Below are 119,839 nucleotides of genomic sequence, written 5' to 3' on the forward strand. Positions count from 1 at the left end.
GCACAAATACTAATTATGTAAAGCAGCTACAGTATGCTATAGCTAACTCACCACCAGCAACAGGACAATGAATCCAATCAGAACTGACTTCTTAGTACAGCTGTCACAGTCACAACCTCACAGGTGTTGTGTTTTAGCAATTAACTCCCTGGCAAACTGACAACTCTACTCAATTCACGTGGTGGATAAATACACAAGTCGTTTATTTCATTCTTTCAAAAAATGAGCTACCTACTGTATCTGTCTCAGTCTGGTACCGGTAGGCCTACGGGGGAGGAGGACGGTGGGCGGGAAAAGTGCCTGCGGCACGAAGCCCGCTTAACTGGGAATGTCTGCGTCACACTCAAAGATACCTTCGAGGCTGGAGTACTTTAATCTCTCAAAAGAGGGCGCCGTTTTTCCTTTTGGGAGTAGGCAGTTTGACAATAGAGGGTGTGCGGGTATTACTTTTGACAGCTTCAAACATTTTGCAGATGCTGGTCATTTTTAAGATCTTAAATTGACTTGCACCTCCACCACTGAAACGGTTCATAGATCGAAGGGACAGTAATGAATGGTGGTAGAGCAACTAGGAGACTGTGAAGTGCCAATCAGACGAGTGTTTTTTGGTAAAACATGCAGTCTTCTCTGTTAGAGCCTCCCATCACTGTCTCCCTACAGAAGTAGAGACAGACATCCAACTATTTTACCTTCAAATTCAACCTGAAGGTGGCTAAAAACAAATCAAATCTATGAGTAATTATCAGCTCTATTTATCATGGTATCATTTCTCAATTCACTCTGCGGTTGTTTTGTCCCCTGTGCAATTGTTTTTGTATTGTACTGCATTTGTTTTTGTATGTCTAGTTTTACTACTATTAAGCCTGCTCTCCTAACTCTGACACATTTACATGGATGTGAAAAATGACATGTTGATTAATGAGCATTGTCCCTGTCAAATAAATAAAATTAGTGGATGGCAGATAGTGGCAAATCGAGTGGCAAAGTGAGTGACAGTGAAATTAATGTTGTTTAAAGTAATTTAATTAAATCAGGCCAGAAAGTATATTTTGCCTCTCAGTAGGCATTCCTGCATAACTTAGTGTCTCAATTGAATTACGCTAAATTGTTTGGCCTACAATAATAAACCTTTTTTAACTGAACAAAGTTTGTTACGGAAAAAGATAGCCTAAAGTTGATGGGCTACAAGTATAAAATAACCCATCATGCATAAGCAAGTCAATGGAACAAAGTTAGATAGCTGTGACTTTGTGGTAGGCTACAGGTAGGCCTACATGCTGTGCTACATAATATTGAATATTTAAAGGCCACCGAGTTCTGTAATCACTGGGGTAAATATGCTTGAGGGAATGTTCAGCTACTGCAGTCTTGTAGCAGTATACTGTGTGTTCAGATGAATATGAAGCAGGTCAGGGTTTGGCAGCTATATCTCATTCTGCATTGTTTAACCCTCTGTTGTCCACCATGGGCAAACACACACAACAACACATGCACATATACAGTATGCAGGCACTGTCACGGTTCGCAGTGAAGTACTGAACCCAAGTGCAGAGCCAAACGCAGAATAGTCTTAAAGTAACTTATTTATTCATGCATAAGCATACAGCCAAGGTAAAATGTCAAGGCAAACATGTAAATCCAAAAAATGCAAAACTTCAGGTGCAAAATTGCTAAATCACAGGAAGTCCAAAAATGCAATACTTGCAAAGCATAAATGCATAAACCAGAAGTCCAAAAGTTACACAAAGCACATGAAATCCAAGATACCTTTTAGGAGACCAAACCCAAAATAACAAACCAGAAGTCCAAGGCAGATCACTGGAACAACAATTTATGTACTGACAGTGCGTTTAGGGAATGAGTCCAGACAGTCATAGGAAGCAGGGTGATTGCAGAAGTGTTCTCAGGTGTGGAATGGGCATGGCACTGTTGGGCTGAAGAGGGGGTGGAAACAGGTGTGTGACAACAAGGACTGAGAGAGTGGGAGTGGCTGACGTGAAGACATGGTCTGTAGTGCGACAGACCATGACAGGCACAGATGCACACATTCAAGATGGCCTTTTTCATAATGATTTAGAAGAATTTTGAAGAAGTTTGAAAGTTTTTAATATATATTTGAAGAATACTAGCAGCTAAAGCATAATGCAACCCACATGGTCTACGGCTATATGAAGCCTTTAGAATTGTGTTACTGTTTAGAATGTGAACTGTGTTACTTTCATTGACCTTAGTACAAGAATGCGACAAACTACTCATGCACGCACCACGACCACATACATCAAATAAGCCAAAGCTTGAGGCTGAATGTTAAATATAAAAAATGTTCACTACAGTAGGATGATACTCATACTATACTTTGTACTTTACTTTATACTTTTCTTGCCATCTTTAGATGTTTCACTAGCTTTTGGAATTGATACGAGAAGAAAAACAAGAAAATAAGTTTTTCTCTATGAGTACAATAGCCCTGTCATATACCACTGAGCTTCTACAACAACAAAATAATTACGGTAATGTCTCTCACTGAGCTTTAGAGACTCTAAATGATTTAGGAATAATTTTTTGTATTGTTTCAGTGCAGGAGGTGCTCTAAAATATTGTGCCAAAATGTGCCCTTTTGAAAAAAAAAAATATATATACATATAGGGCAGGCCTATATTTGTTTTTGTACAGTATGTGGACCATGGTGACATTGATCAATTCTTGATAAAAAGCTTCTAATATATTATTTAGGCCCCAAAATCTATAAATCTCACACTATTAAAGAAGCACTTCACCACTTTTCAACCTATCTTCATATAATAGGTCTTTACTAATAATTATGATTAAAAAAATGGCACATTTCTTTCCTACTCAGTCTGTGTCTCACAGGAGGGCTGTTCAGAAACCCGTCCACCAGTGACATCATCAATGGGGAATCCAAGCTAATAGAAACTGCAGGCTTTCTATAACTAAGAAGTTGCAATGAGAAAATGAAAGCCATCTTTCTCACGATAATACAAATCTGAACATTTTTGTAAAGAAATCTCCTCTGTTTCAGACACAATACATTTTCAATGGGAGTCATGTAGTTTTGAAGAGACAAACTTGTTCAATATGGAAGCACAAAGGGAGGCCAGAACATAGCCATCGAACAATTGCGAGCTGTCCGACACACAGAGGAGACAGGCGACAAGCAGCATGCAGACACCCGCGGAGCCTGAAACGTCTGGGAAGATCTTGTTTGTTCAATGACAAGTTGATTTAGCGGCCCTATAATCTTGTTAGTTTTTTCTTGTCACCGTTTATTTTTGCTGATTGCCTCCATAATGCGGCTGAGCTTAAAGGATGGATTGTTTTCCTTTTCATTAATGGACTTAATGGCACAAGTGGGAAGACAGAAATATTTCTCATCAGCATTCAGTTGTTTTGCCACATGATTCCTATAGTGTGGCTGCTAGCTAGTTAAATACGATAGAAAAAATAAATCATCTTTGTGGAGATGTGTTTGAAAGATCAATAGAAAATTGAAACACTTATGTTCCTCTGACTGGAACATTTGTATTTATTGAGGGTATGTTGTAAAAAGAAACAAGATGGTTTCTAATAACTAGCCTGGCTTTTATGTTGTCATAAAACACCAGGGGGTGATGTCTCAATAGTCGGAATATATTAGATTAGTTTGATGTCATTAAGGTTAAGTTTTAAGGTTAAGGTAATAAGGTAATAAGCTTATAATGCCTTTGGCAAGGACACGCAGGGCTCTATATTGTATGGGTGCAGGGCCCATGATCACCGGGCCCAACTGAAAGCATTGCTTTCTATGAGCTGCGCCTCTCCAGAGTCTCCAAGGTTCTACTATCTGCACTGTTTTTGAGAAGTTACATTCAAACACATCATCATTCTGGCAGTGCTGCCTGCAACATCCCTCACTTCAAACCCTCTAGTAGCAGGCGTGAACACAGTCTCCCTGTTGCCTCTGGGAGACCTGGATGCACACTGATCAAGTATGCAGCCTGTCAGATAAACACTGACTAGAAAAGAGATATTGAAGTGTGTGTGTGTGTGTGTGTGTGTGTGTGTGTGTGTGTGTGTGTGTGGGGGGGGTGTAGAGGTGTTTGACTGATGGTTGTATGAGAGCTGGACTGGACTGCAGGGCTGACTTGCATACGATGTAATAGTTATTTCATACATTGCCGGAGCCGTGTTGGTCAGAGCAAATTAAACATGGAGGGAGCCCAAGAGAGAGAACAATTCATTATTGCATGAAGTTTGGCCGAGGAAAAAGAGAAATGGTGCTTTTGTGAGTTCAACTAGCCCACTACGTGTGTGTGTGTGTGTGTGTGTGTGTGTGTGTGTGTGTGTGTGTGTGTGTGTGTAAAGGGAAATTACAAGTAAAAGTCACATGGTGAGAAGATTCCAGCGAGAGAGAATTAGAGCAGATTAATGCCTAAGTGCAACATTCTGTCCCCAAAATCTTATCATGACCAACTTTCATCCAAATGGGTGGGTACATTGTAGAGGTATAGAAAATTGTCACAGAGAAAGACACGTTTGTGTGACACAACTACTACAGAGAAAAAGACACTGTACGGTTTGTGTGACACAAGCTGTCAGATCAGTGACTCCAGGGTTGTGTCCATTTGTCTCACCTCATCACTTCTCATATAAAGTACGCCAAATAAGCAGTTTTTAGAGAAGGACAGAGTTACAGACAGACTATGTAGCAGGGGCTAGTGCCCCTGAAAAAAAGAAGAAAAAAAGCTGCAAACGTTGACCTTAGGCTAAGCTATGTGCTGTCAGGGCTTAATCTTAAAAAGTTTTAAAAAATGTATATAAAGAAAAGGGCAAACTTTGACATTATGTTGTGCTTGTGTAAAATCTCTTATAAAAAAAAAGGTGCAAAATATTACTTTACTGTATGTTGTGGACATTCCTGCTATTAAAAAAGAGATGCAAACATTGACATCATGTGCTGTTGCGGATATTCTGTTGTAGAAAATAAAGGTGATGCAAACAACGTCATTTCGTGTCGTGGATATTCCCGTTATAAAAAAGACATATTTGAAATTGACATGATATTTTGCTGTGGATATCTGTTATAAAAAAGAGGTACGGAAATACTGACATTGTGTTGTGCATATTCTGTTATTAAAAAAAGAGGTTCCTCCAGGTAAAAAATTGGTTAAAAAAGACAGAAAAGAAAGGAAAAGGAAAGAAAAAATGAAACCCAGTAGCTCTTACAATAATACGTAGCACATCCATGCACCTCTATACATCTTCTGGGTTCTTTTTACTTTCCTGGTCTGGCCTCTCATTAAAATAATAACGATCTAGCAAAATATCCAGCTAAATAACTTAATCTTCTTCCCCTTCGCCCTCTCCCCCAACCTCAACGGAGTCAAGTCCGACCTCCTCATAATCCTTCTCCAGGGCTGCCATGTCCTCTCTGGCCTCAGAGAACTCCCCCTCTTCCATACCCTCACCTACATACCAGTGGACGAAAGCACGTTTGGCATACATCAGATCGAACTTGTGGTCAAGCCGAGCCCAGGCCTCAGCAATAGCTGTGGTGTTGCTCAGCATGCACACAGCTCTTTGGACCTTGGCCAGATCTCCACCAGGTACTACAGTCGGGGGCTGGTAGTTGATGCCGACTTTGAACCCAGTTGGGCACCAGTCGACAAACTGGATCTTACGGTTGGCCTTTATCATTCCAATAGCAGCATTGACATCTTTGGGCACCACATCGCCGCGGTACAGCAGGCAGCAGGCCATGTACTTGCCATGACGTGGGTCGCATTTCACCATCTGATTTCCTGGCTCAAAGCAGGCATTAGTGATTTCACTAACTGACAGCTGCTCATGATAAGCCTTTTCAGCAGAGATGACAGGGGCATAGGTGGCCAGCGGGAAATGGATCCGAGGATAGGGAACCAAGTTGGTCTGGAACTCTGTCACATCAACATTTAGAGCACCATCGAAGCGAAGGGAGGCCGTGATGGAGGACACGATCTGACTAATGAGCCTGTTTAGGTTGGTGTAGGTAGGACAATCAATATCAAGGTTCCTACGGCAGATATCATAGATAGCCTCATTATCAACCATGAAGGAACAGTCAGAGTGCTCTAGCGTGGTGTGGGTGGTCAGAATGGAGTTGTAAGGTTCGACCACCGCCGTGGACACCTGAGGAGCTGGGTAGATGGAGAACTCCAGCTTGGACTTCTTGCCGTATTCAACAGAGAGCCGCTCCATCAGGAGGGAGGTTAAACCAGAGCCAGTGCCCCCTCCAAAGCTGCGGAAGACCAGGAAACCCTGAAGTCCGGTGCACTGATCTGAGAGTTTGCGGATCCTGTCCACCACCACTTCAATGATTTCCTTGCCAATGGTGTAGTGTCCACGGGCATAGTTGTTGGCAGCATCCTCTTTGCCAGTGATCAGCTGCTCAGGATGGAACAAATGGCGGTAGGTCCCAGAGCGCACTTCATCAATAACAGTGGGCTCCAGATCTATAAAAACAACTCTAGGGACGTACTTTCCAGCCCCGGTCTCGGTGAAGAAAGTGTTGAAAGAATCATCTCCTCCTCCAATGGTCTTGTCACTGGGCATTTGTCCGTCTGGCTGGATCCCATGCTCCAGGCAATAGAGTTCCCAGCAGGCATTGCCAATCTGGACACCGGCCTGGCCGATGTGGATAGAAATGCACTCACGCATTTTCTCAAGTCTGAATTAGTTTCTTCTTCTGCTTCTGAATTAGTTTCTTCTGCTTCTTCTTGTTTCTGCTTCTGCTTGTGTTTCTGCTTCTGCTTGTTCAATTTCCTGTTGCTCTAATTCTTCTATTTCTATTTCTTCCTGTTTATGATTATTGAATGCACCTGGAGCTTGCAACATAGCTTTATATACTATAATCTGACTAAATTGCTTGACATCACGCAACACAAACTGTTGCATAACAACAACATTTTTCTTCCTTTTATACAATGTTAGCCTGGTGAAATACACAAAACAATATTTACTTGGTCTAAAAACAATGAGCACTTAAGTAAAGTATTATAAAGAAGGGCTAAATTATGTTTTGTCCATCTTTTGGTGTATGTGCTAAGTGTTGTCCTACACGGACATTAAATCCCATTGACAATGAATGGATAATTATTTGTGTTCGTGTAAACACAAACATTGCGTAACACAAACATTGAAGACGAAGTTGAGGACGCAAATTCTTATTGGCCGGAATGAGATGATGTATGATGATGTAAGATTAATTTTATCACACCTGTGTGATTCATTTTTTTATTTTTGAGGACTAAAACAAACATTAGCACCCGTTGCTTAAACAAACATGTTGTAATTGATGTTGTAAGATCACACGGGTGTGATTTTTATTATATTGTACTAGTCCAGTTCAGACTACTAGTTTGGGGATCGATATACCCAATCCCTATACCTCTCTCGGCTCGCTCTCGCTCAGCCTCTCCTCCCCCTTTTCTCTCTCTCCCCGACCCCGTGCTCCTCTATCTGCCACTTATGTATAAAAATATACATAAGTATATTATATACTTATAAAATCCCAACCCAGAGTGTAGAGTAGGAGAGTAGCGACACGCTTTGATCTTTCCGCAAAGCGGGTGCCTATGGGCTATAGTTCCAAACATTGCTCCTATGGCTGGAACTATCCCATTGAGATAGAATGAGCACTTCCGCAATGGGAGTCAACGCTAGTGTCGCCACTCTCTTGACTCTGTCCCAACCCAAATGCCTGCAAAATCTGTGTTGTTAGGCAACAGTTTGTATGACGTTAGACCATTTAGAGAACAGAGTACATAAGGTGTGTATTCACCTGCTGTAAATCAGGAAGAACAAGCAGTAGCAGAAGGAACTACTAAGATTTGAAATCAAGGAATAGATTTGAAATCAAGGAATAGAATTGAAATCAAAGAATAGAATTGAAGTGAGACAAGGATGCGCGAGTGCATTTCTATCCACATCGGCCAGGCCGGTGTCCAGATTGGCAATGCCTGCTGGGAACTCTATTGCCTGGAGCATGGGATCCAGCCAGACGGACAAATGCCCAGTGACAAGACCATTGGAGGAGGAGATGATTCCTTCAACACTTTCTTCACCGAGACCGGGGCTGGAAAGTACGTCCCTAGAGTTGTTTTTATAGATCTGGAGCCCACTGTTATTGATGAAGTGCGCTCTGGGACCTACCGCCATTTGTTCCATCCTGAGCAGCTGATCACTGGCAAAGAGGATGCTGCCAACAACTATGCCCGTGGACACTACACCATTGGCAAGGAAATCATTGAAGTGGTGGTGGACAGGATCCGCAAACTCTCAGATCAGTGCACCGGACTTCAGGGTTTCCTGGTCTTCCGCAGCTTTGGAGGGGGCACTGGCTCTGGTTTAACCTCCCTCCTGATGGAGCGGCTCTCTGTTGAATACGGCAAGAAGTCCAAGCTGGAGTTCTCCATCTACCCAGCTCCTCAGGTGTCCACGGCGGTGGTCGAACCTTACAACTCCATTCTGACCACCCACACCACGCTAGAGCACTCTGACTGTTCCTTCATGGTTGATAATGAGGCTATCTATGATATCTGCCGTAGGAACCTTGATATTGATTGTCCTACCTACACCAACCTAAACAGGCTCATTAGTCAGATCGTGTCCTCCATCACGGCCTCCCTTCGCTTCGATGGTGCTCTAAATGTTGATGTGACAGAGTTCCAGACCAACTTGGTTCCCTATCCTCGGATCCATTTCCCGCTGGCCACCTATGCCCCTGTCATCTCTGCTGAAAAGGCTTATCATGAGCAGCTGTCAGTTAGTGAAATCACTAATGCCTGCTTTGAGCCAGGAAATCAGATGGTGAAATGTGACCCACGTCATGGCAAGTACATGGCCTGCTGCCTGCTGTACCGCGGCGATGTGGTGCCCAAAGATGTCAATGCTGCTATTGGAATGATAAAGGCCAACCGTAAGATCCAGTTTGTCGACTGGTGCCCAACTGGGTTCAAAGTCGGCATCAACTACCAGCCCCCGACTGTAGTACCTGGTGGAGATCTGGCCAAGGTCCAAAGAGCTGTGTGCATGCTGAGCAACACCACAGCTATTGCTGAGGCCTGGGCTCGGCTTGACCACAAGTTCGATCTGATGTATGCCAAACGTGCTTTCGTCCACTGGTATGTAGGTGAGGGTATGGAAGAGGGGGAGTTCTCTGAGGCCAGAGAGGACATGGCAGCCCTGGAGAAGGATTATGAGGAGGTCGGACTTGACTCCGTTGAGGCTGGGGGAGAGGGCGAAGGGGAAGAAGACTTTTAAGTAATTTAGCTGAACATTTGGAAAATTACTTCCTATTGATATACCCATATTTTTTATTATTATAATGAGATGCGACTGACTACATACTAAGCAAGGGGTCCTGGACAATGACGCGGCCTTGTAAACGGCAGACATAGTAATGTACCATATCATTAAATCTTAATTTCTTTAATTTATTTTATTCTAAACAAAAATGTAATGTTTGCACCTATTTTTTTATTATAATTGAAAGAATACCCACAACGTCACATGATAATGGTTGTGCCGGTTTTTCCTTTTCTTTTTTACATTACCTATTTTTTAAATAACAAATAACCTCACCACAACATCTAGTCAATGTGTACCTCTTTTTTATATCTACAGAATTTCCACAATAGAACATAATGTAATCTGTACCTTTTTTTTTTCCTACAACAGAACACTCACAGCAACACAATAAATGTTCCTTTTTGCATCCCCCTTTTTTACAATAATATCCAACGACACAACACAATATGTTTGCACCTCTTTTTTTTTTTACAACATATATTCACAACAATCACAACAGAACTATGTAAATGTTATTGCACCAATGCACCTCTTTTTTAACAGATTGTCTCCAAGTCAAGAACACAACATGTCGAAGTCTGCACCCTTTTCTCGGGCGTGTCTCTGTAGGAGGCAAGCTGTCTAGAAAAAGGTCTGTTTGTTCAGGGAACTTTTCTTTAAGAATGTTCCTAAGAAATGTATACATGACATTAATGATGTCCTTAACCGCAGCATTGTAATAGGCTATCTGTGTTAGAACTATAAATTCCATTTCCTTGCAAATTTAAAGCATGTGCCATTTGACCCTATTATACTGAACGCTAGTGGTGGACAAATTAGGCATTTAGCAGACACTCTTAAAACAGTGACTTAGAGTAAGCGAGAACAACACATGATAATACATCAAATACATAAAAAATAGAATCATACGTAAGGTAAGAACCTAACATCCGTCAGTGGAATATCTATATACATAATATGAATAAACTATGTGCATACACTATACAGTGGAATATGTATATAATGAAACTATGCGTATACATTATGCTATGTCTTCTACATGAAATGCTATCGAAATGACATAAAATGACATAAGTTGAGCCTTTGCATACGCCTGTAAGGTTAGGTCGTCGAGGCTAGGGCAACTGCTATGGCAAGTGCTACGGGCTACAGAGTGAGTTGAGGCAGGTGTCTGTCAAACAGGCCTCAGTCTCCATCTCACAACTCTCCACCTCATAACACAGGAAACGAGATAATACATACAGAAGTACAAAATAGCATAAAATTAATATAACTACAAAAATACTAATATGGCTGGGCAGAACGAGAAAACATCGCTTGGATGCAACTGGGACGTATATACTCACTGATGTATTCCAAGGTCATCAGGGTTTCGGGTCTCGCGAACATCATAACCCTCACTCGGGTGTCCGGGCCCCTCCTATAGTCTCACCAGGTCCACTCCTGCTCTCAACAGGAGTACCGCCAGGACCTGTGCGTTGCACCAGACTCCCAGCACCATGCAGACACTTCATTCAGGAGTGGTGCCTGGTTTCTTGAGCCGCAATGGTTCTGCAGGCTCCGCTTGCGGCTCAAATGGCCCTCCTAAAGGCCTCATCGAAGGTTTTTGGGCTTCCTCCTCACGGAGGATGCAGGCTGGGGCGCCGCCAACCCATATACTGCACCCAGGGTGCCGTCTACATTCCGTCTGTCACCCGTCTCTCCGGTGGCATAACATGTGTAGGGCCAATATGCCTTTCTTAGTTTCTTTCTATAATCACCAGAGATATACGGTTTAACGTGCTCACACTTTGGGACTTGGGCGTCTTGTTGTTGTTTACTCACTTGTAGTTGTTTGTCGATGGTGATTAATGATGACTGCAACATTATGGTAGGAGTTTGTGTTGTGTGAGTGTAGGATGGTTTCAAAATAAACGGGGCAAACAAAACAAGAACAGGCTCCAGACATAAACTAAATAAAGGTCTCAAAAAACAGACGAGCGCAGGGTTCAATAAACAAATAATAAAGTAGGCTACTTTTCTTTCTTTCTCTCTTTCCTTTCTTCAAACTGTGTGCGTTGCGTGCGAGTTGTTGAAATCTGTGTCTCTACTGGCGTGGCGTCTTTCCACCTACAGCTGTGAGCCTATTTCTCAAGGCAACCAGTGGGGGCGCCATTTGGTCACGAATATGTCAAATCAAATAAGATGGCTCCTACAACATGTATGAGCTTCAAATAAACGTTTTGTTTGTTTATGTGTAGATAATAAAAGTGAAATGATTCACTTGCACAACATACCAAAAACATTCATAAAACCAAATAGAGGGGGCCTATAACCATTTAAAGACACGCAACTGAAGAAGGCAGCAGAGTTGAGACTTAAGTTTGCATTACCTTGGCTTGAATACCGGTATGTAAAAAAAATTATATATATATATATATATATATATATATATATATATATACACACACACCGGTATATATGAGAGAGAGATCTTTATAGACATCTTTATACAGTTCAATAAATACGCACATCTGTAAACACAGACAAAACGTTACAAATGTTTTTTATGTCAATACTTTTTCTCAGGTAGCCTATTTATTCAACTCATTTTCAGTCATTGAAATTAGTTTGACAGTTCAGCTCAGGCTACCCCCATGAACTTCTCTTGCACCATGCAGCAAAAGTATAGGAGCGCACTCACACAACAAGCAACCCAATCCACAAAGCTTCAGCCTGGAGCCGGTTCTGATGTTCTGATGTCCTTTCATTTCTTCATCTCGTGGGACTGATGGGCTTCAAGCAGATGTTTCCTGAATCCTGAAGAAAGGAGCCCCAGATCCAAGCTGATCCACTGTGCTTTCATGTCTGATAGACATCATACACAATTGTGCACACACGCATGCATGCACTAACGCACACACAGAGCCCTTTGACAGTTTACCATACAGACCAGTAGACTTCTTCATAGAATATATTTAATCCATCCAAAGGGCATGTCTGTTTCTGGGCATGGAGGATTAAAGTGAAAAATCACACCTGTGTGAACTGAGCGGTGCAACTATACATTTATTGTTATATTTACTGTACTCTACTGTGCTCTGTATTGTAGTGGGTCGGTTTACTACTTTACTACTCGACTGGCCACTGGCTTTCCTTGCTCAGACATACAGACCGACACAGAGACAGACGGACGGACACACTCGCAAAGGCCTCCCAACCTTTTTTTAATGGGTTCGACACAGGTTTATCAAATGCCCCTATAGCAGCCTAATGGTAAGGCAGTTGAACTAAAAGACAAGACAAGTCATTTTATGTTTTGTTGCGCTCGGGTGTTGGGCGGGAGGAGTAGGACGAAAGCTCTTCTACGTCCTCTCAGTGGGGGCTCCTTACTGGCAGGTGAGTCAGTTGAGTAGGATACAAATCATCATACAACAGCAGTGACAACATAGAAATGTGTGGGGGGGAATCAATTGGCACGATGACTAAATTGGCGAGAAAAAGGGGTAAAAACGTTTTTTATTATTAGAAAGACTATGGCAAAACTGAATCAAAAGTTGCTGTCAAAATGAATACTGACCTCTCTGCTATGTCCATCCATCCTGCCAGAGCCTCCATTCTGGACCAGTGCCAGATGAGTGGCTGATTTATCTGCAGATGACGTGACAGTTGGGCCTTGAAGTTGTCACCGATGATATTTACTGGCTGCAGTCAATGAGAGCCTGCTGCATAGAATACTTGATAAAAAGATCTTCCCCTTTCTATCTGTCCTGACAGATTTGTCTGCTCGTCTCTTCTGAGGACTGGCGGAGGACCGTGTCTGCCTCCTCTCACTCTTCCTGCCAAGTAGAACAGCCATCCATCCATCACCACATCTCACTCTCCGTCTCAAGTAACCCCAGCTGTCTCAAGTATGAGAATTTAGTTTAAAGAAAAATGTGACATTTCTGGATTATTGGCAGCCAAGACAGTAGTGGGGTGGGATGATGGACGAAGCTGAGAGAGACAGAGAGACAGAGAGAGGGGGGGGAGAGAAGGTGACCACACAGGCCAACTGATTGTGCTGTACGTGCCCACAAGAGTGCTCGCTTGCTGGGTCGTGTATGGACAAATGGAAACAGCAAGCTACAGGTTCTTTGCCCTCAAGAAAACACTAACAAACGCATCACAATCAGACTCACCGTTAACTGTGCTCTGAATCATCAAACCATCAAAATGGGTTCAAGACTTTAAATAGGTTTGCCAGGAAACACACCTGCAACCACTGATTTGGGCAAAATTGGGCAAACCCATTTTCTTAACTGTGACACTGAAAACAAAGTGAAAGCCAAGTTAAATATATATAGTCTATATTAAATGTACATGAATTTTGTTCTTTTGATGCACAGTACCAAAGCACCATTGTAGTCCACCATAAGACCTTCAATGTTTGTGAAATGTGATGGATGTACCTTAACAGAAATCCACAGATCCCTCACCTCAGTCCCTGACTCATCTGATAATCAACGATCCTTTCTTGCTGTAGTGAGACAGACAGACTCTGCCAACGCTGTGGGAGTATGCTGACACGGTCATGCCACATTTCTTCTTGTCGTCCTCCTTCAATTTGTTGCCTCCCACCCCACGTTCGCTAGGCCAATCAAGGCAATGTAAACGCTTGTTTTCACATGCCAATAAAGCTCCTTTGAATTTAATTAGTCTGTAGTCACTTGAGTGGCGGCGACGCAGCATGCCTTCTGCACTTCCACTTGACTAACGCCTGGCTTACAGAGTGATACGGTCGCTCCAATGAACTGCAGTGGCCAATGAGGAATATAGGTTTTTGGCGACATGTATTTTATGGAGGCCACCATATTGGATGGAGGCACAGCACGTTGCCACTCAAAGTGACTACTGGACAGTGCGTCTTTTCCGGGACTTGACAGAATCATCACTTCCTCACCAGTGACTAGTCCCAGAAAAGACGTGCTTGGCGTGTAGTCACTTTGAGTGGGAGGGTGCTATGTGCCTTCTGCATATTGGATAGCCAGTATGCCATCTGCCATATGATACATATCAACATATATCATAGATATAAAAACCTAGATTCCTCAGCGACATGTAAGGCGCAAGGCAGAAGTCAAGCGGAAGTGCGGAAGGCACACTGCGTCGCTGCCACTCAAGTGACTACTGGCTAATCACAGTGCGTCTTTTTCGGGACTTATCAATCCAATCCAAAGGAGCTCTATTGGCATGAGAAAACAAACGTTTATATTGCCTCTGATTGGTCCCCGTCTGTGACCCATGCAGAAGCTTGGAAAGCTTCCGTGTGTGTCACAGAACTTTGCCTCCTCTCGAGATGCAGACGCCCCAGAGCCAAAGGAGGTGTATACCTTTCTAAATAATGATACAGGTGTCTACCTTTCTACAGTATATGTCCCACCCTCTCCATTTCTTTCATTACGCCTCCTTTGTTTCTCCCCTCTTCCCCCGTCATCCCCTCTCTCCTTCCGACCATTGTCTGTTTCGGTTGTAGGAGAGAGATCAAGCAACACTTTATTAAAAACAGATTAAAAGCCTGACTGTATGGCATATCAGAGTGAGATCTTCAGCTGACCTTTCAATGCTATCGTTACTTCATACTCTTTCTCCTGGTCAATCTTTTAGTTTTTTTACTTTGTGCCGATCGACATTCCTAATGTTAGTTTTTTCTCGCCTTTATATGCATTAACTCGCACAGTTACTCGACCTCTCGCAGGCAAAATATTTATCGCGTCAATGTAGTCATCTCAGGGGCGTTACAGCCCCTCAGAACACAGTTGCTAATACATAACTAACTACATGGTGAAAAATCTATTAGCATAATGTGAATCAACTTGTTCCTGATGGTACTACTGGCCTTTCTCCAAGTCTGGCTAAAGACAAAGCCTAAGCTAGCAGTCTGGCCAGGAGCCAGACACAGATTAACAGAGTCCTGACACCTTCTAACAATGTGCACAGCTGCTATTCCCCTCCCTGCTGTAAGTATATGCGTGTGGGAGGAAGTGGAGAAAGGCCGGGCATTGGCGAGGGTGAGGAGAGGAAATCCTCTGGGCACAGAGCTGGTAGGCAAGCGATTCAATCATTTTAATAATTCACTAAGACACTCTAGCACAGACATGCATTTGAGCAAATATGTTCCTCCGGGCTGTTTCCCTCTCCATGTACTGACCTGCGCACTACTGACCCAGTGATGTACCCATCCTCTAGTCCAGTGGTTCTCCAGTGAAGTGACAATTTAAGGACTTTCAAGACCTTTTTAATACAAAAAAAGGTCAACAACTGTAGTTACTATACTATAAAAAAAAACAATGCCTGAGGCGTCGTGAACTTGTAGATCTGCTATTTTCATTAGAGGATCTTCCATATAAGGGCAAACGAAGGCAGGCAATAACAGGACTTTCAGAAAACACACACAGGACAGACTCACTCTACAGGGATTCAGGGCACTACGAACAGACACAAGAACACAACAAATAGACACAGGATAACAGGGCACATGTGAACTCAATTGACAATCAACAATGGGATAGGCTGGAGTAGAGGACACAGGTGGAAACACTGACAAATCACATGGTTAAGACAAGGCAGGTACAGTGAAAGTCCAAGGACAGAGGAGCGGACCGTGACAGAATGTAAAGGACAAACCGTGTTAGAAAAGAGGGCATATTTCAAAGGTCACCACAGAACGTTCGGCTTGGGAGACAGCGGGTTGTTCAAAGAGTGATACAGCATGTAGGACTGACATGAAGGACTGCAAAAAAAGGAACAGCATGATGTGTGTAATGTCACTGTGCATATGGGGTTCTCCAGCCCTACATGGATAGACCCAGAGTTGAGGCAGGGAATAACTGATGAGGTTGATGAAGTGATGAAGAGGTAGGGCAGGAAGATGAATGATGGGGAGAATATGGTAGGATTCGATTACTTAACGTACAATAGAGTATAACCACTGTTTTCCAAATACGACTTTACATTTACATAACGATACCGTTACGTCTCCTAATGCTGGAGGGAGCCACACACACACACACACACACACACACACACACACACACACACACACACACCCCTTCTGTACATGGTAATAGAATGTACCGGTAGTTCATAGTTTATTTTGAGTGAACTGAGAGGGAGGGGGATGACAAAGAATGTTAAAAGAGAGAAACAGACAAAGAGAGAGATGGACAGAATGAAGCGTAGCCATTTTCTCTGCACCATATGGGATGTAAAATTATTTTCATTTAAGTCATATTGAAAGCTCAAAATCAATCAATCAATAGGACTCCAGATGAGAGAGAGATAGAGAGAGAGAGAGAGAGAGACAGACAGACAGACAGACAGACCGCCTTGACAGTTCCTGAGACACTCCCCCTTTCTTTCCCCTGTGGGTTCCAGGTTAAGGCCTGTCTGGTCATATTAGTGGTGTATTCCCTCCAGGTGTGTCCAATCCAGCCCTGTTTTATGTTTTTTTTATTTGAGTTTATTTTTTCTTATTTTGTGATTCCCCTGAGCTCTTCATTAGTTGTTGCAGTGGTTCTCAAAAAAACCCCATAACTGAGAGTGTAGCCTACAAATGGAACCCAATGGACCCTTACAAACTTAAGGAACCCAGAGGGTCCATGGATTACACTTTGAGCCAGAAGAAAGACAAAGAAAAAAGAAAGCTAATTTAAGCTTGCATTCCTAGCACATTATGTTCCCAAGTAGGAAATATCTGATATGTACCCGTTAGCTTAACATTATAGCCTATAATGAATATATTATGAACGCTACCGACTGCCTCAGAATGTCTTTCCTAATGCTCTGTTGCCATCTAGTGGCTGCATCTAGTATCTCCCGGTCTAATGTGATGAAAGAAAGCAGTGAGGGGGCACAGATGCACAAGACACTCTTTCAGCAGCAGTAGTATCTATTTCAAAGATGTAATTTGACTCAATATTTTTAATCTTGTGGTTCCACTAAATATTGATGGCCACATCACTCAATGCCCAGTGTTAATGCAACCCAGAGTCACAACAAACCTTGAAGGTCCTTGCATCAGAATGTCTAAGTCATCTCATGCAAAGGGAAATACTTGGCACCAGTATGACAGAGTTGTACACAGACGTAATTCATTTTTCATTCAGACATAAGGCATTAAGCTAGGCTATAAGACAATGCCAGATTTACGATAGTGGTTTTTAATGGCAAGTTAGCAGATAAAACCTTTATTATGCCTGCACAATCTTACCAATGAGAAGGTTAATATATCAAACAATTCACAATTTCTTGGTTTCATCCATTTTCATACATATAAAATCACTATAAAAGTCACTCTGTAATTCTGTGGTTTTCTCAACATTCACACATTAAAACTGATCGATTGCTACACCGCACGTTCTCCATTTAGTAAAAAATCTCAGCCAATCACATCTCCAGGGGAAGAGATGGCACTGTATGGAAGGAGCTATGAGATCGACTGAACTCCTTTCCTTAACAAGAACAATAAGACAATTTTCTGTCAAAGAAAACAAAGAAAAGGTCTGAATAAATAAAAAAAAAGAAAGATTCAAAAGCAGTAGAGTTTTTGTCACAGCACAGCTTGAGCTGCTCAGTGGCCAGCACGGGGGCCTCCTGCAGCATTGTGGTATTGATTTGGAGAGACAGTGGCCACAGTAAAAGTGAGCCAGAAAGTCTTTGAAGTGTCAAACTGTCCTCTTCTTACAGTCTCAGCTTGGAACAGTAAACATATGGGGGACATTATAACAGAAAAAGACGATCTGAGGGGAACCGACAATGACGTCTGGGCTCAGAGTTAGACATTCATTACATTTCATAATTATATCCGTGTGATACATTCTATAACGTATGGTGCGGCCTAGTGCTCCTGATTGCCATTTGACATACAACTGCTGTGGGCTGCAAGTGTGTTGTGTCACAAACAGTGAAGGAGCAGGACATGAAAGAGACATCTGGCGTTGAGTAGACATCTCTGTCCTCCACTGACAGGCGGAACAGTCTTTGCATCTTTAGTGCATCAGGGGAAGGTTAAGTTTGTCCAGACAGGTCCTTTCTAGGATACAGCAGAGGCGTTGGACAACGGGGGCAGTAGTGGCGATTTTAAGGGACAGTGACAGTGAAGGGACTTCCGGGAACATTCTCATCTCCCCATTTGACGATGAGGATGTAGTTGCCCTGCTCTTTGACGGTGTATGTGACATTGTACATCCTGTTGCCCATGTGTTTGACGTACACCTCTTCACAGGGAGTCTTAGGTCCATGGACGCCGACCATTAACATGTTGGTACCTGCAGGAGGAAGGACAGCATAGTCAACCATCAGTGCTTGCATGTGCATGTGTGCCTAAGTAGATCTGTACATCTGGCCTTTTGAGAAGCGTGCTGTCCCTCACCTGCATTGCTGCAGTCTACCGTGAAAGTGTTCTTCTGACCAACAAAGGCTTTCGATAGGCCGGCACCCCTGGAGATGACTTTACTGGCGTCAGAGGAGAACTTGGGCAAGGAGCCAAAGGCTCCACCCATTGTGGACGATTTTGTGACCGTTTCCACTAGGACAGATGACGTCTCGTGCAAACTGTGGCCACCGGAGAGACGAGCCCCTGAAGATTAAAGAGAAAGTTGAGAGTGGAGAAAACAGTTGAGAGAAAGGCTAGTTGAGTATAAAGTTTGGCAAGAAGTAAGTCTGCAAGATGAAATGCAGAGAGAAATCCCATGCTTAGCTGTGATCTAACTTAACCATAAACTCAAAGAGCCAGTGGACTAGTACTGCAGGTGTCTGTCAAATAATTAGATAGAGAAAGACAGAGTACGAGGAACACAGTGAATCTGAATATTTACTTTTTACAATTTCAGGAAACATTTTCACTCGCTGGAAACATTCAAGAAATGATAGTTTTAGTCTAGGTTATGGTGATGTGACATGGTCACGCTTTGGCCTCAGCAGTCAGGCAATAATATGAGTAATTGTGCCACGAGTGTCACTGGTGTTGCAGACACTTCTCATGAAGGTCTAGTTTGAGGTTTCGGGTTACACACCTGAGACTTTGGCCTTGAAGGGGCTGCCTACGATGTGCTGGGGTCCTCCGTACTTGATGGAGATGAGGTAGCTCCCTGGGGCCATGGGTGTATAGGTGACTTTGTAGCCCTCAGAACACTCCTGGCAGTCCATCTTAACCTTAGACGGTCCATCGATGGTAACAGACAGAGCTCCCGAGCCAGCATTACAGGTGTTCACATTGAAATCTGCCGCAACACCTGGTAAAGTAGAAATGATAGAAAGAGGAAGGAACTGTTATGCTGCGAAAACTACGGTGGGCATGTGAGTTCGCTGGGCTCCCCGACCCTGGGATGACCTGCCTAAAGAACCCAGGTGTTCTTAGACATTTCTCATGCACTCTATTTAATATATATATACAGTTCAAATTCAACAACAACAAATTAACATACGTAGCAGTAGTGGCTGGAGTCTCTGTCTGATGACCTAAAAGCCTAATTATCTCCCCCAGCATACAGGGAGGTAGCGTTTAAGATGTTGGCTCGAATCCTGGGTGTTGCACATATACAGTACATCTTGACAGCTCTACTGTACAACTCCTTGTAACCACTACCCAGTATAATATCCCTGCAGAATGCACTATGACGGACTGCTTACCTGTGGATCCTCCTTCTAGGCCTGGTCCAAATGCAGACACCATACCAGGGTCTCCCACTTGCCCTGGCTCTCCCACACGGATCTTGAAAGGGCTGCCAGGGATATGGCTGCCGTTGAAGCGAACGTCGATTGAGTGGACACCATTCTCCCTTGGGATAAACCTGATGGCATGCTTGTCTGTTTGGAATAATCAAGAATAATCATAATCATGGTATGACCATTTCTGACACTGACATATAATTACTAATTCATGTATTAAACTAAATTATCTCTTCATAAGGCCCAGAGGTACAAAGATCTGTTCATCTTTTCAACATGTTCTGTCTTACCGCTGTCCAACTCGGTGATGTAGCATTCCTCGATAGCCCCAGATGGGGTGTGAACCTTGGCATCAATCAGGCCTCTGGCTCCATTCAGCTGTACTGCAAAAGAAGCCTCCTGACCGACCTTCAGACCCATCTCCTGAGGGAAGAAAGAAAGAGCATTGTGAGAAGACTGACGAGTCTGACGGTAATATGTTCTATTTTAGTTTGTTAAGGCGTGTGTACTTTCTGTTGCTGTACTCTTATCTTCATTCTACTGTTCTATGCCGTAATGAACCACCCAATTTCCCCCTCAGGATCCATTCCATTTATTGTGTTTTGTTATTATTTTATCTTGCCTTATCATCCCCCCAGAAGGTGTTAGCTACAGTACCTGCTTTAAGTGGGAAGTGGGCTGGTTGTACATGAGATAAAAGGAAACAGGGTGTAAGAGGTATAGCATTACGTAGTAAAGGGATGAAATTAGTCTGGCTCTCTCAGACTCTCAACCCAAAAGCTCAAAGGTCAGATAGACAGAGCTATAAGTAGTCTGATGAAGGATGAGCTAGAGCGAGTTATGCCAAGCCCAGAATACACGCCTAAACAAAAATACTCCCCACATATAGGTTTCTAAGTCACTGGCCAAAACGAATAAATCTATTTGCAGCTAAACAAAATGACGACTTTATAATGTAGAGGCTGTAAATATGGAGAGGGTTTCTAGTTGATGTGAGAGAGCAGCCTATTCATACAGCTGTGACCTCAGCTACTCAACTGGTTCTATAAAAGTAGTCCTCACTGCTATTTTTGTGAGTTAGGGCTTAGGTTTAGTGTTAGGCTTGGAACTGGGTTATAGTAGTCGTGATAGAAGTTTACTTAAGGTATGGGTTATGGGTTAGGGCAGAGGTTCTCAACATGTGGGTCTGGACCCCCAGGGAAGTCCCCAAATGATTTTGGGTTGTGTTTGGTGTTTTCTCACTCAACAGTAAACAAACAAACATACAGTATGTGGTGTGTACAGGGTATCTGCACATTTATAAAGTGACTAAAGTGACTTTTAAGACCTTTTAAAAACCCTGAAATAAAAATGTCATTGTGTCAAAAGTAAGCAACAAACTAAATGGTCAAACCATTGGTCAAATGTTTCACAATTCTTATCTGTGGAACCGACTCAAACTAAATGCAATGCCTCAACTCCTTACCAGGGTGGGGGGCTGAAAGGTTGAGAACTAATGGGTTAGAGAATAGTGGGTATGCACATGGATAAAGTGAGTGGCAAAGTCAGCTTAACCTCGTTTAATCAGATCAGACTTTTCTGTTTGAATGTATGGGCTGTCAAGGCCAAAGTCGTTTGTTGCCACTCAGAAGGTGTTCACGCATAACTTCCAGGTATGATGATGTTGTCACGTGCATACTCTCTATTAGTGGAAGATCCCCACAAGTAAGACCGTGCACTCTCACCTGCAGGCTGGTCACCGTTAGTCGGCGAGCGTCATCCGATAGGGTGGCAATGGGTACAATGAAGGGAGAATCCGGGATGTGCTCGTCATTGAACTTAATCGAAACTTCATAGTCACCTGCAGGATGAGAAAGCATTAGCCAATAGCCAGGCACAAAGCCACACTTGCCGTTTCCACTAAAGATGGTAAATACTATCTGATACTTCTTAGAGTATAAGGACTATAACGTCTGTTAAAGTCCTTTGTTGCCCGATTCTTATTAATTACGTTTCAAACTGGTCTGCTATAGCTATGCATTAAAAGTGAATGAATGTACAATCCAATATGTTACTGGTCTGAAGTTATACATAATAATAAACAATAACAAGCCAATACTGTATATTGAATGACACAATTTTATTTTATTTAAATGATGACCCTGTCAGAACATCCTGTGACGTGAGAACTTGTGACTGTCTGGTTGACACACACACACACACACACACACACACACACACACACACACACACACACACACACACACACACACACACACACACACACACACACACACACACACACACACACACACACACACACACACACACACACACACACACACACACACACACACACACACACACACACACACACACACACACTACATAATTCTCTCACCAGGTTCTTGGACCACGTAGGCAACTCCACATGACCCATCCTTCCTGTCTTCAAAGGTGATCTCAGCCTTGCTGGGCCCCTCTACAGCAATGGACAGACCGCCAGCACCCGCCTCCCTGGTCCAGATACTGAACTCCGCTGCAACACATCAAACAGAAGTCACATTATTACCCTCTAGTTGTGCACCTCAGTACTAGTTTTAGTAAGAGACATCTATGAAAATCTGGGACATTTCTTCACCAATATGTTTCTAAAAGGTGTTTCTAATAATATGTACTAAAAGATTGAAATTCAACTCCCGGGGGAAATTTGAGTTATTAGCATAATATGTGACCATACCCATAACATCCTATATAAGGCAAAAAAAGTCAAAATTTCATCATTCTTTCAGTAGCATGTCATGCTACTGAAAAAACGGCCATAGCCGGCCATAGCCGTCATCACAAATGTGATGAGGTCACGCCTTTGGACGACTCCCCCTGGTGGTCGAGAGTGCCAATGGCACCTTTGGACGCCTTTACATTTTTTTTTGCAGGTGATGACATGCACAATTAAATTACATTTTATTTATAATGGGCTTCGGTGGCAACGAGGGCCAAAACTGGTAGCCAGCTGGTGGCACGGTCACATATTATGCTAATAACAAAGAATTCCCCCGGGAGTTGAATTTCAATCTTTTAGTACATGTTATTAGACACCTTTAGAAACACATTGGTGAAGACATTTCTTGGTAACGATTTAGTTCCAGATTGGTCAAATACCTGATAAAATGCCCTTACTATTTGAGCAGCTTGTGATGATGACATGGAGAACACTGGTAAATAGGCAATTCATATATACAACAGTATGTATATATATCAGTGGTTCCCAAACATTTCAGGTCGAGATTAGACGTTTGCCCGTGACCCTACCTATTGAAAATAGCTGATCTACAAGCGCACATTTTCTTTTTTTTTTATGTAAAAGAAAAAGTACACCGATCCACATAAGGCAGGAGCCTATCTCCTGTTTCTGTAGTGTGAGGCAGCTTAATGTACAAGTACACCCCCCTGGACATGATGTACAAGTGCACCCCCTGGACATGACGCTAGTATATTCATGTTGCAGGGACTTACCCCAATCAAACCCTTGATGCTGAGTGCCAAGCAGGGAGACATTGGGTCATTTAGTCTTTAGTATAACCCAGCCGGGGATCGAAGCCCAACCTCCCAGTCTCAGGGCGGACACTCTAACCACAAGGCCACTGAGTCGGTTTCTTTAATGTAGGGGAAAATAATTGGTCCAAATGTGTCCCGATTCCCGACCCACTGTTTGGGAAACAGTGCTATATATAATGTCCTATTGCCAGCCAACGTACCTGGTATCCCTGCCACTCCCCTTTCCAGGCCCGTGCCTCCGGCTCGGACCTTGTGTGACCCTCCCTCCCCGAGGGGCCCCACGGTAAACTGGAAGGGGCTGCCAGGGACGTGCTGGCCCCGGTATTTGACGTTGACAGTGTGGGGTCCCATCTCCTGTGGGATGAACCTGACACTGTATGCACTGTCCTCTCCCTCGATGATCTCTGCGTCCTCAGTCTTCCCTCCGGGACTGGTCACCTGTGCTGTCATCTCCTTGGTCCCTGACTCACCTGACAAGAGGAGAGACAGGAAGGAGAAAAAAAACATGGAGGAAATAAAAGGAGAGCAGGAAAGAAGAGAGGATAACAGGAGAGGTACAAGTGGAAAAAGGAGACAGGAGGATGATGGGGACAGAGAGAGAGAGGGAGGGAATTGAGTAAGAGGTGAAGGAAGTAGTAGATGATGATGATAATGAAAAAGATGAAGAGGAGGAGAGGAAGAAAAGAGAGAAATAAGTATTATTTTTTTTACAAATTTTCTAGTAGAGCTCAATGTATTTTTCACTCACAGTCAGACACATGGAAATACACTCATTCAGCATGTGCTGAACGGTTAATGACACATCATACTGTAGCTGCTTTAAGTTACAAAGTCAAGCCATTAGGTTACGAAGGTAAGAACCCCTGGAGCGAGTTGAATACATTAAATTCTATACCAGACTTATAGCCTGGTATTATATTATAAAGGCCGTTTCAGATGGGGGACTATCGGCGCAGGGCGTTTTTGCTTGGATCAGCGGGGATCGCGCTGTGGTCTCATGTTCAGGCGCGTAGCGGGGAAATAAAGCTGACCACCATCCAGCCCTTGCACACGAGCACGCGCAAGAGATTTTCTCTGGGCCGCGCCCAAATAATCGCCCGCCTCTCACTGAAAGTGAATTACTGGGGCGCGTCACTCGCTCCCCGTCTGAAACTGCCTTTAGACTGTCTGTTAACACTGACCTGATTTAATTTAGAATAGTTGTCTACCCTCCCAACCACCCCTAAATATTGGCGACTACTGTGGTAAGTCAAATTTAGGTAGGTCACAGGTAGGTCACAAGCCTCAGTATATTTGCATGCAGCTGACTCCAAGTGCTGTTGTTCTCAAAAAACGTAATAATTACAATTAAAGACCTGTAGGTTGAATCTGAAAGAAACGATGAAAGACAACAAAAAAAACGACAAATCGGACACACACACACACACACACACACACACACACACACACACACACACACACACACACACACACACACACACACACACACACACACACACACACACACACACACACACACACACACACACACACACACACACACACACACACACACACACACACACACACACACACACACACACACACACACACACACACACACACACACACACACACACACACACACACACACACACACACACACACACACACACACACACACACACACACACACACACACACACACACACACACACACACACACACACACACACACACACCCTCTTGCTTGGATTGGATCCCACTGAAGCCGGTCAGGCTCTCTCGGCCCAGGAACTCTCCGAACACGTCCCTGAACGGGTCTCCCCCCACCTGGGTGCTCTCCTCCACGCGCACCTCCCTCTTGGTCTCCCCCGCGCGGGTATTTCTGATCTCTGTGCGCTCTGTGCGCGTGTACGTGTGGCTGCTGCGCGTGAACGTCCGCGTCAGACGCTCCTGAGCTGAAACCATCTGAAACCAGTTGCCTACAGCGGGGCAGGAGGGGGACGAGGAAGAGGAAGAGGAGGAGCAGAGGAAAGGAAACAGGGATATATAGAGGGGCTTTGACGAAGGCACAGGAGGGTTTAAGATGCTAGAGCAGCGTTTCTCAACCAGTGAAAAGTAGTTTGTGAGGTATTCTGCCAGGATTAGACTAAAAAACTAAACTTAAAGGTGCTATAGAATAGATAACAGTCAACCACTAGATATTGCACTACACACCTCTGTGGCATAACTAAGGTTCCTTATTTCTCCAAGAGTAGTCAGATAGTTTGCACAACACAACTCCAAGTGTCTGTTATAAGGGGGAGATTAAAATCGTAACCAATGAAAACAGAAGCAACGTGGACAATGGCCACCATGGGATGACAAATCATAATAAAATAGAAAAACAAAACAAAACATGTTTTGTGGGATACTTTCTGTCTACGTAGAAAATATTACCAATATCACCTTTATTAGTTGAGGTTGAGCCAGAGTGAGACGAAATGATTATAATGAGCCTGTCTGTTTGTCTGTTACCATGTATGGCAATCTGTCTGCAGATTTGTCCACCAGAGGGTGCTGAGGAGGCATGAATATGCGCACATCTAGGTTGCCTAGTTTTTATTATTCTCTGAATAGTAACGGCCCAATATTCAGTACCTATACAAAACCAGTTGAGAAGCACTGTGCTACAGAAAGCATACTGAGCACATTAGGGAGGCAACAGGACAGAGAGACGTAGTCGTTGTGGGGGTGGGGTTGCTGCTATAGCCAGAGAGCGCAGCCTGGTTGCGTTTCTGCGGTAATGGCCCACCTGGTATTTTGAGGTTGAGGTCACAGGTGCTGCCGATGGTGGCGATGGAGGGCGCCTGTCTCTTCCGGGTGATGCTCTCCTTCATTCTGCCTTCGCCGTACACCTTCACCGTGAACGGACTTCCTGTCAGGACAGATAGGTCAGCAGTGGTGGAAAAAAAATGTACTCAAATGTACTCAAAAGTAAAAGTATTAATATAGCCATGTAGAAATACTCTGTCACAAAGTAAAAGTCCAGTACTCAAAATTAAAAGTAGGCCTACAATAGTATTGACTTAAAGTACCAAAAGTAGAATTCAGAATGTACCATTTCACAAGTTTGCAAATGTATATATATTTTGTGAAAATAGCAGATATACAAGCTCAAATGCGTCGCATCACGATGCATTGTGAGTGAGCTTGTAGATGGGATACTTTCTCTTCTTTTGTTCTTTTTTGTGTGGCTTTTGTGTCTTTATTGATAGTTACAGTGAAGTCGGACAGGAAAGAGGGAGAGAGAGAAGGGAAGAGACACATGCAGCAAAGGTCGTCATGAACGGGACTCGAATGTGCAATGCGATGTCAGGCCAGAGCCTATATATGTGGCCTGCACCTGGACAACTAGACCAGACAGAGCATCCATCCTTTATGTACCTGGGACATGCTGGTCAGCAAACTTGATGTTGATGATGTAGTTGCCAGGCTCGGTGGGACAGTAGGTGACCTTACATGTCCCATCCTCCACGTCCTCACAGTTGATGTCCACTTTACTGGGGCCCTCGATGGACAAACCCAGACCACCGTAACCTGGAGGTGAGAGGGCAGGAAGGGTGGCATAGGGGAAAAGAAGTGAATAACTTAGGTCGTACAAATGGTATGTATCGAAAGCTCATGTACTTGTGTCATTTTAAATCCTTGCCCCTTGGGTTTCTAGCCTTGATGTACAGTTTCACACTCAGATAAACCTTCTATATGCAGTTAAGTCAGACAACTCACGAATAGATTTAACCAATATTTATTATAGAATACAAGTGTGCATACGATATTAGACTTGGCGTTCGGCTCTGCTGCATTTTCTCCCTGCTCGGCGCGATTAAACACCATCGTAAAACATTAAGAGCAGGGAGATAGATATACAATAAACCCCCATGGGGAACATAAATACAGAGCCCACCGGTGGTGCTGGGGTGGTGGTGGGAGCAAACATCACATAACAACCAGGAACCATATGCAGAGGAAGGCAGGAAGAGTACGCAGACTGGTGAGCTTAAGTAGCCCGCCTAATTGGTCAGCTGACTGCCACATCAGCAAATGACGTGTGGGACTTGCACACACTTATACGCCCACATAGTAATGCAGCATGTTAACCCCTTGAGTATAGTATATAGTATGCGCCTTTGAGCATGGCATGAACTCCCTCGAGTATGTCTGAATGAACTAACTCCGCAGGCTACGCTCCATTTATACCGTATAGGCCCAGAACAGATCCAGAATTCCTAGCATTAATGCTCACCAGCGTTTCTCGTGTCGACAATGAACTCGGCCACCTCAAACGTGTGTCCCTCCACCAGGCCCTGTCCATAGACCTTCACCTTGCTGGCGTCCCCAATCTCGGACTGTCCCACCATGATTTTGAAGGGACTGTTGGTCACGTGCTTGCCATTCTTTTTTACGCTGACCACGTGTTCCCCCACTTCCTTGGGAGTGAAGGATATACCTGCGGGAAAAGAGCAACCCATCAGAAACATGGACACTAAAGGTCAATACATGCTTTAAGTTAGGTGATACAGAACTATAAAATGACGGTATGGTGGTCTCAGAACCTTCCCACCCCCCCGACACTCCTACACCCCAAGATGCTATGACTCTCCGAACTAGTTAGAAAAGCTCGTCCATTTGTAAAATACACATTTATGCCACGTGGCTCACCGATATGACGATTTGGCAGCCTCTTGAGCAGGCAGGGCTCCTCATGTCCGGACGGTGCCCTGATAGTGGCGGTAAGACTGCTCAGGTCCGTTTCCGTGATCTTCAGAGACACATCTGTCGCCGTGCCAACGTTGAGCTGTGACGTCCTCATGGAGTCGTCACCTAGAAATGAGAGAGAATGACACAAAAAGGCAAAAGATGGATTCGTTAATGCCACAGCGACATCTGCTGGTTGAAACAAATCGACTCTGTCACACACATACATACACAGACAGCCATACACACACATACACAGACAGCCATACACACACATACACAGACAGCCATACACACAAGCAACAAGGAGACCCACCAAGTGCAGCAGCTATTCGGAGACCTCTGCTATTATTATCAGCAAGTCCCTTACTCTGGCTCAAACTGCTTTCACAGAGCCAGCCGAGCCGAGGTCAAATCTGTATGAATAGGCTGCCCCGTCACATCAACTCTACTCCACAGCCTACGCCACAACCTCTACTCCGGAGCTTCAGATTACATTTAGACATATTATTACTCAATTCCTAAATTAAGTACTACTTAATAGCCTAGAGTGTGTTTAAACATACTATTACTATAGGCCCTATAGTAATAGTATGTTCAAACACACTCTGTTGTCTCCTTATAATTGGATGCTGGGGAAAAAAAGAAATGTAGGCTACAGTACTAGCCTACATTTCTTTTTTTCCCCAGCATCCAATTTCTCCTAACACAAGAGCGCGCACGCACACACACACGCACATGCGCACACACACACACACACACGCACACACACACACACACACACACACACACACACACACGCACATGCACATGCACATGCGCACACACACACACACACACACACACACACACACACGCACATGCACGCACACACACACACACACACAGTACCAGTGATCTTGGCGGTGAAGGGGCTGCCAGGGATGTGCTTGTCGTCAAACTTGACTATGATGTTGTAGTCTCCTGGAGCGGTTGGCAGGTAGGACACGGTGCACGTCCCGTCCTTGTTGTCTTTACAGCTGATCTCTGCTTTGGAGGGCCCTTCCACCGCCAGAGACAGACCGCCTGGAGGGAGAGCACAGGAAGGATGAGAGGGCCAATCTAATCTATAGCCGCAAGGACTCTCGCAATGACCTCCTTGCAAATCAATGGGCCTGATTCACCAAGCTGTTCGTAAATAGTGCCTAAATAAAGTACAATCTCACGTGCGATTCACCTGTACAGGCTCTATGTTTGCCCGACAGTCACGAGCGCGTTCCCGTGTAGATCATCTACGGCCCATTTAACACCATAAAAGGCAACCGGGAACTCTGCTTGAGAGCATAAACGTAATCAAGTTGACAACTTACTATGTAGATCAGCTTATGTTGGCAAGTGAGTCACTCACGCGATGGATCCACTGAACGTTAATAAAGTAATAAGAAGTTAATTAACAAAGGTCAAGCTCACGACCAAAAGCGAATACAACTTGGACATACGGTCTACATAATGTATAAGCCCTTTCTACTGAACAGTTGCTCACTCACTCTTGCTGAGGTAAAAGGTTGGAGGTTGGAATCCGCCAATATCTGATCATTTTTTTAACAGAGCTTTATTGATTACTGAGGGGAAACTGTCCTTTGGACGAACTGTGCCGACTCCTACATTGGAATTGGAAACGGAGTAATGGACACAGGCAGCTAGATTTAATCTATACTGCATCCTCAAGGTAAGGCTGCATGCGTTCTGGGCAATGTTATAAATGAATGGCGTGACATGACATTGGAGTTGCAGGAAAGTCCAATAGGCAAAACTGTGGCCACACAGAAAAGAAATCGGTTGAATCTATAATATGCATACAAGCAATAGATTGTTGACATATTGTTTGAGGGGCACTCGCCCCTCCTATGCTTGTGTGTATGTCTGTCCCTATGACCACGGAATGTGCTCGACTGATTGGCTGAGCACGGAATGTGATGAATGATGATAAGAGCACCACTCAGTTCACACAGGTCTGATTTTAAAAATATGTGTTGACAAATGTTGGGCACAAATATTTTATTTGATGTTTGGCACTATAGTAATTGATTTTGAATGAAGATTAAGGCATTTAATGATATACGCAAGCTTTGGTCCCACAAAAGTCTGCCTCCGAGCTGACGTGAGGAAGTTGTGTAAATTCCTTTACATTCATAATGGGCATAAACAGCTTAGTGAACAGGGCGCGTGTATCTCATCTCATGATGCGTACCTTCCCCGGCGTCCTTGGTGACGATGGTGAAGGCAGCAGGTCTGTTGACCATGCCGTGGCTCAGACCAGGACCATAGGCTGTCACGTGACCACTGTTAATGGCATCCACATAGAACTGGAGGGGACTTCCTGGAAGCAACAAGGCACCAACACGCTTTACACATGCATACCAATTTCAGCAAACGATGTTATGTCTCATACTGTACTGAGGTCTCATACGTATAAGACATGCTTGGTGACTTTCGCCCAAACACTTTACTACAAAAGGAAAGGGTTTTGAGTTGACCCTTCTGTCACGGCACCGACTTTTATTAATGGCATAGCTGTGGAAATAGTAAGACAATATTGGCGCCACTCTGGATGACAAAATTGCTTTTGATGCCAACACTGACAAAGGACAACCAGAGACATGTTTTCCTTGAGAAAGTTGAGGGGTTTCAATGTTGATAGATTGTTTGGCAAACTGGGAAGGATTGTTACATTTTTGACAAAAGACCATTGGCAATAACTTTCTGGTGGACCCTCAACACCCTCTCCGTGCCATCAGGGAGGAGGCACATTTAAGGGCCAATTCAAACAGATATCTGAGATAATTTGTTCCCTCGGCTGTTTCGATTTTGAATAAGCTAGTTGCTATGTCACACACACTTTAACGAAGGACAGATGGAATTTTAATGTTTTTATAGCTCATCACAACTTGTGTATTTATGTGTTTATTTTTATGATTTATTTTGTCGACTACTGTTGCAACACAACTTATTCATGTGTTTATTTGTATGATTTATTGTGTTCACTACTGCAACACAAATTGCCCCATAAGGACAATAAATACTAATACTATGCAATCCAATCCAACACTGGCATGGTTATCTTTGACATAGACTACATGCGTATGTGCGTGCATGCACAAGCGAGTGTGGATGTGCCTGCCTGCCTCCTTGGTGCGTGCATGTGGCATACAGTACCTGGGATGTGGTTGCCATCGTATTTGATGTCCATCTCGTGCAGGCCTTTCTCAGTAGGAGAGTACTTGACCGTGACAGTGCCATCCTTGTTATCGGTGATGTTTGGCAGGGCCGTCTTCCCAGAGGGCATGCGCACTTCACCTGTGTAGTCAGTTATAATCCACATTATAGCAGTGTTTCAGCTTCTGTCACCTCGCAGTCTCTTTTTTTTCTGCATCGCTCTCCGCCGATTTCGTGAATAAAGCGGAGATGGCACGTCGAGCAAGCAAGCAAACGGAGTCTTAACCCATTCTGGGCGGGAGCCCCTTTTTTGGTGTTAGCATTATGTTATGCTTTAGCTATTGAAAAATAGCAGATCTACAAGCTCATAGAGCTTGTAGGTCTGCTATTTTTGAAAAATCGAAGAACGACTGACATTCAGAAGATATTTTTAGAATCTGATCTCAGGTCAGAATGGGTTAATCTCACCTGTGATTTCTCCCTTCTGGACAGTGAAGGGTATGACCAGACTGAAGGGGCGGAGCATTGGCTCCATCCCATCGCCGGGGGTGACGGGCTCCTCTGTGGCCTAAAAGGACAGATGGAGAAAGGTGCGGGGGGGATTATTTTACATTGTGGTGCCGGAGCCTGGAGGAGGGCGGAGAGAAAGGAATGGCAGCCATGGAGCAGCAGGCTTTGCCCCCGGCATACAGGACAGCAGAGGGATGACGATGGTCACAGATCACAGATCAGCGTATAGACAAGAGGATGACGGAAAACAAAGCGATCATGCAGCTGAAACGATCACGCTGGAGAAAGAAAAAAAGGTACATTTCTGTATCACATCATTGACACTATGAAGCTTCAGCGGGGCATGAGGGTATAGCGACTGCAAACTACAATTAAGTGATGCGTGTACAGTGAAAGGTAAAAGTTACAGTATGGAGCAGGAGACAGTTTGGAGTGGTGGAGATGTTTTTTATGTATACCCAGTGAGGAGGGTAGCCCACGTAGGGAGAGTAGGGCTGCGATAACTGTAGTTTGTCACATGGCTCTTCTATTATAGGGATGGTGTCACTGGCCTAGCAAGGGGAAGGAAGGTACTGTATAAACACGACCACACACATACACGAGCAAAATGACGTTGTCCTGTAGTCTTAGTAAGAGTTACACACCAAGCTAGCTATCTAAATAATACGATGACAACGCCTCAGTGTCCAGTCAAGGTCATTTTAAGCTCCAAGACTGCATGATGTCTGCTTGTACTGTATCTGCCCTTTTGTGAGGAATTGGAGACATGCCTTATTAAGTTGCAATCCCTCATTTAGCCCGTTTTATCAATCAACACTACACTGGAGACATTTTATGATGCTCATTGGCATAAAATGACGATATCTTATGTCATTTAGATTGATAATACACTTGGAGCACTTTTGCTTAAAACGTGTACATAGTTCATAAACAGTATCAGAAAACATCCATGTGAGGCCTCATACATTGTTTCATGTATGTATGTGACACTATATGTCAACGAGGACAAAAACAACACGAATGAACTTCACACAGATTGGGATCCAAAACCAAAAAAAAAGCAACCAGCTGCAAAAGCTTTGAGAACAGTGCCGCAACTCACCACCACGTGGAAGGGGCTGTCGGGGATCTGCTCGCCGCCAAAGCGGATGGTGATGATGTATTTCCCCGGTTCGGGCGCCGTGTAGTAGATGTCGAATGTCCCGTCGGCGTTCTCCACCACGTCCACGTCCAGCTCAGCGCCGTCGGGGGTGGACACCTTGCACGTGACCTTCCCTTTGCCGGCAGCCTTGGCGTCCACGGTGATGACCGTCTCCTCGCCAATCTGGATGGTGGGGCCGAGGCCTGTTCCTGTCAGAGGTGACAGACGACATGAGGACGCGAGGTTTCACCGTCCGTCCGCCTCAAACGGCGCGTTCAGTCATCTTTCACAGAGTGCGCAATAGACATAGAAAGAAAAAAGAAAAGACACTCACCCAATCCGTGTCCTCCAATAGATACTGCAGGGAAATAGAAATGTAATAATTTAAAATAATATATACGGTATATATATATATATATGTATGGGAAAAATGAAATAGTTTGACTGAATAATGTGGATACATGTTTTCAACAATATACCAGTGGTTCTCAAAGTGGAGTCCGGGGACCCCCAGGGGTTCTTGAGGGAGTTCCAAGTCCCAGCTAAATGATAGTTTGGAAGCAAATGGACCCTTATGGGTCTGTACCTCTGAGAGTACAAATGGAACACTCTCAGAGTTAAATTAACATTGACAATACAAATGGAGGTCCATGGCCTAATGCATGTCAAACTGGGGGGGGGGGGGGATCACTGCTAGCACTGTAAAAAATCTTCTCTTATGGGTGTCCCTGGCATATCTTTTGAAATGGGGGTCCGCGGTCTAAGTGCCAATTTGGGCGTCCTTGACATGAGAGTTTGAGAAGCACTGCACTATACAAGCATATGTGGGTCCTGACCTGTGACCAGGCATTTGCTGGCATCCCCAGACGGCAGGGCGTGGATGCGGTAGGGCGAGTAGGGAATCTCGTCTCCTCCGTACTTGATGGTGATGGTGTAGCGTCCCGTCATGTCGGGGACATAGGACACCGTGTATGTCCCGTCCCTGTTGTCCCTGATGTTAGCCTTCTTGGGCTTGCCCTCGGGATCCTGAAGGCACAGGGACACGAATAAGTTGCGTGTCAAAGTGTGTGCTAACGTGTGTGTGTGTGTGTGTGTGCGTGTGTGTGTGTGTGTGTGTGTGTGTGTGTGTGTGTGTGTGTGCGTGTGTCTCTCCGATAAATTGTTGATTTGAGCATCATCATCTCCTTCACACACAGCGATGTACAATGCAGCGACGGGGGTGTAAAGGATGGGGCGATGGTGCCAAAGTTTAGGAAGCACTACTCCGGTTAGTGGAGTTCTGGAAGAGCTACTGTACATTAGTCAGTCCACAGGGAGACAGTCAGGGGAAGGGGTGATACGGGAGGAACACTGTATGCTGTGGGCTGCTGCTGCCTTCTGCAAAATGAAAAAGGGGAGACTTTGCACTTCCACATCCAAAACTCCCCTAAACCCTGCACCTCTCTGTCCCGGGCCTCCAGGTGTTTGGATGTGCAAAGTTTTAAAAGAACGTCGGCCGAGCTCACTTCACTCTCCCGGCGTGAAAGTGAAGTTTCAACCCAGGCGGCTAATCCCCTCAGAAACCTATTACACATTTACGGACTCAAAAACACAAAAGACCATAGTACCCAATCAATAGGGGTTTTCTTTTAAATTAGGGTGAGATTAGAAACTGAGGAAAACAACTTTAACGTTCAACTAGCTTTTCGAAATGAATCAAAAAGTACCCAGGCGCATACAAACAAAGGATGGCAGGGAGGAAGGGAGCACGGTGGTATGGGGGGGGGGGGCGTCAGACAGCATGTGAAGAGCGGGAGGTTAAAAGGGGGAGGCCGGAGAAGAGAGAGAGAGTAGGGGCTTACGGAGCCTTTCTTAAGAATACGGAAGGGGATGGTTCCCTTTACTATATGTCTCTCCCACACCCTCGTGCCCCAGTCCTTCACAAACACAGAGGCCTCGTGTCCGCAGCCATCAGGACCCTGCAGCGACAGTTAGACAAACACCCACACAAGTGGGAGAGGAAGCCATGTGGACAGTTGGTGCATAGTGGGTTAACAAGGGCGGCAGAACAAAGCAATAATTAGGAAAGAAAGTAGAAGACTGCAGAGAGGTGTACAAGCACATTACAACAATTTTAATCTCCCTTCATTGGTTACCTATTTGTTATATAGAATTTATTCAAATATTTTATTGATTACTTGCCCCTTCCTGCTTCACAGACCTTTTAATACAGTATGCATATGCGAGATCCTCGGGTAGGATCTCGACCCGTCTGGTCGTTCCCTGCGCACTGCAGCGTTTTTCGGATTTTTAGCTACGTTTTTCCGACGAAAAACAGCACCAATCTAGAAGGACCATTCGGCTTTGGAATGACCTGCCTGAGGAGACCAGGCTAGAAAATTCAGTGTTCTCTTTTAAATCATTTAGTAAAACACACTTATGAGCGTTGCGCCTGTCACAGACAAGCGCAAAGCAAGTTCAGTCAGGAAGTTGCTGCCAGTTCATTGGGCCGCCTCAGCATCAAGTTCTCATACACTCATCCAATCACACACTCATTCCAGCTTCATACCGGCTATTTAAACTGGAAGTTTGCACTGCTCATCCTGCTTGCTTGCTTGCTTGCTGCTGCACACTGATACTGCTGCGCTGTTGTCTGCTAAACTTTTGCTGCTCACCCTCCTCCACCCCAGCAACCACCTGTCGCTTTGGATCTGCTGTTTAGGTACATGGGATTCGGAGTCCCTACGGTTGGGACTGATGCATTTGATCGGAGTACCTAAAAAGCAGATCCAATTCATCGCCAAACCATAAAAAAAATCTCATTTTATATTCAATATATATATTCCAGCCATTCGAGTTGGCCTGACTGAATCATAGACTTGCTTCTACTACTTCCTAATTGCAGTCTGTGTTTGGTTCTTATCTTTTTATGCTCTTTTATTAGATTTTTCTTTTGTGGGGTGAATGGTTCTCGAGTTACGTGGATTACAGATGTATGTACTGTACACACACACACACACACGCACACGCACACGCACACGCACACACGCACACACACACACACACACACACACACACACACACACACACACACACACAGAGAGAGAGACGTGGTGCATTTATAGTATCAACACATACCATAAAGTTATAGAGACATAGTTAGAATTGATTGTGTGCTGGTGTCATGCAAGAAAGATCTACAAGATCACAAACGCATCACATTGTGACATGCTATTTTCAGTGTGCAACACCAGCACGCAACTACGAATAAATCACCCGTAGGTTTCCATAGTGTGCTATAATATAATGCAGGTTTAGTATTGGACCCAGCCCCGGACTGAGAATTCCAGTGCCTTATTTGGGCGTAACATTTCGTGCCTATACCCTGTTTGTGAAGCTGCTCTGAAGAGGAGTGTGACTCACCAGTATTTGAACTGTGAGCAGACCCTCGCCAGCATCTCTGGCATCGATGGTGAACTCAACAGGAAGGCTGGCGGGCACCCCAGATGCATTCAGGCCCGGTCCGCTGGCGCGAACCTTACTGGCATCATGAGCTGGCAGCGTCTTGATCTTAAAGGGACTGCAGGAGAGGAATTCCAAAGGATGACAATATAAGGATGATAGCAAAACAAACAAGGAAAACTAGTCTTCTCCAATAAAGTCATGTATTTGATTGCACTCTTTTTGTCCTGACCTGCGAGGAACTTCCTGGTCAGCGTATTTAACACACACAGTGTACGGTCCATCTCTGGCGGGGGTGTAGTTGACGGTGTGTGTTCCATCACCGTTATCGGTGACGTCGACGGGCTCGGCCACACCTGGAGGCAAAGACAGAAATCATCGTATTAGCAGGATGACCTTCTAAGAGTGTGTGTCTGACTTGGATCCTTTGTGAGAATCACACAAACGTCTTCACAAGGACAGAAATATCAGGACATTTTGGGCTTATAGGTTCAGTGTTAGGGTTGGAAATGAAGAACAAGGTTGAGGTTAAAGTAAGAGTTACGGTTGTTGTCTCTCACCAGTGGGTCCATAGAGCGTCACCTCCAGAGAGGCAAGGCCAGCCTTGCTGCTGTCTACGGTGAAGGTCTGAGGGACGTGTACCCTCACTCCGCTGCCCAGCCCAGGGCCTGAGCACTTCACCTTGCTGGGGTCCACGAGCTCTCGCACTGGGACACGGAAAGGGCTGCCTGCAACACACACACAATGGGGATCAGAAAATGGACACTGACTTACATTATAATATTATATTGTTTGCTGTCGGGAGGAAACCACCTAACTGCATTTTATGAGTTTTAGATAAATTTTTGCATAAATCAATGCTATTGGACACCCTTTACGTCTGTGTGTTGTTTCGAGAATATTGAACCAATGAAAAGTAGTAAAAAGCGCTTCGGACAAAACCTCTTAAATCTAGTGGACCCTCAAACTGTCTGCTAAAGCAACTAACTCCACCACCTCTCCCCCTCCTAAAGCAACTAACTCCACCACCTCTCCCCCTCTCATGGAAGTGAATGACAATATATAAAGTCACAACACCAACATTGATGAGGAAGTATTGCTTTGTTTTCCAAATATAACGTTTTCTTAAGTGCGGAACAGATGTTGACCACGTCCCGTTACCTGGAATGGGAAGACCTCCAAAGGTGATGTTGACATCATACTCCCCAGGGGTGAAGGGGATGTACTCCACACTGCAGCTGCCATCTTTGTTGTCCTTGCAGGACATCTTGGCCTCCGACGGACCCTCAATGGCCAGGCCCAGACCCCCAGTGCCAGCACCCCTGAGGAAGAGACGGGAGGACAGAAAATGAGGGATGAAAAGAAGAAAAGGGAGGGAAAGAAGGAAGCAATGATCTTATAAAGACTTTTTTAATACCTGCCTGAAGTATATAAAGATTCTGACAGCCCAACAACATCTTTACTGTACACACGTAGGACCCCTGGTGTGTATTAAACCCTGCAGTAAACTGTAATAGATGGCACGGTTCCACATTATCAGAAGAGTCTTTTCAACCCTCCATCGGTGTGTGACGCTATAGGGGCAGAGAGAGTACCTGGTCTCCACAGTGAAGCGGTTGGGCTTGTTGACCAGGCCCTCCTCCAGACCGGCCCCGTAGGCTCGCACGCGGCTCGGGTCGCAGCCCTCCGTCACCGCCACGTGGAACGGACTATTTGGTACCGCCACGTCGTCGTACAACGCCTCTATCAGATGAATGCCTGGATGGATGAGAGTCAGAGAGGACAGCGAGAGAGAGAAATAAAGATTAATATCATAATAAAGCCTGATTGACATCCGTGTGTGTGTGTGTGTGTGTGTGTGTGTGTGTGTGTGTGTGTGTGTGTGTGTGTGTGTGTGCGACTGTGAGTGAGTGAATGAGTGAGTGGAAGAATGAGAACACGGTAAGAGGGTCACAGACCCAGGAGGCTGCCACAGGGATAGTACCAGTATTTATGTCCCAGAGTGGAGCGTACTTGGACCTGACACGTATCACTATCAGTGGAAAACCATCTGCTGTGACCAGACAGGCAACAGCTATAAATACCAGACTATGCCATGCCACACATCCAGCTCTGTCTTCTCCCCCCCCCGCCCATCTCTGTAAGCCCCCGTTTATTACAGAAGGTCCTTTTGCATTCATTCATTCATCCATCCATCCATCCATCCATCCATCCATCCATCCATCCATCCATCCATCCATCCATCCATCCATCCATCCTCTCTTCTGTTACTGGCCGCACGATTCCAGCATGTGTTCCAGCATTCCCATCTTCACCATTCATTCTCCTCAGGAATATTACTAGAGCAGTATTGGCAAAGGATCTAATTGGAGGGGTGGTGTCCAAACAAAGCAAATAATGGCAAACATCTGCTGTATGCACGCACGCACGCACGCACACACACACACACACACACACACACACAGGCACGCACGCACGCGCGAGTGTGTGTACAACGCGCCACGGAGCACTGTGAGCTTGTAGATTTTCGAAGAAGATTCAAACTAAGGTGGTTAATTAAACCCTGGTCTCACTGTGGCTCTTTCCAGCCAAATCAGATATGATACTGATCACAGTCAATTCCAACAGCATGGGATTGTTGGTGGTATTGCATAAAGTTCCTAACTGTTGGGAGCCTCACCGTCTTCGTAGGCCGTGTACTCTACTCGGTAGGTGCCGTCGCCCTTGTCTGTGATGTAGGCGTCCGTGTTGGCACCGGAGGGGTTGACTATGCGGGCCTTGATGTGGCTGCCTCCACTCTTGGTCTGAGCCCGCGCGTCCACGGTGAAATGGGTGGTGACCTCCCGCAGCACCCCTGGGACATGGGACACAAAATGTGCACAGTGCTAAAACCCATTCTGACCTGAGATCAGATTCTAAAAATGTCTATGTCAGTCGTTCTTCGATTTTTCAAAAAATAGCAGACCTACTATAGATCTGCTATTTTTCAATAGCTAAAGCATAACAGGAACAAAGGGGTTCCCGCCCAGAATGGGTTAAAATGTGCACGTAAAACTATCATACGTGCATTTCAGTAAATTGTTTCATGGGTATAATCTATAGAAACAACAAAAGTTATGATACAATTATGACAGAGAAAACCTCCGTTTCTCAACAACATTCCATTGATGACTTTTGTGATTGACTGCTCAATCAAGTAAAGATTGTCATTTTGCCATAAAAACAGCGAAAGGACAATGTCACAGCCACAGTTGCTAGCGCTAGCGGTTAAACACCTGCCGCAAATCGGCACAAAGTGCAGCACAATTTTGATTGCTAGTTTACAATCGATGCAGTTCTTTTCACACCCAGCAGCAACAATGTCTAAGTACACCATGTATTTGCGGCCATCTGTGTGTCCATGGTTGGTCTTAAAATGAGGTGTGCTCTGGCAAATAGTTGGCATTATTGTCATCTTACAGGAAGCAAAAAAGCGATTGTACCTTAGACCAGACCTGGTCTGAAATCTAGCGAAGTCCCCCAGTGCAGTATTTATTTACCCGCTATTTAAACAGCGTTATATACTACTCAACTCAACATAGTTAAAGGAACTCTGATCGTGTTTCTCTACAGTCTCATGAGTTAACACATACAGTATGTATAAAGATATCTGCCTGGCTGTGTGAGAAATAAGACCTTCCTATCTGTATGATAGATACTTGGTCTCAGATGAAGTTTTGATTGATTGAACATCATTGTTGACAGAAAGTGTGTGTGTGCGTGTGCGTGTGCGTGTGCGTGTGTGTGTGTGTGTGTGTGTGTGTGTGTGTGTGCGTGCGTGCGGTATCACTCCCACTGGCGGGGAAAATTACACCTAATCACTGTCAGTCAACAGAAGAGCCAGCCAATCATACAACACCCCCCCCCCCCCCCCAGACACACACACACACACACACACACACACACACACACACACACACACACACACACCAATTCCTCTCATATGTGACCAATCAGTGTCAGACTGGACTGATTAAATCCAGACTTGGCCAAGTGGGCCAGTAATGTCAGTCAAGCTGCAGCCAGTTCCCCCTGGCCTACTGGTCGAATAGTTTCTCTCTTGGATAGCCAGGAAAAGAAAGAAATGAGGGGTGAAAGAACAAAGGGGGTTTAAAAAAAAAAAGAAGGTATAGGAGAGTAAGTGAAAGTGAAACAAAGTGAGTGCTTCCATCTTTCCTTCTTGACAGCAGTGCTTGTGGGTTCATTGAAGTATAACCATTATAGCCATATAGATACACATTGTACACGACATACGACAAATAGTGAAAATAGCTGATCTACAAGCTCAGACTGGCAATTTACACCATATTTTGTGACAAAACAGGGACACCAGGTTGAAAGTTACGTTTAAATTGAGATTATTGCCTACTGTAAATTGATGCAATAGTTTACCGTAGCTACTGTATATGCAGGTGGAGGCGTTTGGGACAGAAAAGTCTCATCACAGAGTTTTCCATGGAATTTCAATCATTTCAGTTGTACCCTGTGATTTATATCAGTGATTTTTCAAGTCAAAGACCCCCAAATTAATCTGAAAATAGTTTGTGCCAGGAATCCCATAACATTTGTGTTGTTAGAAAAAAAATGTTGATGATCTCAGCAGATTGACAATGCAAGAGCTCGTACGTAGTCTATTTTCAAATAATGTGTGTACGGTTAAAGTGATTAAACTGATTATATATTAACTGGGGACACCCTATGGGGACGCCCTTGAACTCACTCAAGGACCCCACTTTGAGAACCACTGATTTATATGAAAGACGTCTTTATATTAGAATAATGTCTATACATGTCTATAAAGGCTGGTATCGTTTGAGAGAAGTAACCTTGTTTTTGTAGATCAACATTGAGATTTCTCCATGTTTTGGGTGACCAATGACCATGCCATGTTGTCTTGTCTTGTCTTGTCTTGTTTTTGTTTCAAAACTCGATTCAGGTTATGTGGTTTATATTAGTGTCGCTTCCATGTTAGCATAGGACTATGCAACTTTTTATTTTATTTTCTTATTTTTATTTATGCTACCACAATATTTCGTGTATGGACTCACAATATTTTGTTATATTTTATATGTTTCATATGGGTGTGTCACATATGTCTTTTGATTTACTGTATACCCTGGATCTTGAATAAACAAAAAAGTGAAAAAAACAAAAAACATTGAGATTTCTCCCATCAGGCATCTCGTTTTGTAGACTACTAAATGTGTGAAAATATGAAATGAGCACCATCTGCAGATTACTGACAACTTTGAGATCTTCGCTGTCGGACCGAAACATTGTAAATAAATGAACGACCTACTTCATCATTTTGACAGTGTAATGCAAAAGTAGAAACATTGTGCCTTTCCATTTCCAAGACTTTCTGAACATTGCTGGAAAGTGCCTGGTCTTTCCAGTGATTTTCCAGAATCCCTGTAGAAACAGTGTTTCCAACATGCATTCACATCAGTAACTCATCCCACATGACCTCACCTCTGGGCTCTACTCCTGGACCGTAGACCTTCACTCCGCTGGTGTCCACAGCGGCCTCCACCTGCACGTGGGCAGGGAACTTCGGCACAGCATGGCCCCCGTACTTGATGGTGATGGTGTACATGCCGTGGAACTGTGGGATGTAGGTGATGGAGTAGGTGCCGTCGCTGTTGTTCTGGACGTGAACCTCGGCCTTAATGGCCCCGGCGGAGTCGGAGATGATCTCGATGGTGAGCTCGGCCTCTCCGGCCTTGGAGCAGTCCACTGTGAAGGAGCCCGTCTCGTCGACCTTGCCCCGCTCTAAGCCAGGGCCGCTGGCCGTCACCTTGCTGGGGTCGAACACCGACTGCACCATGGCCTTGAAGGGTGACCCGGGGATGTGCTGGTCAGCGAAGAGGATGTTGATGGCATACTCCCCGGGCTCGGTGGGCAGATAGGACACGGAGCAGGAGCCGTCCCCGTTGTCCTGGCATTCAATTTTGGCCTCACAGGGACCTTCTACGGTCAGGCCCAGGCCACCGGTTCCCGCTCCCTTGGTGTCGATGGCGAAGGGTGCGGGTTTACCCACAACACCTCCCTGGAGACCTGGGCCATATGCGCGCACCTGAGCAAGGAAACAAGGCATTAGATGGTGTTGTGATGTACAGTATGGAGTATGATATGACCCCTGTCCAGTGTCAGATGTAAGACTTGTGTCTATCTTCTGTTGCTATATTCGAATTTTGCATTCTGTCTCACTTGCATTTTATCTGATCAAAATGCACACGCCCACGCACAGATGGAGAGGAGCGAAGAAGGCATAGACATCATTTCAGAACTTAATTTCACACTCAAGCTGTTATATAAAAGAATACCGGTTTTGCTAAAGGGAATCAATGATGTCAAGACATTCAACCATACTCTGTGCAACCCAGTCTCTGATGTCAGCTCAGTTGGGAAAGTTCAGACACGGGAACAAAAAGACAGAACTTAACTGGTTCTTGAAAAGTTTCAGGTATGGAAGATCACTGAAGGTACAGTATAGCCTACAACATGTCTGTACCTTTGAAGGGTCTGGGGGCATGACTCCTTCCACAGTGAATGGACTCCCCGACACGGGGTTTCCGTCGTAGAAGATGTCCACTTTGTAGGGCCCTTCCTCCGGGGGGATGTAGTTCACGGTGTGGACCTCGTTGGCGGTGCCCGACTCCAGCTTGCAGGGGATGGGTCGGCGAGAGGGCGACGTGATCTTCACTTCCAGTTGACCTTGGCCCCCTGCACCTCGCGTGTTGATCGTGAACTCTTGATCCTTGCCCACGTCCACCTCTACGGAGAAATACAAAATACATACAACTGGTGGTCAGTCGTTGGTCTTCTCAAACCTACTGAGAAGATTCATGTTTTACGGCTCATAACAATCCTGTCGTATTACATTAAAATAGATAAGAAGCGATTCTACGTCGACGCGAGCCAGCAACGTCTTGGCAGTGTTGGATGGGGTGTTGGCCCGTTAATTGAACCTTTCGGTCTGAGAGGCCAAGTGTTATGGATGTTCTCACAGAGAGCACACACGGGTCAAACTCATCTTCCTGACAAATGCTGTGTCTTTTGCCTCTGGCTCCCATAAATAAACATGTCAGAGTGAACTCAGGTTTGCATGTGCCAGGCCATACTCACTGTTGTTTAAACCATGGATCTTGACCTTGTTGAGGTCAAGGGGCGGGGCCACAGCAATGTTAAAGGGGCTCTTTGGAATTGGGTCACCCCCGTGACTGACTGTGATCGACATGCTTCCCTGAAAGAGAAAGTGTGTGTGTGTGAGAGAGAGAGAGAGATTTGATGTTCAAGGGTCCTTTATTGCGCACTGCCGGGTAATACAGGTCAAAACAGGATCTACTACATGCCAGTCTTAATCACAAAAAATTAAAAGGAATTCACAGGAACAACACCATCCTTTAAAAAAAAGATCAAAAGGTGAAGAGCAGTTCATTGTCGCCCATCACTGAGCACAATATAGAGAGAGAGAGAGAGAGAGAGAGAGAGAGAGACAGACCCAGACAGACAGACTTCACACTTCTGACAGTCAAACAGGCTTGAGGAACACCCACCACTGAGCGGTATTGGCTCTAAAATCAACAACAACAAAATAATTGTCCCTGATAAGTCAACTGTAGAAAAAACAAGCTGTGCCAAGTTGTCACTGATAAGTCAACTGTAGAAAAAACAAGCTGTGCTTGTCACTAAGAAAATAAACTGTAGAAAAAACAAGCTGTGCAAGAAATAATGAGGTTACCTGTTGTATGGCAGTGTAGCGGACGGTGTATGAGTAGTCATGGTTGTCGATGATTTCAAAGTCTCTAACAGCCTCTCCCTTAGCTGCTCCGGTAAAGTGGACCTCAGGCTTGGCCTTGCCTGCTCCCTTGGTGTATATGGTGAAGTGGGTTGGTTTGCCCACCTCCACACCTTGAATGATTACACAGGAAATGTGTGCATTGAAAACCGGTTTCCGTTGCAAAGACCGCACCTGCTCATATTTTTTATATTAACAGACATTGTAGGGTTATTGTATAACGGACATATGTTGTGTGTTTTGAGATTTGGTCTACTACTATGACAAACATGTTACCTTATCTCACTCAGTCAGATCTTACGGTTGGGTATTCTGTTATCACTCACCTGTCTTGCAGAGACCAGGCCCCTCGGCCCTGACCTTTGCAGCATCATGAGAAGGGTCCACTTTGATTCTGAATGGGCTGACGGGGATTTCCTGTTGAAAGATCAAACTTTAGTAGGGCGCATTTCCAAGACCCCTTTCATTTGTTTCTTATTATAATTATAAATGGGGGATTTATATCGGACAGTACAGTAAAGAAAGAAGAGGAAGCTGTAAATATTCTGTTTTTGCATTGCACTATTATGGTACTTACGGTTCTGTCACTATTGGTGTGTTATATGGTACTTCCCACTACCCAGCGGGCTTTGCACTATGCGCGGGCTTTAGCAGACAGTCTATTATGTGAATCAATGGCAGTGGCCAGGTTGTTATTTTGCACTATACGTTCAACTGATTAAAGTTTCATATTACAAAGAAGAAGGTTGTCGTATTTGACTTATCAATGGTAGCAGAGGATGGCTAACAACATTAACTACAGAGTCCCACCGGCGTTTGAAGAAAATAAGTCTTATGAGAGCTGGAAAAATTACAAAGAAGAAGGTTGTCGTTTTTGACTTGATCAGAAGCAAAGCATGTCATGTGCCGGATGTGAACTTATGACGCTACAGATGGCCAGTACACCAAGCAGCTGACACGCCGTGGCGTCTGTTTCACGTCGGGCCGTCTCACCTGATCAGCAAACAGGACCATGATGGTGTAGCGCCCGGGCCCAGGGGGCGTGTACTTCACCGTGAAGGTGTCATTGTCATTCTTGATGATGTCAAAGTCAATGTCGGCCTCCGCCGGGCCCACCACACCCGGAGCACACTTGATCCCGATGCTGACATCACCTGGTTGACGAGAACAGGCGTTGGAGGTGGTTATGTTTAATGAAGAGAAAGGACAGAAGTCCTCCGTGGCTTTTTCAGAAAACTGTCATTTTCAAACAGACATTTTTAGAATCTGATCTCAGGTCAGAATGGTCTAACCTTGTCCTGCTTCGCTACAATCCACAGTGAAGTAGGTCGGCTCGTTGGCCTTCAGCCCTGACTTCTCCACCCCTGGACCATACACCTTCACGTTCTCAGGGTGGCTGCCCTCTCCGATGGTCACCTGAGTCATTCAAACACACAATAAAACACAATTAACTATACGCATGCAACAGATGCAAAATCAGTTGAGGATTTATACAGCAGAAGGAAGGTTCCTTTTTGAGTGGCTATGGATCCATTGATGTCGGCGCTCCGTCCTCACCCTAAAGGGACTGTTGGGGACGTTGACCTCGCCCCATGTGATGATGATGGTGTGCTTTATGGGCTTGCCGGGGATGTAGACGCAGAAGAAGGTGCTGTCGCCGTTGTCCGTGATCTGGATGTCAATAGGGAAGCCCTCTGCGTCCTGTCAGCACAAAAACACACTTCACTTGCACTGCATTCCACTTGCATTCCTCGCGGAGAGGAAAGACATGTGCAATTTGACACGGTGACACTTCTGTAGGTAATTCTTCCTAGAGTTCAATTTTCACATCAGACTGGTTTCCCTCATGAGGAAAACCGAACTAGGCTACTAGCAAGAGATGTTTGCATTCATACCTGGGCATAGATCCTCAGTTCTCCTCTACCAGCACCATTGGTGTCAATGGTGAAATCGGCTGGCTTGTTGACAATGCAGCCGGTGGGCTCCAAACCGGGACCATAACATTTCACCTAAAACGAGGCGGATATAGTTAACGCAAACATGGATACTTGCCAAAAGATATTTTGAAGGCTTTGAGTGGGAAAGTGCTGTTGATATACAGTATATGAACTGATACGAGCGTAAGCTCATTCAAACAGGACACGAAGGGGCAGACTCCAACCTTCTCTGGGAAGACGTCATTGGCTGCGTTGAGGATGTGGGCCATGAAGGGGCTGTCCTTGATGTCCTCGTCATCACAGATGACGTGCACAGCGTAGTCACCAGGCTCCGTAGGCCAGTATCGCACGTCACACGACCCGTCCCCCTTGTCGTCACATTCGATCTTAGCCTGGGATGGGCCCTCGATAGAGAAACCTGCAAACAGTGCTTAAATACTGTAAAAACAATGTCATGTAATGGAAGTCTTCATGGTTACTCTCAGTCGCTGAATGTTTCGTGTTTTTGTACAGAAAGAAAGCAGCATAGGCGAAAGTGTGATGAGAAATGCACATTCAATATAACAAAACTCTCTCCCACAACGATTAACAACATAAATTATACTTAATTTCTTTTGCCTATAATGACATTATTACAGTTAAAAGTGGTTAACAGCATTCAGGCCAGTTTTCTACATAGACTTATTGTAGAATTAGTGGCTATGTGGAAGATAACTGAAAGTGATACCTAGGGTTTGGTTTGGACTGTAACACAGTGTTCCTGTGACAACTGACTTGGCACATAGAGAAATTGCTGCGACTGCTATCAATCAAATTGAACTGACCTTTAGAAGACAGCATGTACGTAGGAGAGAGAGAAAGAGAGAGAGATAGAGAGAGAGAGAGAGAGAGAAAGAAAGAGTGTGAGAGTGTGTGTGTGTGTGTGTGTGTGTGTGTGTGTGTGTGTGTGTGTGTGTGTGTGTGTGTGTGTGTGTGTGTGTGTGTGTGTGTGTGTGTGTGTGTGTCCAAACATTCAAGGTTCGAATGTTCGCTCGTTAGGGTTGGAATTCAAATCTTAATTAATGGGTTTGAAGTTTTGAACCATTCATTTTATTTTTATTTTTATTTTTATACAAATAAATATATATATATTTTTTTCCTTTTTTATTAACTCGAAAATATATCTCGGCGAGAATGTGATATGAGCATGTCAAAAAAAGTAAGTTTCTAGTGCATTCCTGTCAGAAGTTATGACTATCTCCTTGTTGTCAGACTGTATATCAGCCTCAGAAGAATCTATGTAGGAGTGCAGTGGAAAGACGCACAGAAACCTTTTGGGGGATGTTCTAACAATAAATCAAAGTTCATGTGTGGGACTGGGGCAGTGATGACGCCATGCTTACCCAGGGTTCCCACCTCCGTGCCGATTGCCTCCACTACAAAGTCAGCACTCTTCCCCACCATGCCAGTCTCCAGTCCGGGGCCCCAGGCCCGCACCTTCTGAGGCCCAGCTTCCTCACCCACCACCACCTCAAATGGACTGTAGGAAAACAAGATTGAGGCTCTATTATAGTCTCCAGATCCAGACATTTAGCTGCATTTAGCTCTCCTCCTCACAAATTGCACATGTGTCAAGGACTTTCGCACAAATTGCCAGTCAATCACCTCCATCATCTCCCCCTCCATCACACGGAGCACTGGCGCACCTCAAGGTTGTGTACTAAATCTGCTCCTATACTCCTTATACACTCATACTGTAACTGTACAGTGCACCATCCCACTTCAACACCCTGATGAAATTTGCCGATGACACAACTGTAGGTTGGCTAATCTCAGGAGGCATGAGTCAGCAGGTTTTCAGAGTGGTGCTCGGTGAATAACCTGGCACCGACTACCCCGATGACCAAGGAGATTATTCTGGACTTCTGGAAGAAACATCCTGCTACCCGTCCCTGGTCTACTCTACATAAACAGGGCATGTGTGGAGAGGGTGCAGACTTTTAAGTTCCGGTGAGTCCTCATGTCTGAGGTAACATTTGAGTAACATTTATTTGGCTAGTTTGCAACAAACAACTGGCAAAGAAGAAAGACAATAATGCACATTAGTAGCTATATAGATCAATTTAGTAATTTTGTTTACACAAGTACACAATTTGGTCCCTATCCAGAGAGACTTTTACAAGTGAAAGGACTAAATGGCATCAACAAAATGACAGGGTAAATGGTCATGTAAACAATTTTGTGCTGCAAAGAATCACAACAGGATAGACATTTCAAAACCTTTGCCTTGATGAATAAGGTGAATCTGTACTGTAGTAGATGAAATTAATATAAAGGGAATGTTAAATGTTAGAGCGTAGTGGTGAGGGAATGACAAGTGGAGAGGATCTCACCTGCGTGGGATGCTGTGTCCCCCCCAGGTGATGTTAATAGTGTATTTGCCCGCCAAGATGGGGTAGTAGTCACATTCATACAGGCTGTCTCCCACCTCACGCACCTTCACCGGCTCCTCCAAACCCTCTGAAACAAATGACCCCAACATTTGTCAACATTCAGCACACATTTCATAAAATGCACATTATGTATGCTTTAATATTGTTACATATCTTTCTAATGATCACAGAAATTGTGGTTCAGCATTAACTGCCAGCAAATCAGTCATGGTTTTGATAAAGCATTAAAGCACAAGGATTATTAATGTGTAGAATGTAACTCTGAGAGTGTACAAATGTACGCACCCAGATTTGATTCATCACTGAGGATTTTACTGTGTAATCTGTGAGAAAGGTGCATTCATACAGACTTAATATTTGTCAACTCACTTGGTCCCTTCACTGTGACCTTGAGTTCTCCACTGCCTGCTCCCTTGGTGAAGACTTTGAAGTCAGCCACCTCTTTCACTCTCACCCCCTTGGGCTGGAGGCCTCTCCCTGACGCCCTGCATACATTGGGGTTGCAGGCTACAGAACCATCGAGAAGAGAAAGGGAGAGTTGTTTAGACTAGTAGATGGAGGGTAAGGAAATGCACACACACACACACACACACACGCACACGCACACACGCACGCACGCATCGCTCGCTCGCTCACTCCCTTACTCATAGAAACACAAACACACAAACAGTCACTACTGCAGAAGTTTCACTGTTAGTGGGCTGAACAGCGCTGGGAGAAGCACAGTTTGTCATGGCTGCTGGGGAGAAGCAGCAGGAGTGATGGACATGACACAGCCGTTATCTTATTTAGAGAACACTGACACAAAGAGCAACAAGTTCTTCAGGGCTTGAAGAATGAAAAATGAGGGAAAACAAACAAACCAGATGAAAGCAATAGCAGTTGTTCCAGTGAAATGGTCAAAGACTCAACAATGATATGCGGAGCATGAACAGGTGTTGCACTTGCACCCATACAAATTAAATTCAATATAATCTGACCCGTTACTGAATGGTATAAGAAGTTCTGGACATTGGTGCATTCTAAGGTTTTCTTTCAAAAACAAAAGTAATCTTCATGAAGACTTTTAAAGATACAAATATTTGAATTACACTGAATACAAATTACTAGATGATTATGAACCCATTCAAGAGTTTGTTAGTAAAGGTATTATGTGGACACCAAAGGTTAGGGTTAGCCAGAGGATTACTGCTTTGGTCTGCAGAGGGAAGCTATGAAGGGTACAAACATGAAACCAATTATTATTATGGTGATGATGACAATGGCAATGATTTTAATGAAGGCAAGTGTGTAGCACACACACACACACACACACACACACACACACACACACACACACACACACACACACACACACACACACACACACACACACACACACACACACACACACACCTGAAGGGCCACTTTTGTTGACATTCACTCTCAACAAAATGGGAGACAGAGGACAGAGATCTTAGAGATTCTGTCTTCCTTTCATCATTTTAGAGCAAATTTAAGAAAGGCTATTCACTCTATTTTTGGCATTTTTGTTATATTTATTATTATATTATGTGTTAAAGTGGTATTATACGGAGCCCCTGTGTGGCCATGGTAAGAAAAATTAATTATCTCGTCCGGACAAGATATTATCTTGTCCAGACAAGATAATATCTCGTCCCTCAGGGGCTCCGTATTATTATTATGTATTAGTTCTTGATCATAAAAAAGTTGAATGAATCCAATACTATTCAGTATACACAGTAACATCCTGAAAGTTAATTCAACTCTGAAAGTGTAAAAGTGGCTCAGTGAGTTGGATCATGTGATGGGTAGCCTCCATTAGTTGTACATAATTATATTTGCACCGACATTTTGATTGGTTCCCATATTTTAATGCACAATGCGCCTGACCTGTCATTCAGTAACTAAGCCTCCACTAGATATACGGGAAAAACAAACAGAAGGCCTTAAAGGTCCTACAGCACCAATTTCAAATGTTCCCATTTTGTTTTGTTTTTTGGGCTCCCCTATGTGTCTTCTATCCCCAAAATAGCCGAACTGAAAAAAGGGCTGACAATGGTCATGTGACAAAGAATAAATTAGCAGTAAAGGAATATTAAAAATAATAATAACATCATCGCGATACCTGCATAGTATTATGCTCCATTTCTATACATGCTCTCGGTCTCAGAGGTGAACTGTTGATAATTGAAAATGTGCCTATACTGTTGACGTCATCGGTGGTCATTTGAAATTGGACACTTTTATTGATGCAACACCAGTGGCTTCTATTTCAGTGTGCAAACCTTCCAGGAATAGAAAGCCTGTTCTTTCCATTAGTTTGGCATTCCCAGTTTCCCACCTATTTCCAAACTAACCACAGGCCACCTCTGAGACGCAGAGTGAGTACACAGAAATGTTACCACCTGATAATGAGCATTAGTGAGGACCAACTATATGAAGACCGGGTTAAAGATGTGAAATGTTCCTTTAATGCTAGCATGTTAATAGCATCTGACACAGTCACAGTATGATTACGTGAGGCAAAATATAATATAAGATGTATTTTTTAAGATGGGGATAGGATATCCAACTAGCGCATGCAGGACCCTACCGAAACAGCCCTTTCATTAATATTCTGCAAAGATCAAATGGAGGCCTCCCAGACTCTGGATTGTTAGTCAGGCTATAAAAACGGATGTTTACACTTTATGAGTTTAATTAACACACAGGCCTGTTCATTGTCGGGAAGCCAAACTCTCCCTTTTCATGGCAATTGAGGAGTGGTTTGAGTGGTGCAACTGATCCGTGTCAATGAGCGATTGTAAAAGTCACCATCCAAAGTAACCCACCAACACTAATACTGAAGCAGGTTGGTACTGCCTCCAACATGTTAAAATGCCTGCTTGACGCACGCACACGCACACGCACACACGCACACACACACGCACACACACACACACACACACACACACACACACACACACACACACACACACACACACACACACACACAATCTCTCTCTTTCTAAGGTCGAACAGGAGCAGGAGGCCACGAGAGGCTAAGCACTGGCGCATGCTATGAAGCTGGGAAAGCAATTTTGGAAGGTGGCCAGAGGCAAGGGGGGAGAGGGTACGGTTTTGAGTTGAGGTAGGAGGGACCAGGCTAGTGCATGAAGCGGGCTCCGTCCACAGTAAAACCCCGTCTCTCGCCTGCCTCTGTACTAACTTGGTCGCCTGGGTTTGGGCGGCGTTGGAGGGGGGGCTCTCCTGCTCTTGTCTGGGGGTGGGGTGCGTACAGACTGGGGGACTATCGGCACCGGAGAGCCAGGTGGCAGGCCGCGGCTGTGTGTAGCTGTCGGAGGGAACAACAATCAGGAGACAGGAGTAGAGTACAGGGAAGCAACCCCACCGTTTCCCATTACTCCACCAGACCGCAAGACCAGGGGAGCAACCCCCAGACCAAAACCATGAGAGAGCACACAGCTTCAGCCAAAACCACCACTCAGAGAAGCCATCAGGATGATGATGATGATGAGATCAGGTCTGGCCCCAGACATACTGTACTGGAGGCAGCAATAAGCCCACACCTAGACTGTCACGGAAATCAAGAAACCTTTCAGTTTTAGTCTGGAAATTAGAATTCAGTACACGGCTCTGATTAGAGAGGGGGGAGATGGAAGAGGGATTAATGAGATAACTATGGGTAATATGCAAATAAAAAATAATATCAGTATTATTAACAGTAGACATTGTGTGTTTATAACCTGAAATTGGAAGTGTTGCGTCGGTCTGCGCGAGCACCTGTGGAATGTCGACCTACCCTCAGAAATGTGGACGGTGAAAGGGCTTCTGGGAATCTGCTGGCCTGCAAACGTGATGTGGATGGTGTGAGGCCCCTCCAAAACGGGACCGTACGTGCAACGGAAAATGCTGTCCCCCTTATTCTCTAGAACGATCTCCACAGTATCTCTCCTGTCCTGAGAGTCCACGATAACCACACCCACGTCTCCAGCACCAGCGCCTGGGACACAGAGAGAGAGACAGAATGTTATTCAGTTGGTTTTTTTATGAAATACTTTAATTCCATTAAAGAGTAAAGTCAATTTATGTTGAGCAAAGTGCTGTACAATGAATCCTCCAATCAAATAATCAATTATTAAAAGATTTTCCCTTCTTTGTTTGTTTTTTTAATAAACACCCATGGATTTGGGACCAGTTTTTCAAATCATGACAGGAACTAGTTAGGGGTAAAACAGTGAACAGCTTAACACAAAACATGGTGCAGATTGCACTCAATTAACTCACTCAGTTAACTCAATTAACATCCTGATAGGACAGTGTGTTCAACCAATAGTGGTTGATTACAATAGTAAGGTATTACGATTGTGCTAGTGGAATCTATCTTGAGAGATTAATTCCCCACTAATAGATCTGATTCCGAAAACAATGACGAGTATGAATGAAATATTTTCAGATATCCCTAATGGAGAATACATACCCGCAGTGTAGATGTCAAAATAAGTGGGTTTGTTTGCCATGTTGCCGACAGGCTCCAGTCCTGGCCCCCTGGCCTGGACCTTGTTGGAGTCTCCCAAGGCTTTGGACACATTCACCGCAAAAGGACTTCTGTCAATGTCCTGTCCAGCAAACAGCACCTTCACCTGGACAGAGGAGAAGACACAGAGTCCGGTTAAACCACCTACTGCATCAAAGACACATTTAAATATACTACTACAAACTGAAATAAATACACAATGTCAACTACTGTTGTGCTTACTTGGTGCAAACCCTCCACTTTGGGCAGGTAGACAACTGAATAGGTTCTTTTCTTGTCATTGTTGGGGATCACTCTGGCCTGAAAGTGTAGACAGGTACTGTTTAGTGCAACAAATTCATCTTTCATGTATGTATGAATCATGATATACAGAACACATTCTGTTGAGTGAGGACAGGCGACCATGTTTATTACATTTTCACAGCTCAGACAGATCATCCTGGTTTCCAGTGTAAAATATCATCTCATCTCTTTTATCCTGAGGCCATAGGCCACACTGCCTAGACTAGAGCATGGTTGGTTTCTTTGATAGTTTATTTGTATATATTTGTGTGTGTGTGTGTGTGTGTGTGTGTGTGTGTGTGTGTGTGTGTGTGTGTGTGTGTGTGTGTGTGTGTGTGTGTGTGTGTGTGTGTGCATGCGTGTAGGCCTATACTGTACATACTCACGGAAAGTTGAGAAAACATTTTTTGTGAAGCACTTTTCTTGTTATTGGTCAAGTAATATAGATAACAATTTCCATTTTGGAAACCACATCACCACACTAGGACATAATGTACACAAGCGTCACTTCATGCAGCTTCACCACTGAAGTGATTTGATTTGTGTGGCTTTGTTCATAAATTGTACACATGATTACACTCCGTATTTAGTTACTGGTGGTTACTTTCTAAAGCTCAATCTACAAAAATAAATATAAATACACCAAAAACGGGTGTTCTCACCTCTTCCGTGTGTCCCTCGGGGTCCTCTATGTAGACCAGAATCTCACCAAGACCAGCCTCCACTGTCTCCACCAAGAACTCTGCAGGCTTTAGCACCATGTTGCCTCTGGGCTCAATACCTGAATGGTGAAAACAAGGGAAGTACAGAGAGAGAGAGTTAATATAATACCATGCAAAGCTAGGGACGATTTGGACTCTGTGTTGAGTTGAGAGTTGATATACAGCGATATAAGTGAGTGAGTTTGACGGGCAGATGTTTGCCTCACCTGGTCCGTAGGCCCTGGCCATTTTGGGATGCAGTGTCTTGGCACGCAGAGGAGCTCCAGGTTTGAGCTTGGCTTTGGGGAACTGGGACAGATAAGTCATGACAGAATGCTCGTCCACATTGGGGTCCACAATCTCCTCAGGGGCAATCACCTATAAACAACAAGACAGGAAAAGGGAACACAAGAGAACGTTTTAATAAAAAACTAAGTCTGAAGCAGTCTGCATGGGGCAACAAGGAAGGGCCTTTAATTAATATAAACATGGGAGGAAATACTTGGACTGTGTGTGATTCAAGTAGCTGTGATCGAAATTGGGAAAAGGAACAATAAATGAAAGACAAGTTTGAGAAATAAAATAAATAAAATAGTCAACTATAAAACTAGAATAGACCTAGTCAAGACTTTAATTTTATCTTAAAAACCCTTCTTAAAAAAAGAAAATAAACAAAATATAAATTAATGTTATTTGGGGAACAACTAGAGAAGTGATAAAAAAAAGGCCTGGGTTACTGTATAGGAAAATGGATGTAGGTCTTGGTACCGTCGACCTTGACATAAAATTTAATACAGCGCTTGTCAAAGTGTTGCATCAGGTATTGTTAGGAAGGAACACGTTACCACAGAGTACACATAAAACATTTAGCCTCTGTTGTGGGAAATCTAAAATATCTATGAAAATAACTGAGGTTTTATATTTATAAGTTATATAAGACTCTTAAATGAAATGTCATGGTAAAAGGAATAATGACATCAAAGGGGAGAAAAAATGGAAATGCCAACTATTAGTTTGCTTTTAAAGGTCAAACAAATGTGGTGGGCACATGTGGAAACAGCTTCAAAAGCATGAGCAGAGAATCCAAAGTGGCTCTGGTGTTAGGCCTTTTGTACTGTGCCCAAAACAACGTGTTTCCTGTTGATGGCTGTGGCATATGAGAGGCCACAGAGTAAGCCAGGAAACAAATCTGTGCATGCTGTGTGCATCTGCCGTCTCCCTCTCTCATGTCTCATCACACTGTGTGCATCTGCCGTCTCCCTCTCTCATGTCTCATCACACTGTGTGCATCTGCCGTCTCCCTCTCTCATGTCTCATCACTGATTTGCTCGGTCGGTCTGCTCCCTGATTGGTTAGTCATTGCGACCGTTTTCTTTTTTTTCGACCAATGACAAAGCTTCTAGGAACGTCTTTGAATGCAAATTGTGTCAGAGACTCAAATTTTGGTAGCGTTCTACCCATTGCTGGCTGTCTGAATACCAAAGAAAAAGGTAATTAAAATGTTGACATATTATTGCTTATAGCAGCTTTAAGTTGACGATTAATTGTCGAACAAATAATTGCGATTAACTATTTAATTGTGCTTTTGGCATAGGAATTCTGAACATTTAATATGAATAGAAATTACATTTCTGTTTGCCTTTTAGGCTTCATAATTAAAAAACAAAGGGCTGAAAGAAATTACTGGCATCTTTTATAAATGTTACTTTTATAAACACGTTACTTTGTGACCTGTTGTAAGCTTGTAGATCAGCTATTTTTTATGTATGAACATGGACACGATTATGACAAAATAATTGAAATTATCTCAAATAATGTGAATTATGTAATAACTGTGACAACCCTGAGTCATTATTTTTGCTTTCATTGTACATGCTGTCAGCCATGAGTTTAGGGTACGCTAATTTTAACCCAGGACCAGGGGCATGCCTGGAAATAGCCCACACTGGCATTTGACACGACTAAATAGGTACCGGCTGATGCTGGGTTGTCGAACATTACCCAAATGAAAGTAAAGGTTGACCGATTACAGGACTGTCATAGTGGCCAGTGAGTGCAGGGCCTTTAAAACACTAGCATGTCTGAGAGGTCATTTTGACCGTTTTTTTTATTATTATTTTGAAGTTGATTATCTTTGCCCATGAAGCTTTCAGAAGGTTCCCCTTCCATGACCATCATCATCCATCACCATTCTATCATCTCAGAAATGTTTGACATCTGAAAGAAATTCTAAATGTGAATTTAAATTCTAAGCACATGCTAATTTTGCTGATTTTACTTCAGACATGCTAGGCTCTGGTAATACCAGTCACGTATAGCGTATACAATACATCATGGGTTCCCAAACTTTTCAGCCCCCGACCCCAAATATGCTGTCAACCTAACCTAACCCCGGAGGTAATTTGATGCACATAAATGTGCACGTTTGGTGAGCATTTGTCTGCAATTTTTCAATGTAGACTACCGCAGATTTATTAATCATTTCATTTATTTAACATTTTCAGAAAGCAATTACCCACTCAATGAAAAAAAGAATTCCGTGATCCAGATGTATTTCTATATTTATTTATGTTCAGTTCAGTTCAGTCCAGTTTCTAATAAAGTCAATGATTGTTTATTTAATATTGTCTTATTTTTTTTGAGTCATCAACTATCGCCTTGTCCTGCTACAAACTATTGGTCGACCTCCAATTAAAAGCTGCGTAGAACATTCAGACCAGCATGCATTTTTGATTTGTATCCAGAATGAACACACACACACACACACACACACACACACACACACACACACACACACACACACACACACACACACACACACACACACACACACACACACACACACACACACACACACACACACACACACACACACACACACACACACACACACACACACACACACACACACACACACACACACACACACACACACACGCTGCAAAGGAGCAAACAAGCATAAATCCTCAGCTACTCCACCCAACTCTTACAAACACATGAATACATTGAATAAAAACAGCTTGAGAAAAGAGAAATAGAGCCAGTCCAGGCCTGCGCTGCAGTCTTAACAAATCTCTCTTGGTATGTATTCTTCCACATTATCTCCTTACTCTCCTTCTCACCCTCTCAAATAATCCAAAGCAGATTTCTATACTCTATGGAGAGGTTTCTCAGCTGTTTTTCTAACCACAGTATGTGCATGCGGTCATTTGGCTCTGAAATGAGAACTTTACAATACATGATGAAGTACACAGGACAGCCCTGGATATTCACCGACTAATTAGGGAGTGAACATGCACGCACGCACCAGGCATGCTGGTCTGAATGTTCTACGCAGCTTTTAATTGGAGGTCGACCAATAGTTTGTAGCAGGACAAGGCGATAGTTGATGACTCTGAAAAAGGATACACAAGGCTGTCCTGGAAAGACTGAGGAATTTTTTTTTCCCCCAGGCCATTAGGATTTTAAATGATGACATGGACCTTGGGAGACGACAGGGATCAGGTCACCCCCCCACACACTTGAGCGTGGAGAGGGGCAGTTGAGTGCACGTACGCACATACAACCCCCACCCCCCCTCTCCCTTCACATGGACATGACATTAATACCTCTATGGACATTATTATTATTATTGTAGTCTAACTTAATTATGTATTATAGTCTTGCTATTTTTAGGGTTGGAAGTGGTTTTTTTTTGCTTTAGCACTCACGCACTCCTGTTCTGCAGCAGCTAATGATGTCTGTATAACTGCGCAGGACAGAGGGTGTGACATCAGCATGCTCTGTTGGTCCTGGGTGGCTTAGATGAATATAACCGTACCTTATTCCAAAGTGCACAAACTCTTTCCAATGAAGCCCACTGGACCACTATCTCAGCGCAGGACTAGCCAAACGCAGTCCCAAAACAATACATAAAGTCTGTCATAAAAGGCCTAAATTCCTCATATTCAGCGTACCTAATAGGTCTCTAAACGAGCATTTGGCTGTACTCTAGCTTAACTGATTCTTTATTCTTTATTTGTTAGTGAGGTCTACGTTTTAATGTGACTTCATTAAATAGGAAAATTCCTATGCCCACAACGTGAAACAAAGACAGCAATGTTTGCATGGCCTAGTAAAATATAAATCACATTCAGAATCTGTTTATTGGCCAAGTATGTTTACATGCAAGGAATTTGACATAGGTGCGTGTGTGTGTGTGTGTGTGTGTGTGTGTGTGTGTGTGTGTGTGTGTGTGTGCGCGCGTGCGTGCATGCGTGCACATGTACTGCATGCGTGCACGCATGAGGGCCTGTGTGTTTCTTTTTTAAGTATAAACGTATACACTGTGATAAGAAAGTAAAGATTTGGTCCAGGTGTGAGCATGAGCAGCATTAGACATGCTGTTATCAGGTCATTTTCAAGTGATCGGAATCGGATCTGGAGCAAAGGAATGTGATCGGGACATCCGATATCCATATAACAATCCGTACTATTTTTCTATGGCATAAGTCTTCTACAGTATATCAAAATATAAATATCGGATCGGGAAAAATGATCGAAATCGGATCGGGAGCAAAAAAAACGTGATCGGGACATCCCTACATGCTGTGATGACAGGAGGCGTGTACTGTAATTGATACTCTCGCTCATCTCACGGCTTGGCACCGGACGTGAGTTCACTACATCTATCCTTGACTATATTGGTTATGCAGACTGGTAGAACATAATCATTGTATTTCCTTCCTGGTGTTTACTGTCATTTATACTCTGTTGTGCACAAACTCCTGTAGATCGGCTATTTTCAGCAATTGTACAACAAACTACTGTTATCTTCTTACCTGTGGCACGCCAAGCCAATCATCAGCCTGCTGCATGGCCTCTCTGGCGTTCTCCACAGGCTGACTGGGGTCCCAATTCTCCCAGTCAGGACACAAACCTGTAGGACAGGACAGGAGGAGAGGAGAGGAGAGGAGAGGAATTATTGAAATGAAAAATGCAAACCAAAACCAACAGAATACAATCTCTGTGTGTGTGTGTGTGTGTGTGTGTGTGTGTGTGTGTGTGTGTGTGTGTGTGTGTGTGTGTGTGTGTGTGTGTGTGTGCACGTGTGCGTGATGTCAACAGTGTAATGTATCCTTGCTGTGTTTTGTCCTCCCACACTCAATGAACAGTTGCTGGTTTTGGTTTCAGCCCAACATCTACTCTCATTCACAGGAACACACTCCCATGCACACCGTAAACACACACTCACACACACACACACACACACACACACACACACACACACATACATAGCGTACACGCACACACGCACGCGCGCACACAAGCACTCGCACGCATACCTATAACACCTACATACCGACACACACAGCTCCGGATGTCAACAGCAGACCAGGCTGGACAGCCCAGGGACCTTTAGAGGTGTCAACTCTAATGAACTACTCTTAGGGGTTAATGAGCCTGAGCTAGCTGCCTTGAGTCTCCTTCATTATGGGCTTGAATTATTTTTATTAAATTCCAACTCTCAGTTTGTACAGAGAAGAGAGAAGTATACAATCTGACAAAGAATGCACCTCATATGGTTAGCTCTGGATTGCTATGGGGTCAGACGGTCAGTAAACAGGCAATATGACCCGGGATCCAAGATGGCCGCACCCGTCAACTAGCATGGTAGCAGGTAGAGTTGTGTGGTCTTAAAAGGGATAGGTTCACCCCCAAAATGACGTGTTTCCTCCTCCGCATCATCAGTGCCCATACCCGAGGCGGGGTTGGCGAAAGGGTCTTTCTGTGTGGAGTTTGCATGTTCTCCCCGTGTCCCCTAGGGTAGGTACCCTCACAAAAAACATGCAGTAATCCTGGTCTCTATACTGATGGAGGGGAAAGGAACTGGTTGGAATAACGTGTTCCTTCCACGCGCTACGTCCAACCAGGGAAACTCCCCCCTGTGTAAAGGAGCAACTTGGACACTCAGGCATGAAGGAAGCATCAGTTCAAGTCTGTTGCTCTCCCCTTGTCCCCCATATGGGGACTATAGGTTGGCGTGTGTAGAGTTTTTGTCGTATTCCTAAGCCAAGAATGATGACCAGCAGACAAAAGAGTGAAGAGTCTCCCTTTGTGTCTCCAACATTTTGTTCTATTCTATTCTGTTCTATACTATTATCCTCAATGAGCAATGAGAGTTAGGAGAGCGAGACACCCCATGCACAAATTGTGAGTCAGATCTCCCCCAAAATATTCACAAATCCGCAAATACCCACATAAGGATAACGCTGGCCTGATGTCATTAACATACATTTAAACAAATTAACACACTGCTATAATCTGGTTACTCTACAATATCATAGAGATGAAGGCTCACTGAAGACAGAACACGGTCTTCCTACTTTGGTTTCTTCTGTTGCCTCTGGCTCTCTTCTGGAGCCAAGGAATTTTTGGCAAGCACAACAATACACATAAACACACACAAGCGCAGTGGCACTTAGACCTCCTCATGAAAAACATAAGAAATCAATCACATAAAGCTGTGCACCTGACATGATCTCACATAAAACTAACATAAAAAAAAAACAGTTACAGAAACTACTTATGAATGTTAAAGGCAATGCAATGCGAATGAATTTCATGAACGGAGCAGTGGCCGGATCCGTGCTGAGTCAGTTTAGGTGGTCAGGCCCCCCCCTGGACCGTGTCTTCCAGAGTCTGGCCTCCTGCCCAGCTAGGGCCTGAGCTCAATTAAATTGAGCCTTCACACAAACAACCAGGTCTGTGGCTAGAATACTGACAAGCTCCCCCAGTGGGGATCACTCAGTTCTGGGGGGCTAGCTGTTGGAAAACATCCCCCTCCTGGCCAAGACCCAGTGACCCACTGCTCCAAGCACACTCTCTCTCTCTCTCTCTCTCTCTCTCTCTCTCTCTCTGTCTCTCTCTCTGTGGGATGTGGCGATTGAATGTCCATGTGTGTCCCCCCCCCTCATCTCCATCCCCACCATAACTCCTGTCTCTCTCTCTCTCTTTCTGTCTGTTGTTCTCATCTCATCTGATAGTTTTATAAGGTCAGAGCGGCTGCTTCTCGTTATGAAGGATGAAGAGAGGACTAAGTAAGGGAAGGAGGGAAGGATGAGAAGAGAAGAGAAGAGAAGAGAAGAGAAGAGAAGAGAAGAGAAGAGAAGAGAAGAGAAGAGAAGAGAAGAGAAGAGGGAGGGAGCATGTTGGGTGACGGGTGCAGAGAGGCACAGCGAGGACATGTACCCTCCCTCCCTTAACTGAGAGGAAGTCAGGCAGTTTAATTTCACTTTATTATCTGCTGTCAACCGCAGTGTTCTGATCAGAGTAACAGAACAAATTCCATTAAGCAACCCCCGCCCCCCCCTTTCCACCCACCCCACCGCCCCACCCCACCCCGCCCCCCGATAATGTGTTTTTTATTGGTCTAATCAATCAAAGTAATAAGGCGCACTGCGTACTTTTACAGTCTTCTTGATGTAACTCCATTCATACTATCTGATTCCTCTCCAGGCCACCCAGAGACTTCCTGACTGATGTCATGTGCAATGTCTCACCAGATCAGTTGATGAAAAGCCTACTCACATGTTTTACTTAAGTAAAAGTACCAATACTGCAATGTAGAAATACTCTGTTACAAGTAAAAGACCTGGAATTCCAAATTTACTTGAGTAAAAGTACAAAAGTATTGCTAAATGTAAAAGTACCAAAAGTAGAAAGTACTCATTATGAAGCACTCTTTTGAAAATAGCAGATCTACAAGCTCACAATGCATTGTGAGCTTGTAGATCAGCTATTCTTAAATGGCCGAAATGTATATAGGGCTGAAGTGGTTAATGTATGTTCATTGTTTTGTAATAATAATCAAAATCTACAAAGTAACTACTGTAGTAGTAGTAGTAGTAGTAGTAGTAGTGGAGTAAAAGTATAATATTTTCCTCTGAGATGTAGTGATGTAGACAAACAATTGGAAATACTCAAGTAAAGTACTTGGGAGATCTACAAGCTTACAACACGGCATGGGAAACCTTCATTCATACCACAAAACATAAATCTGCCTTTACCTCAGCCTTGCTCCCTGGACCAATGAACAGCCCTGCTCCCTGGACCAATGAACAGCCCTGCTCCCTGGTCCAATGAACAGCCCTGCTCCCTGGACCAATGAACAGCCCTGCTCCCTGGACCAATGAACAGCCCTGCTCCCTGGAACCAATGAACAGGCCTGCTCCCTGGAACCAATGAACAGCCCTGCTCCCTGGAACCAATGAACAGCCCTGCTCCCTGGACCAATGAACAGCCCTGCTCCCTGGACCAATGAACAGCCCTGCTCCCTGGACCAATGAACAGCCCTGCTCCCTGGAACCAATGAACAGCCCTGCTCCCTGGAACCAATGAACAGCCCTGCTCCCTGGACCAATGAACAGCCCTGCTCCCTGGACCAATGAAATACAGCAGTGGTTTTCAACCCTTTTCATATCAAGGCCCATTATGTATTGAGCGTTTTAGCCATGGACCACCATTTGATGAGATTTCGCCTTTCAGACCCAAAACTTTAGGTGATTTTGTCCACAATTCCATGCTGTATTGATGTTGTTGGTACCATAGAGATAACAAGCCAACGTTGAGAAAAATGTCATTTCAACTACATATTCTAATTGTGTAGACTTCTTGTAAATTAAGAAATGCAGACGTTAATGATAATGATAACCCGTACGGGGTCCATTTGGTTTCATTTGTACACTCTCAAGAGTTAAAGATCTATAAGGGTCCATTTGGTTATACCAACTCTCCATCATTTAGCTGGAGACCACCTGGAACCCCCTCAAGGACCACTGGCGGTCCCGGACCACTGGATGAAAACCACTGAAATACAGTCTAGTTGTAAACACTGGCTTTGTCCTTAAAGGCAAAGGGCCACCGGTCAGTGATTTCAGTCAGGTCATATTTTACCTTAACTGACCACTGTTCAGGATTTGCATGTTCTTCATTTTTTGGATTTTTTCCCCCAGAACTTATATTTTCCATCTTTTTAAAGGGATGGATCTGGTTGTATAAACTATGTTACTGCCAAAAAAAAGTAATAAGTAAGTCTCTCTGGAAATAATCATCGGAATATGACCACATTTGGAGTGGATGTTCACAGACAGGTTTATTGTTATGCACAGAGTGTCTGAACATCCAGTCCGAACATGCTGATAATTGTGGAAAAGCTAAATAAAAACGTCACTCTTTACCAAACTAATTCTGCAGTAAAATATACAACAATTAATTTAAAAATATAGATAAAAGCAGAAGTTAAAAGTAGTTTGAACTCAGTGGTACCTCAAAAACGAAAATGACTTTTTTCATCTCCCCCGAGGACCAGAAAATACCCCTAACCAGGGGTCATCGCCATGTTGGACTTGTGGTGGGCAATTTTGTAAAAACTCAAATTTTGCCATAAACATACAAAATGAGCGGACAATAAGATTACCAGAAACACATACAGAGCTAGCCCTGAATGACCTGAATGTCTGTAACTGCCTGGTTCAAATGGAACTAAATGGATTTGGCTCCATGTGTAAGGCCCCTTTTCCACCAAAAGAACTTTGGTTCTAGAACTGGTTCCGTTCTTTATTTTTTATGATGGTTTATATCACGTCTGCATCTTCCAACCTGAATAGAGGGTATGCGCATGTATGAAGTGAATAGCAAATCGAGTGGCAAATCGAGTGGCAAAGTGAGTGGCAAAGTGAGTTTGATGTCATTTAACGTCGCTTAATGCAATCATATTGCTTGGACTTATGATGGTCCCAGCAAATAAAATGTTTGAGAACCACTGGTAGTGGACTCCTAATGTGCCATAGTGTAAAACAGTGCCATATTCTGAAGAAAACCTGGAGACTTGGGAAAATAAGAACATTGGCGTGTAAAAAAAGAACACTATTTGCCATGGACACATTAACCCGTGTACGGACATATTGATGAGCCCCCCCAACCCCAAATTCCTGTGCGTGTGCGTGTTCATGTGCATGTGCATGTGCATGTGCATGTGCATGTGCATGTGCATGTGCATGTGCATGTGCGTGTGCGTGTGTGTGTGTGTGTGTGTGTGTCTTACCTGGGGCACAGTTGTCCACCAGGGCTCCCAGGGCCTTGCCGTCCCTCCAGTCTCTGTGGAAGTTGTTGATGGGCATCTGGGGCACCTTGTTCTGGATCCAGCCCAGCAGACGCTGCTTGGGGGTGAGCTTCTTGGCGTCCTCATCGTCCTCGTCCTCCCACATGGGCATGGAGATGGAGTAGTGCAGGATAAGGGTCCAGATCAGACCCAGGATCAGCTTGAGGTTCCCATCGACGATGGCCTTGGAGTCTGTGGACAGCCAAGAGATAAATGGAGACAGTTTACAGGATGTATTTACTCACGGACAGAAAGGTAAAATGAAAAGACAGAGACAGACAGACAGACAGACAGACAGACAGACAGACAGACAGACACATTTTCGAAGGAACAGATCTATAGTAGACTAGATAAGCGGTTTCCGAATTCCGATATATTAAAAAACAAAAAAGTTAAATAGGCCATAATCGGATACTTTCTTACTTTCAAAATAGATCAAAATGTAATGTTAATACATGTTATTTGTGTTTGTATTTAGTTCTGTCAACAATGTGAGGATGACTAGCATTGGCATTTCCACATTTCAACAGATGAACGTGGCTAAAAATAGGTCAACTGCAACAAAACACTTTTAGTAACTCCTGCCAACTAACCTTTATTTGTGTCTAAATAAAAACAAACGCATTGAGTTGTGTACAGTTCCAAGTAATTGTGGCAGCATTAGCCTGCGGTGGCAAAGACAAACAGAGTGTTGAAGCCAGAGCAAAGCTGCGATATCAACCACAGAATGAAGAGATCTTCGTAGTGCACTATTTTATTACCACGTACAGTATTATGCTTAATTTATACTTTGTTGCGTGACGGTGTTGCTCACCAAAAATAGCAGATCTATAAGCTCACAAAGTGTTGCTTATTGAGTTTGTAGATCTGATCGGCTATTTTCGGCAAACAACACCAGCACACAAAAGAGTATAAATTAGGCTCTATTGTGCAAAATTGGACACTTTTTTGGTGCACTGTATAAAAGCCCAGGCCAATATATTATGTTACAGTTGCAATGGCCTAGCTCTCTCTGTCGGGAGAGGACATAAAACGTACAGAAGACAAATACAACCTTCATTCCAAGGGTTGCAACTTTCCAGCAACACTTACCTGGAATCTAGACTAGGTGGTATTTACTTGTCAGCAGCACCTTGACATTAGATCGTATAGATATAATGTACCTATGGAGTGTCACTATTCATCTGCTACATCTCCTGGCATGTTGCCTTTACAAGAACATCTGGTCTCAGTTTTAGACTTTGGACGTATATTTGATTTTATAAGGCCAGCTCCTTGACAGAGCTGTAAGTTGCGGTCTCCTCCATTGAGCTGGACAGCACAGTGGGCCTGCGATAGCACACTAAGGGCTGATGTCATTCAACACTGGGGCTCTGGAATGAGGTCAGTTTAAATAAGAAACACACACACTCCCTGGAATCTAAACAAGGGCAGAGAAGAGCCCACCACCCTGGAATTAGTGTAGCTGGCTGGCAAAACTAAACTACCGCACTTGCCGTTTCCAAAAATTCAAACAATTTCAACAAATCTCAAAATCTCAAAAAGTCAAAATGTATAAGTTGTGAACGTATAGATCACGCACGTACAGACGTGCACGCATGCACGCACGCATATACACACCATGTCCCCTCAAACCTCTGTCCGACCACCCCAGCGTGACCCCACACTTGAGAATAACATAACCCTGCCAAATATAATTTCCCTACTTCCTTTCCTTTCTCCTTCTTTTCCTTTCGATCCAGGTCATAACGCTTTCTCCATATAATACACCACAGAGTGGTTCTTATTCAGAACACAGAACTATAAAACAGGCGTGATGAAAACCCCCTGCCTTCCTCCCTGTCAGACATGTAATGGAGAACCTGCATTAACTGTGCCGGTACAGAGTGTAAGTACTGAGCTGGTCCGAGCCCAAAGATCGGGGCTGCGAGATATGCAGAACCGTTTCGTGTTAGTGACGTTTGTATTGAAGTTTCTCAGGAAAGGGCTGGTGTAGCAAGATATGGCTGTATTAATAATACATTCTCCACTTAGGATAACAAGCCTAAAGGGCCTTCTCCACCATGCACTCCACACCATGCATGCACTTAAAGGCGTAGTGAATACGTTTTTCACACTTTTAGACCATATCATATGGGCATACCCAACAATGGATGCCAAAGAAATGGGCAAATTCTCATTTCTGTGTGTTTTTATATCAAAACTCCATAATTTAATTACTTCCTGAAAACGAAAACGTCCTGCGTGATGACGTGTAGAGATACACATCGATAAAAGCCAATAAAAATGAAGCTCACCCGTTTAATTCCCCATATCTGCGCATCAGTCCAGCACAGCTGCTACTGATTACAGAAATCCTCAGTTTTTATTCCCATTCAAGATAACATCCAGACAGTGTATTACTCGGCTTCAACTTAATCATCACGCTAAAATATGTATCTGAAAACATTATAGGGTAGAAATAAGCCACATAACAGTAAACTGGTACAGCTGGCAAACTATCTGACTTGTAAACAAACACACACCATGCTCCTGTGTATAGCATAGCTACCGTCCCTAGCTACCGTCCCATCGCCTGAAGGGATGCGACGCTCTGATTGGTTCAGAAACTTCAGAGCGGTGTTTCATGTTGAAACCGTCTAAAACTTCTAAATAAAATGCCCACCATTTCCGTTTCCCTACACCTTTAAATTACACCAAATCTCTTCACTGAAAAAAGCCATTTACAAGCTTTCCTATTATGGCCAGAAAAGGGACACCATTTCCACACTGACTTGTCACACACATACATCATACAGTACAAAGCATTTGATAAGAAAGGGCAGAATGGTTTGGTCATTTCTCATTTAGTGTTTGTCCTGTCCCACGTTCTACTGTGGCCCTGGGGTCTGTTAGATCTCACATACGATAGTCGGAAGTGAGAGCAGACTGACCGGTCAGCCAAGACATTCCAATACGTCTGCAGAGTGCATGTGTCCGTAATGTATGTGTGTGTGTGTGTGTGTGTGTGTGTGTGTGTGTGTGTGTGTGTGTGTGTGTGTGTGTGTGTGTGTGTGTGTTAAGCATTGGTGACAGCCCAGGCCTGAACATATCCAGGTTCCCTGTTTTTAAACTACTAACTTGTCAACAGCGTCTGACTCCATTTCACCACCTCAGATCAATTACAAATGTATCGCATTTCTTCTAAATTGCAGCTACAGCAGCATGACACTGCTTTGACCACTTAAAGATGGAGTGCCATAATCTTTTTCCACGCTAAAACATGATCATCAGGTCTTATTGTTATATGAGGAAGAAGTTTTTCAAAAAAGTGTACAGTATTTGTTAAAATGTCGTTTTTATGTGGGCACCCCCACCAGTGCATTAAGTATGCCTGGTTAGCCTGGTGGGTGGTGATGGGTGGTGATCTACCTGAACTTAAGCCGCACCCACAGCTGTAGTTGTATGATAAAGGGGGAGGGGTTAGGAGAGGGGCAGATAATGTGATGTCACTATATTACTGTTTGCTTCATTGGCACGTTTGACTGTCAAGGGTTCAGCCTCCAGGAAGAAACCCTAAATGCAAAGGGAATACATCATTGCACATAAAAACGACTCCAGGGTGTCTAATGAAGTACTGTCACCTCATAGACCCATGAAAAACTGCTCTATTCATACAGTGGACTGAGGCAAAGACTGGTAACTGGTAAGGGTTATAGGGGACAACGTGTGATACTTGTCGTCATCCTTACAGTATTCCCACTCAGTCATGGGTCTGTGTCTATGAAAAAAGGTGCTTCGTTGATCCCATTTTCACCCTGGCCTGACAGCAAACAAGCAAGGTCGTCGTTCAGGCAACAGCTGTTGACGTTATTTAGCTAGGATCAGACACAGCAGACAGGCATGGCACAACGCAGGTCTGAGATATACAGCCGACAGTGAGGCAGGAATGATTTACTTCAACACATACTTCAGACATTAGCGCTCAGGTGGCACAGGGGGTAAAGTTTTATCCTCCGCAGTGCCTCCAAATTGGGTGGGAGTCTGTCCACATGAACACGACTGCCCGTGAATGTGGGTGGGAAGCTGGGCAGGAAGGGTGATCTCTGTCTCTGCACTAGTAACTCCTACAGGTTAGTAAATGGGATTAAGAGGAGTGTGTTCCTCGGCAGGCTTTGAATCACCCTGGTGAAACTCCTCACTGGCATGCATGTGAAAAGAAGTGCTGGGGATTTATTCACATGGTGCTTTTCCCCCCATATAACGGCCAAAGTCAAAGTTAATTCTCCCATCAGTCTGAGGCACACATTGGCCTGCCTTCAGATTGCCTTTTCTGGTGCATAGATAAGAGAAGAACCTCACATATTGATGTTATCCTTGTACCATTCTGTGCAAGGAGCTGTCAGACACACCAACCCAAGAGCAAAACTCCTACTCACAAACACAGTAACACAAACACACACACACACACACACACACACACACACACACACACACACGCTCGTGCGTTTTCCTACTGACAATCTCTAATTAAGTGATTGTGGAACGTAAACGTCGTTTACAATTCTGCATATGTGCATATGTATATTTGTTTATCTACTACTCATTTCTGTGAGCCCCATTCTCCTCTTTCCCACCGTTTCTCCTACTGTAGTTGTCTCTCTCTGGCTTTTCCCCCTTTTTCTCTCCAGTTCTCTCCAGCCACCCTGAGGGAGCAATGGAAGGGGTGAAGAGGATGAAGGGAACTTTTTTTTCCCAAAGACAATGCAGCCTTTCTCTCTAAGAGGACATTGTCTCACAGCAAAGTGACCTTTAAGCTTCTCATTTGGGCCATTTGTTTGTTTGGAAACCCTGGGCAACCAGTCAGGGTTGCCCGCCTACTGTATGTACTGTATGTGTGTGTGTGTGTGTGTGTGTGTGTGTGTGTGTGTGTGTGTGTGTGTGTGTGTGTGTGTGTGTGTTCGCGTGCTCGCGTGCGGGTATGCGTGCATGCAATGGAGCATTCGCAGGGCAAGAATGCGTTCACACAACCCCCTTGTCTGTTTAGCTCTTTCGTAAGTCTGCCAAAACTGCAGCTCTAGTTCCTGTCTCTTCTAGCCTGCTGAAGTGGACAGCGCTGGTAATTATGACATGGTACCAGCTGTTCAGAAGAATTGGGTCCACTAAAGTCCAGACTCCAGAGAGATTTAGCAGGTCGTCAAGCATTTGTACCCCCTGGATTCAAATTCCGAAACCAAACAACCACCTAAAGTCTTGTCCAAGCGAGATATTAGGCATCTGTGTTTCACACAGGTTTTACTGATATGCTACCCATAAATCTGACTACGCAATATTCTGACCATGGATCCCCATACTAATCCTATCCCCAAACCCTAACCCTAACCACACGCGGAAGCCACGGGTGAGTCTTAACCGGTGACATAGTTGAACGGGATGTCGGACTAACGCGTTTCTCCCTGGACAGAGACGTTGTATAGAGAATATAGGTGATGACAAATAATACAAGTGATGATTCAACATCATGACACAGAGAGGAATTCTGTACCCTATTTCGACAATTCTGTGAAACTGTTACGGTCAGAATGGGTTTTTACTAACTGTCCAACTTGAAACAGAACTCCTGACTGGCAATCAGCCAATGAAACTGGAATTAAATTAAAACCATGCATCGTCATATAATCAAAGGGATGCAGGGTTATGGTCTGCGCCTTCATCCAATGCGCTTCACAATGTGCATCACATTCACACACCAATGACGAAGGAGACTATGCAAGCACCAACCTGCTCATCGAGAGCAGTTTAAAGTGCCACAAAGACAGCAGAAGCCAGGGATCGAACCGGGGACATTCCCGGTCCTCAGACGGCCATGGTATCTCCTGCCGTACATCCATCTCAAAGTCTGTATGACTCATGAGGAAACTGCAGCAACTCCTGTTTCCTGTTGACTCACGGGTGACGGATTAGATGAACGTACCGCTCAACCCCTGCACTTCCTGTCCGCCAAGAGGCACTTTCTATTCAATGGCCAATTGGGTTTCCCTGCTGTGTGTGTGTGTGTGTGTGTGTGTGTGTGTGTGTGTGTGTGTGTGTGTGTGTGTGTGTGTGTGTGTGTGTGTGTGTGTGTGTGTGTGTGTGTGTGTGTGTGTCATTACCATCGTTAATGTAATAAGGTGCTAATAGGATGCAGTTGCAAGTCCTATGTGTTCTCTCCTTACACTGATGATAAAGTGATAAATGAGAGGACAAGGGGGGGGGTGGACAATTCAGCAGAGAGAGGGAAAATGTGATTCTGTGATTGTATTCTGTCCAACAGTTGGGAAGCAGAGACACATACTCTCACATTTTCCACAGGATTTCCCAAAGACAATATAAAGCATGTCCAAATAGAAAATTGAAACTCTTGCGCGCACGCACGCACGCACGCACACACACAGGGTAGGACGACAAGGAACAAATGCTGTCACACAGACGTAGACTAGCAGGTATACAAGCAGACACACACACACACACACACACACACACACACACACACACACACACACACACACACACACACACAGGCCAGCTGACGACCTGCTACATTCCCCAGATACACACAATATGGCGGTGAAGCTTTTACGGCAGCTGGAAAAATGTTGGAAATGTAATTTATCTTCCCTGAGGGCTTCACAAAGACCCATTGGCTATTTAAAGACACACACACACACACACACACACACACACACACACACACACACACACACACACACACACACACACACGCACGCCCATGAAACACCTGTGACCAGTTAAAAGACTGAAGACCGCCACAATGTCCAATGCAGACTTTGAGACTTCGCTACATGCATGCACACAATAAAACGCAACGCTCATGTGCACATAAACAGACTGAAACTAACCTAACCAGAATGTTTGAAGTGTAGTTCTTTGATGTAAACAGGGCCATATGTTGCACACTTTGGGTTAGCCGAAACACTCACAGAACAATCCTCAGTTCAGTTGTGCACAAATGGAACCAAGATTAACTCTCTGTTACAATTTGATCAAATAACACTGATGACGTCCTTGTGCTCTACACGCAGATCTCTGGCCTTCAAGCATATTTCTTGAAAACAATTGAATTGAGATGGTCTGTGCTAAAGGATATTTCCAGCACACACCCCAACACTTGCAAAAAAATCACACTATTCGGACTTCAGACAGTCCATTATTATGATACAGTACATTCCAAATTATTCCACTACACCCCTGGATTGACATCATGGCAGATTAGAGCTGTAGTTTAGTAGGTTTTATGTCACACGCATGATTCTGAGACATCTGTAGGCAAGAGGTATAGTCTCGCGTGGCCAGACTGTTGCCTTCCACAATTTTCAAATGCTTCTGTTCATACAGTCTGGAACACGGAAGCTCTTTTGATGATTAAGGGAGAAAGCAAATGTGAAGCCTCCTCCCCACTTCAGTTTCATCTTTACAGTAACGCACATGTATCCTAATATAAATTAAGTATACAAGTATTTATATTTAAAAAAAGAAATTTCGTGGATGGAAATCAGGAAATGACAGCTTCTGTTAATCTACTTTTTCGGGGGTGTAGTTCCAGACTCTATAGCAGTCGGAGATTGTGGAATTTTGCTGTCTGGCTATGCGAGACTAGGCAAGAGTAGGGAACCCCCACTTTGTCAGGAAAGAGCTTCAGACAGTAGCCTACTTTGTCATCTGTAGGTGTCCTACTGTACCTGACACCAGCGTCTAAATGGCTCAACCACTACAGCTGTGCTCGTTATATCGTATTAACATACCATACAGATTGTCTAAAATAATGTTTTCATTAAAGTAAGTTCTGGATTGCAGCTTCGAGACTAGGAAATCCCCTTGTTTCCATGCTGTTCTTATCCCATTCATCTCATCTAAAGCATCTGTTTTCAGCCTGATGCCAGCGTCACACTGCATGCTGTACTACAGTAGCTGAGAGAATACCGTCCCACAGAGCAGGATAGAGTGATGTTACATGTCTCCTTTTGAGAGCCAAGGCTTGAGAGAGGTGCACTGTGTCTAAGGCAGAGAGAGAAGGGGAAGAAGGAAGACAAGCCCGCTTCTTTTCCACTTTTCGTGGAACTGCTGTAGTGGAGTCATTGAGGCTATAGAGAGCTGTCGGACAGTGAGGCAGAACTGTCTCCTATAGCCGGACACAAGGGGCTTAGTCAGAAATGAGGTGGGATTAGATTGCAGTAGTGTGTGTGTGTGTGTGTGTGTGTGTGTGTGTGTGTGTGAATTTCTGTATTCTGCATCTGTGATTGAGCAGTATGTACAGTATGCATGCAGATGTGTGTACAAGCCGATTTTCACGTCTGCTTGAGTATGTGTACGAGTGTGTCTGGTTGTGTGTGTGTGTGTGTGTGTGTGTGTGTGTGTGTGTGTAGACCAGGGTTTTTTGGATGGGGGACCCCCGGAAACGCTTTGGCCATGTCTCGCGACTCCCTCTGCTGCACCCCCAATACAAATTGACCGCTATAATAACCTTAGTAATAGAGAAAATACATCATAAAAAATACTGAAACCAGATATAATCATTAAGGAAAGTATATGCATGTACTATGTGTACTATATGTAAACTCTTAATTTCGATTTTCCAGCCATTCAGTTGCAAAAACACTATTTCTTTAATAGTCTGGGGACCCCCCAAAATAATTTGGCGACCCCCAGGTTGAGAACCCCTGGTGTAGACTGCAGAAATAGTGTAGAATGGTGACAGGGTCTTTTGCTGTGGCCCTGGAGGACCCCTCCCCCTGCAGTGTCAGCTGCTGCTGGCCCCAGTTGCTCCCAGACATCTGCAGCCAACAACTGGTGAGAGACAACAAACCCTCGAGAACGGATACACACTAGTCAGTAGTCACACACACACACACACACACACACACACACACACACACACACACACACACACACACACACACACACACACAGGCAGTATTGTGGACCCAACCCCCTCCCCAACACCATGTGGTGTGGCGTGCACTGGCAGGCACTGGCACAGGGGGCTACTGCGCCGAACAACCTTTGTTCAGAAAACAATTCTGCTAGCTAGCTAGCTACCATGCTGTGAACAAGCTCGGCCCGTCACAATTTGTACTAATCGCAATAACTTTTCCAGTGTTGCAACCATAGGGTGCAGCACTCTAATGCCCAGCTTTGTCCGTCCCTCCCTCCCTATGTCTGTCTGTCTGTCTGTCTGTTCCAATGACACAATAAAATCGTCAATCACAACTATTAGTGTGACAATTAATTGTCAACTGAAATGTGTAATTACAACCGCAAGTTGAAAAACTAAACATAGCCAAGGCTCTAATCTGATTCTGGGCACTTTATTTTCTATTGTGTAGATATAAAAAGCAAGTCTTTTGTACGCCTACAAAGGCTACAAGTGCGTAGGAGAAGACTAAACAAGGGTCCCCACTGTAATGCAATTAAAACGTTTTAAGGTTTTAATATTGTGGTACATGGCTTGCTATTTATTTTGTTTGTCATGTTAAAAATGGGTTGTTCTACACAAATTGTATAATATAACTGAACAAATGTGAACTATCAGTACCTCAATGAAGAAACTAAAGGTTTTAAGTTGAATTATTCCTATTAAAACTTTTTCATTGCACTTGAAGACAGTGTCCAGGAGTTTTTGGTTTTAGTATATTGTGTAGATAGACATACTCTAAACAGAAATACCACTCTACACGTTTGTATACAAACATTGTGATCTGATCTATAGCTCATAAGTCCTCTTTGCTGCTCATGTATACGGAGACCCTGGCATGCACAAACCTGCCTGCCCTGCACACACGCACGCAAGCACACACGCACGCACGGCTTCGCACGCACACATGCAAACGTGAGGGCCTACGCAGCACAGTAATGCTAAGAGGCTGACAGTAGGTCGACAGTGTGACAGTCAGCAGACTGACTATTCCAAGGGGGAAACACACAGAGAGAGAGAGAGAGAGAGAGAGAGAGAGAGAGAGAGAGAGAGAGAGACAGACAGACAGACAGAGAGAGAGAGAGACAGAATTGACAGACATCGGTGAGTAACCACTCATCAATGGCAAATTATATACGGAGGAAGGTCCATAACAGATGTTTCAAATGTAACCCCATTTACCAAGGTGCAGTAAACACATGGCAACCAACAAGCCTGCTCTGTGCGTGCGTGTGTGCGTGCGTGTTATGCGTGTGCATGGGGTCAAAAGACATGACATTAGGTGTAAGCATGTAATGCCTTTTAGCACATGAGGTGACGCGTCGCTCATTCACTGCCCTCCTCCAGACCCAGCTGCTCTCAGCATGAGCGTAAACTCCACCGGCTCACGTTGTGACAGCAACTGACAGGAGGAGCAGATGGAACCAGTGGGTTTCCACAGTATGAACACCCACAGCCCCCACCCTGCCCCCTGCTTCCCCACAAGTCAAAGCCAGCTGTTTTAGGGAAGCTTCAATGGAAGTAAAGTCCTAGATTAAGTCAATATGGGACACTTTAGAGACCAGTTGTACTCAACCCCCAGTTTGATATGCAATCAGGCCCCCTGTCACAGTCTGATCCTGATTTGGACAATATTAGTGTGTTAGCGTGTAATGTGTTGATTGTCAGTTCAATCACCTGTGTCTTGTAGTCCCTGTGTCTATTTAAACTCCCCTGTGTATTCAGTTCAGCCACTCACTTCAGACGGGTGTGATTTTGTTTTTAATGTTTAGCCTTTTGGTCACGTTTTGCTTCATTCATTCCCTGTTTCTGGAGAACCTTAGGCCGGGTATTGTCTGTGACGTGTGCCAAGTTTTGGTGAACTCTGTAACTAAAACTAAAGCCATTGAGTTGAACTCTTCGGCCTTCGTCTTCTGCATTTGAGTCCCACTCAACATTCGACCTTGCCACCCCCGTTACACACTATGAAATCCTTCTGTTACTTTAACAAATATACAGCTGAGGGTAGCAACAACGTAACTAAGAAAAACAACACAATATCAACATTCAGCAATACAGTCTGCAATATACAACAGCAACAGTGTCCTGTCAACATGTGAAGGGATGGTGAGATGGCAATGAATGCAGACAGCCCCAGGAAGGACAAATGACTATTTATGAGTAATGTCATGAGCACAAGAAGAAACAGAGATTCCTGGTTCCACACATGGGGCCCTTCCTGGCTTCGGACCGGATCTTGCTGGAGCTTTCCCATCTGTGTTTCCACTATGGTCAGCTTTCTTACTGTTGGTCTGACAGTCAAAATAAAAAAGGGACTAGACAGACCACCTGTCCCATTTGAATCAACCTAGAGCCAATATTTTAGGGCAGACGTAGTTGAGTGTTTATGAGATGCTGTCTGGTATCTCTACACACTGTAGAGTGAACTGGGAAAGGCTGCTTCCAGCATTGGTGCACCGCCTAATTCTTGTAATCTTTTGCAACAAGAATTTAAACATAAACATTTTAGGAACATACTTAATAACCGTGCATTACCTGCATGTAATTGTTTTAAACTGTTTGTTAACTGTATCATTGTTGTTTATGTAATCGTGGCATCCTTGTAAATGTGGGTCACCCTCAATGATCTCTCCTAGAATTTAAACAAAGGTTGAATGAATGAGTCCCAGTCTTAGTGACGAAGTGTAAAACTTTCACATGCCCAAAATATCGACCCCAGACCTAAAGTGGTAATCTGAGCCATCTGAGTAGCTTCCCGCTTCGGTGAATACACAAAATGCATTTTCCCTCCATTGGAGACCAGCAAATAAACACTCCCCAAATCATGGGAAATGTCTCTGTTGAAGTCATTCTTTCTCTCCGACTGATCACGTCAAGCTGTTAATGGCATTATTCAGAGATTGACGACAGCAGCTGTGTCTGATATTGACATCATAATTCACTGTGATATCCCTTTGAATTATGAGCTACAGCCAGTGCTGTTGAGCCTCCAGGACGTCACATTACAGGTGGATTCACTTCAACTGAATCATGAACAAAAGCAGCGAGCAAAAAATCACACCTATGTGAAGTGAGTGGTGCAACTCTGTGTGGGGGTCCCCGGGGCGTCCCCGGAAGTTCCAGACCCACAGGAAACACGGCCAGGGTGCCGGCCCGGTTCCGGCGAGCCGCCCTGTGTCCGAAACGGTCGAGAAATGACAGAGTTTTCCGTGTGGGGGCCAGCCTGCCAGGGACCCACATACGAGTTCCCTTCCGCTCAGAGGGTCACTCTCGGTATCTCCTATCGGCCACTGATGTCACACCTCAGCTCCTCTTACACACTCTACGTGGAAGTGACTCCATGTCTACAGTCACACACCCACACAGGCAATCCTCCAGACATTCGTCTCCAGGCCAACCTAATCTCATCTTCAGTTACACTTACCGCCAAGCTGCCGTGAACCTGGCCCTTGACCCCTCACCTCTCAGCCCCCGCCCCCCCCGGCAGAACTAGCTGCCAGTTGTTACTTCAATGCTTCTCAACCAGTGGGACGAGGGCACCAAAAGCGGACCGCTAGATGTTCCAACAGGGGTCAGAGACCGCTAGATGTTCTGACAGGGGTCAGAGACAAAGAACAGACTGCTAGATGTTCTGACAGGGGTCAGAGACAAAGAACAGACTGCTAGATGTTCTGACAGGGGTCAGAGACAAAGAACAACTTCAGAAGAAGGATATTCTGTTACTGTTCATGGTCACTTCATGGTCAACACAAGACATTCCCATCACCCAATCGCCACTAACCCCATAGTGTCTGACATTCTAATCATCACCTCCATCTCAAATCCCTGTTTCCTCACAGCCCCCTCTGTCTGTCTATCTTTAACATGTACCCCACGCTCAGTCCACTGGCTAAAACTAAATATAGTTCGTTTATGAAGTCAGACAGTGGGGGGGGGAATGTAAAGTGAGACACTCACAGTATTGAGGTACAGGAGGTACCGTTTCAAGAAATGGCAACATTGACCACTATCCAATCTCTAGGCCCAAGACATTCATCCTTCAGTATTCTCTCTGTCTCATTCCTCGGTATAGAAACAAACCAGTGCGTCATCCCTTGATGGCCGACATGCAGTATGTGCTGATGGGGGCCTGGTGAACTCTCCCTGCTACCCCGTTTCCTTGCAGGAACCATGAAGTCATCCCATCTGTCACTAGCTAGATCGGGAAGGGGGAGTATTGGAAATCTGGAAAACCCTCCCGCTGCCCTGCAGCCACACAGTTTAGCGCATTTTGAGCGACTCTTGTTCAACAGGTGAGCAGTGTGCGTTTACATGCGCTTTCTGTTTTGCGGTGATGGTTGATTTATGCTCGGTCGTATAATGGTGAGCTTGTACACCGCTGTACAACGGATTATAAATTAGGATTACTATCGTTGAAGGTTCTATCACCAGTGTCAACATTAGACATGACAACATGACTCAGCGGAATAAACAGGAAACAAACAGCCAATCTTACACTATACAGTATTACATAGTACTGTATAACCTGTTCTTCAGCCTTCAAGTCAAATTTGAGCTGTCCTGTGAGGAAGGTCTTCATGGCCACAGGCTGACCCTGGCTGTCTGTGGTGCTAAAGACTTTACAAGGACAGCCATTAGAGAGACTGTAGCATGTGGACAGGCCTACTGTATTTTCCCCTTGCTTTGCAGTTTTTGCACTTTATGAGTTTGAAGAGCCAAGTTTGAAACAACACAGAGGGTATAGCTGGCCAAAAATCAATAGCAGATTATGTCTTTTGTTCCCATCAAGCTCAAGCCTTTATGGTGATTCATAAGCCATTAATTACTAGAGGAAATTGGGATTTTACACCTTTATGTGTTGGCTACAGATATAATCTTGCCGTTTCTCAATAACTATGTGACATTTCCTGCAAGTGGTCAATGCTTTTTCTTTAATGGCTGGGTTTATTTCAGAATATACAGTACACTGGAAATGGAAAGTCCATGCACTGGAAACTGAAGACCTTCCAGGACACAGGGGCAGTTTTGCCCAGGAATATATTGCCTGGCTGGAGGTGTTCTGAGGTAGTGTATAGCAAATTCTGCAATCAGAACTCTCCCCACTTGAGTGGTCAGACCGCTTTGTCCCTAGTGGCTGTGGTGTGTGTGTGTGTGTGTGTGTGTGTGTGTGTGTGTGTGTGTGTGTGTGTGTGTGTGTGTGTGTGTCAAAGCCATGCACTTTCGCATGTGTGTGTGCATGTAGAGAAGCAAGCGGTCCTGGCGCTGCTTGAACATTCTTCTGAGCTGACTGCCTCTGACACATGGAAATAATTAGAGACCCTACTGGAGAGAGAGAGAGACCAAGGAAGAGAGTAAGACAGACAGAGAGACCCTGCTGGAGAGAGAGACGGAGAGAGAGAGAGAGAGAGAGAGAGAGAGAGAGAGAGAGAGAGAGAGAGAGAGAGAGAGAGAGAGAGAGACCAAGGAAGAGAGTAAGACAGACAGAGACCCTGCTGGAGAGAGAGACGGAGAGAGGTAGAGAGCGAGGGAGAGATAGGACCTGGCTTGTTTTTGTTTCTTTCAAGATAGACTCAGTGGAAGGATTCATCATGTTGCTACATTCAGACAGAATTAACAGAGCATTGCAGAGTCATTATTGTGCTTGGTTGAGACACAGACATCATGCGCACACACACACACACACACACACACACACACACACACACACACACACACACACACACACACACAGGGCCTACAAACTGTCTCACTCAAAATCTGTTCTCTCTCTCCATCTCTTTTGCTTTCCACTTTATTTCTTTGTCTCTGTTCACTATCACATTACACAGTTATTGCTGAAGCCCATTACAAAACCGCAGCATTTACACTGGCTAGTGACCCAGGAAAATGGATGCACACACACACACACACACACCCACACACACACACACACACACACACACACACACACACACACACACACACACACACACACACACACACACACACACACACACACACACACACACACACACACACACACACACACACACACACACACACACGTTCCAGTGCACAGTGTAGTAACTTGCTAAATCTAATGTTAATGACTAATGCTATAGGTTCTTGGTTTACCTGGGATCCCATGGTTTCTTGCGCACTACACTGTCTCTCTGCATTCTGTGATTATCTTTTATTGTGATTACCTTTCCATGTGATTACCTTGCTTATTGAACGTCACTCTGGATAAGAGTTTCTGCTAAATGCTTAAATTTACATTTTTACGTACAAATGTAACCACATGGACCCGATTTGGTTACTTTTGTAGTTCTCTGGCTCATAATAGTGTTCAAACTGTTCATCAACCCTCTGTTAAACTGAGTTTGAGTCTGCAGACAGTGCATACTTTAGCTGCTGCAAAAATGCTCAGGCATACCATCAGAGCACTCACTCACTTCCTGTCTCCCTCGGCCTCTGATGTGGCCAGCATGCAGGAGAGAGGGAGAGGGCAGCAGGAGATAAGAGCAGACAGGGCGCTCACACTTTGCTGTCGTTCTTATGGTACCGTTTTCCAAGTTGTCATCCAAGAATTTACACAGGATACATTTTGTATAGGATTGTACACAAAACACACAAACTGTACACTTACTCACGAACTGATGTCCGTTCACTGCATTAATTCCTCAAAGCCTAAACCCTTACCTTAAAGACGGAGTGCCGTGATATCCCCCCCCCCTAAAACATGATCATCAGGTGGCTACACCCACCAGTTCATTAAGGTGATGGGTGGTGATCGGCCTGAACTGAAGCCGCACCCACAGCTGTTGTTGTATGATAAGGGGGAGGGGGGGTTGGTTAGCCGAGGGGATGATATTGCGATGTCACTATATCACTGTCATTTCTATTTGGCCTCTTAATCTGGGCCTCGATTGGGCATTTTGAGAAACCAAAAATACAATACAGGGAAGACATATTTCAATATTTTAACCACACCTGTCCTGAGTAATGTTAACTCCATAGACACATACAAAACAAAAAAGAAAAATCACAGCACTCCATCTTTAATCATTATGTGCGCACACACACACACACGCACGCACGCAGTCTCCACCATTGTGTATCAGATCTCCCTGCTCCAAAATCTCCTTTCTCCATCCTCATCTCCTCTATCTCTCTCACTCTCTCTCTCTGTACAGTCTGTCTCTCCACTCCTGTACCACGCCAGTCGCCAGTTCACTGACCGCTTGGTCCTCAGTGGTTCCTCTCACCTCCTAACACCCTCTCTTGCTCCTCTCTCCCCTGAGTACTCTAAACCCCCCCCCCCCCCCCCCCCCTACTCCCACCCATACTCTCTCCCTCCCTGGAGGCTCAGTCTATTTTAAGCGCCCGTTAGTGAAGGGTGCACAGGGCCTCAGCTGTCTGCCCATCAATCAGAGCCCCCCCCCCCCCCCCCCCCACACACACACACACACACCCATCACAGAGTACCATTACATCTAAGCAAAAGTTGAGTTATGCACTTCGTCGTACGATGGCGTCACGCATCAGAACTAGCCCATGCACCGGTAAACAAAAGTTGCATGGGGCAGATATGACCAAAATATGCCATATTTAATATTTAATATAAAAAAAATGTGTTACAAAATAGTGAAAGTAGCAGATATACAAGCTTACAACGCATCACAATAATGTATGAACCTTTCTGACCTGGAAATGATTGTGACAATTTTGCAAAATAATTGCGATTACATCAAATAATAGCGATTAGGCGATTACGTAGTAATTGTGATAGGCCTAGTTTACAGCTTGCAGATCTGATTCATCTGATCATTGTTAAGTTCTGTTACTGCTTGTTGCAGACAGTCAAGACATGGCACTACAATTTTGTCAAAGTTTGAGTGCGTGCTTTTCTCTATGACTTGGGGAAGGTGGACCGGACTAACTCTGCTTGGCGACATGTGTGACCGAGCATAGTAATAAATAAGGGGACAGGATATGGGAACGCTATCCTGACCTTCTCCTGGCAGACGGACCAAAAGCACAACCATGTGCTTACAGCCTTACACCACATATCTTCCAGCACCTACTTCCTGGTTCAGCCTGTGTGTGTGTGTGTGTGTGTGTGTGTGTGTGTGTGTGTGTGTGTGTGTGTGTTACCCGACACCCTCCTCCCCAACCAGTTGAGTAACAAGGTTCTGGAGGGTTCCAGCTTATCACCAATGTCACTTGTCCAACAAGTCTGCTGACCCACTATCCCCTCACCGCTTACACACCACAGCCAGGGTTACTATATAGCAACTATCAAAACGCGTATGCATGCGCGCGCGCACACACACACACACACACACACACACACACACACACACACACACACACACACACACACACACACACACACACACACACACACACACACACACACACACACACACACACACAGCTGTCATTGATCACAAGAATAACATTCATTCAGCCTCCCATCACATGTCACGCATCTAACAACCCTTAGGAGTCATCCCCCCCCCCCCCCCTTCCATTTATGATATAGGCTAATAATGTTAGGGCTGTGCAATATGGTCAAAATCTAATCACAATATTTCTCACCAGATACCTCAATGCTGATGTTGTGGGGGGACTACTATTGGTGCTTTTATCAAATTAGTTACACAATGAGATTGTTTTTAAATTAAGTAATAATCAGTGAAGACAAATAATAGAACATCTAAAACAAGTTCAGTAAGTCACTCCACTGTAATACAGCCTTTGAAACCAGGAAAAGACAGCATTTGTTGATATGATAATTGATATACGTCTCATGTCATGATAGTCTGATATAATATAAAATTATATCTCTCAGCCCTAGCTCTGGCCCATAGCCTTACTGCTTCTGATTCTGCCCTACAGTAAGGCTCTGCTACTTTCACTTTTAAATCTCACATGGAACTCAGACCAGCCTCTCCTCTTTAGCGTAAATAAAAATAAAACAAAGACGGGTTGTGTCATTAGCAAGCATACTTTCGTTAGTGGACGCACTCTGAGACCCCACCACACGTATAAACGGTACTTTTTCTTTTCAACGGAGGAAACATATTCTCTATGAGGGAGGCAATTCTCTGGGCAATATCAGTAGAGGGCGCATTGGAGTAACTAAAAGTATTTTTTTTCGGTGGAAACAAAATCCCTTTTTGGCCAAAAAGTACCGTTTATACGTGTGGTGGGGGGCTCAGAGTGCTCCCACTAAGGAAAGTAGGCTTTCTAATGACACAACCCGTCTTTGTTTTGGTGAGTAGCAAAAACGTTATTTTTATTTACGCTAAAGAGGAGAGGCTGGTCTGAGTTCCATGTGAGATTTAAAAGCGAAAGTAGCAGAGCCTTACTGCAGGGCAGAATCAGAAGCAGTAAGGCTATGGGCCAGAGCTATCTCAGCCCTATATATATTTGGTGATTCTACTCATGCAATCATTGCAAATCAGTCACAAGTCAGCAAGTCGCCCTCACTTTAGTTTCCTCTATACATACAGGTCCTTTGTTGTGCATGTTTCATAGCTACTGTGTTCAAATGAGACAACATGGACAAAGATCCCAGTATGGAAGGACAGGCCAAACTGATGACAGACCTAAACTAAAATTATGAGGAAGTGATGAAGAGGCGCGCACACACACACACACACACACACACACACACACACACACACACACACACACACACACACACACACACACACACACACACACACACACACACACACACACACACAGGACAATATCCTCATGTCTTGGCACCTTAACAGTGATGACAAAGAGATGACTGTAATCCAAACACACCTAGCAGCTGCTGTCACACTAAACAAAAATGGTGCTAAATAGAACTAAAAGTGGCTATTTGGCTAGTAATCATAGGGGAACCTATTTTGGTGCTTTGGCACCTGTCTTAAAGGTGCTATATAGCACAGGTTTGGAGTATACAGATCTAGGCATGACTCCTTTGGGGGTCTTGGAATGTTTCCTAAGAAGGTGTGACAACCATGGCTTTAAAGTTTTATGTGTTATCCTCAGGAAATACATTGTATTTTATGTTGTTTTTAAAATGCTATAGTACCTCTCAACCTCCACAAAGAACTGCTGAATAACCACCATCTTGTTCTGTACCAACTCGATGTATAGGCTACTCGCTACTGCATCAGACAGACCTTTAGAAATGCTGATAACGCATCAAAATGTGACCAAATCTATCAGCATAATATATATTCAGCAGGGCTACTAGCTAACGGGTGATCAGTAAGATCCTCACCATGGGTCATGTGTTGGCCAACTTGGCTCGGACGGTTAGCTCGGTTAGTTGGCACCTAGGCTGCTGAGCCAGCCTGACAGCGTGCCGCGGGTTCGACTCCCGATCCCGACGCACTTTGCCGCGTGTCTCCCCCCCCCCCCATCTCTCTCCCCATTTCCTGTCAGTCTACTTTCAACCTATCAATAAAGGCAGAAAAAGCCAAACAATATATCTTTAAAAAAAAAAGGTCATGGGTTCAATTTCCACAATAGCTACAACCAAATGGTGGACTCACTGGAGCTCAATCAGCTCAGGTGAGGATATTGCAAGTTTGTATCAGGTTGATTGATTGATCATTAAAATAAACAAAGCTATATGAAAATGCACACAGCCCACCTATCTGATTCTGATCACTTAACATAGCAGCCGAAAGGCCGGTGACACTTTCGAGATTGGGCCTTGATCCAAAAAAGCATGGGAACCACTGGTATAAGGACCACTTGTTGTCAGGGTTGACGTCACGACTACCTAGTTGTTACGTCATCCCCTCCTTTTATAAGGCATCTTGCCAGAACGATTCTCTGTCGGATTACAAACTTCAATCAAGTCCGTATAAGAATATAAACCTAAGCCTTAAAACTTCTCTTCTTTAACTTGTCCATCTTTAAATCCGAGACCTAATCTACTCTGCAAATCTTTAGTCAAGACTTTACTCTGCTAGGAGTTACATCTGGTCAGCACTTCCGCTCTTGTGACCACGGAACATTCTCAACCCTTACAGTATAATCCGACCAAGATTTGGTCGCAGCGGTTGATCATGACTTCAGTTCAGATTCGCCCATGGTCTCATATCGCGGTTGACTTCGTCACTGGGTTACCTCCTTCTGCCGCACTGATCAAGCAACAAGACAAAACTTTCAGCCTGTCTTGATCTAGACATTTTCAAGGACATGTCAAACTACTTTTATTGCATGAGGCACAGCACTTCTACTCCATTTCTCAGAATCGCTGATGATATTAATACAGAGCTAGTTCCCAGGTCATTATACTGTACCACACGTCTGATGTGTGGTCTTAATCTGGCCATCATTCTCTATAAATGAATGTGATGGATTCCCAGAACATCCTGGAACATGGATGAAAGGCAACTGAGGTTAACTAAGAGCACCAGATACAGTTTCATAGAAAATTGCATAATTCTATAATTAATTTAAATGCACTGTATTCAGCCATCCCTGCCAAATGACATTACAAAATGTAAAATACGACTCCAGTGAGTCCAGAATTGTTATCAAACTTAATTTCATTAAGTAAATCCCCAGCTATTAATCTCAGTACATGATCCATAGTAGATGATTGTAATGAGTAGGCTAAGTATTGGCTGGATGGATTCATTCTAAAGGGCGTTATGTATTATGGCAATAACAGTGATGAACCCAGTTACCACATCATTCACCCCTCTAAGAAATGGACATCAATATGGATATATTATGGACCGACAGATCCAAAGTTGTGCCGGTGATGAACTGTACTCCTGAACACCTTTATACTTCATCCTCCTATGATCATTGTATGTGATGTGGATTCAATGATTGGCAGTGTGACTGCAGGTGCGAGAGAGGTGATTGACTCTATTAATTTCAGGTGTAGGTGATTGCAAGCGTGTGTATGACTGTTTTGCCTCATTATTTTATTATTAGCCTGTATCCTGTACAGTGTACACAGTTTAAATTTGTACTATTTAATGCTTTGTATACCTGGTATCAGTAATTGCTGTAGTTTATCACTGTTTTGCGGTTGCCTCATCCTTTTATTATTATCCTGTATACAGCCCACTGAGTAGCCAGCTGCTTCTCTGTTATAGACCTATTTAAATCCCTTGTCTGCGGTCCTTTCAGGTTCTGACATTATAGGTAACTACAGTTGTATTAAACCATAGAAAACTATAGGCTACCAACACTTTTTATATTCGGCCTATAGCATTCATTTTGAAATAAATGGCAGTCTGAAATACATTTCATTCATCTGCAGTTGGACTGTACTGTACGCCCATTGCGCTTACAGCTCCGGGAAAAACTTAAACAACTTTTTTGTTGCAACAGCTTGTGCGAAATGCAGTGCGTAACGGTGCGTTAAATACCCAACATGCCATCATAGTAGACTACAACTCACCTATTGATACCAGCTTTATGTGTTCCCTCTCCAGAAACTCCAAAGCAACCGATACATTCTCTAGTTTCATCTGTCTGAAGTTGGGTCTGGCGTGATACTTTCTGTACATTTTCTTCTGGCTCAGAACCTCCAGGAGCCCGATAAGCTTCAGCCCGTCACTCAGATCTTTCTGGAGGTCGTTGATCCGCTTGTTGAGGCACTTGAGGTGCTCATTGCACCACCTGGTGAAGGTGTTCTGCTGGATCTTCTTCCAGGGAGCATCTTCGGCGAGGTCTTTCTCCGTTGCCGGCATCTCCTCTTCCTCTTCGCCGTTGTCTGTACCCTGGTAGTACTGCGGTGGGAGCTGCTGCTCGTAGTACGTGTTATTGCTCATCATGTTTGTCAGTTGCCCCTTTTATACCACAACCAGTGGGGCCAGCTTGTGCGATTTTTTTCACTGGGCGCGGGGGCTCAAGGAAAGGGAGAAAAAAACGTTCGGGCCAGTGCCAAGCTGTGCAGTCTGCTGGGAGTGAGGGGGAAAAAAGTTCAAACTTGAAGGAAGATTGTAAAAAAAAAAAAAAAAAAAAAAAAAGAGAGAGAGAGAGAGTGAAAGGGCGTGAGTTGTGCGCTAGAAAATAGCCTACTTGCGACAGAGGGTGAAGTTGTCAGACCAGGCCCTTCTCTCAGTGGGCTGATGAATGAAAGAAGCCGTTAATCCTCTCCAAACGTCTGTGAAGTCATCGGCTCGTTTTCTGGTTCAACAGGCAGCGAAAAGCTGTGACTGTCTCCTCCGTCCGTCGCCTTGGGGTGCGTTATAATAATGAATATACACTGTGGAGATGAGCGCTTGCCTGTGGTGGCGAGACAGGGTGGTCTGTAGCGCACGCCTTGCTTGGGGGGCTGTTAACGCTGGAGTGTCTAAATGAAGCACTGGCCTGAAGTGGGGTCTTTAAAAGCTGGGCGTCCCAGGAGCACGCGTCAGTCCCCTGGATTCCCAGGAATGCCCCTGCCATGACCATATACAACGACAGGATGGGTATTCTCTAATCCTACGGAGACAACGAGATGCAGCCCCATTGGGTGACACTAGAGAAGGGGGCGGCGATTGGCCTTATTGCCACTGGGCCCCGTAGCAGTTGTGACACCTCTCATATTTTTAGTCGCTCCAAATGGGGCGAAGGAGGAGACTAGTTGTAAAGTAAACGGTGACCGCGGTCCGGGAGCTCTGCTGCTGCTAATTGGTCTATGAGAGGAGAAACATGACATCATCGCTGTACGACATCCGACCAGGCAGCCTATCTGTAATAGAAATACTTAGCCCTGTGTTGTGTACAAATATAATGTTCAACACATGTTTATTTATGGTTTTGGCCAGTTTAGCAGCCTGGCCTGATGCGTAATAGTAACAAAATGCGGCTGGTTGTAAAATGTATTGATGTTCAAACTAAGGCTTTCTCAAGTCATGTTCTAGACTAGAGCTATAGGCTAGAGTCCTAGTATCATGATATCTGCAGTTTTGGGAGCCAGAAGGGAGAAGAGTCTGGAACTTGGGGAGTATTGTCCCTGTGATGTCTGAAATATTGAACTCCCACATCTCTTCAGCAAAGTCCCTGGACGGTCCAGGCTGGACCCTTGTCAAATATATACTAGGACGACTATAGGACATCTTCACCCATTTTCAACTTATCTTCATATAATAGGTCCTCATTAATGCACAGGATTATAACGGTTGCAACAATAACAATTGAGAACCAATTATAGCAAAATGAGGGGGTCAGTTCAGAATAAGAATCAGAATCAGTAAATAAGTTTAACTTTAATTTATTAAATCAAAAGCAAAATTAAGTTTTCAATAACAAAATGTTCACTTAATGAAATCAAAATAAAATAAAACTGCCTCAAAAGGGTTTACTGGAAATCCCAAGTGTCCTGGCACTGTCCGAAACTAAACTTAAATGTCCAAAAATAAATCCAAATGGAAACCAGTCAATGCTGTGTGTAGTGGTAAGTCTCCCCTTACCATTACCTTTACACTGTTCCGCAAAGTCCGTCCTTAATCGAAATCCAAACTCCAGGGAAATAATCAAAAAATGGAAAGAAAGTTCTCCTTCTCCAATGGTATAAATCCAAACGATCCAATGAACGACTATAGCAAGAATTGGGATAAATCCAAAAACTCTCCAGGTGGGCCAAACATTGTGATTGCCCATCACTCCATCAGCCTGGTGAGCTGTGGCCTGTGGGCGGGGTCTCTCAATCACTGCTTGTTGCCATAGCAACACATGTATCTCACTGGCTTCTTGTGGCATATAGTCCAGCGGATAAATAGGAAAATCTCATAGAGCAGCGGATTGGTAGAAAATTATAAAATACATGAAAAGGGAGCATAGAAAACAAAAAAGACATAGAAACAATGTGACTCTGGGGCACAGAGGTTACAGGATAAAAAAAGCGTGGACACTTCCTGTATGTTTATGTGATCTCTGAAATACAGATACTTTTACTTTTACTGTAAAAGTTCAGTAACTCTTGTGTAACTTATTCTAAGTCAGTGACAATGTCACAATAGCACAGTGACGTACCACCAGCAGAATACTTTCGGTGTAACTTTGTTGTTATTGTGAGGTAATGGTGTCCCCCCCTCATGTGCAGCCCGGTAATGTATCTGTGTTAGAGGCCTTGACACTGAGCACTGGAACTATATATACGTCACGTGTATATATAAAGGTGGGGAGAGAGAGAGAGAGAGAGAAAGAGTGAGGGAGAGAATCAGGAGGGCAGTATGCAGTTTGCAGAGTCGCTCATCTTCAGTCCAATTCACTATTTGTCATAGATTCCCCACATGTGTTAGGGAGTACCTGCCATTTCGAGCCATACACGTCTAAAAGTGGTTAAGAAAATCCCTCACTTCTGCCAATCCCGCGTTTGGCTGTTTAACAGTCATACTGTACTGCACGCCTCTTGGATACGGGCCCCGACGACTCAAAACCGGTATCCATCTTGGAACGGACGAGAAAACAAAAACACGGAAATAACGATAATCTGCGCTCCATAGTCCCATAATGGCCACGATCTTTAGCAGAGTTTATCTCGGAATTGAAGCTCATATGAGGAGATATGAGATAAAGTATGATCTTAGGATGTGAATAAAAACCTTGCATGTTACTCCGATGGCAACGCACTCACCTTTTCGGGGGTATTTTAGCGGTATCCCCTATAGCTATCGAGACAGAGCAGGGTGGGGCCTTCCAGCTTAATGTCTCATTGGAGAGCACCTGGGCCTGGTGCCTCCAGGAGTCTATAAAGACCAACACCCGTGCCATTTATGGAGAGAGATCCAGAGGAGACAGACTGGCTGTCTCCACTATCCCCTGCTTTGTTCTACCATGCCCTGCTATGTTTGACACTATGCTTTCCATCCATACGCACTACACTGGATGTTTCACACATCCACACTTACACCACTGATTACTGACTCCACACCTCATAGGATCATTACAATTCTGTTATTGTCTCCCCCAGCCGAAGGCATGGGGAGAGTATGTTTTGCACTCCGTGTGTCTGTGTACAGCTAATCTCTGGCACCGTTGGCTTGATCGCAGCCACACTCTGCACACACACTCCCTTGATGCTAGAGCTGAACCTCTGCCCCAAATCTTTCACATTGGCCTGTTATAGCGCCACACAGTCTCTCTATAGCCATTAAACGAAACTGGTCTTTCAGATTTTTCAGACTCCATCCTGATTGGCTAAGATTGGCTTCCAAAGATCGCAGGAGTGCTCCATTTCGAACAAAATGCCGCAAATCATGGTGAACATATTGTGTGATTTCCGTGACATTTTGCACGCACATTCCCACTAGGCCGAGGAAGAAATGCCAATTGAATATTTTCAACTCAGCCTCCTTTTCGAGCTCCACCATTAAAAAAAAAAAGGTAGTGATTTAGAATAGATTTGACCCAAATATCAATACTGGTGGATCTGTGCCCCGAGAGGCACTTCTTCTAGTTTTTCTCTTCAGTTTATCCTTAGTTGATTGTTTGTAGGCCTAATTTAATAAATCCCATTTTGTTACACTTTTACCTCGTCTCCTGCTCCAATATTTGCCAGAGCCAGGTATGACAGACACATAGATCACTACTGTGGGGCAAATTGGATACCTTCTGTTTCCCAGGCAGGTGGCCACACCACTCTACCCATATGGCTGCCCATGTACTGACTTAGCCAGGGACCTGTGTAACTACCTGGAACTAACCTGTCTCTGAAACATCTATACTGCTCATCCAAAGGGGAATCCCACCATTGGGTTTCTGGTCTTCAAGCAGGGAGGTCTCTGCTATACAACGAAACATGGACACATCACACACACTCAGACAGACAGCAAAAGAAGTTCACACACAAATAAGCACCATAAATATACAATGGACTTGAAAGGCAAGGATAAACTACTTTAATTTGTCAGATAATTTACAAATGTACAGCGTTTAACAAAGAAAACCCCCACCAAGATAAAGCCTAGGGAGTCAGAGGCATGTTTACGTTGGAAATATCAGAAACGTTGTTCAGCGGGTCATCGGAAGATGCAGAAACAAAATGCACACAAATAGCAAGTTTTAGAAATTAGCATCTCAAACAACATATATTACAGTCAAGAGGAGCCGGTTGACATCACAGCTTCCTCAACTAAGAATACATTATGGAGCTAATACACTGGAAGATTGGAAGTCCTGTCTGAGTTCATAAACCACACACTGACAGTTTCTGCTACATTACAATGTACCAAGCTCGACAGTAAAACAACAACACAGAATTTCAACAATTATGCAAGCATTGTTGAATGAGAACACAACATAAAACAGAACAGAATAGAAATTGTACATAGCCATTCATTTAGCATGGCACTGATGCAATGCAACTAAGGTAGGTTATCTTTGTTGCGCGCAGTGCCACGCACCAACAATCTTAGATCTACAAGCTCACAACATGTCACACTGCGACACTTTCTTATTTGTGCCACAGGATAAAGTCAGCTTATGAATTTGAGTGCAATACACGTGCATGCTGCTTCCTACTACTAACCACGATCACTGAGCTTTGGCTAACTCTACTGCTGCTACTCACTACTGCACCTATTATCTATCTGCATGCAAAACCACATCACTAATTCTAACATGCAACACCGAGGTCTATGCTACCATATGTCAAGACAATACTGTACTGTATGTATGTACTACTATACAGCATTGTAAACGCTACATAAAGGCTTTTTAAAACTATAACTGTTGCGCTCAGACAGTTAAAAACATGTCTATCAAAGCGAGGGCCCGCTATAAATGAAACTTTGCCAAAACTATTCTATTTACAATCCAGTTTACAAATACGGCCACATTTTGGTACAAAGTACATATAGGCCTATACATGTTGTATGTACATACTATATGATAACACTAACATGCACCAACATTAACTAAGGTTTACAATGTTTATGATTACAGTATGGAAGAAGATGAGAGTCACGGGCAGGTCATTGAAGCCGCTATTGCTTCAGAGATAGAGAATGAAAAACAACCATGTTTCAGATTGGTTGAAGTAGTATAACATAACTAAACATTACACACATTTATTTAAGACACTGGATATAATACACTTTAGAAATATACAAAATAATATATATTCTGGCTAGGATACCAGTGCTTCTCAACTCTGGTTCTGGGTAGCCAGTCCTTTTGGTTTTTGATTCTATCTCGTTGTAGACAAATTAAAACCTGGAATGCTACATAAGTGAGCCTCATTATTGACCCGTCAAGAGTAACTAGCCGACGTGTGGGTATGAATGACCAGAGGTGAGAACCACCACATTCAAAAGCATTTGTAAGACACCTCATCTTACTTTTCAAATAACTTCTCAAATGCCTGCCTCAACCAGACTAAACCCCACTAGCAACCCTGAGAGCCTATAGTGCTCCTTACAGCCGACTGGACATAAGTGCATTAAGTGGATGAATGCGCTCAGCAAGTGTGAAGCGGAAGGCAATCCACCTTTTAGACTTTGAGATATTTTGAGTGAAACCGGAAATTCGAGCCTAGGCTAATCGGTAGTACAAGAGGTAATGGTGTCGCCAAAATCAGACGCGTTCATCCTGCATCTTCCTATAAGACGGCAATTTAGACAGTCGTTTTTGAAATATCTTCAGGACCAAAGTGATGTCCGCTTTTCCCAAAGAGAACCTGCGCAGGGAGCTTACGTGCAGTCCTTACGAAGGCTCTGCTATGAAGTCTGCCTTACTCAAAAAGGCAAAAAAAGGATGTCTACCAAAAGCGCACGTAAGCGCCTCTGCTTCATGCCCGTAAAAATCATCCACTTAATAGCCCACAGAATTCATAGCATCAAGCCATCTTTTTGCTTTGTCTTTTCACAATGATGCAAATGTTCTGACAGCTACATCTTATCATGCTATAGGAAAAACAAAGCAAAGTCTGTTCCATCATTGGAGAGAAGGGTTTCATTTGAGACAATTCAGCACCTATGGTACTATATGTTTCAATCATCAGCTGCAATAACAATAATTATAACGCCTTATAATAATTAAAATGCCTGTCACACGGGCAGCTCAGACAGTAGAAATAACATGCCAACAAACAAACTATATAATGCTGATTCAAGATAACAATAACAAGCAGAAAGAAGAAGTTGTACAATTATTGTTAATCTCAATAGTGTCATTGCCCGTGCTTTGGAATGTATATCATTAATCACACTGATCATTTCCATGCAGTATTAGAAGTCGAGACAACTGCAGACCTTAATAAAATAAGATGTTTACATGTAAGTGGTGTAACCTAGAGTATGTATCATGCCTGTTCTCTGATGACTATTATCATTTGAATGGACAATGGATTTTAACAGAGCATTTTTCTCTTTTTTGGTCATCGTGTTGATTCAATTGAGTTAAAAACACATTAAGGTTTCATCCATAACACGTAAACATCAAGTGAGATGTAAAATATTGTTTATATACAAAAATATCCCTTTGAATCTCAGAGCAACTCAGAGCAAGACCAAGCCCAACACAGTGAAATCAGTCAGCTAAAAACAATCTTTAAATGTTCTTTTCCTGCTGGATTTTGCAGAATGGTGCTACAAACCTATTGTCAGTGTCCAGTGTATTATTAGGCACACAATCCTGCTCAGTAGTTATTGTGCTCAATCTGTGAGCCTCGTCATTAATCAAATTGAGGGAGCTTCTCTCTATTCACAGTGACAAATAACAACTGTCCAGTCTTGCTGCTGCAAAACAGCTTGTTGAAGATTATGGAAGAGGAATGATGCAAGTTAATAGAATAGATTCTCACACCTGGTACACCCTCGATTATGCCTGATAAATGTAGTTGTGTTCAACATATGTTCAGGAGTCACCTCTGCTTATCACGGCCACTCCCCCCATTCACAATCCCCCCGTATCCACCTATCCACGCGCATCCACTACACCTGCCTCCTCTCACCACAGCCAATTCTTCTACCGCAATTCTGAGTGTCGCCCTACCATGGGTTCCTCATCCCGTTCCACATTAATCTCATTACGTTTCAATAAATTGTTGAACGTGAGTAGAGATGTGGTCTCTTACTAGTGAATATTAATTGAACACTGGAGTGTATATGAATAGTTTTAAAATCACGTGATTGAAGAATGGTTTGTTTTCTGTCAAACAGTGTCAATCAAATGAGTGCAAAAAAATATGCTTAATTCAAACAGGAAACAGTAAGGCAAACTGTTTACAGGTTGTCGTCAACCTAATCAAGCAATCAATCAATCAAAAGTCCACAGATTAAATGTGCAAAGGTAAAAAGTGTGCAAGCTCCTCTGTAAATCCATAAAATGCATCTACTGCTACTGAAAAGCACTGAAGCGAGAATGCAAAGTCAGCCGATGATGATTGTACATAATCTTGTGCAGAAGGGAATTGTCCCGTGTTCATTCCCGTTATCTTTTCCTTGAACGCTGGACATCCACTACTGTATATAATATCATGGGGAAAATGCTATCCTGCCAACAGGAGATTATGAATGGGCCTGTCCCAGGACAGCAGTGGCACAGGATCATAATGTTTTTTTAGTGTGTGTGTGGTGGTTGGGTGGGAGGGGGGGGGGGGAGGGTGTGAGGGGGTACCAAATCCCAGAGTTTCCAGGGTGAAACTGCAGGCATCCTGTCCTGCCCTGTGAGGAGTCCCTACTTCTCATGCTAGTGCTCTGGTGAGGCTGGGGACAATCACAACCACTATGGCTGCCACGGCAACCACTGCAACCAGGTTCCAGCCGTCACTCTGGCACTCCTGTGAAGAAATAATAATAATAATAATTAACTTTTTTTATTTTTAGCACAGCTACTTTAATAATCAAATCAAATAACAAAGACCAGAGAACAGAAGATAAAACCCATTTAACTTTAGAAATAAATTCTACAGAAGTAGGTTTTGAGAATTGAGTTCAAATATACTACTTTGGTGTAATATCACATAATAATAACAATAACAATAACAATAATAATAATAATAATAATAATAATAATAAAATATATATAATATATAATCACAGTAATCATTATGACTTTTTAGATATCCACAGCGAATTCGGGTACAGGTTTCATATCGGGTACAGGGAATTCCTGATGCACAGGGACGTTTCTGTGGCCAGTATACTAGGTTAAGTTTCAATGGCAAAACGCAATAATTTATTATAATGAATAGAGTGAATACAGATACGAAACATACCATTTAAGTTTTTATGCAAAATACGAATTGTGACAAACACTTTACTAGCCACTCTGTGCGCACACAGACACGCACACACGCATGCACACACTTGCACAGCACACACTTGCACAGCACACGCACGCACGCACGCACGCATGCATGCATGCACGCACACACACAAACAAACACACACGTAATGTACCCTACACTAGAGCTTAGAAGTTCAGTGTGTGTGTGTGTGTGTGTGTGTGTGTGTGTGTGTGTGTGTGTGTGTGTGTGTGTGTGTGTGTGTGTGTGTGTGTGTGTGTGTGTGTGTGCGCGTGACTGTGTGTGTGTATGTGCAAGTGTACTTATCAACACCAGGGGGCTGTATTTTTCCAGGTCTTATTCCCTATTCCTAACTTGAGTAAACTAAAGACCTGGAGGTGTGATCAATGCCATTTGGCTATTCTGAGTGGCCAAAGAGCATTGATCACGCCTCCAGGTCTTTAGTTTACTCAAGTTAGGGAATAAGACCTGGTACTTAAGACACGCAAAATACAGCCAGTCTCATATCCACTCACCACACATGCCTCATGAATATTTCCGCCAAAATGGATGCTCAGCAAACCAGGCTCAGTTGCATCAGACTCACACAACCACAAGCCAAAACTCCAATACCCAAAAGCCCAGAAATATAAAAAAATCTCTTAACATACCCCTGTACACATTATATTAAAATACACTTAATTTACACAGGCATTCACTAGTATGGAAATAAAGCTGTGTACACTCAAAGAACAATGAAAGCATGCTGAACAAAATATGTGCGTGCAATATTTCTCATTAATATTGCCTGTTATTAATTACTCAATAAACACGGATTTGAGGAAGTGGGCTACGTTAGTGTCATAGCCTATCACCATCTGGCATAAAGGAGGGTTTCTTCTTGGGTTGGCTGGATGGAGAGCAAGGTCTCTCTGTGAACGGCAGGTTGGCCTGGCTGTTTCCGTCTGGCTCTGCAACCTGGCAGAGACGTCCGACTACTTCCATCTCTTGGATGAAGCCTCAGTCTCCATACAGGCCCAATGGATACATAAATGGAGCTGTGCGTCATCATGCTGCGTGTAATGGACGCCATATGCTGTAAAAGCAGCATTCGCAGCTCTCTCTTTGCCTCAAATGCTGCTTTTGAGGCAAGAGGTGTGATTTGAATTATATTTCTCAATGCTGTCAGACCAGACATTAGAGACTGTTTGGGCGGGGGCTGTTGACAAGGTAACAGTACCATTTCATTATCTGGTATCCTGGGGGAATTCCGCTCTAATTTACAAACAAAATGTGAATATTCACAACATCTTAATCGTGCAGTGAGTTACGTACATAGTACGTACAGTCGAAACTTTGAAGAGACAATGGACACTCATTCCTATACTAAATAAATCACACCCGTGTGATGTGAAGTGAGGGGCGCTCTTATTGTACATCATCATACATCATCTCATTCTGGCCAATTCGAATTTGCTCCGTAATGGATCGGAGGCACCGCTCAAAAACATGACGTTTGGTGCAGAGCTCGGATGCGAGTCCATCCTACAGCTAGTAGTACCTGGCCCGTCCTCTGGGAGGCAGAGTGTCATACCTGGTCCCTTTTAGGATGCCAGTTCCTCCCACCAGCACCAAATCAAGGCCACTATTACAATCATTCCTATGAAGGGGATGGAGAGGACAGGGGACTCGGGCAGAGGAGTGACCGTCTGAGGAGAAAGCAAAGAGAGGAGGAGGAGTGGGGGTGGGGGGGGGGGGGGTGAAGGGAGAACGGAGAGAGGGAGAAAGAACAGAGAAGGAAGACGTAGGCGGTGAGATAAAGAAGAAAAAAAAGATGACCAAATCATAATATCAGCATAAAATAAAATAAACCCAATCAGAGAATGTGTGATGGTAGATAGGCATGGAGGGCGTTGAGCAACCGGAGAGAAATTATGGGGAAATACAAACACATAAATTGATAATATGGTGAAATAAGACAGCGAAATATAGAAATATAGATAGAGAGAGAGAGGGGGGGGGGGGGGGGGGAGATGAATGTAGATCATGTGAGGTCCGTGTGTGACAACAAAGATGATCAGATTAGAACAGAACATGACAATGGGAGAGAAAGAGGGAACAGAAAGAGCGAGCGATTAGAAAACTAACCTCAAAGATAGTTAAAGACAAGATGGAGACCCCCTAATCCTATAGCTCCCTCCCACCACTTCATAGGATGCAGGGCTCCATCTTGCCATTTAAAGATCTCTGCCTACACTTACTGTAGACTGTAGAGGTGCTGCCTTTCAAATGGAATGGTGTCCCGGACATAGGGAATGTTGTGGGAATCATAGCACTGCAGTGTGGTTCGCAGGTTGACAAAGTAAACGTTAGGTATGTTCACACTGCCCCCCCAAAAAAAGAAAAGTAGGCACCACATGTTTACATTAAACCTATGATAAAAATGACCTACAGTAAAGGTGACCACATCGCGCACTTTCAAAAGTGAGCAATGTGTCTCACTTTGTGAGAAATGTGCATATGTTATACTATATAAGACCTTATATAGGTCCTGTATGAGGTTGTGGCTGCAGTATGTCGACTGTGGAGGATGACAAATGACGAACGTAGCTATTCCAAATTCCAATAGCTGGTGGTTTACTCCATCTTAGTTGTGTGAGGAGAATGAAAATGTGCATCACAGTGCTTTTTCTTCGTAACAGCCAGTGTGTACAGACTCACAAAGGCATCTACTGGTCTTGTACAATGTTGTTATAGAGTATCTGAGGTCATACAAATAGTGTGCGTCTTATCTGGGCTACTATGGCTTCATCCATTTTTGTACTCTGTGATGTTATCTGACAAATGCCTTCACAGTGTCTGTGATATGAACTAACTGATTGTCAACTGATCGTGACAACTACAACTATGGAGAACAAGAATGTAAGTGGGTGGCATGATAATAAGACTAATGAAACTGGGGGGTCCGAATCCAAATGTTTTTGTTTTTTTCCCGGTTTGGAGTGGACCTGTAATCGATTGTTGTGTACCACTGTACAGCATCAGACAAACAGATACGGTATATATTCTATCAATGTCAGCGTGCTGCACACTATGTTCATTATCTTTCCAATAAGCAATTTGGAATTGCCATCAGGCAGGAAGAGGAAGTGGCCTTGGCCATTTGCATGGAGACAGGACAGAGAGAACAGGCAGCCTCATGCATGCACGCACACACACACCCACTGCACACACACACACACACACACACACACACACACACACACACACACACACACACACACACACACACACACACACACACACACACACACACACACACACACACACACACACACACGCGCGCTGCCCCATAGAAATGTATGTTTGCAGGCGAAGAGCATTTGATGGCGGGTTCAGAAGAATAAACAATTTGACAAGAGCTGCAGCAGATGTGACAACGGATAAGCATTGATGGAAAAAGTACTCGCATTTTGTACGTTAAAGTATCCATACCCTATTGTACAAATGATCTGTTACAAGTACAAGTTCAGCATTCAAAATGTACTTACCCAAAGTAAAAGTAGTCATTATGCATAAAATCCCATTTCACACGTTTTCAAATGTATAAAACTCCTTTAAAAATACAAGCTCTTGTAGATCGGCTATTTTCAAATTGCCAAAGTATAGGCCTGAAGTGGTTTTATAATTAGAAGTTTTCAAATAATTGTAGTGGCGTAAAAGTACAATATTTGCCTTTGAGATGTAGTGGAGTAGAAGTAAAACTATTGAAAATATCACTATTGGAAATACTCTAATAAAGTAAAAAATAAATAAAAAAAACTCAAAGAAAAAACTCAAAATGTGTGTATTGTGTACTTGAGTAAATGTACTTAGTTACTTTCCACCACTGTTGGTAAGGTATACTGTACCTAAGCTCAACCATTGAGAAATCTAGAGTGGTTTGACCAAGCGTCAAACCACGTGAGACACATGCACACAGCAGGTCAGGATGTACAGACAGACAGACAGACAGACAGACAGACAGACAGACAGACAGACAGACAGACAGACAGACAGACAGACAGACAGACAGACAGACAGACAGACAGACAGACAGACAGACAGACAGACAGACAGATATACTTGATGCTGCACAGTGAATGGATCTGTAGCGCATTGAGTTGAAGCACACATGTATTCAAGAGGTCTTTTATTTCACAAGTCTAGACCCAGAATGTTAGTTTCACCAAGACTGTAACAGATCTATTTGCTGGAAACTCTGTCTTAAGTTGTTCTTGTGTTGTTTGGGGTTTGACTGTGTATGGGTAGGCTAATATATCCTTTCTGTTTCAATTATCCTCTATTTTCTATAATGATTCGTATATAAAATGTGTATACTTCCATCGGCTCCTCCTAACATCAGAAGAAGCATTATAACGTCTTGGCCCTCCACTCCACACCACTCTGCTCTGCCAGAAGCGCTTTGTTCGACCGCATGCTCTCTGACCTCACCTGTGACTTTGGGCCAAGCAGCTTCTGGAGCTCTGCCTTGCAGCGGTGGAGCTCCTGTTCAAGCTCTGCCCTCTCACGCTGGCTGCTGTCGTACAGCGCCTGCAGCTCTGCTAGCTCGCCCTTCAGACCTTCACACTGAGAGAGAGAGCAACTATTACATTTGAATAAATCGCTGCTACTGTCACAAATGTTTTTATACTAAGTGAATGCAAAAACATTGAAATACTGCTTTCAACTTTGTTTCAAATGCAATTCATTAACACAGCTCTGTTTACACCTTTATTGTATTCCCATTTATATTAAATATTAATTACATAGTTTTATCTTGATTGTTTTGTTCCACTTTTGCAATGTAAACGTATGTTTTCTCATGCCAATGAAGCTCCTTTGAATTTAATTGAGAGAGAGAAAAACCAAAAAAACAACGGGGAGAAAGTGACATCTTGGTGACATTTACTGTAACTGTATACTGTAAATCAGTGGTTCTCAACTTCTCAAAGTGGGATCCAGGGACCACGAGGGTCCTTGAGAGGTTACAGGCCTGTAACGACAAGCTGTATGAATGGAACAACCACAGGGGGAACAGCCTTCCCCCTGTGGTTGTTGGAGACATTACATCTAGCAGTGTTCACGCCTTCAAGAAGACTGTAATCCCACAAAGCTCAAGGACTGTCATTCATCCAACATTCAGTTTTACACATACTGTACGCCTGACTGAGTAGCTGCAGATCATTGATAGGCTCTTTGAATGGATTTTTCCCATAGCCTGTATCTGCATAAGCTTAATAAAAGAAAAGAAAAGGAAAAAAAGGTCCATTTTGGACTTAGATTGGTAGATTGGGGTCCCCGAGATAAAAATCAATAATGGTATTAATCCATTTTGAGCGGGAACCCCTTTTGGTGTTAGCATTGTGTTATGCTTTAGCAAAAAATAATTAATCGAAGAACGACTGACATACAAACATAGCTTTTTCAGAAAACTGTCAGGATGTAGAAGACATTTTTAGAATCTGATCTCAGGTTAGAATGGGTCAATAACATATAGTGTAGGTGATACGTGGAGGTACCTGTCGCTGGACCCGCAGGGCTCTGTCCTCTGCCTCTCGGAGCTGCTCTTTCAGGGAGCTGACCTCGCCACCGACGGCGTTCACGGGCTGGCTGTCCGACACCACGTTCTTCTGCATGTAGGCGTCCAGCTGGGTGGTGTCAAGCAGGGTCTCGGGCTGGGCCTGGGACAGGCTCATGTAATCGCTCTTCACTTGGTCCTCTTCGTCCAGTGCCTCCCTTAAGTCCAGGTATGTGTCATGGGAGCTGGGCAGAGATGGGCACCTTATATTAATTAAACGCTACGACCATGTGCGTGAGTATGTATGTATGACGAGCATGGTTTTCTTGCTAAATAAAATGGATCTGGCTCTGAATTACGCCTGATATAATTTAACGCAGCAGTCCCATAGTTCTAGGACTACTACGCTAAGATAAAGAACGTTGCACGGTATCTGTGAACTGAGCACACGATGATTGACAGTTACAGTACACTAGCCACTCACTGATCTTGTTGTTGTTGCAGTTGATCCAGCTTGCTGTTGAGCAGCTCGTTGTTATCCCTCAGTGTCTGACACTTGTCTGTCAGTGAACGACACTCCTCTTTCAGCTGGCTGACTTCATCTGCCGAGTCACACGCGCGCACACGCACACGCACACGCACACACACACACACACACACACACACACACACACACACACACACACACACACACACACACACACACACACACACACACACACACACACACACACACCAGATAATAATATTATAAGGTGGGATGTTTTGGTTCCAGGTGGGAGAGGTAGTTGTGCATTACTTAGTTGTGCAGTCAACATGTTCTAATTCTACATAAACTGGGTTTGAGTTTGGTTTTACAGACCATTTCACACCGCTAAATGCAGGAGTAACAACTCTGGAATATAAAGTCTTGCTTTGTCGGAGGGCTTTCATGACGCTGCAGCCAGCAGATCTTTCACAGCTGGAAAAAGTGACTTCATATGGAAGTGAACAAAAACTGCTTTGAGATTTTAACATTACAGCACACTCATACCATGTTTATTTGACATTTGGATGTGCATCCCTTCATTCTATATTTCTATGTAATTCCTGCTCAATTAAATGGCATGTTTAGTTTTAATTAGTTTTATGTCATAGTTGTGTTAATTCCTCAATTAAGAGGTCCCGTGGAGGGTCAAGTGTTATTTTGTTAATTTGTTACCCTAATTATGCTATATTATTGCAGATGACACAAACTACATTACCATATCACAGGACTATTGTCCAATACAAGAATTGAGTAAGGGCGTTGAAATCAAGGAAGGATGGTTAAAATTCAGTGCTGAGCTTTAGTCAGGAATGTTAAAAACCACAACCTGGCTGTCACAGTCCGCTCCTCTGCCCTTGGACTTTGTCTGTGTTTTGGGACTTTTACTGTTCAGTTCCTTTCAGTTTGTCGTTGTTTATGATGTGGTCAGTTCTAGTTTGTATCTTCAGGTATTTTGTGAAGTCCCTTGTTATTTTTCCGTGTGGGTTAAACCTCTTGAACATTAACTTCTCTGCCTGGCCTGGTCGTTCTGCATTTGAGTCCTATACCTCCGTGTCCACACCGTGACATAACTCCAAGTCCGAAATATTGGTATAGTCATGGAGACATGAAGACAAATACTATGTCATGCTAATATCACCTTAAAGCACTTGACTCAGTAGGATTTTTGGGGGAAAAAAACTAAACTCCATTAATTTATCTCCACTGAGTAGACTTGACTACTGTAATGGTGTCATTCCAGATTTCCATGATTGATCCGACAGCTGCAGTTAAATGGTTTGTGGCCAAAACATAAACCATCCATTCCAGACTTCTCTGGTCATCTTGGACAGGTCTGATTTCTGTCCCCAGAGTTAAAACTAAACATGGAGGAACAGTGTTCATTTTTCAACACATACTGGAACAAACTCCCAGAAAACTGCACTGTCTGCAGGTCTGCTACAACTCTGAGTCAGAAGCGTAGTGTCCATTGGGACACTCGGGCACATGCAGGCCCAGTAAATTGAGATCTTTCCCAGTCTAGCTTCTGAAATACTGGGGCGAAAAAACAAGAAAAACAACCAAAGATAGCCCTACATTGTCAGTAACCTCACGTCACCAGACTTTCTACCTCACCGCGGAGTGACATTGGCAGCCCCTCACTCTGTGCATGCACATTTCTGTTGTAGCCAACGTGTCCAAAATCACACCAACAACAGCAATTAAGCCACCTTTGTTTTAAATGGTCCGGTCCCCCATTAGCAAGTCGGCAAAACCGGTTTCAGTCGTGCACCCAACACCACCCATTTTACCAGGCATTTTAAGTCTTAAGCTATTTTGATTTTTGTAATTTTCATGACATTTTTATGTAATGTTTTTGTAATCAGCACGAGGTTTCTCATAATTTTCTCCCCTCCACTTCCTGTCTGCCTCAGCTCTACGATGAGGCAGAAATGCTTTAAAAAAGTATACAAACTGGGACTAAAAGACAATAAATACCAGGCAATATAAGGTCAGAGAAAATCATTTTGTACAACTAAAAACCTTCAGTCCATGACTTCACGAATTCACAAAAACAGGGACGGCAATAAATAGTAATGTAATCCTTTTACAATGGTATATCAAGCTGTGTTTTTGAATGCATTCTCAGTGCAGCTGTCTCTGTGATCGATATAAAAGCAGGAGGTAAATTCAGTCCTAGTATACCATACTATGACTGAAGCCCTTATGGGCCTATAACTCTGAGAGTGCACATGGAGCCAAATGGACCACGCTCCTTACTGGTCCATTTCCACACTCTCAGAGTTACATTAACAAGCTGCTTCATCTGGTACACAGGGCTTCTCTAGAGTGTATGTCCCAGTTGTTTGAATTAGAGTAGACAATGCTTTATTGTGCAAGTACAGCAGAAGCAGGGGTTATTGTTTTTTAATCCCACTTAAAGTAAGCGCCAGATGAGTTTATAATGATAATTACCACAAAGTGCCAGACACAAATACACTATTGCAAATCCCACATTGCCAAATCCTGAGTAGCAATTCAACTCTGAGAGTTGAATTGCCGAAGGCAGAATGATTTGCACTCCGTCCGTGTGTCTGTCTCTCTGTGTGTGTGTGTGTGTGTGTGTGTGTGTGTGTGTGTGTGTGTGTGTGTGTGTGTACATCAGTCCGTCTGTCTGCGTGCAGCTAATCTCTGAGCCAGTCGATGCCAAACTGTGCATACACACTCCCTGGATGCCAACGAAGAACCTCTGCCACAACTCTCAAATTCTCCACAACGCCCTGTTATAGCGCCACCATGAGGCAGACATTTCTGTACATTACTCGTACACATTTTATCCATACATCACGCAAATCGGTATACACTATCTCTATAGTCATGTGATCAACACGGATCTGTCTGTCTGCAGGATTGGTCTGTCAAAATGCCACAGCGTGTGATTTCTGTGAAATTAGGCACACACATTCCCACTAGGCCGAGAAAGAAATGCCACAAACAAAAAAATATCTCCATGGTGTGAGTAATCCATAGGAAAAAAATAGGTCATTATGGGGGTGAACTATGCCTTTAAGGTCCTTTACACACAGAGGTGTTGTTTTTGAGTGATTCATTTGCCTGAAAATATATTTTTTCAGAGCTGAGAATCAATTGTGGTGCATTAATGTTTGCCACGTACAGGCAATCCAGAAATGAGTTGGAGCAACGCAGGAAGTACGTTTCCAACTATAGCGGTGGGTGTACTGTATGTTTGTTGATATTTGTTGGACCATTCTAGAAACACAAGTCTGTGTCCGTTTATACATGAAATAGCAGATCTGAAAACGGAGCTACAGTCACGACGGGGTGATTTTACAGAAGTTAGCGAAAAACTCAAAAACCCATCGTACCGTCAGTGTCTCCCGGGACGCATCGGGTCGTCTTCATGCCGATCTCGGCCCTGAGCGTGGTGATCTCCAGCTCGTACTCCTGGGCCGTGGAGCGCAGGCGCTGCAGCTCGGCCCGCATGCGGCAGAGCTCCTCCTGCAGCGAGGCGATGTCGTTCTCCCTCTCGGCCGCTGCCTCCTCCGCGGCCTGCTGCAGCACCAGCACCTCCTCCTGGGCCGAGCGCAGCTCCTCCTGCGCCTCGCCCAGCTCGCTCTCCTTCTCCTCCTCCAGGCTGTCCATCTCCTCCTGCACGGAGCGCAGCTGGGCTGGAGTGGAGAGCAGAGGAGCAGTTAGTGAGGTTCCTCAAACCTTTTCATGTCAAGGACCCCCACATTGACGCCAATTAGGCCGCGGACCCCCCCATTTGAAGAGATAGGATGGTTTCTGTACAGTGGGGAACTCATGTTTTTTATTGTCTTGGTGTTATGTTGTTTCTGTACTATGTGCTGCTTTTGTTGTTGGTGTTGAACAGACCTGTGAAGATGAATATCCTTCGGGACAATAAAGATTATTATTATGCCTGCAGGGGCCCCCATAAGGGAAGATTTTTACGGCTCTAGCCGTGATTCTCAACCATTTTCATTTGAAGGACCCCCAGTTTGACATGCATTGGTCTACCAACCCATTTCTATCTCTGAGACCCCAATTTATATTGTAAAATATAATAATAATATGATTTAAGTCTGAGGGTGTACAAATGGAACCAAAATGGTTCCATTTGTAGAGGCCCATAAGTGTCCATTTGGTTCCAAACTATCATTTATCTGGGGACCCCCTGGAACTCCCTGTCCCCGGACCCCACTTTGGGAACCACTGAACTACATAAAACAGAGGGAACAGAGGGGGAATTCAGTATTTTCCGGTTGCCGTGGGAGGGGGTTGCTTTTACTTCTTCAGCCGGAAAATGGCTCCTCAGATGGCTCAGAGGAGCACACAGAGGGTGAGCTGTTAGTGGTAGAGTGTCTTGCACAGGGACACTCGTGAGCCGAGGGTTGAACCAGCGACATGTCAATTCCCAGACGGCCTCGCAGCTCAACCACCCCATAACTGTGGGGTGAGGGAAGGCCAGTCTCTCTGCCTGGACTGTTGCAGGGCCCTCTCTGTCTCTGGCCTAGAGCCCTTGGCACCAACCCTAATCTTGTGATTAATGGCATGCGTGTGCGTGCGGCACAGACACAAAAGCGCACGCACACACACTAGACGGGAGAGAGACTGATGTTGTTTACACACACGTGCACGCACACGCACACACACATGCACACGCACACGCACAGCACCCTAAAGGCCAAGTGAACACAGTCACTTGGCAATCATAAGGTGCTCTCTTTCAATTCAACTTTCATTCCATAAGCTTTATTGGGGTCATTGTTGTTTACTGCCTGTTAGATCATCTCTCTCTCTCTCTCTCTCTCTCTCTCAAACAAACAAATGAAACAAACTAATAAAAACCAATAAACCTGTATATAGGAGGGGCTAGCGCCCCTCAAAAACATAGCAACAGTTACATGAGTTGTCACAAAATCACAGGCCAATAAACAGCAATAAAAATTAAAAAAAAGTGTTAATTTAAATTTAAAATGGTCCCATATAGTTCCATTTGACTGTGTAAGTGTGATGTTGTGGGCGTGAATCTGGCTCACAACCTACGCATGACATCATCTTTAAACAATACAAAGAGCAGTACCACAGTAAAAGCCTCAATGAGAGAGAGTGAGAGTGTGCGGGTGTGCGTGTGGCAAAGGTGCAGACGATCAAAATCAGCAGAGAGTGATCGACGTTTGCGCTACTCTATGCCGAATTGAAGTGGACTCGGTCCCAGACTTTTTTTTTTTTCTCCCTGGAAATAAAAACGTCTGGGTTTCCGAGGCTAGTTGTACTGTGATGATAAGAGGGCCTGCATAACACGAACGTGAAGACAAATAGACTAATTACTGGCATTCTCTAAAACCCCTCGGCCCAGCTCCGAATTCCAAGCAAGCCATGTGGAGAGTGTCAGAGAAAGGATTGTTTGTGTGTGTGTGTGTGTGTGTGTGTGTGTGTGTGTGTGTGTGTGTGTGTGTGTGTGTGTGTGTGTGTGTGTGTGTGTGTGTGCGTGTGCGTGCGTGCGTGCGTGCGTGCCTGCTTGCGTGCGTGCTTGCTCGTGCAAAAGTTGCAGATCTACAAACGCATCAGTCACTTATCGTATATTAGATGTATGATTATTTGGCATTGGTCTCAGCCCGACCAGTATTGACTTCCATTGTAATAAAGCTAATTAATATTTCCAAAAGAAACAAAAACGGGAGTTACTTTCTTGGCTTACTGGCAGCGCCGTGCACACACTGGCAGCATGCACACACTTACAGAGCCACGAGCATGCTGTAAAAATGTAATAAAAACCAAACAACTGTTTTCGTTAGCATCCTGAAAATGCTCTCTATACCGTCATGAAACTCCATTTATTTACAAACACTCATCCATAACCAAATTATGTATTGGAGATATGAATAACCGTACTGTATTTATGTTCATCTCTGACCACTGTTGTGAGATCTGTAGGCTTTCCAAGTGGCTTTTCATCAAGTGTGCACGTACGTTTCTGTACTGTACATGTGCTTGTATACAGGCCTACCTTGCAGCCTATGGATCTGCCTGGTAAAGCTCTCAGCTTGGTGGGCACTTGCAAGGCGCTCATCTTCCAACAGACCTGAGAGCAGAGAGGGGAGGAGACGTGAGTGGAGGAGGAAAAGAGGACAAATGACAAGGCAGGTGGTTTGTGTCCCAGGGGGGGAGGGGAAATGACTATTACTTTTACTTCACCCAGCAGATGGCTGCTCAGATGAGCACATACAGTACAGGTAAGTGTCTTGCTCAGGGACACTTTGACACTGCCGACATTTCAATTCCATGGCGCCTCTCCACTCAGCTTGGCGGAACACAGCTGAGCAGCACGTCTGAGACCAATCAGGGTTTATTGTTGTACATCCCTTCACACTCCGACTAACCTCACATCAACACCCTGGTATTTGTTTTTGGTCCCCATCCATAATGCATTGATATTGGTATGATTATACCTATTTAAACCAATTTTAATGTAGGGTAATCATTTTTGAGGTGCACAGCTCTGGAGGTTAAACCCGAAAATGGTATTGATCCCAGGCTACACCCCAACAGACGCAGAACTGGAATTGGACGAACAATATACTTAAAATAAATTATACAACAGGTCGTTTCGAGGAAGCAATCTGATGAAACAGCTTCATAGCCGTGCTTAAACCACGATAATGGCACGGCTAATCAAAACAAAGAATTCAGAGGTGCTTTTCTCTCAGAGCACAGCAGACTCGGTGGCTAGGCTAGCTAGTTTCTTGGGACATTTGTGGTTGTAGTGGCTACATCTGCTATAGCTTTCAGTTCTGCTATACCTTTCGGCACCGCAGGCATGCATTAATGACGATAAAGAACACCCTCTTGTGTAATATTGCTTAATTCAAGTACACACATCTGAGCACATCTCTCTCACACACACACGCACGCACACACGCACACAGGCAAGCGCACACACAGGCAAGCGCACACACAGGCAAGCGCACACACAGGCAAGCGCACACATAATGTACTGCATGTACAAGTGAGCGAGGGGTGAGGACACTGACCCTGCAGCTCCATGAAGCTCTCCTCATGTCTTTGAGAAAGCTCTCTGGTCTCGTCCAGTTCCAACAGCAGATGCATCACCTGAGCCCTGAGCAACTCCAGGTCCTCCTCTTCCTCTCTCCCTTCATCCTCCTCCTCCTCCTCCTCCTCCTCCATCATGACCTCCTCCTTCACCTCCTTCTCCTTTCCCTCCTGCTCCTGTTGTCCTTTCTCTCCATTCCCCGGTGCCTCGGTCCTCTCGTTGTCCTCCAGGGAGCCCAGATCAGTGCCGGGATCTGCCTTCAAGTCACACACGTCCTCTGGGAGCCCAAAAACAAACAGAATGTGAGACAGGATATTAATTAAAGTTTAGATGTTGTGGTGGATGAGTGATGCAGGGGTGTGTTACAGTATTGTACATCCAGCCGTGTGTACAGTATATGTCAGTACCGTGTGGGTATATGCTTGCTCTTATTTGTGCTCTGCCTCTCGTGCAGTATCTGTCATGGGCATCTCCTCAACCTTTGGACGTCCATGTTCGGCAACTTATAAAATAAATGTATTTCCCTGTTTGGTTTAACTTTAGGTGTTTAGTTTAGTTTGCCTGATTTACGTTTGCATATTTAGTTCTGTAGCTCTGTGTTTCGCATGTTCTGTGTCTAGGAGGACTACATCTATTGACCTCAGCTATAGGACAATTCAACGGTTGCTCTGTATTGCTACTTCAAGCAGTCATATATCTGCTTAGAGCAAAACTGTTGTACAGATACTGGGCAAATGTAACCGCTAATACATTGACTTGAAACAGCCCACTCAGCAGTTTTATCATCTAATCAATATGACTCTCCGACTACAGGAGCTAAGGAGTTCTATACACCATCTGCATTCAGTTCCCGTCATATAGTCATAAGATGGATTTTGATACTTTTCTAAAAATATTTCGGAGGCTGCTTTTCAGCTTGTCTGGCCTTAATTATACTGTAAGCACCCACTACAACTACAAGTCCCAGCTTTAGACTTTTAGAGAGAGACAGACAAAGAACAAAATTAAGATTATAATACGATCATGTTTTCAGTCGAGTGGAACCCACTGACCCAACTCACACTGCTCAACCTAACCCCCACCCACCCAGGCAGCTGATGGAGGGACCCCCCCATGAGTTGTTCCTCCACAAACCCCCTCTCGCAGCTGCTGTGTCACACACACACACACCTGTCTAGTATGTTACTAACAATATATGCCCTGATACAATAAATGGTGGAACTCCACTGTCTCTTTGTGTGCTAAAGAGCCATCTAATGGTAAGAATGAAGAATAACATTTCTCAATTTCAAGGATTCAAAGCTTGTTCTTGTTATTCTTACTCAGACAGACATACGTATACTATATACAGCTATGGAAAGATGGATTTACTGAATAAGACATTAACAAAGAAACAAAGACATTAACACAATGAGCAAGTGCAAAAAAGAGAGACAAACAACGACGGAAGGGAAACAAATACGAGCAGAGAGAAGAATGGGATAGGATGGTGCAAAGGTTCTCAAACGTTTTCATGCCAAGGACCTCCAAATTAATATACGTATTTGCCAGGGACCCCCAAACTGTAAGAGAATATTTGAGAATACTTTTCTGAAAGATCTACAAGCTGAACAGCAGATCTACAAGCTTACAATGCGTCCCAACGTGACACGCTTGTAGCTCTTCTATATTTTGTGAAGAGACTTGGAGTACTGTAGGCTGAAATAGATTGAAATAGAAGTCAGGTCCGTTTCACAAAATATAGAGGGTCTAAACCCCCAGGGGTCCTTGAGGGAGTTCCAGTGGGTCCCCAGCTAAATGATAGTTTAAAACCAAATTGACCCCTCTGTAACTCTGAGAGTGTGGATCCACTATGTTCCATTTGTACACTCTCAGAGTTAAATTAACATCGATTTTACAATATAAATTGTGGGTCCCAGAGATAGAAATGCCATTAAATGGGGGCCAGTAGTGTAGACTAATGCATGGCAAACTGGGGGTTCCTTGAAATTAAAATGGTTGAGAATCACTGCTAGAGCCGTAAGAATATTCTCTCATGGGGGTCACTGGAACATCTTTTCTAATGGGGGTCTACGGGCCAAATAGTGTCATTTTGGGGGTCCCTGGCATGAAAAAGTTTGGGAACCACTGCCTTTAAGGACCCCTGTTTGAGAAGCATTCTAATAGGAGATGGAGAGAGACGCACAAGCAACTGCTGTTGCATCTCATGGCTGCCTGCCGTTATCCAGTCTAAAAATAGATTCCTCCCCTCCACTCTTCACCTCTCCCTTTCCTCTCTGGTGTCTTCATCTTCGTCGTCTATCTCTCCCTCTCTCTCTCTCTAGTGTGCTCACCATCCTTGTGTGTGTGTGTGTGTGTGTGTGTGTGTGTGTGTGTGTGTGTGTGTGTGTGTGTGTGTGTGTGTGTGTGTGTACATGCGTTTGTGTGTCATGGATCATGGAGATGTGTTTTGGAGAGAAGCATGCATAACAGACAGGCCGGGGCTGCAGCTTACACCTGCTTCAGGACAAACTGTAGTCAGCTCCTTTGATGTTCCGCACGCACGCACGCATGCACGCACAGTCATAATCAATAATGGATGCATCGCATACTGTGTTGCAGACAGGATGGTCAAAGAGACTAATTGAATTGGTGTGCAGCAATAGTCATTGTGCCATGTTTGAGTCCCTGCACTGCTTAGTTGATGACAAGTAGCCTGTCCACAGTGTCCAGTGGTTCCCACCCTTTTATCCTTGGAGCCCATCTTCTTGTTTTTATTGTTAACCACTTAAGCTCGACATAGTATACTTCTCGTACAACGAATCGCTTTCAACCTGCCGTCCCTATTTTGGTTCCTGTCCATAAATACATAAGATTTACAAGCATGGGTCACATTGTGACATGTTACACAGCATGTTGTATATAGCTACAAACGAAACATTCTTTCTCAAGACAATAGGCCCACCAGGCAGGAAACTTCTACTAGCTCCAGTCCAAACTAAGTAGACGTGACACGCTTCCCTAATGTTAGCCTCGCGGACCCAGGCGTTTCCTAATGTCAGCCTGAAGACAATAACTCTGGTTTATTAAAACCACACAGCCAGAATCGTTGACACCCAATTACCATGCAATTACAGAAGTTTGACTAGGGGCTGTTTCGTTCTGCCAGGCAGAGACTGACACCAATCCATTATAATTCTAACGTTCATGATCAATATCATCCTGGAATTAAGGAGTGCGATGGAGGTGGCTAGCGGGCGGCTACCTGTCAGCTGGAGGTGAACAACCCTAACACTCGCATAACACATCACAGCTGGAATATTTACTATACAGCACATCACATTGCATTATTGAGTACAGTATTGGTGGTTCAAACAGTGTCAACATAACTCAATTATATCTCTCGCTCAGTCTTATCCCTCTTCTTTCTCTCGTCACCTCTCTTTCCTCTCCCACTCTCTTCTCTCTTTCTCTCACCTCTCTCTCTGTTTTCTTTCTTTTGTTTACAGCTCTTTACAGTCTTTAGCTAGCCATTTGTCCACTTTCTCTCACTGTATCTGTATATTTTCAAAGCATTACATGAATAAGATAGGGTGTTAAATACCCTGCTTCATGGCTTTATTGGTGTTAAGGCATATGGTGTTAAAGACAGTGCTTTATTCTACCACAGATCTGCAGAACGTCGACACCTACAGTCCTACACTGTCTCTACGGTATGCTCTCCAGAATGCAATCACATGAGATGCGGGAAGGGGAGAGAGACTTAAAGACTCACTGGTCACCTCACCAGTACATCATAAGACAACAACCTAGCTCCTACTAGGGCTGAACTTCATAACAATAATAACATACTTTTTTAAATGACATTGCAATATTTTAGTTGTTTGAAATATGTATTAATGTATAATAAAGCAGGCCTGCGTTGGATTATTTCACTAGTTAGTTTTTATATATGCAGTGAAATGAAGACAGTTGTTCAATACTCGGGTCAACTCAGCATGACACAGAATTACGAGACCAGTTACCAACAAGTCATATTAGATCATTGTAATTTATCATACTGTAGAGTCTATATTATACTGTTATCCTTCCAGATTAGACATGGAAAATGTGAACCTAGCTAGTTAAAATGTTCTATCAAGGAGGAAAAGTGTTTTAGTAGGCCTACAATGTGACTGACTTGCACAATATTTATCATTTGCAAAGTTATTGCACTTGTACATTGCGATGTTGATGCACTAGTATGTACTATATACACACAGCAGTACCACAGCAGGTTACACTCCACTCCCACACAGTGTCTTAAGAATCCATATGGTACAGGTGCAGGTGAAAACACATTAAAGTATCTCAAGAGAAGAGCACGATTATAGTCCAAATTAAGTAAAAAATTACCCGTGTGAACTGAGTGGTGGTGCAACTCCCCTCTCCCCCTACCCCCCTCTCTCTCTCTCTCTCTCTCTCTCTCATTAGCAGGCAACAGTGCAGCACTATCTCTCTCTCTCTCTCTCTCTCTCTGTTTCTGGCACAACAGTGCCACTTTTGCCCCTACTGGTACTCATAGTCACACATGCACCACTCAAAAAGGGACACCACAAGTGGTTGATCATTGAGCAGAGTCAACTGGAAATTGTTTAATTTTGCTCCGAGGGCCAACTGAAATTTGCCTATAGTAAAAGCAAGGAGGTGAGGTATGTCAGAATGATCTAATGTTTACCGTTTAAATTAGCATATTATCTTGTGGAAATAAGAGAATGCTATATTTGAATGGTACTGTATATACAGTAATATTGTTCACAGTATAGTGTCTTGTTCAGTTCAGTTTTAGCCTATCGTTTGTGTTGATTGCAGTTATGTTCATCTGTGTCTAGTTAGTCTAAGTCTTTTCTATACCTCTAGTTAGTGTGTGCTCACGATTTTGTATTCTCTGCCGTTTGCCAGTTTTTACAGTATGCATAGTACATTTCTATGTCCTGTTTAATAAGTCTTCCTTGGACTTGATCAACCTGCCTGCAAACGCATGCACGCGCGCGCGCGCACACACACACACACACACACACACACACACACACACACACACACACACACACACACACACACACACACACACACACACACACACACACACACACACACACACACACACACACACACACACACACACACACACACACACACACACACACAATGCACTGCAGCAAAAGCACTTAAGTGTGCCTGATCAGGAGGTGAAGACAGGAAGTGGATACAGGCTGAAAGCTGAGAACCACTCACTACTGTGCAATGTGTCAGCATTTAGCAGACACTCTTATCCAGAGCAACCTACACAGTGTCAGATCAGCGTAATGGCATGAACCCAACAAACAACAACAGGGGAGATGATGCAGATCAGTGTAAAGGCATGAACTTCATGAACCCAACAAACAACAACAGGGGAGATGATGGCCACACAATTTAGTGGCACAAAGTAGGAATACGTAAGTAAACATCAAACCTAGAATGCTACCTACATGACATTGGTAAATATAACAAATTAAGAAATGTATCCATAGACATCTGCATAGTAAAACTAGCATCTATCAATAATAAGAGACAAAAGAAGTGATTAAAGGACCGAGAAGTGCTAGGGGGTGAGGTAGAGTCTAAAGAAAACAATAAGGGAGAAAATAGGGAAAACAGGGAGTGGAAGAGGTCACTCCACAGCTTGCGAGCCAGCACGGGCCAGAGAAGACTCAGAAGAGTCTAGGATGCTTAGGGCGATGGTTAGGGTGTTGGAGAAAGGGAGGGACAGACATCCTGTGTTGTTAGCTGACCTACTTGTGTGGGAAGGGGTGTAGGGATGGATCATATCCTGTAATTGTCTTGTACGTAGGTCATCGCCAATGTTTTGAATTGGATGCAGGTATAGCAATTGGAAGCCAGTGTGAAGGGAGTGAGCAGAAGGGAGGGAGACGCGAAATGTTATAGGGAGGTTGAAGACCAGACATGCTGCGGAATGAGTTAGTCTTTTTGCAACTGAAGAGTTTACATAGTACACATAGTGCATGCATAAACTTTCCTTAATGATTATATCTGGTTTCAGTATTTATTTATGATCTATTTCCGCTATTGTAGCAGTCAATTTGTATTGGGGGTGGGGAGGGGGGTTAGATCAGTTGTAGGGGTTTGAGTGAGCATGCAGGCAGACCATCAATGAGGGAGTTACTGGAGAGGACAGTGACTGAGACTCGGGAGAGAGTTGCTGAGCATCTCCACTCCTGTCATCTGTGCCATAACATCATCAAACCATCCATCACGCACGCACTGTGTTGTGACCTTGATGAGAAACTGCCATTGATCGAGGGCTGGGGAGAGAAGCAGGCAGCCTGAAGTATCAATAATACATCTGAAATACACCCAGCCCCTTTTGCCCTGCTTCTTTAAGAGTGTTTCTGCTTCAACAGATCACAGGGCAGCCAAGAAAGCATGGGCCAAGGGAAGGGGTCGGCACATGAGACCCTCCAACTTTCTCTTCCTCTCTCATCTGTGTTCTCCCTCTATACTGTGTCATCTATGATGTGCAGAATTTTACAAATTGTAAAAGGTTTTTCCGCCTAGAGACAACTTTCATCGACAGGTGACACCGAGAAGGGGAGATTGAAGTGAGACGGTGAATTAGACATTGTAGATTAGAATCGCTTCCTTCTCTCCTGTGTGTGCTTGTTTTGTCTTGGCCGTGGGTTGGCACTAGAGCTCACTGCAGGTGCATTGGTTGTGCGTGTGTGTATGTGTGTAAATCACACGAAACAATCTCACTGTCAGCTCTCTGGCTTTGCAGCTGTAAAGACCAGGAGTGATGGATGTGTCAGACGAGGAGAGACAGAGAAGAGGAAGATAGATTCTGTAGTGTTACTGTCCTTGACGGCCGAGCTACACCAGGCTTTTCAGCACGCGTTTACGCATATACGCGTATACGCACACGCTAGCACTTATTGGTCCAGACCTATTTTAAGTGCGCATTTGCGGGACTCTCGTAAACGCGCACGAAAAGCCTGGTGTAGCTCGGCCGTAACCCTCTTTGACCATGCCTTTGGGTGTTGTAATTAACCAAGCGATCCACTGTGTCAATTATCACATTCTCCTCCAGAAAGCAACCAGCATCCCCATATCATCTGAATGCAATACTCGACCACCCATATCTTTGTTACTGGTGTGCAATCTGCAATGAGGACTGGAAGAGAGATGGAGAAACAATGTATGCAGGACTCGCCGAAGCAGCCCTGTGCCCCCTCCATCTGGCACCGTATCTCTCTATACTCGCCCCTCCCCATTCTTTCCTGTCCCTTGCAGCGACCTGTGCATAATACAGCAACAGCAGCAGGTGATTTGACAGTCAAACAAGGAACGCAAAAAGAACAGAACCTTCTGTGAAAAACTGAGCTGTGCTGCCAACACGTTACAGAAACACAAGGCATATGAAAGTCTTTCTTTTTAGTACAGTATGTAACATTACCAGTCAGTCAACAAACACGGAGGAGGGGTTTGGGGGGGGGCTCCATGATACAACCTTCTGCAATAGCGCTGTTTATAAATTATAAAATGTCACAAAGACACTTTACACGACTCACACGATCTGATCCTATATTTCCTGCTGACTGCTGGGCGAACGCTGGCGCTTTGGCATGGGGGGTGTACAGGGTTTGATGAGGTCAGATCAACGTATGGCATGTCAGAACAGGTCATACAGTATATGGAGATCTAAGGGTGGACATTCTCTTGAGTGTACAGGGTTTGATGAGGGCCCAGGTAGGGCCGGGCCTTAATATTTGGGCCTGTTGAGAACTCAAGTTTTCACCACTAATAACTTTGGGGCAGGCCTGTCTAGAGTTTCAATGGACAGGTGGGCCTGTTGAGAACTCTAGTTTTCGCCGGCTGCCGGGCACGGCTAAACTAACTCCGCCAGCTTGCGGCAGTATTGAGTTCACCAGTTTCCTCCTCCTGCCTGCATCTGGGCTCTCTCAAGCAGAAACGATGAACTCGGAAGCAGCGGGACAAAAATCTGATATCTCCATAATAATTTCAAGTTGTAGTCTTGTAGTCTTACATTTGCAGCTTCAATATGTCATAAGTCTAGCGTTGATCCCGCCTCTAGCGGCCCCATACAGCCGCATATCGCTCCAGCCAGAATTGGTCCGGAGTACATCGTCTCTGCCCGAGAGAGCCCAGGCTCACCCTTCTGGCAGAATGCAAATGTTGTCCAGCAGGGGGAGTGCATTTTCTATGACATCAGGGTCTCCACATCTCCATCCTTGATGATGTCACGAGACCATATATGGGGGCTTGCCTGGGGTGACCAACCAACCAACACACTGACGGGAAATGCACGACTCCATAGTAAATGCGACTTTAATATTCTGTTCTGTGTATTTGACTCGCATTGGGAACCCAGGAAAGCATCATTCAGTCTATGTATGTTTCCATTGAGTTCAAAAGTGAATTTGAATATCTATTTATGAAAGAAACAAGAAATCAGACTGCCGAGAAACACACAACTGTTTGACAGACAGGCATACGCAATGTGTCCCAGTGTACAAATGAGCTTACACTCCAAAACTCAAACTCAAAGCTTATACGTAACATACGGTTACTATGGTTCCCCAGGTGTCCATGAGGAGAACAATTGGATTTCACCATTATTTAATCGACTAGAAGTACGTGAACGTAATCTAACAAGAAAGGTCTTCTTTCAAGGGGCCCTGCAGGGCACAAAATCTTTTCAAATGGGGGTCCATGGCCTCCAGAACGACTGACGCTCAGTGGGTGCATGCATTGCAAATGTACCATTCAGAAAAGAGCGCACACACACACACACACACACACACACACACACACACACACACACACACACTAACCCGAGGGATCCATGACCTCCTCTATAACCGGCGGCAGACGCAGTCCATCCATGGTGCTGGTGGTTGGAGGTGGGGCTCAGCGGGTTCCGGGGGAAGTGTCAAGGGGATGCCCTGACGTCGACTTGTGCTGCAGAGATGGAGACGATCGAGGCAGGAGGATGGGTGGCCCCCTGTGGGGAGTCAGAGGAGTAGGACCGGCCGAGGCAGGAGGATGGGTGGCCCCCTGTGGGGAGTCAGAGGAGAGGACCAGCGGGTGCAAACAAAGCCCAGGAGGTGGCGCTCTTCAAGCTCCAGGTAGACTCAGCCGCTGCAGTCCTGCCATAGTGGACCTGAGACACGGGCAGACAGACAGCGCACTGCATGGATGCATGGACTGGGACTGGGATATATCTGCTGCGTGCGTCATTACAGTACATGTCTATTCCAGTCATTCACTGGTTGCCATGCAGCTACACACCATCTCTCTCTCTCTCTCTCTCTCTTGCTGACTGACCTTGCTTTAATTGTTTTGATCACATCTGATCTCGTGTGCGAGCTCAGCTGCTTTGGTTTTCTCTCACGTTGTTCTCTCCTCCGAGTCTTTGTATCGGCCTCTCCTATTCTATCATGGAGATATTTTATAATTGCCTTGTCTGTAATCTGTATAGTACAGTGACATTAAAGCTCTCTCTATCTCTCTGAACCTGCTGCGTTTCAACCTACAACTGAAATGACCATTCACAATAACAGGATAACATAACAGATCTGTTAGCAGATGTGGTGTGTCTACTCTACACGGTACAACACGCACGGCACGCGGGCGCGCGCGCACACACACACACACACACACACACACACACACACAGAGAGAGAAATAAATACCTGCAGTAAAATCCGGACCATGCAGTTCAGCGTGCCTGCCAACAGCTAGTATGCTACTTCTCCTGCAGCCTGCAAGTCGTATTTCCATCAGATGCTCGCCCCTCCCCTCTCTCTCTCTCTCTCTCTCTCTGTCTTCTGCCTATGTAATTCCTCTGTGTGTGTGTGTGTGTGTGTGTGTGTGTGTCACACAGAGAAAGTGTGTGTGTGTGTGTGTGTCAACGACGTCAAGTCTGTGGGGGCTATGGGGCTGTAGCCCCCATGAAGAATTAAATAGCCCCTTTTAGCCCCCATGAAGATTTTCGTGGACATTTTATATTAACATTACAGATTTTCTGGGAATTATTGACCCTCTAGGACTCCGTCGCAAAATTCCGAAAATGTGAACCTCTCCGCAGGCTGTTCAGAGGTGTTAAAAGTACTCAAATGCTAATCAGGTTTATTTTGTTTTCACCTAGCCGCAGGTATTATATGCCTACAGTACAGTGCCCATAGGCGGCGGGTGTGTAAGGCTAGGGAAGGCTTAGCCTTCCCAAAAATTATGCTGGGTATTTTTTAAAATATATATAATATATGTGCGCAGCATTATATAGAAGGCTATTGTGTGTGTAGTGTGTGTGTGTGTGTGTGTGTTGTTGCTGCTCCCTGGTGATCGGGTAGGTAGGCTATACAGCAACTGGCCTAATCAGCATATGAATGGCTACTATTGGTATGTCTGTAAACCTCGTCCGCTTCCAGTCGCTTTGTAGCAAACAGTAGCGCGCACTGGTTTGTTTTGGGAAACAGCAAAACGCAAAATGTATTTTCCAAGGCAAAGATAAAGTAATTCAGAAGAAGAAGCTGTGACTCGGCTGTCAGAACTCAGCACCACCACCAGTGCCCGCACGGTTCACAGTTCACACCACTGCAGCAACACTGACACGTTCAGCGGAGTGACTGCTGTCTCTGTGCCGTCTGTGAAGAGCCATGAGCCGCGACTCCCGGGAGGGGCAGCAACACCGCCGGGTAATCTACACAGACTATAGTGAGACTAAACACACTGACTCTAGAAAAGACCCATATCGTCCAAAATAGGCTAATCAGTCGTTGTCTGTGTATAGGCTAATTAATTGGTAAAAGTATGCTAAATAACTCATTTTTAGACCATTTGGGAAATAAATAAATCCACGGCGGCGCGATCTAAGGGTAATGGACACATAACGGACACCCGGGTATAAATGCAATAATTTATTAACAAGAAAATAATGAATATTTACAGATATATGACATGTTAAAGAAATCTGTCGGTGAGCACTTATAACATAGTTGAAACAACAATAATGAGACAGACACAATTCAGAGTTTCAGAGTATTGGAATAGAATGTATTCGAATACGGAGACAGCAGTGACGCGTTACAATGGAACACCGTACTGACTCAACACATCTCAGTCAGGCTTTAGCTTAAATACATTACCCCCCCCCCCCCCCCAGGGGTGGGTGGGTCTTGTATACATGACATCAGAAGACCCCTTCAGAACCACACATGTCACAGGTCACAGACAACAGCTTCTCATGGCTTGGTTTATGACGTCCTTAAATGTACAAGCATTCCACATTTCCTTGACATTTCCCCCATTTATTCATTTAAGAACTCAAAACCAATATCACAACTCTCCGGACGTAGAAGTAGGCGAAACGACCCTGAAATCACATCAGGTAAAAAAATTCCTACAAGGCTCTCTTTAAGTCTATCAGAGCAACCGCCCTCAGGCCTACGTTACACAGCGTCAGAACTGTCCACCTGCACACTTGACAGTGTGCTGCAGGCGTCACGTGGTTAAAACTGCACAGAGCAATCCAAACCGGCAGTCTTGTAGCTCCTGCACAGGGCTCAAACACAAAGCACTAGGCTATTGCACATCTCATCCACAAGCTCAGCTTGCAGATTGGCCATCTTGACAGAACAGCTGCAAACGTCACAGCTTTCCAAAGACCGGAAATTGTCACCGCACAGGTGACGCAGCATCATTCTTCTGAAGCACATGATCGCAGAATTCAGAGTCCAGAGTGCCAACAGCACTTATATCCCTCATTTAGGAAACCAGCGTGGAGACGTTCGCGGATAGCAGACTAGCCACGCAACAGCTGTAGTGAGTCTACAGTCCACCTGCCTGCTGGCAATATAGCCTGGTTGTGATATGTAGATGTGATTGATATTTTTTGTTTGTTTTTTTAAGTCATTCTATAACACAAAGTAATTGGATTTATTTTATGTATTAATTGTATTTTATATATTACTATGTTATTACTAATTTTATGTATAACTATATTACTAATTGTATTTATTTGATGTATTACTATGTTATTACTAATTTTACTTCATGCATTACAAATAGTATTTGTTTT

At 44.2% G+C, this 119,839-nt stretch overlaps 4 protein-coding genes across 19 annotated transcripts; 1 reads left to right on the top strand and 3 right to left on the bottom strand.

Annotated features, from left to right (window-relative positions):
* Positions 1–5,337: 5,337 nt before the first annotated feature.
* On the bottom strand, positions 5,338–6,693 carry LOC308311061 (tubulin alpha chain-like; the record flags this gene model as incomplete). The annotated part of the gene is made up of 1 exon (XM_080757569.1): positions 5,338–6,693. One exon carries the CDS (start codon positions 6,691–6,693, stop codon positions 5,338–5,340), a length of 1,356 nt encoding a protein of 451 aa, XP_080613695.1.
* A 1,245-nt stretch (positions 6,694–7,938) lies between these two features.
* Positions 7,939–9,297, top strand: LOC308310630 (tubulin alpha chain-like; the record flags this gene model as incomplete). Its single annotated transcript, XM_080757011.1, has 1 exon — positions 7,939–9,297. One exon carries the CDS (start codon positions 7,939–7,941, stop codon positions 9,295–9,297), a length of 1,359 nt encoding a protein of 452 aa, XP_080613137.1.
* Positions 9,298–17,504: 8,207 nt separating this feature from the next.
* flncb (filamin C, gamma b (actin binding protein 280)) lies at positions 17,505–86,725 on the bottom strand. Of its 15 annotated transcripts, none has more exons than XM_080757818.1 (49): positions 85,822–86,725; positions 64,394–64,642; positions 59,130–59,227; positions 54,537–54,687; positions 54,271–54,389; positions 53,549–53,626; positions 53,270–53,432; positions 52,592–52,792; positions 51,998–52,123; positions 49,156–49,293; positions 48,727–48,853; positions 47,737–47,873; positions 46,579–46,772; positions 46,313–46,426; positions 45,975–46,118; positions 45,710–45,833; positions 45,411–45,571; positions 44,744–44,834; positions 44,361–44,530; positions 43,745–43,862; positions 43,131–43,393; positions 42,089–42,692; positions 39,258–39,431; positions 38,173–38,335; positions 37,739–37,899; positions 37,138–37,305; positions 36,810–36,933; positions 36,539–36,695; positions 33,973–34,162; positions 33,471–33,494; positions 33,098–33,345; positions 32,454–32,546; positions 31,954–32,053; positions 31,486–31,626; positions 30,521–30,649; positions 29,182–29,355; positions 28,255–28,416; positions 27,839–28,042; positions 26,980–27,132; positions 26,348–26,470; positions 25,281–25,535; positions 23,772–24,041; positions 22,415–22,552; positions 21,759–21,874; positions 20,325–20,457; positions 19,996–20,172; positions 19,380–19,598; positions 18,737–18,943; positions 17,505–18,632 (listed from the first exon to the last, which is right to left on the bottom strand). In XM_080757818.1, exons 1-49 carry the CDS (start codon positions 86,195–86,197, stop codon positions 18,445–18,447), a joined length of 8,337 nt encoding a protein of 2,778 aa, XP_080613944.1. In that variant the 5' UTR covers positions 86,198–86,725; the 3' UTR covers positions 17,505–18,444. The 15 variants fall into 15 exon arrangements, with proteins under 15 accessions (XP_080613944.1, XP_080613951.1, XP_080613952.1 ...); XM_080757825.1 differs by having other exon boundaries at positions 33,098–33,339; positions 85,822–86,724; XM_080757826.1 differs by having other exon boundaries at positions 25,293–25,535; positions 85,822–86,724.
* A 3,545-nt stretch (positions 86,726–90,270) lies between these two features.
* Positions 90,271–117,505, bottom strand: ccdc136b (coiled-coil domain containing 136b). Of its 2 annotated transcripts, XM_080757283.1 has the most exons (10): positions 117,456–117,505; positions 116,595–116,923; positions 107,705–108,001; positions 106,681–106,755; positions 104,033–104,335; positions 100,623–100,740; positions 100,140–100,383; positions 99,073–99,207; positions 96,173–96,287; positions 94,009–94,131 (listed from the first exon to the last, which is right to left on the bottom strand). In XM_080757283.1, exons 2-9 carry the CDS (start codon positions 116,644–116,646, stop codon positions 96,183–96,185), a joined length of 1,329 nt encoding a protein of 442 aa, XP_080613409.1. In that variant the 5' UTR covers positions 116,647–116,923; positions 117,456–117,505; the 3' UTR covers positions 94,009–94,131; positions 96,173–96,182. The 2 variants fall into 2 exon arrangements, with proteins under 2 accessions (XP_080613410.1, XP_080613409.1); XM_080757284.1 differs by lacking the exon at positions 96,173–96,287 and having other exon boundaries at positions 90,271–94,131.
* Positions 117,506–119,839: the final 2,334 nt, after the last annotated feature.

This window comes from Protomyctophum bolini, assembly GCF_963924005.1.
Source record: "Protomyctophum bolini genome assembly, chromosome: 23".
In the NCBI taxonomy this organism is placed as follows: domain Eukaryota; kingdom Metazoa; phylum Chordata; class Actinopteri; order Myctophiformes; family Myctophidae; genus Protomyctophum; species Protomyctophum bolini.

Excerpts from the sequence above, each read along its gene's own strand:
- flncb (XM_080757818.1), bottom strand. The coding sequence starts at position 86,197 with ATGATGAGCAATAACACGTACTACGAGCAGCAGCTCCCACCGCAGTAC. Across the intron at positions 38,336-39,257 it reads GTACACGGCCTACGAAGACG|GCATTCATCTGATAGAGGCG; the intron begins GTGAGGCTCCCA and ends TCATCCATCCAG. Across the intron at positions 22,553-23,771 it reads GGGAGTGGCAGGGATACCAG|CGGAGTTCAGTATCTGGACC; the intron begins GTACGTTGGCTG and ends GATGTGTTGCAG.
- ccdc136b (XM_080757283.1), bottom strand. The coding sequence starts at position 116,646 with ATGGATGGACTGCGTCTGCCGCCGGTTATAGAGGAGGTCATGGATCCC. Across the intron at positions 106,756-107,704 it reads GAGCTTCATGGAGCTGCAGG|GTCTGTTGGAAGATGAGCGC; the intron begins GTCAGTGTCCTC and ends CTCTGCTCTCAG. Across the intron at positions 96,288-99,072 it reads TGCTTGGCCCAAAGTCACAG|ACGGTCACTCCTCTGCCCGA; the intron begins GTGAGGTCAGAG and ends CTTTCTCCTCAG.